At 41.1% G+C, this 127,196-nt stretch overlaps 1 protein-coding gene across 7 annotated transcripts; it reads right to left on the minus strand.

The window, feature by feature from the left end:
• Window positions 1-13,725: 13,725 nt before the first annotated feature.
• Window positions 13,726-118,894, minus strand: ABCC12 (ATP binding cassette subfamily C member 12). Of its 7 annotated transcripts, none has more exons than XM_034788555.1 (31): window positions 118,831-118,894; window positions 110,631-110,755; window positions 102,904-103,070; window positions 102,053-102,208; window positions 100,686-100,833; window positions 97,157-97,390; window positions 96,721-96,894; window positions 93,587-93,734; window positions 90,443-90,591; window positions 87,177-87,284; window positions 83,859-84,134; window positions 83,014-83,085; window positions 80,095-80,219; window positions 69,535-69,607; window positions 62,693-62,896; window positions 47,719-47,853; window positions 47,513-47,615; window positions 47,361-47,432; window positions 45,110-45,199; window positions 37,413-37,516; window positions 33,945-34,151; window positions 31,878-32,104; window positions 30,340-30,477; window positions 28,188-28,374; window positions 26,097-26,186; window positions 25,790-25,979; window positions 22,185-22,344; window positions 20,530-20,608; window positions 20,081-20,194; window positions 15,965-16,129; window positions 13,726-14,437 (listed from the first exon to the last, which is right to left on the minus strand). In XM_034788555.1, exons 2-31 carry the CDS (start codon window positions 110,724-110,726, stop codon window positions 14,345-14,347), a joined length of 4,284 nt encoding a protein of 1,427 aa, XP_034644446.1. In that variant the 5' UTR covers window positions 110,727-110,755; window positions 118,831-118,894; the 3' UTR covers window positions 13,726-14,344. The 7 variants fall into 7 exon arrangements, 5 of the variants coding, with proteins under 5 accessions (XP_034644446.1, XP_034644447.1, XP_034644445.1 ...); XM_034788556.1 differs by having other exon boundaries at window positions 28,278-28,374; window positions 118,826-118,889; XM_034788554.1 differs by having other exon boundaries at window positions 118,826-118,889.
• Between the last annotated feature and the right edge of the window lie 8,302 nt (window positions 118,895-127,196).

Consider the following 127,196-nt stretch of genomic DNA (forward strand, 5'->3'; position numbering starts at 1 on the left):
CAGTAGGGAATTGGCTAGTTATCTTTGGTCCTGCTTTGAGCAGGGGGTTGGACTAGATGACCTCCTGAGGTCCCTTCCAACCCTGATATTCTATGATTCTATGATTCTATGATTCTTGGCTCTTCACAGCTGAGTCCCCATGCTAAACTCTCCTTGCATAGGTTTATTTATAAAAAGTATTTATACTAATAGAGATTTATCTTCATTTGCAATTGGGTTGATAGAAATAGTAGGTGCTTTTGCTCACAAGTGCCAACTTCTAGGGCTAGATTTTCAAACTTACATGCACAAGTGAAAAAATGTGTGTCTAATTGTCTGACTTGTGGTTTGGCTATACAGGTTTGCGTGAGGGGTAAGCATGTAAGATTCCACTTCAAGTGAGAGAGTTTCTTCTGACTTGTCAATACTGTATATGGAAAACACAGAGGAATTTGCTCTGGCTCCTTAGAATTGTACATTAATATTTCCCATTTGTTTTAACCTTTGAGAGCAACATATGGGTAACCTATTCTCTTTGTCAGGGTTCTCCTATGTTTAGATTTTTGTCCCTTTTTTAGTTAGATGCCATTCCCCCTTTGTTTAAGCAAGAGCATGTATCCACAGATATGCACCAGATTCTCAGATCGGGGATTCAGAATTCCATGACTGCATAAAGAAAGGGCTGGAGCCATATTACAGAACTTTCATTTAATGTATGTGAAAATTGGAACTAGCAGGAGATGAGCAATAACAATAGGTCACTTACTTTAATTCTCTGTCCCACTAAGAAAACAGTGTCTTTGAAAATGCTGTTTGTTTTTTAGTCTCAATTAACTTCAATTGCATGCTAATTTCTATTATCTTGTAAACTGAAAATAAGTTTAAAGATGAGGATACTCAACATATTTTATAGTGTGATGGAAGTTGAATAAACAAGCAAGTATTAGGGTTTAAGAACCAAATCAGCTTCAATGACATCAGCCTGAGCCTGTCAAACAACATCTGTTACATTGCACACTAAGCAGAGCCTGATGGAAACCACCTGCCATTCCAGAGCTGGATAAATTGTAAAGAGAGAGACTGTATAGTTAAAAGGGGGTGGGGGAGGAGTAGGGAAAAAACACTGAACTACACAATTATTCATGTCATAAAATAATCACTGATTTTATTTATTTACTTATTTATTAATAGCTCTGAATTTTCAGTTTTCCTCTAACCACAGCAGCACCCAGTGGCTGAAAAATTAAAAACTCCCTGAAAGCAGAGCCCCTGATCTTTGGTGTGGTATGTTAGTTTCTGATCATGCATGTAATAATTCAGTAGGATTACTGTGGATGAGTGAAGTGTCAAGGTCATTTACATACTTTAAGAGACAATAAAGTATCTTAAATGTGTTTGATTGCAAACACTAGAGCAGTCATTTAGAACTCTCAACTCAAAGCCTGTATTGGGACAAATCCAGAGAGATGCTAAGCACCCGCTGAGTACTTTCAATAGAAGTTGCAGATGTTCAGTATCCCTCAGCACTTAGTCCATTCAGTGTAAAAGTGTAAGCCTGAAAGAGCTGAAGAGTGATTCAGTACAGTACTAAGTATTATTTAAAGGCCACCCGCTGCCCAGGACCATTGAAGAAGGCAGCTGTGTGCACATTTTGTCATAGCAGCATTCGGTTCTAATTGTAGAATTCATTCCTTTCCAGTCAAAATTTATTGGTGAGAGAGTCACATTGATATTTAATTCCTTTCCTGTTTAAAATGGGGATTTTGTTTCTTTGCAATAAGAGGAAATCTTTTGCAAATGCTTTGGGAGTAGTTCTGCACTCAGGTACAAGTTTGCACCTAGTACCAACTCCAGTAGGGTTTGGGGCTCTTGAATCTGAGTGCAGAATAGGAACCAGAGTGTCATCCTTACCCACTTCTTGTATTCACTGGGCCTGATCCTTCATTCCCTTGAGTTGCCTCTACCTGGAGATAGCCACCCTGATTCAGTGAGGTTACTCACACAAGTCTGCAGGATCAGGATTGCTGTAGGTAACATTTTCCATTTGTGTTTACCTTTTGAAAATTCAAGCATTTCATCAGGGTGGAGATGTAGGGCCAGATTTTCAAAAGAGCTCAGTGCATCATATCGCATCTTTTGAAACCTGGCTGTGTCACAATAGGAGCTGCTGAGTACTTTGAAAATCTGACTTTATTTAGGTACCTAAATGGAAGCTGAGCTCTTTTGAAAACCTGGCTCCAATTTTGGGTGCTAAAGCACTTGAAAATCTGGGCCTGAGTTTGTTTGTTTGTTTTGAGTGAATGATTAGAATCAGATCTTCTCTTTTGTAGCTCTCGTACAATGCTCTTGGTTCCTATTAGAAAAGAATTTGCTAATCAGACATAGTCTAACAAACTGACTATTAATGAGGGAAGACTGAGTGTGCCCATGTGAATTTCTTTCTTCAGCTTAATTTTGATTTGTTAAGGACACTGGCCTTTTGATTCCAAAGGTTTACCAAATTATCTTTCTGCACAGTGTGAAGTGGTAACCTGTTATTTAGAATTCCTTTTGAGGGAAATTTACATTTTGTGTAATGGAACTGTAACTCCCGATGCACACTTAATTGACACTGAAAATGTTCAAGTTTATTCAAATAGAGCTAAACACTGAGATGTATAATTTTAATGCCAATTAGTCTGCTCAAGTGAGGTTACTTAATGAAAGTCTGTATTTAAGCGATGAAAGAATTTGCTGTGGAAAAAACAAGCCCCATATCTTGCAGTCCATTAAATCATTGTAGAACATACAGTGTATTTCCCCAGATATTTATTACAAAAATGAGAAGATGCTAAACAGCAGTAAAGTGCTACAACTATAAAAGCTTGGGGGAAAACATGAGTAAGATAATAAGCAAATGTTCTAAACCCTTTGAATGAATGGAGGTAAGAGAGTAATTCTTCATTTTCTCTTTTAGGGACGTTAGGGTTAAGGAGTGGTCTTCTGAGATACACTCCATTCTTGTTCTTTTATCATCCTTCAAAAGCCAGGGTCCAGTTTGCTCTCTCCCTCCAGCTGAGGAAAGCTGTCAGACTGAACTGCCTTCAGGTTATTTTTGTGCCTCTTCCAGGTCAAGCTGGAAGGAACTGTGTCAGAGCAAAACAAGACGCTCCCTTCCTCAAAGTTCAGCTTACTCCTTCACAATCCTTGCAGACACTGGGAATCAGGAGACTAAGAGACCAAATACACATCTGAAGTCCAGTCTGCTGCATTGCTTGTCTTTCACTGCATTTTAGGGATGAATAGTATAATTGATCAGAACTGTACTGCTGGTCAGATTGTAGATGCCTGGTGCAGAGCATTAGCAAGTATAATTACCAGTTGTCCAGTGCAGAGTAATCAGTTTAATAATCACCATTTTACAAGTCAGTAAATAGATCTATGTGTATGTACATCCCCAGAGCCATAAATGGCAAATATTCTCTCTCTCTCTCTCTCTCTCTCTCTCTCACACACACACACACACACACACACACACACACACACACACACTTTGTTTTCAACAGGCTTAATCTGCGCAAAGGAGTGGGATATGTGTGGGCCAGCCATATTATGTGCATGCAGTAACACATTTGCATAATTTGTGTGCACCCTTTATTGGACTACCTGGTGTAATGACACAATTTGGCCCTAAAATGTGTAGAACTTTTTTTTGCATGGAGTTGGAATTTTCCAGCCCAGAACCCATTGATGTTAATGGGTCAGCAAAGTGAATTATTTCTGGCTCCAAAGAAATAATTTATTAATTACAACAAGTGGGTAATGGATTTTATTAAAATGATTTACAGTCAAAGAAATGGAATGCAACATTGCCAAAGTAAAGAGATTATAAAAGGTGACCCTTGGGATTTTCCAGACCTTTAGATGTGTTTATCTGCATCGCCCACATCCTCAGAGCATTCCCAATAGTGGACCTGGAAAGGATGTAATTTATCCAAAAAGGGATGCTTTGCAAAACATTCCCAGCATTCATCTTCTAACATCTGAGAATTGCTTCAGTGAAGTCTGTTTCACACACCCAAATTATTTCAAATCTTAGATGGAGTAGCGTAAAAGAATGTACAGGTCACTTGCTGCTATATGGAGTAGCATCCTACCTTCCCCCGCCCCAGTTGTACCCATAAGAGGAAACCATGCCAAGTCAGGCAGCACAGGGGCAGTGGTAGCAGAACTGCAATATTAAATGCTGCAGGGGCTTTTAAATTCTCTGAGCTGAACTAAGCAGCTGCAGGTGCCCTACTGCTTAGTGGAATTCACAACCCAAGACAATGCATTGTTGTTAGGTGCCTAAGGGTGGGTTTCACAAAAGCCAGCAAGCTGAGTGGGCAGGTGCCTAAGCTACCCAATGGCAGGAGCCAATGAAAGGAGTATCCCATATCTTGGGTGAGTACTCCAACAACTGGGCTAAAAGTTATAAGGGAGGGGCCAGTGCCACCTCCTCTGGCATCTGTGGTGTAGATTTAGATGTGCTCTGAACATGCCCCGAAGACAAGATAGTTGGGGGAATGCCTATTTTGAGAATCTCGCCAAGATTTGGGGGTGAGTTTGTTGCTGAGCTGCTGAGTGTCAAGAAAGAGGTGGCTATATGCATGCCCAGCCACCAAAATGTAGACTCCTCAGGGGCTTTAACAGTGGAAATTTAGGCAGTAGTTGAACAGGGGTTTTGTGGATGCCATTGGTAGCCACATATTTGACTTAGGCACCTACTGCCTCTTTGAGTACCTAAGTCCCGTTGTGAATCTGGGCCAGAACCTTAAAATGGGTCTGGGCTAGTGCTGTGGGAGGATGAAATAAGGGTGAGAAGAAGTCAGAACAAGAGTCCTAATAATTGCTCTGTTTATGTGGAGATTACAGACTATTAAACTTCATCCAGGCTTTGCTGGTTTGGATGAACAAAATCATGGTAAATAAGTCAGAAAGTCCAGAGACAATTTTAGTTAAATCTGGCTCTCCTGTGATCTTTCTTGCTATCTACTCTGACCCTGATTATTACTGTCTGATGTGGAGCTGATAGGGAACTGGCTGGCAGTGTATGTTTCTGTATGTATCTGTTGCTATAAAGAAACGATGCAAATATTACCATTAAGAAGTGTTAAGTGGATTTGAAACAATCTATGTGAAATATGGTTTAATGAAACAGTTGTTGTATTTAGACAGCTTCTGACCTATAATTCTGATCCTCCATGATTCATGCTGCGGAGAGGGAAACACTATGCGTATGTTTAAGATTAGCACTGTGAAAATTCAAAAGTTCAATAGTAGATAGCAGTGTGAATGAACTGTGAAATATATTATATATAAACATTAATTTGGCATCTGTGATGAAGCTTCAGACATTTGGGATGACCAAATGGAAATAACGAGGAGTCATTGCAAAATTCATTTGCAAATTTAACACCATTAATTTGGGCTTGAATAGGGACTGGGAGTGGCTGCCTCACTACAAAAGCAACTTTCCCTCTCCTGGCATTGACACCTCCTCATCAATTATTGGGAGTGGACAACATCCACCCTGATTGAATTGGCCCTATCAACACTGGAAAGGTAACTCCCTTCTCTTCATGTGTCAGTATAATAATGCCTGCATCTGTAATTTTCACTCCATGCATCTGAAGAAGTGGTTTTTTTTACCCATGAAAGCTTATGCCCAAATAAATCTGTTAGTCTTTAAGGTGCCACCGGACCCCTCGTTGTTTTGTGGATACAGACTAACACAGCTAACCCCTGATACTTGACACCAAGTGGAAATAGTTTTTTAAACTTTTAGGACACAATGGATAATGAGTTACAAGACGATCAGAGTATGCATGGTATTGGCAGATTTTTGTGGCAGGTGGCGTGCATGTCACTCTTTGGGGCAGTTGCTGTCATTTATTTTTTTTACTGTGTGTGTCCAGTATCAGTCCCAACTTGGTAAAGGCAGGTAGGCACTACATATGCAAACTCTAGATGTAAGTGCTGTAGCCTGAAGTCCTTAGGGAAGTCCTTCATCTGTTGGTGAACAAGTGGAAATATGGCTACAGAGAGAGTATCTGCATAAGCTTTCTACCTAGTACTCTTCCAGTAAGACTTTGTGTGTCTTCATAACTGTACACAAGCTCGGAATTGGTTGGATAGTGGAACTGAATTGAGATGAGAATAGGGCTCTGATCTCCCAGCAAGCAGTGCATCCTCTGTGGTAAGAACTCTCCTCAAGGGTCCTGTATGCTACTGGTTTCATTCCACTGAAGATTCTGTAGTGCAATCTCTTTATTGTGAAAGTACAATTTACAAATGTAGGATTTTTTTTTTACATAACTGCACTCAAAAACAAAACAATGTAAAACTTTAGAGCCTATAAGTTGAAGGATGAAGGGGCATATGAATGTGTAGAATATCTAGCACATAAATATCTCGCAATGCTGGCTACAACAGTGCCACGCGAATGCCTGTTCTCACTTTCAGCTGACATTGTAAATAAGAAGCAAGCGGCATTATCTCCCATAAGTATAAATAAACTTGTTCGTCTTAGCAATTGGCTGAACAAGAAATAGGAGTGAGTGGACTTGTATGATGTGAATTGAAAAATACTATTTCTTTTATCTTTTTTACAGTGCAAACGTAATCAATAATAATATAAAGTGAGCACTGTAAATTTTGTATTTTGGGTTGTAATTGAAATCAATATTTGAAAATGTAGAAAAACATCCAAAAATATTTATAATGCATTTAAATTGATATTCTATTATTGTTTAACAGTACATTTAAAACTGCAATTAATCATGACTATTTTTTTAATCTAGTCAATTTGTTTTGCATTTATCTCTTGCATTAACTGTGATTAATTGACAGCCCTACTTTCATTGTTTCATACATAGCCTCTGTGCTGGTGAGTGTAGAAGTATTACCTACTAAGGGCGCCCAGCCTGAAATGGGTGCAGAAGAGCCTAGGTAGAGTGGAACAGAGAGATCTGACATTGCTGTGATATTACTTTTTGGGGAAATATTTTCCTTGATGTAACCTGTTGTGGAATACTCTCTTGTATTTCTGTATCCGTATGGACAATAACCTTCTATCACGGATAAATACAAGAGGGCTTCAGATATTTTAAGACTAGTGAAAGTTTCATTTCAGGAAAAAATCCCTTGATCATGATTCCTAGCTCTCTCTGCCCATGAAATCCAATACTATGCTCTCTCCTCTATTCAGTCAACCCCCAACATGCTGCTGCCTTCCCTACCTTTTAAAATCTTTTGCAGGAATCAAGTGTTTCTCTTTTGGACTGAGCACAATTAATTAAAACCTCTTTAGCTCTGACTGAAACATTGGAGTCTGGGGAGGATTTAGCTCTTATGAGAGCTACAAATTACATATATTTAGATAATATATATGTATTATGTGTGATTGCTATTTAAATAGGTTACTACCCTGAACTGATGACTGTTTAAAATGGAGAAGCCACTTCCTACTTTGATTATATTAAAATAATGGGAACAATATAATTTCTACTTTAAACATACCTGAGTGAAGAACAAGTGTCTTGCCACAGATCACAAACTGAATCACGAGCAGAGCCAAGAACAGAGCCCAGAAGTTCTTGCACTTTAACTGTCAGACTATGCTTCCTATTCCCTTGTTTCTAGTACTGCTTGACTTAGCATTAGAAAAACTGCTGAATCACATTTAATGTGGGTCTTGCCAATTTTCTTAGATAAAATGCTCATCTACTATGGTGAAGGGCAGCTTCAAAACTCCTAGATAGAATAGAATAAATCCAGGATAACCATTTAGCTTTGTGGGAGATTTTATAAACTACTTCTGTTAATCAGCTGATTGACAGTAAAAAGGACTTCTTTTCATGAACACTGCAAATTTTTAAAAATGTCCCTCTGATTTTCATTTAAAGCTTGCCATTTTATTTAGGCTATTTCTTATATTTTTTTCTAGAATCGGAGGCAAAAAGTCATTTTAAAATGTGATATTTTAGAGAAGACAACAGATAAGATAAAGCTGTGTAGAAGTGTGTTGAAGGCTGGTTTGACAAGATTTAGTGAATTTAAAGTACAGAACAAACAGACTGAGAACTTTGTCAGTGACTTAGATTCTCTTAAAATTTTAACTGACAAGTTTCCTTGATTTATCTTTTTTTCATGCCTTCTTCCTTTTAATATCCCCATTATACTCTTGTAAGATTAATATGGGCTAAGTCTATAGGTTCCGGAACAGCAAATCCATTTTTCTTCTTTTCATACAAAAGGCAAACACTGTTTCCAGTCACTGAGAGGTATTGTTTTCTTTTTTGCTCAGAGTAATTAAGATGTGAAAATATACTGCCTTTAGGTGATATTCAAACTAAGATTATGGTGCAGAATGTCAGTATAGTCTTTGGTGCTTCCAGGGCCAACGAGAGGGGGGGGGAAGCCGATACAAATTACCGGGGTCCGGCTTCCACCCTCTTGTCGGCCCTGTTTAGCTGGACCGCCCTTCCTTGGGGGGCCCGAAAAAATTCTGGGTCCAGCTTCCCCCACCTCTCGTCGGCCCTGTTTAGCTGGTCTGCCCTTGCTGGGGGGCCCGAAAATTTTTTTCACCGGGGCCTGAACCCGCTCTCGGCGGCCCTGGGTGCTTCTGTATCATTACAACTGCGTGAGTAGCTTTTGTATAAGAGCATGCCCATTATATGATCAACATGAAGATCTTATAAAATTGTTTAAGAATTTTATTTAATATAGTTTATTTTCCTTTAGGGTGAGCATTTGTGCATTAAACCCCTTCTCTTTCAGAAAATATCTCTGATATTTGGTGTAGACTTTTATAGCAGTACATAATTGGAGGCAGTTTTGAAGACTAAAGTAATTGTGGGCTTATTTTATAGCATAGTGATGTCTATCTACCTGACAGCATTTGCAACTCAGGTGGTTGGACAACTGAGTGCTGTGAAGTACAGCTGCAATTATTTGCAAGCAGAAAAATGCAGGTGCAAAGTTGAGGCCAACTTTGAGGTCTTTTTGAAATTCAGAGACAAAATCTAAAATATTGCCATCAAATTTGTATGTGCATTGGTGAAAAATGCCTAAAACAGAATCTCTGGAATCCCTGTAGCATGTGGAAACATTTTGCTTTACTCTAAGTCAAAAAATACAATAAAGCCAGATATCCATTGGTTAGGGCTCTAGATTAGGGCAACAGATTAATTCACTGTTTCATTTCTGAAGGTTTGGATTCAATTGGAACAAAGTAACCATCACACCAGATCAGAGATCAGTGGTCCATCTAGTCTAGTATACTGCCTTTGACAGTGGCCAATAGCAGATGCTCCAGAAAAAAGTACAAGAAACCTTGTAATGGATAGTTATTGAATCATTTACCATAGTCTTACTTCCTAACCCTGTCAAACAAAGTGAAGGTTACTTAACAATTTGTAGGATCAAGCCCTTTTAAGCCATAGCACAGATTTTTCCCATGCTGCAGTACGCAATTACTTCCAATAAAGTCACAAGCAAGTCACCACATTTCTTGTATATTTTGTACTATACCATGTCTGATGAGTCATAAATTTTAATAATGAATGTGCTAGAACAGGCCCTTCCAGAGAATCCCCTAATTCACTGTGTTGCAAAGATGTTATTGACAAGATTGTGTGTCTCCCTGAGTATGGACACTAAATTAATTATTCCTGAAAATGGTAATCTCTTGCTAGAACTTGCTGTGAATTTGCTCTCCTTCTATACTGCAATTATTGTTTCTATCACATAGCAGGGAAGGGGGAAAATAGAGCTAAATGTTTAGCATGTGCTTGTGTATAAACTGCCCTATAATTTATTCTGATCAAGGACTTGGAGATTTGGACCATTGGACTTGGACCATTAGGTATCTGCTTCAGGACCATCACTGCCAAGTGCCCACACAGTTTAAAAAGCAATTTACACATCGTGCTTATACTCAGTTCTTTCATTTTAATATTTTTCTTCTGTTGTCCTCATTGTCGCTTGTCTCCACAGAACTTTGAAATCATTGCCATATTCCTGTATTTCAGTGCTAGCCAACAGTGCAGCTTCCCTCCCATCAGAGTCTCAGAAGTATTTTTCATATTATCTACCTGCCATTACCCTAGGTACCAGTCCATGCTTTTCTGTTTCCATTACTAGGCTGAAATTGTAAGGTTGTTTTAATTTTTTGCTTTCTTTGGGCTGCCTTATCCTGTTGTGGGATCTGGGGGGACAGAGGACCCTGGAAACTCTACATGGTTCACTTCACAGAGCTTCAGATTAACCTTCTGCTAGGTGGTAAAGATGTTGTAGGCTCCTGACTCATAGGACCTGGGATCCATGGAGACCAGGCCCAGAGATCCAGAGACATTTGTATACGGACATATGTTCCATGCTGCTTACTTTAATAAAATATTTCCTTCTGCTGTTTACCCTACTGCTCCCACGTTTTCTTAGTGCTCTTATTTATGTAGAAAACATGCACTGACCCGAGTAGAAAGGCCTTACAGCTAATTTTGATGACAGCCACAGAGGAACTCTGAAAAGGAAGTGTCATAGACAAGATCCCTAAACCTACAAGACCCTCCCTTGGCCTGATTGATCTCCATCTGAGGCTCCTTTCCAAAGACAAAGCCATCCAAACTCATTTGAATTACAGGTTCTTTAGGTAATGTCCCTCCCCTTATTTTCCTTCAAGACAAACGAGATAAGGGACAAGTATTAAAATACCGTAGGCCTAGATAATTAAGGGCTATATGTACCATAACCAAAATTTTATACCAAGAACACTGGTTAGTTACAACCAATGCAGATCACAAAGAGAAGGCATTAACCATACACATGCTTCTATAACAACAAATAAAAAGGTAGCTGTGTGTGCTGTATGGCTCTTAGATTCTGGATTAATTTTAAGGGAAGGACTTGTAGGAACAATTTAGGATGATTTAAGATGGAGTTGAAGAATTATTAAGGGCTGAACTGTGACATCTTTTGGAGGGTCTGAAACACAGTGGAATCCATCAGCTTCCTAGGGTAGAAAAGTAAGACCCCAATTCAGTGAGGCATGTAAGCATATTGTTGTTTGTATTGTGGTAGCACCTACCACCCCTAGTCATGGACCAGGGTCCCATTGTGCTAGTCCCATTAAACACAGAACAAAAAATACAGGCCATGCCCCAAAGACTTTATGCCTAATTTTAAACATTCATGTAGTCCCATTGAAGTTGATGAAACTATTGACATACTTAAAGTTAGGCATGATCTTAAGTGACTTGCTGAGTTAGGGCGTATATTGTGTTCCCCACCTTGATAGGACCAAGGATTGGCTTGGACCTTATCATCTGGATTCTAATCTGAGTGATATTCTTATTTTTTAGAATTATCAACGTTTCAGGAAATGAAGGATAAAAACATTAGATTATCCCAATATTTTCATTTTATTGTGGACTATTATTTCATTATTTCAATTTTCATTATTTCAATATTTCATCTTATTGTGGATTATAATGCCCTTACTCAGACTGAATGGTTCCTCACTGCACAAATATCCACGTTTACTTCAGTGGGACCACTTGTGGTATAAGGTACATAAGGTAAGTTACAGCATCACAATCTGACCCCATATTTCTCCATATTATTTTGTGGTGTATCGTAGGCGCCGACTCGTGGGTGCTCCGGGGCTGGAGCGCCCCTGGAGGAAAAATGGTGGATGCTGAGCAGCCACTGGCAGCCCCCCATCATGAGCTCCCCCTCCACTTCCCCAGCACCTCCTGCCTGCTGGTGAGCCCCGTGGATCAGTGCCTCCCCCGCCCTTCCCGCGCCGCCCACCCCGCCCGCCGCAAACAGCTGTGTCATAGCAGGAGGCTGGGGGGAGGGGGGAGGAGGGAGGACGTGGCGCACTAGGGGGAGAGGGTGGGACAGGGTGGGAAGAGGTGGAGCGGGGTGGGGGCGGGGCCTGGGTCAGAGCCGAGGGTCGAGCACCCTCTGGCACTTTGGAAAGTCGGCACATGTGTGATGTATGTTATTCATAAGTCCCTTAGGTAACATCTCCATGAGGATAAAAGCCCCGCAGCACAACTGCGGCTGGCCCAGGTCAGCTGATTCTGGCTCACAGAGCTAAAAATTGCTGTGTAGATGCTTGGGCTGGAGCCTGAGCTCTGGGACCCTTCACCCTCGTGGGGTCCCAGCGCTTGGGCTCCAGCCCAAGCCCGAACATCTGCACATCAATTTTTGAGTCTGCAATCCTGAAACGGCTGACCTGAGCCACGCACAGGTTTGTATCCCTTGTAGACATACCTTTAGAATGGAAGTGGCTTCATGGCCTGGGATTCTGTTTTGTTTGGTGCATACTGCATATTGTGAAATATCAGTCACTTTAGGCATTGCTTAAGTAGCAAGAAGAAGAAAAGTCGCTCCCAGATGACACACAGCAGATCTACACAACACTAGCAGGGAGCTATATGCAATCTGATATCAACAATACCTTTCTTTACAACTTTCTTAAAAAGCATAGACACTGATTTTTAACCATACCAATGAAACATACTTTGTAACATTTTGCATCAGCAATTAATATAAACATTTAGTTCTCATTGTAAAAGCTAACCAAAGGCCAATGTTTCAACAGAACCATTTAAGAACATTAAGAACCATTGAGAACATTTTCAAAAGTCACAGCTTATTATCACTGGCCATTCTCTAGGCCCTTTAGAAAATGTTCATGACAACAGTAGAAAGAAAACACTGAACTACTGTGGTTCAGTTCTCATACTGTACTATATGAGAAAGCTCTAATTAAATTACCGAACAAAAAATGTATATGGAAGGAGAAGATCTGCAAGAAATTTTTACTTTTTTACAGAAGAGATCAGACACAAACATACAAGTCTACATACCAGTGCATCTGCATGCACAATTATCTATTGCACACAGGAAAATCCTGATTTTCCATTTAAAAAAGGAAGTGTCTTCACATAGGGAGGTCTCCTGAAAATTTGGGCCATAAAAGGAAATATTAAAGAAACACATAACATTGCAGAAAGACAAATTTTGTGACGCTGCATTGGCAGATGTTTTGAGTAACATATTTGAATGACAAACAGCAAGATTAGTGGCAGAGCTAATAGGTCAAGAGGGGCAACTGCAGCCTTTAGGTGTATGTCTGGTGCCTTTTCACGCATTTTATGCATTGACAAAAGGAGGTGTACAACACAAATTTTCACATGGCACTGGAGACCGACCCCACCCTGCACTGACCTGATGGTTGCTCCTGTCCTGGAGGGCTGGGCATTATGACATGGCACTGTGACCCTATGTAACATGTCACAAGCCACTCACTCCAATTTCACCCAGCAGCTCCTTCATCATGAGGAGGGACAGCTGGGCCAAACCTGAATGGTGCTGCGACCCCGTGCACTAGGTCACAACACCTGGACCAGGGAACTGGGCCCTGCCCTGCAGGACAGGAGCCATTGCTGCTGGGTGAGTGCAGAGTGGGCTCACTCTCCAACACCCCTGTTCCCAGGGGCCTTCCTTCTGCACCAGATCAGAATTAAGGCTGTGATGCTAAGGTGGAGGATGCAGAAGGCATGATAATATATGAAATACACAGGCATGATAACGTGTGAAATTAGCAAACCAGCAGGTATAATTGAAGGTGGCACCACTAATTATCCATTGCCACTTCTGGTTCCAAACTTGACTTCGCCACTGAGCAAGAGATAAAAGTATTGAAACATAAGCTTCAATGGATAAAATTTTATTTTTTTCCAGTCTGTAATGATTAATAGATCACATGGAGTATACAAGTTAATCATCTTTACACCAAACTTGCCAACAAACTGTATTTCATGCCTTGGATCAATACACCTGTTGCATATTAAAGTGAAAGATATTAATTAGCACTTACCCATAAACTTCCAGGCTTTTCACTTCTAATTTTATAATAAAGCTTTAAAAATATTATTGTCTTGCATTTTCCAGTATTTCATCATTTAGCTATATTTTTATAGGAGGGTACAATATTGGACTGGTTTTAAATGATAGAATGTGGTAAAAATAGTACATTTCTGTAGTTTCCACTGGCTGGGTGCACTATGACACACATGCTTCATTTCCAGACTTCAAACCAGATGTGAAGTAAGCAACTAATTCATCTGACATTTATTCTAGCTTAATCCTTAGTCTTTTTAGGTGATGTTACGTGACTGGTAGTGATATGACTTTCAGCTAAAGGTCACAATTTTAATTTCTAACCAGATCTTGTTGCTGGAAGTTAACATGGCAATCTAGTAATGTCTTTATTTCTATCTATATCACACATCCATCTTCAGTGATCACATGACAAAACAAAACATGTCTTCTAAAATGCCACTTTGTTTGCTGCAGCCAAGAGTGATCCAAATGCAGAATCTGTTTTTTGTACAAGATCTTCGGGCTTGCCAAACTCGATTACCTGAAAGTCAGCAGGAAATAGATTGAACAAATGTCAAATAGGAAGCAAAACCACAAATGTTTTTGAGTTTCACACTATATAAAACTTCTTTGGGTGAGGATACCACTATACGTTATGGCCCTATTAAAAGAGTGGCTGGGGAAGGGTCTGTGGGTTATCTGCAGGAAGTCAAACTAGATTATCATGATGATCCCTTCTGGCTTAAAGTATATTACATATAAAGTAATAATGGCAGTATGAATTTGCTATAGACCACCAGCACTAGAGAAAAGTGAGCGGAAAACATTTGTGAACCAACTTATGATTCTCTGAACCTGAGTGCTTTATACTCATGGTAAATTATGATTACCCAGAATTCTATAAGATAATAAATGGAGCCACAAATGCATCAGCAGAGACATTTCTATATTACTTAAAAGATAACTTATTAGCTGGTGAGGGATGGGGGCATGGTCAGAGAGCTGCTAAGCTCCAGTTGATTGCTGGCTGATGCAATGGTCTTGTAAAGACCATTACCAGCTGGCATAACCCTGAGACTCTTCTAAGTGGCACTGGTTCCCTGATCAAGGGGTGCAAAGGTCACAAATTCCATCTTTCCTTCCCCATCAATTTTTACTTGCCAACAAGGATCAGAGCCAAAGGCATAACTTTACGGAACAGTTAGATAAAAGTCTATGTAACTCTGCTGTGACTATACCCAGAATATTGCATTCAGTTCTAGGCACCTAATTGCCAAAATGCTATCAACAAATAGGGAATTCAGAGAAGAGAAACAAAAATGTTTAGGAGGCTGGAGGGGACTGAGGACTTGTCGACACAGGAAAGTTTTTCCAGTTCTACCAATATAGTTAAGCTGATATAACTTTCCACGTGGACACACTCATTCTAGAATAAGAATGGTGTTTTTTCAGTTTAGTTTAAACCCCTTCATAAGCAATATAAGCTAAAGCAAAAAAAAGCCCCCTTATACCAGAATAAAAATACCAGTTTAAATTCATGTCAGTTTATAACAATGTAACTTTCCTGAGTAGAAGAGCCCTGATTTATAAAAAAATGATCAAAGGCTCACACTTGTTCTTAAAGTTAAACTTAATTTATTTACTGGATTGGGGCCAGAATGTTCAGCACATTACAGAACTGAGCCCCGAAAAAGTTAAATAAATATAGCATGGCTGAGCAATAGTGAAAGGAAATAGGGGAGGGTCATGGCAAAAGTCTAAATATTTGAAGGGTGCAAGCACCAATGATGAAGAGAATATTTTGGATGGTTTGGAGTCTGAAATGGAACAATGGGAAGAAATTAAGAAGAAACTTAAGGAAAAGCTTCCGTGAAAAGAGATCTATTAGGCAGTAGAAACCTTTTTCCCAAAGGAAGTAGTAGTGAAAGCCCCGTTGTTTCAGACATTTTAAAGTAGACCAGACATAGCACTAGTAAATGTACAATAGGGAATTAATGGTACAGTGGCAGAGTGATGGATTAGATGATCTAACAGGTCTTTTCCCTTTCTAACTTCTTTGATTCTGTACCTTTCCATTATCCATAACCAGAATATGGTCACACTCCAGAACAGTGTTTATGCGATGCGCAATAGTTAAGACTGTGCAGTCCTTGAATGCTTCTCTGATTGTGCACTGAATTAGTGCATCAGTTTCAGAATCAATTGAGGCCGTGGCTTCATCAAGAAGTATGATCTATTGAGGGGAAAAAAACTTTTAAACGTACAATATGTATTTTTTAAAAAAAATCTTTACGCCTTACAATGCTTTTATACATGAATAAACAGGAACATATATTAAAAATGGCGTTTATCAAGTTAGATATTTATTTTATAATGCTTATTTTTAACAATCAGATTAGACCAAAAAATGAAAATCTGATTATTAAATTCTCATCATTGGGATTTGTCTGAGAATTTGCAAGGTGGGGAGATTTTGATTTGATCCCTAATCCTGTAAATACTTATATGCATGCTTAACATGTGAGACTACTCATGTTACAACTACTTACATGAGGAAAGTTAAGCATGTTTGTGTATAGGATTGGGGTGCAAATCAAATACTCACTACACTTCAGATTCTCAAAAGAAACCTCAGTGATGTGAATTTGATTTTCATTTTTTCCTGTTCTATTTGTATTGTTAAAATAAGCATTTTAAAGATTTCTTCCATACTGACTTCAATGGGATACTCATATGCATAAAATTAAGCATGTGGTGTTTGTAGGATTAGGGCCTTGATTTGTAATATATTTCTGCTACTTGCTGGTGGTATGTGCAGCAAGGTGCAGGGGGAATGTGCTGATGTTCTAGATTTTGTAATGATTTGGGTATTATTTTTAACTAATGGCAAAGCCAATTACAGCTTGGACTAGGCATTCTTTTATGTCTTTTTAAATCTAAATGAATAAATATTCATTTTAAGCATTGGATACTACAGTTACAAACTGAAATTTCCACAAGGTGGGGAAATTTTAAGCATATTGGTCATCTAAGCAATAGCACCATCTTCCTCTTCAGTTGCGAATAACAAAAACAAAAGTAAGTATGGGGCTGTGACAGAATATACCTTGTTCATACCATACACACTATTGTAATAATCTTTGTACAAAGTATGCCCTGTAAGGTATCTTTTGAAAACTCATAATTTGCTGTTCAGTATTGTCCTGATAAAATGTGTGGCAAAATTGTATATAAAATTGTAAAATTTTCCTTTATGGTGTTATTAACACAGGTTCCAAACTCCACAGCCCTGCCCAAACAGAAGGCGGCAAACAAGTCTGCCCTAAACAAAGGAATGTGTGCTTGCCGTAATTTGCATTTAAGTAGTAAACAGTCATCAAGCAAGAAGGGAAACAAAGAAAGCTCAAACAGGTGAGGGGGGAAAACAGCAGGGAACATCCTCTAACATAGACTCTTTGTCTTCTAGTGCCCAGCTAGAAATATTTTTCAAGAGGGGGACTGAAACCATAAAAGGAGGGACAAAAACCCCCAGGCACCCCTCTCTCTCTCTCTGCCCATCACATTCATTGCACCTGAAGTGACAAAGGAAGCGTTTGCTGGACTCTGGGGAAAGGGTCCTGACATACAGTTTCGCCAGTAAGACTTCTGAAAGCATGTGGTGAGAAACTTTGCTTGAATCTGATATAGTTTGTTAAATTAGGTATTTGTAAATGTCTTATCTTTATTCTTCTTGTAACCATTTCTGACTTTTATGCCTCATTTTTTGGACTCACTTAAAATCTCTCTCATTGTAGTTAATAAACTTGGTTTATCTGATCTAATGTATTAAAGTTGAAGTGTCTGGATAACTCCATTTGGGGTGACAAGTTGTGTGCATATTATTCTCTTAAAGGAATAATGGACTTAAAATATTTTGTACTGTCTAGGAGAGGTCTGGGCAGTACAGGACATACATTTCTGGGGAAAATCTGGGACTAGGGGAGTGTTGGGGGTCACCCTGAAGTACAGCCAAGGCTGGTAAGAGTTGGAGTGTAATCCAAGTGTGGCTGTCAGGCTGCAGTTACATACAGATAAACAGGAGGTGGTTTGCATGCTGGAAGGCTGTTTGTGAGTGACCCAGGTGTGAGCTACTTCAGCAAGGCATTGTAACCCCCCTCCTCCCAGGTGGCAGGACAGAGGTGACAAAGCCCCTCATTGGTCTGGATTTACCCTGGTATGTCACAGGGGCCAGTTGTGTTTGTTTTTCAGGAAAGATTTAGGTCCTAAATCCTTCTCTCATTGAAGCCATTGGCAAAACTCTCTGGGTGACTCCAAATGGAGGAAGATTGAGTCCTAGAAGAGCAAATTATGGCCCCTATTGTATGAAGTGTTGAGGAAAAATTAAACTTGAATTACAGGAGAGAAAAGATAGGACACTTGCAAAGAGGACTCTAGGAGGCAGAAAAGAGGCAGTCTTGTAAGTGGAACACAACAGCAGTTTTATATGTATCATCTAGTACGTACCTATCTTTTGAGGGGGAGGTTCTGACTTAACTTTAAGAGATAATGTATATGGATGTAATTTCTTAAATGGCTATGTATGCAAACAACATGATCCTGGTGTGGTGGGTCCTGTGATCCTTACTTACATTGAATAGTACTTTACTCCATGAATAGTCTCATTTTATTTCAGTGAGGCTAGATTAAGATAGAATCTTGCTCCTATCTAGTTGCTTGAATTGCACAGTTTGCGCCTTCAGAATTGCAAATGTGGGTTTAAAAAGGAGGTTGAAGCCCTTTGGAAATGGGGCCCACTACATTAAAACACAGAATCCATGTTTGAGACCATCCTGATACAGTTGCAGGCTTGAAAGGGTTTGCCAGAGCTGGAAATTCATAATTTTAAAAATATTTTGAAACTTTTATTGGGGGAGGTGGGGAGAGAAACAGTGGATCCTTGGAACTTTTGTTCTGATGGTTTTGGCGATTGTGGAGGAATGAGAAACCTATTATAAACTAACACCACATATCTTATAATATTAAAAATGGGTCCAGATATTTGTATAGATCAGTGCCAAGTGACAATATGTGCATGGCTTTATTAAAATGAAAGGTACTCAAGATCTTGAGGCTTATACATTAATAAGGATTTACTGATCCAACCCTCATTGATATTCATTGTCTTTCCACAGAGTAGAAACTGGATTGGGCCCTTGCTGAAAATTGGCAGTAAGTCCCCATTGTCATGTTTATGCTCAAATATGCAAGTTAAAGCCAAACAGAAGCTTTTATGCTTTTACAGACAGATGTAGGAACTTGTTTGTTACTGCTCTATTGCCTTATAGATTATACCGTGTCAACACTTGAAGAGTAGCCTGATGGACCAGTTCTACAAGGTTATTTAGTTTCCTGAGAACGCTGGGAAATCCCATTATGGATTAGTTCCTCTCAGGAACCAGTTCTCATGGTCTCTCTTACAGGTTTTAAACCTTCATTCCGAATAAGTTTGGATATGTATATTTGAGCATAAAAATTATTTGTAGGGATGTACTCCTCCGGGGAGAGAGAATCCCTGCAGACAGAGCCCTCTTTTTAAGTTTAAATTTCATTTTTACTTGAAAAAGCATAGCTGAGCAATAGGCAAATCTCAAACATGCTTTGCCAAGCAAAAGACAAAAGGTTAGAGCCTCAGCTGGTGTAAATCAGCATAGCTTCACTGAGGTCAGTGGATTTATACCAGCTGATGATCAGGCTCCATGATTTTATAGATTCAAAAATGACCACAGGCTTCCTGTCCTCATAGTGCTATTAACTAGTAGGACAACAGAACTTTGTGACTTCAAATTGCCAAAAGCAGCAATTAAAGTGAGCAGGAGACATTGTTAGTGTGAGATGTATATATTGTTGGAAAATAAAGAATATGGGTGTTCAATCATTAACTGCAGTAGATGTTTAGTGTTTAATATGACAAGATATAGGTTGATTTATGAGGAAGCTAAAAAGTGGAAGAGATTTGGATCAAATATAGCAGATAAGAAATGCTGAAAAATATATTTCAATTAAGTTGACTTTACTCATAAGCTAGTCATAAAACTGAGAACAAACATGTTGGTTTCTTTCCTCTGTTAGATGGGAAAAAAAATATTGCAACTCTCATGCATTCGGGACCACTGCTAGAAGTATCAGACTCTCCCCCATTACTTACTTTTGAATTTCGAAGGAGTGCTCTTGCCATACAAAGCAGCTGTCTTTCCCCTACTGAGAAGTTTTCTCCATTTTCAACAACTTCTGCCTGTAATTTTCCTGGGAGTTTCAAAATCTAGAATACAAAGAAAAAGACACGACTATACATACTATGCAATAATATATATTGATTGTGCATGATCATACATTTATCAGGATGTTATATTTTCATGATCATTAAAAAGAGTGTTGTACATTTCAAATAAACATTCTGCCATTATAACATCAAAAAGGAAAGCAATGTGGTAAGTAGACATTATTCACAACTAATGAGATTATATATTAATGCCTCACTATTATTATCACCAATCTATCATGATAAATTATATGCCATAACAAACAGTAAATAATGACTTTCCATTTATTATCTTTAACAGAAAATGAATTATGACCAAACCCCAAAAAATGTACCGTCTCTTTCATAAATGTTCTTTCCAGAGCTTTCCAGATCTGCTCATCTGTATAGTTATCAAAAGGATCTAGGTTGTACCTGACAGGCAAAAATTAAAATGATTTTTTTTTAAATAAAACACAATATAGTACAACAATACTTTGTAAATTACTATCACAAGTCACTTTGAACATGAAATATTTTGGCTGAATGGCCAAAGAACTTATATCTGTACTTTAATTTTTATAATGCATGTTTTCAATTATTTTTCATACATTGTTTTCCTGTATTCTGAGCTCTTAGCTGGTTTGAGGGAAAAATCAGTTTGTCCTGTTGATATTGATACTTCTGGATTCATGATTATTCCGTAGAATATGTTGATATTATTATAAAAATATAATAGCTATCTTCAGGATTTCAGTGTTACTGCTAATATGATCTAATGTCTTCTCTTCTCACCGAAGTGAGGTTTTTATTAAGGAATTTAAGGAATGTTGGTGAACAAGTTTGGGCAGCATATTCCAACACTAAAGTGAAGCATGAAAGATTGCATGGAGGGCATTGTAAAAAAAGATGAAGGTGTTATGAAGACCGAATGGAGACGAGGGTGCAAGGGTAGTGTAGGCCTGGTTGAAGATGTAGGCAAGCACTGTCTGACATGGGGCTATGAAGGCAAATACAAGAAGGTGGGCATGAAGAACAGCACAATGGGAAGCCAGGAAAGTAATGCAAATAAGAGGATGGTGTGGTTGAAGTGACAGCCAGAGAGGTAACATTTTGGATAAATTGGATAGGGACAAAGGAGAGTGGTGGCATCAAGTTTAATGAGGAATGGAGGTAGTGGAGAGGGTCTAGAATGAAGGATAATGAGCTCAGCTTTGCCCACATTAAGTTTGAGATCATGGTGAGCCATTCAAGCTGATATATCTGAGACATAATGAATTCTGCTCCAATGAAGATGAGTGATTTTTAGAGGTTAGTTTCCTGCCATTCACAAACCATTTTCAATATTGGTAAACTGGGAATTTCAGATGTTCTGTGTATATTTTATGAAATTCTGTTTTCAAAAATTTGATTCTGAGAGAATTACTGGACTTGGACACAAGTGGTCTGGGTTCAATTCCCAGGACTGTCACAGACTTCCTGTGTAACCTTGGCCAGTCACTTAAGATATGTCTACACAGCAGCTGAGAGGTGCAGTTCCCTCCATGGATAGACATACATACACTAGTTCTGCTTTAGATGGCACCTAAGAATACCAGTGTGGCCCCAGCAGCTTGGGCTAGCTACCAGAGTACAGTCTCCTCCAACCTCCTGGGTAAGGACGTGGGTCACCATCCATGCTGCTGTAGCTATACTGCTGTTTTTAGATGCTAGCTAAAGCAGAACTACTGCCTCTATATCTACTTGTGGTGGGAATCGCACTCTCAACTGCTGTGTAGACATACCCTTAGCCTCCCTGCGTCCCAGTTCCTCATCTGTAAAAGGGGATGATAATACTTAATTTATCCCACCTTTGTCTGTTTATATTGTATGCTTTTCTTACTATGTGCATGTATAGCATAAGGGGGTTTGGATCTCAAGGCTTCAATCTCAAACCAAAATGCCTCAATTTATGATTTAATGAGATTTCACTTTGCAACAAATGTTAATTTACAGTTGTAAGAACAACTACCTTACTGTACCTACAAACAGAACAGGATCTTGAGGAATAATAGAAAGCTTTGTTCTTAGATCTTCCAAACTAATAGTACAGATATCAACATCGTCAATTAGGATAGTACCAGCAGTTGGTTCTACTAGTCGAAAGAGTGCAACTCCTAATGATGATTTTCCTGTAGGGGATAAAAAAAAATATTATTCAGATAAACTTTGACTTTTATAAACAATGATGTAAAGTGCATTTTAGTCTACCTGGAAAGTTCCAGGTTTGATATATGTGTGATCCGAACTCTGTTTTACTCACAGATGAGTTATAGCACAGTTAGCACCAGTGCATGTTGCTAAAATGTAGTTGTCTGTACCGCTTCAATGTGTCGCAACACTTATACAAATTGATCACTTTGAAGGTGAGAGGTAAGTTCATTCTCCATGCTTATTCATTCTTGGGCTCTCTGCTGAATATGTTAACAAGTTTGCCAATAATGTTAATTATAAATGAAGGATACTTACTTGTAACCAGAGTTCTTCCAGAAGACTCTGGAAATATCCATTTACGGGTAATGTGCCACCTGGTGGTGCCTAATGATAGAACCTTCTCCAAGTAGTGCCCATAGAGTACACATGTGCCACCATCTCAGCATCCTCAAATGTTCTAAGGGTAATCTATATGAGGTGATGGTGTGCCCCCTTCCACCTTGTTCTTTCCACCACTAACCCAGAGAACCAAGGTAAGACTCTGAGAAAGAGGGGAAGGTTATTTACTTGTACCCGAATTGTGGTGTGAATATGCAGAGTTGTCTTGAAGAACTCCAGTTACAAGTAGCCAACCTTCACTTCTTCTTTGAGTGACTCTGCATATTCATAATTCTGAGTAGTTTGGTACACAGTGCTGAAATTTCAGGAAGAGGGAACAGAGTCCTAATCAAATAATGATCGAAGCATGTCTCTTACTAACTCTGGCATCTGCTCTTGAAGCAAAATCCAAAGCATATTTTTTGGTAAAAGTACAATAGACTCACCTCGAAGTAGCAGCTTAGTAGATTTCTCCAATAGGAACATGTTTAAGGCATGCAAGAGATGTTACCATTGCTCTAGTAAAATGGCACTTCACAATAGCAGACACAGGAACTGCCACTAATTTATAACATTCAGTTATACATTGTTTAACTGATCTAGAAATAGTCTGAATAGATACACTATTACCCATATGATTCTTAGCTTAAGAGATAAATAACCTAGATGACGTTCTAAAACTCTTTGTTCTATTTAAATAATATGCCAGAATCCTTCTAGCGTCTAAAGTATGTAACTCCAATTCCCCTTCATTAGCATGTGGCTTAAGGGGGAAAAATTAGGGAAAACAAATTAATAGTTTGATGGGTAATTCAGACGCTATTTTTGTAGAAACTTGGAGTCAGTTCTAAGAACCATCTTGTCTGTATGAAAAATAATAAATAATGGAACTGCCATCAGAGCATACTTTTTGATGCCCTAGATCCATGAGTAAGCAGATTGTGGAGTTGATATGAAGTAGAAGACTTCAGCAGCCAGTTGTCCAAATATAGGTAAACAAACACACCCTGCTTTCTTAAATACACTGCTACTACAGAGAGCCACTTTGTAAAGACTCGTAGTGCTGTAGAAAGGCCAAACAGCAGGACCTTGTACTGGAAATGTTGCTGGGCCATAACAAAACAAAGGCTCAGCTGGATTGAAACATTAAAGACCAGAACTTCCAAATGTACTTGTTCAGTTTTCTGAGATCTAAAATTGAAGAGAATCCCTCATCTTTTCCTATACCAGGAACTATCTTGAATAAAACCCGGACACCAAAGATGTTTGGGTATCTCTTTGACAACACCTAGCAGAAGCAGTTTTTGAACTCGTGATAGAAGAATAGCCTCATGAGACAGTTCTCTGTAAAGGGAAGATTAGGGAGATTTGAAAGAGGGTAGTTTTTTTATTTATATGGCATACCCCTCCTCGGTGATTTCTAGAACCCGCGTGTCTGATGTAATAAGCCTTCAATTGTTTATGAAAATGATTAGCCTGTCTCCAAATAAAGGAAGGGAGGAATTGTCACTTATTGGTTCCTGACTCTCAATCCTCACATCAAATCTCAGGCCTGGTGTTCAAGGAAGGTAAAGAGGAGGGAGCAGGTTGTTTAGTCTTAGGTGTGTATCTAAAAGCCTTCTTCTTGCACTCGCTCTGAGATGAAAACAAAGCTTATTGATACTGACATCTGTGATTTGAGAAAAATAAGCAAATGACTGAGGTAAAATTGTCTCTGATAATGGAAACAAGGAGTGTGGTCTCTTTCTGAACCAGGGATAGATACCCAGTGAACAAGCAGTGGATTTGCTATCTGTTAATTTTTCCAAAAATTCATCAGTCTTATTGCATCCCTCTCAAAAAGAAGATCTTCCATTTTAATTTGGTATCCACAGCCAGTGAAGAGGAACAAAGCTAAAAAGGTCTCCTTAAGGTAACTACAGATGCCAGTGCTCTAGTGGAAGAGTGAGAAGCATCAGTTGAAGCCCTGAGAGCATGCTTCACATTTTGTCCCTTCATCAAAATAATATTTGCCAGCCTTCTCTTATTGTCTGGCAAAGCCTGAACAAACACAGATGCCATGACCACCTGGTAATTAGTCATTCTAATACCAAGAGACGAGGAAGAAAAAAAACTTTCTCCCCCTCTCTGTCAAGAGTCTAATGGGCTAACTGGACCTAAACTTATTACTGGCAGCAGCCACCACCGTGAATTAGGCAGAGGGTGAGTGTGACAGTAAGAAAACCCCAAGTCCTGAGGTATCTCATACAATTATCTACTTTTTCAGAAATACACTGACTGGAAGCAGGGGTTGCCCAAACAGTCCTAGTAGCAAGGGCCCAATCCAGTTTCTACTCTGTGGAAAGACAATGAATATCAATGAGGGTTGGATCAGTAAATCCTTATTAATGTATAAGCCTCAAGATCTTGAGTACCTTTCATTTTAATAAAGCCATGCACATATTGTCACTTGGTTTCCTCCACAGCCACAGAAGGTAAGTTCAACGTGGATGCCATGTGGTCCACCAGGTCATGAAACTGCAAAGCATCCTCAGAAGGAGACAAAGCAGAAGCAACACCTACCTGCTCATCAGGTGACAAGTCACATCAAAGTCTGTATCTATCTGCTCTTGTTCAAAAAGAGGAGCTATCTCTATCTTCCTCTTTAGAAAACGTGTCAGGCACTGGACTCCAGGCAGGAACTTTCTGCTGGAGGTGAGAAGCCCCGGCGGGCAGCTGGGCTCCCAGGGAGGAGCGGTGGGGAACTGAGCACCCTGGCCCCTACAGTGCCCCCCCTTTAGTCAGTGGAAGTGCTCCTGGCAAGGATGTGCACCACCGACAAAAGGAGGGTAGTGTGGACATCAGCCACCATGACTTAACATAGGTCGACTTAAGATTGCGATGTAGACATTCCCTTAATGGCAGAACTGAGTCCTTTTAATGTAATGTCACAATTTACAGATAAACTGACTATAGAAAACACTGAACTATCAAAAATATGTAATTAATTAGTATGAGGGGCCAGAGAGAAATCAGGGGGCAAAAAGACAAAATGGTATATCGCACCAGAGCCTGTTCTTCCAACAATACCAATTGTTTCTCCACCATGAATGCTCATATTTAAGCCATTGAGAACCACAGGACTGTTGTTTCTATATTTCATCTGGTAATCTTTAAATGTGATGTCCCCTCGATCCGGCCAGCCTTTGGGAGAGTTCACTATATCTGCACACTGGGAGGCCTCAGGAACACACGTCTACAAGAAAGGGAAAAAAAGGAAAACATTTAATTGAGCCACCAAGTCAACAGTTAAAGATTTCAGCAATATTTATACACATGGGGTCTTAGTGGCCCATTTAGATGTATTTCTTACCGAGATATATTCTTGTATCTGTTCAACAGAAGTGAATTTAGCTTCTGTCTCAGTCCCTGTTCTTACACATACTTGGAGAAGTCCACTCAACTATTAAAAAAATAAATAAAAACTTTAATGGAACTATTCATATGCATAAACTTGAGCATGTGTCCTAAATCTTTGCAAGAAAAGGGCCTAAAACAATAACAAACTCATTAATATTTATATCAGCTTGCTGAACTCTTCTGACCATTGTCCAGAGCTTCACAGGAAATCTCTTTCTGTCTAATAAGTGAGGCATATGATAGTGATCATTTAGGGTGTGACTTTCAAAAGCACAAAGGAAAGTTAGCCACCCAACTCCCATTGATTTTCAGTTTGATTTGAGTGCCTAACTGCCCTTCGTGTCTTTGAAAATCAATCCCTTACAGTCTGACCTTCAAAAGATAGGTGCGCAAACGTGTATCTAATATGTTTGTTTATTCAGCCAATACTCCATGCGGGGGTCTTGCTGTGGTATAGTCCTTCCATGCCCACGCCAATGCAAGGCTATTAGGTATAATCTAGCCCACAGCTGTGCCAATTCTCCATTCCTTTTGTGAAGTGTAAAATCTTCACACACACAACTGTATGCCAGGAGTTTCTCCCTCTCTAATTAGCCGTGTATGTAACAGGCATTTGAAAAAGTGTATATGAATCACGTAACAACATACAGCCTTTGGAATTTAGCCCAGTGCATTGTGGGAAGTCACCTTCTATTCACTTCTGTCTACAGTAGCTCTAGTGATGAATGAAGAGTGCATAATTAATGTAAAAAAGTGTTTTGGAGAATGAAACTGCACACAAGCTAATCACCAGCACAGCTCAGTAATAGATCCCGAGGTGATTTCAAAGCTATTACAACTGCCTATGGAGCTTGCCAAGCTGAAGCAACTGGAAAAATATCTTTCACAGTTTGACATGAGGGTCCTGCATTCTTCTGGCCTTTCTGCTTATTGTTAGGAGATATTCGGTAGTCAATTAAATGTGTTATAAATATATTTGTATTTTCCATGACATCTTAACTACCTCACATTTAGGAATAAATAATATATATATTTTTTAAATCTACATTTTTTCATATTTATTTTTAACATTTAAAATATATTTTGGCAACACATCATTAATCCAGCAGTAAAAGCAATTGGGCATATGTATTCAATCTTTGCACACTAACTTTTAATAGATGTATGAGCTTTAAATGTTACGAACAAAAGTAGTGGGCTAAGGTGACAACAGTTAAGGTAAAAATGCAGAAACTACTTGTTGCTTCTGAGAGGTTCATTATGACTGGAAATATTTCTATTACTTTATTGAAAGTAGAAAGGTTATGAAAGTAAAAACAACACTACCCTAAGTGTGTAAGACTGGGGATGGTTTATTGTAATTTTTAAAGAAAAAAATAAAATTTATTTTCATTTGCCATTTAAAAAAATAAACAACTCCCATTCCTTTTTGTGCTTTGCAATAAGTTAGGAATCATTTTCTATGGTAAATTCTATATAAAATGAAGGGATATTTAACATTCATATACTAAACACAAATGGTTTGGAATTATTTACTTATATATTGTGCAGTAGTACATGAAGGCCCTGGTCAGGATCAGATACACACTCTGGTAGGTGCTGTACTGACACATAGAAAGACACAGTCCCTACCTTGAAATGTTCGCAATCTAACTTAAAACAAGATATTACAAATGAGTTATTAAATAATAGAAGGTAAGATACAGTGAAATGAGGATGAGATAATGTATTTACATAAATTAGCTATGTGTACAACTTCAATCTCAGCTCTTTCTAAAATGTGAACTATTTTTTGTCTTCCTGTGTTCTCGATTCTGCCATTCTTTTTCATGCTGGGTAATATCTTGAGCCATTGATTTCAGTATCCAATGCGCTATTTGCAGAGTAAAGTATTGCCCAGCCTGAGTAAGGGTGGTAGAATCTGGCTTCAAGTGAATATAATACTTTCATGTATTTTAGGATAAAGAGAGGGTAGAATAGGAAATGTATATGCACTAACATAATTAACAGAGGTTAACCCAAGACACCAAACATTTATTTTTACCTGAATAATATAGGACAAAGCCAAGCCTTTTGCTGCAGTACTAATAAAAGAAGGGCTCAAAGCAACAAATAATGCCACAATGAAGGTTACCAAGGTCATGAGGATATCCGTTCTAATCGCAAACCAGCGTAGTGCATAATTAAACAGCAGAAAATGGCTGCAGTTTTCATCATTTAGCATTTTAAACCTGAAATGAAAATAGATGAACATTTCTGATAATCTAAAAGAGGTTTTAACACGTAAACACAAGTTCCATTCCACCTAGTGAGTTGGTGACGTAGATATTTTTATGACAGCCTTCATGCATGTTTTATTCTACTTACTTAAAATATTATGCAAACACAGTTGAGTAAAACAGGAGATACCACAGCTTAGTATGAATTTTTCAGGAATTGATTTATATTGCAACATTTTTCTAAAGGGAGACTTCCATAAGTCCCAACCTCAGGAACAGAAATGATCCACTGTATCTGGACAAGACCCACAAATACTGATAGGGCAAGACTATGTACAGATTTAGGAGCTCTGGGAGTCTAAAGGGGCCTTAAAGTGTGTGTAAGTGTAATTTATGCAGTGTAAAGAGCCATCAGTATAGATGAGAATCAGACCTTTAATACAGACGAGAAGTGTCATGGTTAACCTCAAAGTCCACATGACATGAGGTAAAACACAACAGTCCTTGTCTATGATCAGTGCTACATTGTGTTAAACATTGCATTAGTTAACCTGTGTTCTAACAACCTGTGCATTTAGACACATAGGGAAAGTGGGAGCTTCCCTTTGGAATTTCAGGGGCTATGGATAGGGGCCTACTAAATTCACGGCCATGAAAAACGCATCACGGACCGGGAAATCTGGTCTTTTGTGTGTTTTTACCCTATACTATACAGATTTCAGGGGGGAGACTAGCGTTTCTCAAATTGGGAGTCCTGACCCAAAGGAGAGTTTCAGGGGGGTCACAGGGTTATTTTAGGGGGGTTGTAATATTGCCACCCTTACTTCAGCACTGCCTTCAGAGCTGGGCAGCCAAGGAGTGACAGGTGTTGGCTGGGCGCCCAGCTCTGAAGGCAGTGCCCCGCCAGCAGCAGTGCAGACGTAAGAATGGCAATATCATACCATGCCACCCTTACTTCTGCACTGCTGCCTTCAGAGCTCGGAGAGCGGCAGCTGCTGACTAAGGGCCCAGCTCTGCAGGATACCATGCCATCCTTACTTCTGCGCTGCGGCTGGCAGCCTTCAGAGCTGGGCTCCCGGCCAGCAGCTGCCATTCTCCAGCTGCCCAGCTCTGAAGGCAGCGCCACTGCCAGCAACAGCACAGAAGTAAGCATGGCAGTACTGCAACCCTCCCTACAATAACCTTGCGACCTCCCCACAACTCCTTTTTGGGTCAGGGCCCCTACAATTACAACACTGTGAAATTTCAAATATAAATAGCTGAAATCATGAAATTCACGATTTTAAAAATCCTTTGACCGTGAAATTGACCAAAATGGACCGTGAATTTGGTAGGGACCTAGCTATGGAATCTGAACCTTTAAGCAAACTAAGCAGGGTTCATAGTCAGTTCTGGAGAATAGATCTGACATGGTACAATTCATGAGACATCACAAATCAAACCCTAAAGGTCTGTATGTGTGGGTCTAGATAATTTTGAGAACCCACCAGTGAGAACTCATTGCCCCATGGCTTTTAATTCAGATCCTAGAAATTGCTTAAAACTCAGAAAGTAAAAATATTGCACAATGCTCAAAAGTGGACACAGAGAGATGGGACATATAGTGCTGTTTGTGAGACTTCTAAGAGTCCATGGTACAAACTAGGAGCATCATTTTACAAAAATGAAAAGCTGCAGGATCATTGCTGTTCTGCATTATAATAACGGAATGGTTTCATCAGTGTCACTTAGAGTGACCAGACAGGAAGTGTGAAAAATCGGGACAGGAGGTCAGGGGTAATAGATGCATATATAAGAAAAAGCCCCAAATATAGGGACTGTCCCTATAAAATTGGGACATGTGGTCCTCCTAGTGTCACTGCATGTACAAAGACACAGTATCCACAAGCAAGTAAAGAATAACAATGCAGTGCTCTCTGTCCATATCAAAATGACAAACAAAACGAACAGGATATAATCGTAATGTATGCAGCTTACTGGTTGATATAGTCTTCTTTTTTATTATAAGCATGAATTACACTGAGGCCTTGCACAGAAGAAGTAATGTGTGAAAACCATGGAGATCTGCTAATGTTTTCCATTCTTTTTAGTTCTCTGATGGCTCTCTGAAAAATTCTGCAACAAAATGAAAGCAAAATGATATTGTAGGTGTTTATATGTCAGTAAGCCAATGGTATACATCACTGTCTCATGGCTAAAGCCAGTAGTCTGAACTGGAATCTCAAATGGCCTGCACTGGGGGAAAAGAGAGAGGAATTGCATTTCACATTCTTACCTGGAGCGCCTAAGTATGCAGAAGGAGTGCACATACCATACTATGCTCCACTCTGTGCCCAGTCAGCTTATCTTAGCTGGTCAGTGCCATGGCTTTGCCGTCTTCCTCTCACCCCCCTGGAGTACCTTGTGTCCCCTGAAGGCTAAGAGGGAGCAGTTCCTAAGCCCAGGGACAGCTGCTGGGTCTGGCCCTAGCACTGAAGTACAAATGGAGGAAAGCTCCTTGTCTAAACTTAAAGTGAGTAGAAATTGTGAGTGCCTCCTGCCTCCATTTTTAAGGGCCCAGTTTAAAATACTTTAAAAGGACTGGATAATCAGAAGGGACTGGGTGCCCAATTTGAGATACCTTAAAGGGACTGGATGCTTAGTACTTTATGAAAATCAGGTCATTTCTATGTGTCTCAAATTGGGCACTCAAAGTCACTAATCACTTTTTAAAATCTTGGCTACGTGGATCCTCTCTGCCCCCAGTGAGAGACCAGGCATAATCTAGGCCTTCATGTATATCATAATGTATTATGAGTACTGAAGTATGACAGTAGATTTTGAAAACTGCAAGAGTAATATCATCCCCTCTACTTCCAGGTACATAAGGGACGAGAGGCACGTGAGAAAAATACACGCAACATGTGGCCAGAAAACACGTATGGGGAGAGGAGCCTAAGCAGCAGCATCCCACTGAACATCCATCCTCCATATCAACAACAGAACTGTGGCTTGGTGCTTCCACTGTGAGGCTGTGGCTTTAAGCTGCAGTCTCCATAGTGTCTCCACTGCTGGAGATTATATAGCATGGGCTAAATCAACACATTCCAGGTTACCTTGGCTATGCCTTCCCCTGCCAGCCTGGCTTATTTCTGTGGCTTTGGTCCTGATTGTAGACCTATAGGTTGAGGGAAGGTTATGGATTACTTCTGTCTCTGTAACATCATTTTGGGCAGACTAAGGGCTCTGGACTATATTGGCAGAAAACAGTGCAAGCAAAAGACTGAATTTAGCCCTTAGTATAGAAGGCAGTAAATATTTGATAGCTTCCCAGTTTCCACTGGCTGTGCCAGCTCTATGAGATACTGGTTCCTGTAGTTCTCACCCTCCAGTAAACCTTTACAAAAGAATTTATAGTATTTCGCAACTGGAGTTCAACAACAGATGTACATAAGAACTACAATTGCTATTGACTAGACCGCAAAGGTAATAAAAATTCTTAAAATAGTTCTTAAAGAACTAGCACATCAACTTACTGAAAGAGAATAACAAAAATAGTAGCTAGGACAACAACTGCAATTAGGAGGAACGGAAACACAATGGCTATTATGATTAGAATAGAGATCACCATAAAAAACTGCTGCAAAAAATTCTCTGCATGAAATGGAAGTCTCACATCCAATTCATCCATATCCTTAGAAAAACGGTTCATTAGCCTACCAGTGGGAGTTGTATCAAAGAAACTCATTGGACTCAGTAAGATCTGTGGATAAAGGGAAACAGCAGAATCAAATGACAGTCTTTGTCTTTTACAGTATTCAGAGTTTGTGTGATAAAATAGACACTAGTATAATCTTGACTAAAATGTAAATAAGAGAAACAGCAAACAAATGTATTATAGCTTTCACAACATCACATAATATTTGTGAAGCAGCCTTTGAAAATAGAGTAAGGGCTTATTTCCTGTTGTCATGATCATAACAGAATAAATGTACATGAGAATCTGAATGGTGAGGATCTACAGTTCACTTAAAAAGGAATCATTACAATAAGATATACTGTATAGGCCCTGATTCATCAAGGTGCTTAAACAGGTGTCTGACTCAAAGCAGGTGTTTGCAATGTTGTGGTAGCCATGTTGGTCCCAGTATATTAGATAGAGAAGGTGGGTGAGGTAATATTTTTTATTGGACTAACTTCTGTCGGTGAGAGAGACAAGCTTTCAAGCCACACAGAGCTCTTTTTCAGGTCAGAAGTGCTCTGTGTAAGCTCGAAAGCTTGTCTCTTTCACCAACAGAAGATGGTCCCATAAAAATATTACATCACTCACCTTGCCTCTCATAGCAGGTGAGTAGTTCCATTGAATTTGATAGAACTATTCGTATGCTTAGAGTTGGGCACTTACTTAAGTACTTTGCTGAATCAAGGCCTCACAAAATATAGGAACAAAGGACAGGTCACACCAGATTAGATGAATGAGGTAAAATTTTCAAAAGCACCTAGGTGATTTAGGAGTCAATAAGCTTTACAAAAGCACCAAAGCAGGTTAGGTGCCTAGATCGCAGGCCCTGACTTTCTGATTTCTCCGGGAGTGCCAGACCCCCGCTCTGCCCCAGGCCCCGCCCCCACTCCACCCCTTCTGCCAAGTGCCCATCCCCGCACTTCCTCTTCCTGCCACTGCTCCTCTCCCAGCTCTTCCCACCCCGTTCCTCCCCTGATCATGCCCTGCCCTCACTCTGCTTCTTCCTGCCTCCGCTCCTCCCCCCAGCGCCTCCTGCCCACTGCTGAACAGTTGATCAGCAGCAGGCAGGAGGCACTGGAGGGGAGGGAAAGGAGCTGATTGACAGGGCCTGCCGGTGGGTACTGAGCCCCACTATTTTTTTTTCCATGTGTGCTCCAGCCCTGACGCAACCACGGAGTCGGCGCCTATGGCCTAGATGCTTAGGCACTTTTGTAAAGCCCACTAGGCAACTATCTGCATCTTTAGACACCTAAATAGCTTTGTAAAGCTGGCGTCACTTCTGAAAATTGGATTTAGGTGCTTTTGAAAATGTTACCCTTTGGCCCTTAGTCTCCAGTGCTGGGAGTGATTTTCAGTTGGATTTGAATTCCTGTCTTTTAGGCACTTTTGAACATTTTACCCATTGCCTTTTTTGTCTAGTAAAATGCCTTCAGCAGAGACCAATATCTGATGCTTCAGAGGAAGGTGAAAATCTGTATGGTGTTTCTATCCAATTGCACAGTGCTGTCACATGGTAATGTTGCAGTTTCCCTCAATAGCAATCATTTTAGGTCCAAGTTGCAAGAAGTAATAGTTTGCATTTACATAGAGTCTTTCATCTGAGAAGCTCTAAGCACTTTGTGAACATTAATTTAAAGTTTACAGCAACTGTGTTCAGAAGGCAGACATTATAATTTAATAGAGAAACAGGCACAAAATGTTCATATGTTCAAAAGGTCACACAATGAGACAGCAGCTGAACTGGCAATAGAACCAATGACCCCAGGCATCAATAGTAACTACTAAACCATACTCCATCCTTTTATAAGCTTATTATGGTAAATATCCCATAATAATGGTTAAAGCCATGTATTTTCCATACCTTATAAAATACATCATCATGTAACATTGAAGAAGCCTTTAACGTTGTCTTTGTGAAAACAAACCCTTTGATGATACTTAGGACAATCATGGTCACCATGCTTATTCCATAGACTAACTGGTAAAAGTGCAGTCTGGGGTTATCCGAGATGCTTCCCATGTCACAAATGGGATATTCTGTTTCATTACTCAGGAGGCTGCAGTTTGTCTTTAAAGCAAATGTGTAAAATACAGTGATTTAAATTTGAAAGCTTTTACTGATAAAATGATAAATGGATAGGGATAAAGGAAGATCGGATAGTTAAAGTGTAAGGATACCCTCATCTACACCACTTTCCCTATGCCTGAGTCAGAGCTGGGGTGGCATAGTGCTATTATGTCACCTTCAGACCACACTTGAATCTCTCCCCCCCCCTTACACAGTGAAATCCTCACAATGCTGCATATCCACTGATGTCATGCAGCCATAATGACTCAATCTCACCCAACATTATTACTTTTTGCAAAGAAAAAGATTTTCCAGTTTGAAATCCTACAGATTTTTGTAACAACAGTTCTCTGGCTATGTTACACATACCCCTTCACTAGCTTTCTCTTTTTTATTGTATTTTTTTAAGTTTTATAAAATTCATTTTCATTAGACAGTTCCACTTTTGCCTACATCTCATCTCTCATTTTTTTAACAACTTATCCTCCCATTCTAATTTGAATAGAAATTTATTTTTATCCCTATTAAATTATTTTGGACTTTTCTAGTTATCATGTATGTGTGTGTCACTTACCTCCACTAAATGGAATCAGAACTGCTCAACTGTATTTCATAGGACCCTATAGCTAACTGTTAAAGGAGAGTCTCCTCTGTGCAAGTGGTAGGGTCTTGTGCTTTTGGAGAAGTATCTGCATTCTATGTTGTTATCATTAAATTTTAAATTACTATTGTGTGGAGCTTAGTGACACCTGTGATGTTTCTAGGTCCCACAGCCTTGTTACTCTAGTAATATGATTTGTTAAGTACCATGTGTATTTATGGTGCTATATAAAATGTAATAATTTTGCCTCCTGAAAGCTGTAGTTGGGTTTTAAAATGTATACTTGTATATTTCAGCAGGCAGACAGCCACTGAAATCTAGAAGTCAGAGTTCTTTCTTAAACTCTTTAAAATAAGGTAATGGCATGTTGTTAAGAGCCAATAGTTTATAACCCTGACTTTATTTTTTCCAGTCCAGTATGTACATCTGTGGAAATAGAAGTAGTATTGACAAAGCTGTTACCAGAAAGACAATGATTCTTATTTTTCCGTGGAAATGTATATCAGATAAGGAAAAGTAAAGTCAAGAGTTTAAAACACCACTGTACCTTTAAAAAATTACCTTTACCTTATTTTGTCAGCCTAACCCTTGTTTATGAAAAACAACTGCGGATATCAGGAGTCTTTTATCTCCTTGCCTTTGAAGTATCTTAAATATTGTAAATTTAAGAGGGGAAAAATTAATATCTATTTATATTTTCAGGGACACTGTCAGAGATATCCCTATTTAAAAAAAGCAAAATTTTAACCTGTTAATGATAACACCTTAAATTATTAAGAACGAATTTTACTTTTCTCCATTAATTATATTCATATTTTGCATTTCCTTTAGCTTGAAGAATGAAAATAAATGGATCCTTTTTACTGGAAATTATGCTTCATGGTTCTGATGCATGAATACAAAGTTAATGATGCTTACTTCCTTTGTAGAGCATTTTGAGATCTACTGAAGAAACATGCTCTATAAAAGCTAGGTATTGTTATTATTATTATTATTATTTATTATTGTATTATAGTTTTGGGGTTATAAACACAGCATACTGGAACCTTATACAAAAGCTGTTTTCATTTACATTATTGTTAGGTTTTTCTGTCATTAAAAAACCCAAACACTTAAAGTTGAGTCACTGTCAGCTAGTTAATCCCCTTTTATGCTACATAGGGGCAAGTTTTTATACTTGCCTAAGCCTTACGTAGCTGCAAAGACAAGTAGAAAGAAGAAATTTCTCCCCAACAGTCTTTTGAAACTGGGATGATGCACTGGCCAGCTCTGGTAGTCAGCTGCCTGGCAAAGGGGGCAAGATGCTGGACCCCAGAAAGGGATGTTGCAAATTACTTCTCCCCAATCCTATGCAACTGGATTGCCAGGGAGGCATTGTACCTCTATGATCCAGGGCCTCTGGTGCCCTTCAGCTGGCGAGAAGGCACAATTTAGCTCTAAATTATTTTTATCTAATGATAATGGGAAATTTAGGTCTGATTTTGTTCCAGTAAAACATGTACAACAATAGAGCACTCAAACTAATACAAATCAGTACATGATTCATGTCCATTTATTTATATTCATTGTGAAAAAATGTGAAGCAATAAATCAGTCATATACACAGCTTTGAATTCCCAGCTAGTATGTCTTCAATTAGTATATAATTCAATACAATCAATTTGATTTTTATATGGCATACTTAATATGCATTATCTCAGAGTTCTTTACAGAGAGTTCATTCTATGCCAAAAAGGAAGGAAAAGTTTTTTAAGTGAAATTTAGGGTGAGTATGTGAGTCAGTGGGTTGGAGAGAGATGTCAGAGAATCCTAGATACAGGACATACAACAGCATCAGAGAAAGATTAACTTCTGGAGGAGCCCAAAATTGTAGAGGTGGAATGAGTAGGATAGGAGGGGATTAGATAAATGTGAGGCTAAAGGGACAGTGTGGATTGAGTACAGGGAAAGTGTTGCAAACCAGGAGGGCAATGTTGCATTGGAATGTGCAGGAGGCTGCTGAAAGTGGCAGGGGTGATATGGTCCATTTACTTAGAGAGCGTGCACACAGCAAATGAAGGGGTGATTGTAGTGCCAATAGGCATACTGGTACTAGCTCTAATCGAACTAGCCTGGGTAACAATAGCGAAGATGTGGTGGCACAGGGTTCAGTGCAGGCTAGCCATCCCAGTTGAAGCCCACCAGGAACCCTGGGTGCACACTTGGGTTGCTAGCCCATGTTGAAGCTTGTGCTGCCCCATCTTCACTACTGTTGTTACCCATGCTAGCTAAAGCAGCAATCACACCATTATTTGCTCAGAGAGAGAGAAAGAGAAATAGTTTCAGCAATATGAATCTGAACGAGCATTGTGTAAATGATGACACACTGGACACTTTCAAGAGCAAGTTCAACAAAGTTCAGAGGAAGAGAGAGTGGCCCTCTGAAGTTTAGAGAGAAAGGATTTATGAAAACCATTTTAAAAGGAACTGCAATTGAGATGGGAAGAAATTAAGACAAATAAGAATTTCATCTGAAGCAGGGTTTGAAGGAAGCCGTCGAGCAACTGTCTTAATGCTACAGATGCTGGAGTTGAGCTTTATTATTCATATTAAATACTTCAAATATATGTGCAACTCTGTTTTTAAGGAGCAGAAATTTACAATTAAATTGTTACACTTACCCCTGAGCCCTGTTCTAGCCAGAAACTTAACCACCAATTGCTGAAGGTTGAGCAGCCAATCATCAAAATAAAGAGAAGTACAACAAAGGAAGATAGTATGAAACCTGCAAATGGAACAAAAGACTAGACTAATAACTGATGGTGTAAGAATGGTTAAACATACTATACTCATGTACCCTGTTCTCAGCAAAGACTTTATTGTTTAATCTGTATTTATTCTTCTCTTCCTATAGGTGCAGAACTGCCATTTACAAGAACGTGGGGACAAGGAGTTAAATCCTGAAGTAAAGATCAAGGTAAAAACTGAATAGGGGCTTCTGAATTTAACCCATTAGCCCTAAGAAGGGGAACTGATATTAATTGTTTTTGGTATTTTCCAGAATGGTGGCTAAGGGCCAGATTCTGCAATCCTTGATCATATTAAGTAGCTCTTATTCAAGTGAGCAGTCTGACTGTACAAAATGTTAATGATTGTGAGTGTGGGTTTCAGAATCTGTTAGTAAATTAATGCTTGGGAAAACACTTGATGTACATATTAAAATCTATGCGTACTCACTGCGCACACACACCACATGATTCTTACTAAATGAACTAGCATTGAAATAGTGGGCAATGCTCCCTGGCTATAAACCCAAAAGGGGTTATAAGGATTAATAATTCATATTTAAAATCTGGTAAGTGGGTCTCACTCTCATTTATGTATGTTACTATGTGATCTGTGAACATAAATGCTTGTTTGCATATGCATATATGGGATTTGTGGTCAAATAGTTGTGTGTGCACTTTTACAGGCACAGTAATTGTGCCCCTGGCTAACCATAGGCCCAGACAGTATGTTTTATGTCTGCGAGGTAAAATCTTAAGGGTAAAAATATGCATACATATTTACATAAACACAATTTTCCTATATAATTGTAGGATTAGAAGTTGTCTTAAAGCAAAATCTCACAAACACCCTGGAAATCTGTGGGGTGTGTAAATCTGAACCCGATCCAGACCTGAATTTCACTGCTGACTTCTCTATCTAATGAGCTGGAACAAAACCCAGATGTGAACTATTCCAAACTTCAATCTTGAAATCCCAATCTAGATCCAAATTTTGCTTTTCAGGCTCCGCTCTGACTAGAACATTTCACATTTTCTCTCTAATAAATGTCAGAATATCTTAAATTATTACTCAATTACTCAATTTCTGTATAAAACCCAGTGATCTGTAATTCTAGGTTCTTCTTCGAGTGCTTGCTCATATCCATTCCATTAGGTGTGCGCGCGCCGCGTGCATGATCGTCGGAGAATTTTCTACCCTAGCAACACCGGCGGGTCGGCTGTGGAGCCCCCTAGAGTGGCGCCTTCATGGCGCTGAATATATACCCCAGCCGACCCGGCGCCCCCTCAGTTCCTTCTTACCGCCCCTGACGGTCGTTGGAACTGTGGAGCGCGGCGTAGCTGTTCTCCACTCTCCCTAGCTTATCCAGTTATTCACAGTTATAGTTATAGTTATAGTTGTTTATAGTTAAATAGTTGGTTATTCACTTTGTTTATAGTTGTTATATAGTTGAAGGGGATTAAGGGGGTATCTCCCCCCTTTTTCCCCCAGCCGCGTGGCCGGGCTCATGCCCAAGGCTCCCGGCTTCAAACAGTGCGCCTCCTGCGCTAAGCCTATGCCAACGAGCGACCCGCACGACTCGTGTCTGAAGTGCCTGGGAGAGTCCCACCAAACAGATAAGTGCAAGATCTGTAAGGCCTTCAAACCGAGGACCAAGAAGGAGCGAGACTTTCGACTCCGGCAACTCCTTATGGAGGCGGCACTTAGCCCGGACGCTCCATCGGCGCGTCAGGCCCCGGCACCTAGCACCTCGGTGCGCAGTGCCCCGGCGGCACCGACCATGCCGACCACGTCGGACAAGCCTCCACGGCACCGAACCTCATCGACACCGCACTCACAGCAAGTGCCTCGGCGCCGTTCATTATCCCCGGGACATAAAAAATCCCATAAGACGGGGACCTCAGTGCCGAAGACGCCGGCTCCCCCGGTGCCGGGGGTAGAGCCGCGTCCACCTGTGGAGCACCGAAAACAGGTGCCTCCAGCACCGTCGACTCCGGCTCCGAGACCGTTGAGTCCGGTGCAGACAGAGTCACCACCGCGACCGGCGGTGATACAGTGCCTCCCGTCAACACCAGAGACCTTCGCGACGGCGAGAGACTCGATCGCCCTCACGGAGCCGGCACCGCCCCAACCACCGGCACCGTCGGCACCGTTGACTCGCCCGGTCCAATCTAGGGGGAAACCTGCCTTGATGCGCCCTCCATCGCAGGGGCTGGAACCACGGCACCGGTCCAGGTCCCGAAGCAGGTCCCCACGCTGCTCGCAGTCCCGGCGCCGGATATCACCTCGGCACCGGTCGTACTCGCGGCCAAGATCCTCGCGGCACCGCTCTACGTCTCGGCACCGCTATGATCGTTGGCACCGATCAACGTCGAGACGTAGTTCTCGGCACCGGTACGATCGACGCTCGACGTCGAGAGGCCGCTCCCGGCACCGGGCCTACTCCAGGTCATCGTCTCGATCCAGGTCCGACTCCCGGCACCGGCGAGGTCATCGGCACCGATCGCGATCTCGGCACCGATCGCTGGCACCGCGTAGAGATAGAACATCTCCAGACCGGCACCGTACGGCACCGTATCCCACGGGATTCGTCTCGGCGCAGTCGGCACCACCATGGCCATCGAGATCGGTGTCTCGCTCCTCTGAGGACTTGTCAAGATCGGCATACCCCCCTCAGGGGCAAGCCGGGGAGCAAGATTTAGGCCATTGGCAAGAGGTAGCAGAGGACCCTGCCCATGGCCCATCTCACTGGTCGTTCTGGACCCCGTGGGCGTACCATCAGGCGCAAGGGGCTCCAATAACTTCAACCTCTCGCTCGGGTCACTCTGATACAAGGGCCCCAGAGTCCACCATCTCTCGCCCTCCTCCAGGGGGCATGGAGGCCTCTGTGTCTGCACCACCTGACGTCCCGGACCCAAGGGCAGGTGATGCTCCGACCCAGGAACAGGGAGACCAGGATCCTCCCTTGGACCCCTTACCACCAGAGGCATCTTCCTCTTCCTCTCCGGATGAGGCAGTGGTGGGCACGTCGTGCACAGGTCCACCCCCAATAGATCTTCGGGCTCATCAGGACCTGTTACGTAGGATGGCCCGTAACATGGACCTACAGACAGAGGAGATAGTGGAGGTGCAGGACCCCATTGTAAATATCCTCGCGGCGGATGTCCCATCAAGAGTGGCGTTGCCCCTGATCCGCACGATCCAGGCGAACGCAACTACGATATGGCAAACCCCTGCCTCTATCCCACCTACAGCGAGAGGGGTGGAAAGAAAGTACTTTGTCCCTTCCAAAGACTACGAGTACTTGTATACCCATCCCCAGCCGTGTTCACTGGTGGTGTCATCAGTGAATGCAAGGGAGCGCCACGGTCAACAAGCCGCAGCGCCCAAATCGAAGGAGGCTAAGCGCCTCGATTTGTTTGCCCGTAAAGTTTATTCAGCTGGAGGGCTGCAACTTAGAGCGGCTAACCAGCAGGCGCTCCTGAGCCGCTACAACTTTAATTCCTGGAACTCTATGGGGAAGTTCAAGGAATTGGTTCCCCAAGAGTCCAGGGAAGAGTTTGGGGCCTTGGTTGAGGAGGGTAAGAAGGTGGCTCGGACCTCCTTACAGGCCTCCCTGGACATAGCAGACTCGGCCGCGAGAACCCTGGCCGCAGGTATCGCTATGCGAAGGACCTCCTGGCTCCAAGTTTCGGGTTTGCCCCCTGAGTTACAGCAAACCCTACAGGATTTGCCCTTTGAAGGACGGGGTTGTTCTCGGAGAAGACGGACTCTTGATTGCAGAGCCTCAAGGACTCCAGGACAATCATGCGCTCCCTGGGGATGCATGTTGCGGGTCCCCAGCGCAGACCATTTAGGCCCCAGCCTCAACGTTTCTACCCCCCTCCACCTTGTCAGAGACAGGACTCTGCCAGAAGGCGAGGGCGAGGTGGTAGGAGAAGGTGGACTGGCCCTCAACCCGGTCAGAACCAAGGGCCACCAAGGCCACCTTCAGGCCCTAGGCAGAACTTTTGAAGGTGCGGTCGAGGACGGCGCCCCAGTCATCCCCCAGGATCCAGCCCCCTCCTTTCGGGATCGCCTCTCCCACTTCCACCGTGCTTGGTCCCTTATAACTTCGGACCGTTGGGTCCTCCGCACGGTGGAGAGGGGATACGCTATCCAGTTTTCTTCTATCCCCGCCTCCCACCCCCCTTCCCCGTCCCTCTTCAGGGACCCTTCTCACGAGCAACTTCTTATACAGGAGGTTTCTACGCTCCTTGCCATGGGGGCCATAGAGGAGGTTCCGATAGAGTTAAGGGGCAGGGGATTTTATTCCCGTTACTTCCTGATCCCCAAGTCCAAAGGAGGTCTGCGGCCCATCTTGGACTTGCGCGGACTCAACAAATTCGTAGTAAAGTTGAAGTTCCGCATGGTCTCTTTGGGGGCCATTATCCCTTCCCTCGATCCTGGAGACTGGTTCGCCGCCCTCGACATGAAAGACGCTTACTTTCATATCGCAATTTACCCGCCTCACAGACGCTTCCTGCGATTCGTGGTAAGCAGAGTGCACTATCAATTTGCAGTCCTTCCCTTCGGCCTATCCTCGGCCCCAAGAGTGTTCACGAAATGTATGGCTGTCGTGGCAGCGTACCTTTGTCGACACGGGATACAGGTGTTCCCGTACCTAGACGACTGGCTGGTACGCGGTCGCACCAAAGAGCAAGTTCGAGATCATGTCCACATAATAGTGCACACATTCAACAAGTTGGGCATCCTTCTCAACAAGGACAAATCCACTCTAGAACCTACCCAGAGAATAGAATTCATCGGCGCAGTCCTAGACTCCAGACATGCACAAGCCATCCTGCCAGACAACCGCTTTTGTACCATCACGAGCCTCATTCAAGGGCTCAGGGCCTTCCCAACTACCACGGTGAGGTCGTGCCTCACCCTACTGGGTCACATGGCTTCCTGCACGTACGTAACCAGGCATGCCAGACTTCGGCTTCGCCCACTCCAGACCTGGGTGTCATCGATATACCGCCCACATCGGGACAGCCTGAACATGGTGGTCACGATCCCGAACTCGATCCTGACCTCCCTCACCTGGTGGCTAGATCGCAATGTGGTTTGCGAGGGGATGCCATTTCACGCACCACAACCCTCTCTGCAACTGGTTACAGACGCTTCATCTCTGGGTTGGGGCGCCCACCTCAACGAACACCATACTCAGGGCCTGTGGACTGCATCCCAGTTAGCCCTGCACATCAATGTTCGGGAACTGATGGTGGTGCGCCTGGCGTGCCAGGCATTTCTCAATCTCCTACGTGGCCGTTGTGTGCTAGTTCTCATCGACAACACCACGGCCATGTTTTACATCAACAAGCAAGGAGGAGCACGTTCGTCAATTCTATGCCAAGAGGCCATTCGCCTGTGGGACTTCTGCATCGCCCACTCAATCCATCTTACGGCATCGTTCCTCCCTGGAGTCCAGAATACTTTAGCGGACCGACTCAGCAGGTCTTTTCAGACGCACGAGTGGTCCATCCGTCCGGACATCATACATTCCATCTTCCAGAAGTGGGGGTTTCCCCAGATAGACCTGTTTGCATCTCGAGACAACAGGAAGTGCCACGTGTTCTGCTCCCTACAAGGTCGAGCTCCGGGCTCCCTCTCGGATGCGTTTCTCCTTCCCTGGAAAGACCACCTGTTTTATGCCTTCCCTCCGTTTCCTCTGGTCCACAAGGTACTGCTCAAATTGCGCAGAGACCAGGCACAGGTAATTCTGATCGCTCCAGCGTGGCCGAGACAACATTGGTACACCACACTGTTGGAACTCTCGATTCGGACACCGATCCCGCTTCCATTATGTCCGGATCTCATCTCTCAGGACCACGGCCGACTGCGTCACCCCGACCTGCATTCTCTTCACCTCACGGCGTGGCTGCTCCATGGTTCTCCCAGACAGAACAACAATGCTCACTATCGGTCCAACAGATTCTGTTGAGCAGTAGGAAGCCCTCAACACGAGCCACGTATTTGGCCAAGTGGAAGCGATTCTCCTGTTGGTGCGAACAACGAGCCACGTCCCCGTTACAGGCACCTATTCCTCTCATATTGGAATATCTCCTCTCCCTAAAACAGCAGGGATTGGCGATATCTTCAATTAGAGTTCACCTGGCCGCTATATCAGCCTTTCACCCAGGGGAACTCGCGTCCTCGGTATTCTCTAACCCGATGGTCGTTAGATTCCTCAAGGGCTTAGACTGGATGTACCCACAACAACGTCAGCCCGTCCCGACGTGGGACCTCAACCTGGTTCTCTCCAAGCTCACAGGTCCTCCATTTGAGCCACTGGCCACCTGTTCACTTTTGTACCTATCCTGGAAGACAGCCTTCCTCGTAGCCATCACCTCAGCAAGGCGCGTTTCTGAACTCAGGGCGCTTACATCCGAGCCCCCTTATACAGTTTTCCATAAGGATAAAGTGCAGCTTCGTCCACATCCTGCCTTTCTCCCTAAGGTGGTTTCTCCATTTCATATCAACCAGGACATATTTCTCCCGGTCTTTCATCCTAAACCACATGCTACTCGCCAGGATCAACGTTTGCATTCTCTGGACGTACGCAGGGCCCTGGCTTTCTATATTGACCGCACGAGGCACTTTAGAAAGACGACGCAACTCTTCGTTGCAGTGGCCGACCGAATGAAAGGCTCACCGGTCTCCTCGCAACGCCTATCCTCCTGGATTACGTCTTGCATCCGGACTTGCTATGACCTGGCAGGTGTCTCAGCACCACACCTCACCGCTCACTCCATGAGGGCCCAAGCTTCCTCGACGGCTTTCCTGGCGCAAGTTCCGATACAGGACATTTGTAGAGCTGCGGTTTGGTCATCAGTCCACACGTTTACAGCTCACTATGCACTAGTGCAGCAGTCCAGGGACGATGCTGCATTCGGATCAGCGGTTTTGCACACAGCAATGTCTCACTCCGACCCCGCCACCTAAGTTGGGCTTTGGAGTCACCTAATGGAATGGATATGAGCAAGCACTCGAAGAAGAAAAGACGGTTACTCACCGTTGTAACTGTTGTTCTTCGAGATGTGTTGCTCATATCCATTCCAAACCCGCCCTCCTTTCCCACTGTCGGAGTAGCCGGCAAGAAGGAACTGAGGGGGCGCCGGGTCGGCTGGGGTATATATTCAGCGCCATGAAGGCGCCACTCTAGGGGGCTCCACAGCCGACCCGCCGGTGTTGCTAGGGTAGAAAATTCTCCGACGATCGTGCACGCGGCGCGCGCACACCTAATGGAATGGATATGAGCAACACATCTCGAAGAACAACAGTTACAACGGTGAGTAACCGTCTTTTATAAATATATCAGGAGATTACAATGCTTTGTTTCTTGAGAAATACAACCATTGTTTTGTGTGTTTGTCTAATTTCAATAAGATTAAAGCAGGAAACTTTAACAGAGATCAAGAATGAGGCAATCTGAAACTGGAATGTTAGAGTTTAGATTTAGGGAAAAACATTGGAAAGGAATCCTAGCTTTAAAAATGGAAATATCAAAGGAAAAAATTCAGTATAAAGACATTTTTGCAGAATGTACCTCCAGATGCCTTAATATACGCGTGATAGGTTTTCCATGTCACTGAGCCTTCTCGTTTTTCCTCTTTTCTAACAAGTTGGTTTACAGGAGCTACCACACAAACAAAAAGCATACATATGTGTAACAAAATTTTGACCCAATATCAAGGAATCCTGGGCATGTTAAACCAAAATAAAAGACTCTGTATGCTAAAATACATATTTGTAACTTCATAAGAAACTCAGTGAAATGTATTCCTTCTTTTAAAGAATCCCCACTGCCTCTGGATGCTGCCATATGGTAAATGCTCCCTCCAGTTTTATAATGGTTTTTGAATGACTAGAAAATCATGATGAGAATTAAAATGTAAATGATATGGATTTGCTAAAAATGATCGATAGCACATAGGTTTGAATGCAAAACTCTATTGACATTCCTGTTCTTCTTCCTCATCCTTGACAGAGCAATATGCATGCTAAAGCAGAATAAGAAACCAAATTTTTCTGCTCCATCTAAGACAGTTATAAAACTGTGTATATCACTACACTGCTAATGTATAGAATTTGATGTGAAGGGAGAGGTTTTTTAGCTAAAATGTAATTTGCTGTCTAGATTAGTCCTTTACAACAGTGCTTCTCAAAGCTGGTCCGCCGCTTGTGGAGGGAAAGCCCCTGGCGGTCTGGGCCGGTTTGTTTACCTGCCGCGTCCGCAGGTTCGGCCGATCGCGGCTCCCACTGGATGCGATTTGCCGCTCCAGGCCAATGGGGGCTGCGGGAAGGGCGGCCAGCACATCCCTCGACCCACGCCACTTCCCGCAGCCCCCATTGGCCTAGAGCAGCGAACCACGGCCAGTGGGAGCCGCGATTGGCCGAACCTGCGGACGCGGCAGATAAACAAACCGGCCCCGACCACCAGGGGCTTTCCCTGAACAAGCAGAGGCCTGACTTTGAGAAGCACTCCTTTATAACATCCCTGTAACTTTGATTTAGCTTGAAAGTGTCTTTTGTTTGTCCTAACCCCATTATGTTTCCTTGAAAGGATTTTAAGAGCAGTTGAAATAACAGTTCCAGCCACTTTGGGCGATACAAATGAGAAACTTCTGTTCAGCATTAATACTGTGACCTTTGGTTCTACTGAAGGCTCTGGCTGGCAATTTAGCCAAGGTAATTTTAACTTCTTCATATTTGTGAGAGATGTTCTTATAAGTGACAGTGTCAGCTATGCAAATGAAGGAACAGTGTCAGTGCTTAAAAGTTTTCATCTTTCAGGACAGATAACAAAATGGGCTGTGTCTTATCTTCTCTCTCTCCTCCCTGCACTTTTTTAGCTACAACCCCACTCTTCCACAAGTTACATTTAATAAATTTCAAAGTTGCTCCTATTCCTCCAACCAAGTTGAAAAACGTCTCTCAGGTTGCTTCACCCCACCAACATGGAAGGTGGAGGTAGGACTCTCTTACTGGGAGTCTCATTAGAAAACCCCCCACTCAGACTTACTACCTCTCCAGCAATGCCTCAGTTGGTCTACAATAGAGTGGAGGCACAGTGGCAGAGCAAATGTGGGGATGCTTGCACTGCAAGTGTCTGTGTTATGCTTGTTCCCAGGGCCGGCTCCAGCGTTTTTGCCGCCCCAAGTGGCGGAAAAAAAAAAGCCGCAATTGGTAGCACTTCGGCGGGAGCTCTACCGCCGCCGCTTCATCCTTTGGCGGCAATTCGGCAGGAGTTCCTTCCCTCCGAGAGGGACAGAGGGACCCGCCGCCGAATTGCCGCCGAGAAGCCGGACGTGCCACCCTGTTCCATTGGCCGCCCCAAGCACCTGCTTGCTGCGCTGGTGTCTGGAGCCGGCCCTGGTTGTTCTAAAGGGAAGACATCAGCTTACAGTATTCTCAGTGTGGCATTTTTCAAAATATTAAATTAATCTAAAACTGTTCCAAGAAGTGTGGCGGCAATGATGATTGATCTGCCTCTCTGCCCATCAGGTCAGGAAAGGCAATTTTATTATTATTATTTTAGAATAATTATTTGTTTTGCAGTAATGCACCAACATCCCATTGTGCTGTACAAACAGAGCAAAAAGACAATGTCATCCCTAAAAGATCACCTAATCAGCGCAGGCAAGAGGATCTGAGGAACAGAAACTAGTTGATGCACACAGCACATTTTGAATGCAGCAATCTCTTTCAAATCAGAAATCTATATTAATATACAATTAAATTTATTTTTTTAAAAGCAACAATTTGGAAAGATGCACAAGTGAATCTTTGTATCATACCTGTGTTATTTCCCCTTTGTGGGTCTCTTTCAGGTTCCTTTATGATGATTTCTTCATCAGACATAACAAAAGCTATGTGTATGAAAGAACAGTTAGTTTTTTTTAAACAACAGAGTATAGACAATTCTGATTATTGTCCTAAAATACATTACCAGGATTTTCAACTCCTCCATAAGAACTTCCTGAGGAATCACTCTTATCCTGAGTTTTGCTCGTTGGTTCTTTCATTGATCCAGTCAAAATAATTTCTGGGTCCTGTAAAATAAGAAAAATTTACTTGTGAGATCTGAAACCCTATTTTCAATATTCTAAGGCATGTAAAAGCAGAATATGTTTAAGAGTAAGGGCTAACTGTTACCTTTGCTTGCTCCATATAGAGGTTTTGAATTAGCTGAGCATAGCGTCCTTTTTCTTTCATTAAATCTTTGTGAGTTCCCCTTTCATATATTTCTCCATCTTCTAATAAAATGACTTCATCACAGAATTCTAAATACTACAGATTTTTAAGAATGGACCATTAATTCCATAAATATTGTAACTGCATTGGAAATAAATGCATGCGCGTAGTGTCTTCAAAGTGAATGATGGTAATTAATAGGTTTCATTTCACAGTTGGGAAAACATCAGCAATTCTATGTTCATTTACTACATTCATGCAGGTGTCTATGCCTCTGTCTGTACTCCACAATTAATTGTGTAAAGGAATTATTTTAAAATTGCTTTCCAATACGATCAATTTTGTTTCAAAAATTCAGCCTAAATTACAAAAATAGCTTGTTTGGGCTCCACTGAAATTGATGCTCTTCCCTTTAATTTAGCCAACATAATGGATTCATTCCTTAGCTGTGTTTATAAATGGTGAGGGCCACTGAGAGGAAGAACTGTGAAAAGGGCACTTTCTATAACCCTGGGGCTGATTCTGTGCTGGACCCTGTGTAGTTAGCCCTGGAGCCTAAGGGCTGGCTATGATTCCAAGGATCTGATATATCAATTGGAGATTGTCAGAGCACAGTGGCACTCTGGTCACACACCCTTCTTGGCATGACCTCAACATGTCCCCTCTGTAAGTTCCTGAAGAGAGATAGCATAACAACTGGCTATGGTGGCTGTACTCCACCCAAGAATTTCTCCTTGGCAGAGGGTTTCCAAGCTGACTGCTTATGTTTTCTTTCCAACCTCTTTAGGCCAACTGAATGGCAGTGCAGAGCAGGGGCCAGGGCAGGTCTGATGCACTTAATTTACTAATTGGATTTCTATTTATTCTGTCTCTGACAAATCTGAACCAAATCTCCCCAAGTTATTAGTATCACAGTTCTGCACATAAAGGGCAAATCCTGCCTTCACTGGTACAGGTACAGCAGCAAAACTGGTGTGGCTGCTGCACTAGAGGCATGGGGGATGTTCAAACTGCAGAGGGATGCACCATGCCTCTGCAAGTTCTCTTCACCCTACTGGCTTCATGGAGTGGCGCTGGCTCCACTGTAATTTCATTGCCTTGATGAGAGTATTCTTCTTCCCTTCCTTGGGTGCTGAGGATTAGTTTTGCCCCATGAGTCTCTTAGAAAATTAACTTCAACAATCACCTTTCCTCAGCCTTTTCTGTCAAACTGTACTTCTTGCCAAGTTGGCAGGCCCCTTACTCTCTCCCCAAAAGACATGTCAATATGTGATCATTACATTATACATTCAGTTCAGATCTGGGCTCTGGAGTTTTGTGCCCCAGAATGTACTGGGACCTAAAGAACCTGAGAAATTTGAAGTAGATGACTATTACTCCTGGGAGAATTCTGCACCACTATGTATGTGCAGAATTGATGTTCAGCGCAGAATTTCTTTTCCTGCAGAAAATACATTCTGCCTAAGAAGTGCTGCAGTTCTGCCTTTCACCCAACAGAGGCCACTGTGGCACCAGAACAGCCATGTAGAATTTTTTGGCGCACAATCTCCCCCCACTTCCCTCTTTGAGAGCATTCTAGATTGTATAAGCAAGTCCTTGCCCCAGCCAGCCCCAGTTGATTTCAAGGAGGCAGTAGTGCAGTTTTTCTCAGCTCCAAATAAGTGCAACGTATGAGTTCAGTTCTTGAAGCGCACTCATATCACTGTCTCCTGGAAGTATGCACTGGTGCATTTGCACCATCACCACAGAGTTTTTTTCTTTAGGAAATAATTTAGGAAGATAAGAACACAGGCTCTGGTTCTAATGGGGACTTCAATCACCCTGACATCTGCTGGGAGAGCAATACAGCAGTGCACAGACAATCCAGGAAGTTTTTGGAGCATGTTGGGGACAACTTCCTGGTGCAACTACTGGAGAAACCAACCAGGGGCCGTTCTCCTCTTGACCTGCTGCTTACAAACAGGGAAGAATTGGTAGGGGAAGTAGAAGTGGGTGGCAACCTGGGCAGCAATGACCATGAGAGGTTGAGTTCAGGATCCTCACAAAAGGAAGAAAGGAGAGTAGCAAAATACAGACCCTGGACTTCAGAAAAGTAGACTTTGACTCTCTTAGGGAACTGATGGACAGGATCCCCTGGGAGGCTAATATGAGGGGGAAAGAAGTCCAGGAAAGCTGACTGTATTTTAAAGAAGCTTTATTGAGGACGTAGGAACAAACCATCCCAATGTCCAGAAAGAATAGCAAATATGGCAGGTGACCAGCTTGGCTTAACAGTGAAATCTTTGTTGAGTTTAAAAACAAAAAGGAAGCTTACAAGAAGTGGAAACTTGGACAGATGACTAGGAAGGAGTATACAAATATTGCACGAGAATGCAGGGGTGTAATCAGGAAGGCCAAAACACAACTGGAGTTGCAGCTAGCAAGGGATTTGAAGGGTAACAAGAAGGGTTTCTACAGGTATGTTAGCAACAAGAAAAAGGTCAGGGAAAGTGTGGGACCCTTAATGAATGGGGGAGGCAATCTAGTTACAGATGATGTGGAAAAAGCTGAAGCACTCAATGCTTTTTTTGCCTCGGTCTTCACAGACAAGGTCAGCTCCCACACTGTTGTCCTGGGCAACACGGTATGGGGAGGAGGTGAGCAGCCCTCAGTGGTGAAAGAACAGGTTAAGGACTATTTAAAAAAGCTGGACAGGCACAAGTCCATGTGTCCAGATCTAATGCATCCAAGGGTGCTGAGGGAATTGGCTGATGTGATTGCAGAGCCATTGGCCATTATCTTTGAAAACTTGTGGCAAGCGGGGGAGGTCACGGACGATTGGAAAAAGGCAAAGTATGAATTGGATGAATGGAGTGTAAGGTGGATAGAAAGATGGCTGGATTGTCGGGCTCAACGGGTGGTGATCAATGGCTCGATGTCTAGTTGGCAGCCGGTATCATGCGGAGTGCCCTAGGGGTCGGTCCTGGGGCCGGTTTTGTTCAACATCTTTATTAATTATCTGGATGATGGGATGGACTGCACCCTCAGCAAGTTTGCAGATGACACTAAGCTGGGGGGAGAGGTAGATACGCTGGAGGGTAGAGATAGGGTCCAGTGTGACTGAGACAAATTGGAAAATTGGGCCAAAAGAAATCAGATGAGGTTCAACAAGGACAAGTGCAGAGTCCTGCACTTAGGATGGAAGAATCTTATGCACCGCTACAGGCTGGGGACCGACTGGTTAAGCAGCAGTTCTGCAGAAAAGGACCTGAGGATTACAGTGGATGAGAAGCTGGATGTGAGTCAGCAGTGTGCCCTTGTTGCCAAGAAGGCTAACGACATATTGGGCTGCATTAGTAGGAGCATTGCCAGAAGATCGAGGGAAGTGATTATTCCCCTCTATTTGGCACTGGTGAGGCCACATCTGGAGTATTGCATCCAGTTTTGGGGCCCCCACTACAGAAAAGATGTGGACAAATTGGAGAGAGTCCAGCGGAGGGCAACGAAAATGATCTGGGGGTTGGGGCACATAACTTACGAGGAGAGGCTGAGGGAACTGGGCTTGTTTAGTCTGCAGAAGAGAAGAGTGAGGGGTGGGGGGGGGTTGATAGCAGCCTTCAGCTACCTGAAGGAGGGTTCTAAAGAGGATGGAGCTCGACTGTTCTCAGTGGTAGCAGATGACAGACAAAGGAGCAATGGTCTCAAGTTGCGGTGGGGGAAATCTAGGTTGGATATTAGGAAAAACTATTTCAGTAGGAGGGTGGTGAAGCACTGGAATGGGTTACCTAGGGAGATGGTAGAATCTCCATCCTTAGAGGTTTTTAAGGCCCGGCTGGACAAAGCCCTGGCTGGGATGATTTAGTTGGTGTTGGTCCTGCTTTGAGCAGGGGGTTGGACTGGATGACCTCCTGAGGTCTCTTCTAACCCTAATCTTCTATGATTCTATAAATGAGGCCAGCTATATTAATGTATTATGAAGGATGCCTGCTAAAATAGAAAGTTTTTAAAAAATCAAGCAAAGCAAAGGCTTCTACAGCAATGTCAAATCAGCTAAGGTATACATATGTAGGTTTTTCTCTTCTTGTTTTTCTACATTTCTATTTATGTTGTTAAATGTTAAACACAAATATACAGATTGGGCAGAGTGGCCAAGTTAACATTGCTGTAGGAACCTCACATTTTGCATTTCCTGACTTTTTCTTTTCTTTTATCAGACCAACCTTAATGTTGCATTAATTTAGATTTTGGCATTTACTACATGCAATGCTAATGTCTTCCATTAGTGTAGGACATTCTCCTCCAGCTTTTGCTTCAAGGCAGTGTAAAATGTTGCTTCTGTGCCACCTGCTGGTACATTGCTTTTATATTACTAGCAACAACAACAACAAAAAAAGTGAAAAATGAAATGGGTGTATTAGATCAAACAAAAAAGCAACTCCTGAGACATATTTGCCATTAGGAAGCTATGAGAAATGCATTCCAGTATAAAGGCTCTAATGCTGAACAAAGACATCTGTGCTTTAATTAAGATTTATTGAAAATTATGACTTTCAAAAGGGAGACATTTCCCTACTTCGTTAATGGAAGGAGGAGGGGCTTGAAGCACAGTACTTTAGACTGCAGAGAGATGTCTGCTCAAACACAAGGCTTTGTACTGTATGTCTGGTAAGCCTGGAGGTAGAGTTGGGAGGGGAAAGTTTTTCCTGCCCTGCAAAAAACAATTTAAGATTTCAAATGCTTATTCTTTTCTGCGTTGGGACAAACCCAAGAGCTTTTGAAGTTTTGTGCCTGTTCCCAGAACACCCACTAGCAAGGGCTCTCAGTGGGGACATGGGAGATCCAGGTTCAAGTCTCTGGCCTGAATCAGACAGAGCAGGGACTTGCACCTGTGTTGCCCACATCCTAGGAGGATGCCCTAACCACCAGGTTATTGGGTATGCTTGGGTGCCTGGCTCTAGCAGGGTCGCCTGCCCCTTAAGGGCCAAAAGGCCTGCGGGTAGTCAGCCCTGTTTAGGATGAACATATTTTCCCAAAGGGAAAACAGGACACTCGGCCAACCTGAGACCCACCCCCCGCCCCACCCCTACCTGCCTGCTGCTGATGGGGCCGGCCTGAGGCCTCCCTTTCTCTCCCATGTGTGGGGCTGGCCCGAGCCCCACTGCCGTCTGCCTACACGCAGAGCTGGCTTGAACTCCCGTGCCCTCTGCCCAAGCCCCCCTGCTGCCAGTGCTCCCCTCTACCCCACTTGGCCTGAGGCCTCCCTCTACCCACTGCATGCGGGGCTAGCCCAAGGCCCCCTGACGCCTGCCCACGCAGAGCCTCTCTCCCAAGCCCTCCCTCTCGTGCAGGGCTGGCATTGCCACTCACCCCCCCCCACACGCATTCCTCAGTTGTCAAGAGCAAATGCAATAAATGTACAGTTTTTCCAAAAAAAGTTGGAACAGCCAGGACAGGGCTTAAAAAAGGGACTGCCCCGGCCAAAATGGGATGTATGGTCACCTTAGCCCTGTTCAGTCAGCTCATCTGCGGTGTAATTAATTAGCTGCTTCCCAGCCTGAGGGAGCTAGATTAATTGGGGTCAAGTGGTAGCATGAAACAGCTGGGCCTCTTAAAAGGACTAAGAAAGCTCAGTTGGGGGGGTAATCACAGGGAGCAAGTTGGGTTCCTGTGGAAGGCTTTGAAGCAGGGTCTGAAAGGACTCCAGGGAAGCAGCCTGGGTCGTAGAGCCAGAGTGACTGAAGCTGTGAAAGGAATTAGCTTTGCAGTCAGCACTCTCCTCCCGGGAGAAGAGACTTTGGCCTGGACTACACTACAAACTTAAGTCAACATAAGCCTCCTTATGTCGATCTAATAATGTGTGTGTCTATGCTACTGAGTCCCTTCCACTGATCTAAGTGGTCTGTAAAGTCAACTTCTGTACTCCACCTCCACGAGAGGCATAGCACTTGATTCGAGACCCATGTGTTGACATAGGGATAGTGTAGACACTACATTGTGTAATTCAAATGAATTGGCCCCCAGGAGCAGGGTGGATAAAAATCAATGATATTTTCAAAAAAATAAAAAAATAGGATTTTTTTAATTTAAATCGGATTTTTTGGATAAAATGCTTTTTGAGGAAGAAACCTATCTAAAGACAGATACATTATAGCTCAATGGTATCTCATCATGAAATAGGAATGATAAATTCTAATTTTATAGAATGATACAATATATTCATGTAGTGTTTAAGAAAAGTTTTGTAAATGAATTCCAATGGTTCATGGATTAGAGACCCAATCTTATGGGGTTCCAGGGGCTTCTGTATAGATTATTTATGTTAATCTTTCTATCTACCCAATGGGACTCGGTGCTCAGCTAGAAGATACCATCAGAGATGCTTAGTTTTGCAGTTCTCAAACTGTGGATTTGTGTCTCCAGAGATAACACACTTGTTAACAGCAAAAATGTTTTTAAATAAATAAATGAATAAGTAGAGGTGAGAAATAACAGACCTCAACCCTATTGTCTCTCTGCAAATTTGTGTACACAGAGTCAATCCCTTACCTCTCTCTAAAAGTGCTAAGTTTCAAAAAGTTCAATGAATAGAAGATTGTTGGGGGCAGAATAGATCTGGACAAGGAGAAGAAATCTGGAGATGTGAGAAGGGAGGGACGGGCAGTAGAAACAAAAGTGAAACTGTTTGAGCAGCATATTCCAGAAGTCTTGAGGTCTTTCTGAGGGTAGCCTTCATTGATTTGATCTCTACCATACCATTCTCTCACTAGAAGGGAAAACCTACAATGGCATCAGGCCGCAAAAGAGTCCCAGTTTGGGAATATTTTAATGAAGTTCCTCTAGCTCTGGGTAAGACAGGCATGCATGCAAAATGCAAACAGTACAACAAAGAAATGCAAGGCCTGATAGCCCGAATGAAACAACATCATGAGAAGTGTTCCTTCTCAGGAGTAAGCTGCGTTGAAGATGATGAAAGGAACATGTCTGAACATGCAGGATCTTCAGATTGGTAAACTTTTTTTATTTCATACTTCTTTCTTAACACTGAGCAAAAAATATAGTTGTTACTCTATGGTACTATAATTTTAGATGCAGTTGTGATAAAAAATAAATAGCTGAAATAGGCAGATCTTCCTTTTACAATTTAACCTTTAAAGTAGTACTGAGTGTCAGTGAATGCAATGAGTAAAACTAAATGAGCAGTATGATAATCATAATTAAATAACTGCATTGACTTATTTTGTTTAGGAGAATCCATCCTCAACATACAGGATTCTGAAAACTATCCACCTTCAAGATCACCATCATTTTCTATAGTTTCAGAGTTATCTGCCAGTGTTAGTGTTTCAGTCACATCATGTATGTCACATAGCCACAGTATATCACCTGTAGCAAAAAGAACGCACATCTCCATCATCCAGAAACAACCATAGATTAATTTGTGATAAGAACCAGCAGATTACAAAAAGAGGTAATTGATGAAAAAATTGCCCAGTTTGTTTATGCAACAAACTCGCTTTTCTGTATGATTGAGAACCCACACTTCATTAACATGGTTCAGTCATTAAGACCAGGATACAGTCCACCAACAGAGTAGATGTCGCAGGCAAATTGCTGAATAAAGTGTATGAAAGAGAAATTGAGCAGTGTGCAAAAGGTCTAGAGGGTGAAATTGTCAAACTGAGTCTTGATGGGTGGAGCAAGGTCCACAATGATCCTGTTGTATGTGCTTGTCTGACAACAGAAGAAGGGAATGTCTTCCTTACAGAAACAATTGATACATCAGAAAATGCACACACAGCAGAATACTTACAAGAAGTAGCAGTAAAAGCTTTAACAAACTGTGAAAAAAAATTAAAGTGTCTAGTACGCAGCTTGGTCACAGACAATGCTGCAAATGTATCCAAGATGAGAAGAAATTTAGAAGATTGTGAAGAGAGTCCAAAGCTAATAACATAAGGTTGCAATGCTCATTTGATGCACCTCCAAAGACTTTAGTGTTCCAGGAATAAAGGCTAATGTTGTTGAAATTGCAAAATACTTCCATAACAACCACTTTGCAGCAGCTGCTCTGAAAAAAGTGGGAGGAACCAAGCTAACTCTCCCACAAGATGTGCGATGGAACTCAGTAGTGGACTATTTTGAGCACTATATCAAGAACTGACCTAATCTGATGACAGTTTGTGAACAAAATCATGAAAAAATAGATGGCACTGTCTTAGCCAACATTCTCAACATTGGGCTTAAGAGAAATGTTGAACATATGCTGAGTATCCTGAAGTCTATTTCTGTAATCTTGAACAAAATGCAGGGAAATAGCTGTTTTATTGCTGACGCTGTTGAAATTTGGAAGAAAGTGAGTGAGATCTTAAAAAGAGAAATATGCAAAGACAGAGTTAAATTACAAGCATTAAAAAAACTAATGGGACAAGCACTATCTCGAGCTCAGCTTCTTGCAGATATTTTCAATATTTGGTACCAGGGTCAAACCTTAGCTGCTGAAGAAGAGGAGTTGGCTATGACAAGGACATCCAGGAATAGTCCCTCCATAATGCCAACTATAATAAACTTCAGAGCTAAGGGTGAACCATTCAAGAAATATATGTTTGCTGATGATGTTTTAAAGAAAGTCACACCAGTGAACTGATGGAAGTCACTTAATCACTTGGATTCAGAGACTGTTGAAGTGATAATCTAACTTTTAACAGCAGTAGCTTCTTCTGCCGGTGTAGAAAGAATATTTTCTTCCTTTGGACTAATTCATTCCAAATTGAGAAATTGTTTGGGACCTGAAAAAGCAGGAAAGCTTGTTTTTCTTTTCCAGATTATGAACGAACAGGAAAATGAAGGTGAAGACGACTGAATTAACTGCAGAAACCAATATTTTAAGTTTCTCATGTTGACCTGGCTGACATAGTTAATTTTTGTTTTTGTTTTTTAAATATTTCATTTAATTATTTTCATTAAAAACAATTTTAACAAAAACAAACCTGATTTTAAAAAATGTGAATGTTTAACTAAATTCAAAAATTAATATGCTTGTTTTGTTAAAATATTATATGTTTGCTGTTGAAGAAAAAAATCCAGAATACATAACATTGCTGTTTTAGTTAAATAAAACAATTTAAATGTCTGTCTGGTGATATTCTCCTCCTAATACAGCATGGCAAGAAAATCCTCCAAATATTAATCATTAATCTGTTGAATTGGAGATAGTTCACCTCCCAATGACTTCATAAATATCTGCTTCAATTACCTTTGGTAAATTAAAATTTTCTGATATAGCTGTAAAACTAATCTGAAAAGTTTTCAAAATAAATCACTTTAAAAATGTATAGTGCGTACCTTCTAAAAATGAAACCTACATCTATCTCTGAGTTGTGAAGAATATGTATTAAGGTTATAAGAACCAACAAAAATGCACTTTTATGTAGAAATCCATGATTAAATCGAGTCTTCCTGACTAGTGATTTAAATCAATCTGATTTAAATCAAATCCACCCTGTCCAGGAGGTATCCCACAGTGCTCCGCTGTGACCACTCTGGAGAGCACTTTCAACTGCACGTCAACCAGATACATGGGAAACGGCTACTCCCCTGTTAAAGGCCCGGGAACTTTTGAATTTTCATTTTCTGTTTGATCAGCGTGGCGAGCTCGCCAGCACAGCTGATCTTGGAGACTCACAGCTGCAAACATGCTCCAGCATGGAGTACACAGGAGGTGATGGAGGTTATTGTTGTGTGGGGAGAAGAGTCTGTGCAGGCAGAGCTCCGATTCAGCAGAAGAAATGCTGACATCTGTGCCAACATTGCACAGGGCATGGGGGAAAAGGGCTACACCAGGGACATGCAGCAGTGCGGTATGAAAATAAAAGAGCTTCGGCAAGTGTACCAGAAGACAAGGGAGGCGAACAGTCATTCTGGTTCTGCCCCACAGACATGCTGCTTTTATGAGGAGCTGCATGTGATTCTCAGCGGCAACCCCACCACTACCCCAAAACGCTCCATGAATACCTCCCAGAAGCACTGGATGACGTCGAGCAACAATGAGGAGGACATTGTTACAAGGAAGAGGAGGAGGAGGAGAATGTGAGGCAGGCAGGCAGAGTATCCATTCTCCCCAATAGCCAAGAACTGTTTTTAACCCTGGAGCCCATCCCTTCAAAGGGCCAGTTGCCAGCAGAACATGATGCCAGGGAAGGCACCTCTGTTGAATACACATTTCCAATCAAACTGTAGGGGTTTACATGCTATTATTTTTTATGTTTAATCTGGACAAAAAATTAGGGGTAGTGGGTATCGGAGGCATCTGGTTGCAGTTCAGGAAAGGCAGCTGGATGCTAGAGTCCCTCTGCAGCCTATCCTGAACCTGTTGCCATCATCGCCTAGTTCTACATCCTCCTCCCCCAAAATGTCCTATGGGGAGGGGGCGAAGTTCAGTATTGCTTACACTCAACACCAGGGCAGGGTACAAGGACCAGAAGGTGCACATTCTCACACCTTTGATTGTTATTGCAGTGCATCGGTAAGCAAGCTTTTCTTGTTTCTCCCCCCACTGTTTTATCAGCACTTTTGCCCCAGGTTATCTTACTTTTCTTTGCTGTCCCTGTGTGTTTGTGTGCATAATAAAACTTAACGGATTGAGGAGAAAAGGCTCTTTATTCATTCAAAACACCATGGTTGGTGGGGGTTGAGTTTACAGGGAAGAAAATGTGATGGAGGAAACAGTTTGGTAAGAAACAACACAGATAAGTGTCACATTGCTCTGGCTCATTGCTGGCTTTCAAAGGCTCATGGAGACACAGAGCCCCTCAATGTTCTCTCTTCTTACTGGCCTGGTGTCTGGCTGCTCAAAATTGGCTGCCAAGCGATCTGCCTCAAGCCTTCTTCCCAGCAGAAACTTTTCTCCTTTTGTTTCACAGATATTATGGCTCACACAGCAGGCAGCAATAACAATGGGGATATTGCTTTCACCGAAATCTAATCTAGTCAGCAAACAGTGCCAGTGACCTTTTAAACATCCAAAGGCACATTCTACCACCATTCTGCACTTGCTCAGCCTATGGTTGAACCAGTCCTTACTGCTGTCCAGGCTGCTTATGTACGGCTTCATGAGCCATGGGAGCAAGAGGTAGGCAGGGTCTCCCAAGATCACGATTGGCATTTCAACATCACCAATGGTTATTTTGCAGTCTGGAAAGAAAGTCCCTGCTTACAGCTTTCTGAACAGACCGGAGTTCCTAAAGATGCGCACATCATGCACCTTTCCCAACCATCCCATATTGATGTCGGTGAAATGGCCCCATGATCCACCAACGCTTGCAACACCATTGAGAAGTACCCCTTTTGGTTTATTTACTCTTTGGCAAGGTGGTCTGTTGCCAAGATAGGGATATGCGTTCCATCTATCACCCCACTGCAGTTAGGGAACCCCATCATGGCAAAACCATCCACTATGTCCTGGATGTTTCCCAGAGTCACTACTCTTCTTAGCAGAAGTCTGTTGATGGCCTTGCAAACTTGGATCACAACGGATCCCCCGGTAGATTTACCCACTCCAGATTGAGGCCCCACTGCCCGGTAGCAGTCTGGCGTTGCAAGCTTCCATAGAGCTATTGCCACTCACTTCTCCACTGTCAGAGCAGCTCTCATTTTAGTACTGCTGCGCTTCAGGGCTGGGGAAAGCTCCAGTTCCTGGAAAGTGGCCTTACGCCTTTGAAAGTTCTGCAGCCACTTCTTGTTATCCCATAGCTGCACAACAATGCAGTCTCACCAGTCAGTGCTTGTTTCCTGGGCCCAGAAACGGCGCTCAACCATGTCAAGGTGATGCGTGACTGTCGCCAGCAACTGCAAATTGCTCCACTCTGTTTCTTCCAACAGGGCTGCTTGTTTGGCATCACATTGTTCTGTAAGGCAGCTCCTGTATTGGCTGTGTAAATACTGCAGGATAAGGCACGAGGTGCTTGTAATGCTCACAACAATAGTGTACAGCTGAGCAGGGTCCATGCTTATCGTGCTATGGCGTCCGCGTGGGTAACCCAGACTTATAGAAAAAGGCGTGAAAAAGGCTGATTGTTTGCTACTGATTTCAGAGAGGGAGGGAGGTAAGTGCATCATGAGAAGCTAACGCCATGTTCCTATAACCACCCACGCCAATGTTCTGGTCCCATAAGGCATTGCAAGCCCAACCCAAAATTCCACTCAGCTAGGTGCACTGTGGGATAGCTACCCACAGTGCAGTGCTCCGTGTGTCGATACAAGCCCTGCTAGTGAGGATGCACTCCGCTGACACAATGAGCGTAGTGTGAAGATGCAAGATTGACTTGCTTAAATTGGAGGGTCAATGTCGACTTACATGAAGTCAAATTAACTTTGTAGTGTAGACATGGCCTTTGGCTATGTCTGTGCAGCCTGCAGAAGCTAGCCTCCCAGAGCTGAGCAGACTTGGGCTCATGTTACTGTGCTAAAAATAATTGTTTAGATTATTGCAGTTTGGGCCCTGAAGACTCCAGCGTGGGGACTAAGTAGGCTTCAGAGCCTGAGCTCCAGCCCAAGCTGCAATTTTAAAGTGCTGTCTACATAACTAGTTATAGAGTGTTAGCATAAGCCCCACAATGCTAAGTCTGTCAATTTGCAATGGGAAGCATGCTGCCATATGCTGTATAGACAAACCCTTAAAGGGAGCCTAGAAAACAAGTGGAGGAGGAGCCCGTGTGGAAGGGAAAGAACATTTTGTTTGTTTGGGACTTTTAGAAGTTTGGAATTTTGTAAGCTGGTTTGTGACTTGTCTGTAGGCCTAAACCACATCTCCAGCACTGACCTGTGTGTGGAGAGCTGAGGAGCCCTACCTTGGGGAAGGAGAGAAAGTCTGCAGCAGCACCATACGTGGCCCACAATGGCTGCTCTGAGTTGACCACACCCTATTACAGTGTGTGTCTATTGTGACCAGAAATTCAATCCTGGACCTGAGAAACTTTCTCACTGAAAGGATTGGTTTTGATAACTCAGCATGTTGTGTCAAAAAAAATCAGTCAAATTCCTGAACAACTGTAGACGTTGAGATTAAGTTTAGAGAACAAAGGAAATAGCTAGCTAGCCTGGTTGAGGGAGCACAGGGGCTCAAAGGAAGAGAATATCAGCAAAGGAAACTATTTTAGCAAAGGAAGAGACCCACCCAGAGAAGGGGACTGATGAGCATTCTCTTTGCTTTTAAGACGTGTTTTTTTCTGAGCACCCAGTGCTCCATTTGAAATCAGTGAGATCTATACATACACTGCATCAGAAAATCAAGATGTAAGTGTCTGGGACCCTATTGCTATATGCAATGGGACTGGTATTCTGACACTTGGGAAAAATCAAGGTCACAGACATGGGCCTGATCTGAGATCAATGGAAAGACTCCCGGTGGCTTCCATGCACTTTGGATCAAGTCCATGGAGACTGCTGCTCAGTTATGTTTCAACTTTAAGTTTTGTAGCTTCTGGCTCATTCATGCTGATTTACAGCTTAACTTTCCCCTGCAGTTCTTGTACATGGGCATTATGTATACCACGAAAGTGTAAGTTCCAAATATAGGATATTGGGGTTAGTTTTCAATGGCTATTAACTTAATGCAACAAACAGTCAAATGAAAGGCAGAGGCTATTTAATGCTTTTTCCATTATTATAAGTTACTCATGCTAATCTCCAGTGGGAAACTAGAGCTCCTAGTAAACGAACTACCAATATCCTATATTTTATTATTATGATTTTTCCCATAAGGTGGCTCAAACTAGGTGGGAGGCATAGCTCAGTGATTTGAGCATTGGCCTGCTAAACCCAGCGTTGTGAGTTTAATCCTTGAGGGGGCCACTTAGAGATCTGGGGCAAAATCAGTACTTGGTCCTGCTAGTGAAGACTGGGGCCTGGACTTGATGACCTTTTGGGGTCCCTTCCAGTTCTATGAGATAGGTATATCTCTGTATAAAGTGATTAAAGAGGGCTCCCTATCTCCAGTGCTAACAAGTGTGAAATGAAGAACTGGAGGCAGTTGATTAAATTGTCCTCGCTCCTAGAATGTTCTCCAGAAATGGAAACTGAGGTGGAGTCTAAAAAAGAAACATCTATCTATATATCTACTCCCATCATCATAGTACTTGAGTGCCTTGCACGTATTTAAAAATTATAATAATAATTTTAACCTGAAGAGAGAAGGCCAAAACTATAAACAAACAGCAATTTTGTCTTATTGATAGCAATAGTTGAATTATTTAACCCTCAAAAAAAGAAACTAACTGTGAGAGACTACTTAATGACCTATGAAAGCATCTGTATCCCCAGATTTTAGAGACATTTAAACACCAGTTAATTGGTTCCTACAATCAGTGTCCTGTGTATTCCGCCATTCCACGGCTGCAGAATTTGCCATGGAATGCACTCCCTTCTTCAGAATCTAAGCTTTAATTTTAAAAAAAGATATTTCCAATCCTTTTGATTGCAAAGAAAACCTTGAAATTATGTAATGAATGTAAACCCATGCAGAGTTGTCTGCATGAGTCCAGACAACCTAAAATAATAACTCTAAGCCGTATTCATCTCAGTAAGATATTAACCACTCAACCTAAGGATCACATTTAAAATGACTTAACTATTTCACTGATGACCTTTATAGTAGACCTGCCTAATGTCATTCAAGAAGTCTGTGTTAGAGCCTGAACTTAGCACCCGGACCTAAACAGTAATTATCAGGCTGTACCACATTCTCCTTTTATGTTCTATTTCCCCAACAGAACACTTACCATACAATCTCCAACATACTAAAAATAGAAAGAAATTGTCTCCTCTATTAGGTACGGTTTCGCTTACATTGTTTTGTTTGTGATATTAATATTATTTTACATGTATACTTATACATATATATGCTTCAAATATACTTCACATTTATAATTATTGCATTAATAATATTAATTGTTTTAATTACCTGTAGTTGATGAGTTACAAGAACTACTGTTTTTCCTTTAAGGGCCTCTTTTATGCATTTCTCAAAAATGTATTTTCCAACATGTGCATCAACTGCTGATAGGGGGTCGTCCAACAAGTAAATGTCTCTATTGGCATAAACAGCACGAGCTAAGCTGATTCTTTGCTTCTGGCCTCCAGAGAGGTTGAGACCTCTTTCACCTATCTTTAAATGGGAAAAGATGACTGCATGAGTTTATTGGTAATAATTGTTTGATTTTTTATATATATACATATAATAATAGGTCCTCTCCCTATAGTAAAGGTTGCACAAAACTTTGCATTATAAGACCCTGTTTTCAGTTGCTTATAACTTTGCCAAGTCAGGCAAGCTAAGAGCAGGAATGAAGGCAGGATCTGGGGAGGAGGGGCTATAGAACCAGAAGGGAACAGGGAGAGGCTGGCAGAGACAACTCAGAAGGATCTGTAACCATTAGAGATCACTCTCCTACAGAAACTGGAATTGAACCCATTATTCTTGAGTCTCTAAATTCCCTTACTGTCTAGTAAATAGCTGTAAAATCTACTGGCAAAGTGTGTCTATCTCTTCGAGTGGCAGGTCCACATAGAAGATAACCGCTTTCTGCTGCTATCAATTACAGTAACTCCTCACTTAACGTTGTAGTTATGTTCCTGAAAAATGAGACTTTAAGCTAAACGATGTTAAGCGAATCCAATTTCCTCATAAGAATTAATGTAAATGGTGGGGTTAGGTTCCAGGGAATTTTTTTGTACCAGACAAAAGACTATATATATATACACACAGTATAAGTTTTAAACAATTTAATACTGTACACAGCAATGATGATTGTGAAGCTTGGTTAAACAAGACCCCACTCTAAGGGTACGTCTATACTTACCTCCGGGTCTGGCGGTAAGCAATCGATCTTCTGGGATCGATCCTAGAAGTACTCGCCATCGACACCGGTACTCCTGCTCCGCAAGAGGAGTACGCGGAGTCGACGGGGGAGCCTGCCTGCCGCGTGTGGACCCGCAGTAAGTTCGAACTAAGATAGTTCGACTTCAGCTACGTGAATAACGTAGCTGAAGTTGCGTATCTTAGTTCGAAGTGGGGGGTTAGTGTGGACCAGCCCTAAGTACATTGCCTTTAAAAAGATCAGGAAGTTGAGACAGCAGCTGCGGCCAGCAAGCTCTTTCCCCCTGAGCCCTGTCATGTCCCCACTCTGCCCTATATGGAGAAGGGGTAAGCGGGGGGCAGGAGTATGGGGGAGGGGGACACCCTGACATTAGCCCCCCTCTTCCCTCCCTCCGCACTGCAAGCAGGAGGCTCCCTGGAGCAGCTCCAAGGCAGAGGGCAGGAGCAGCACAGGGCAGTGGGTGGAGGGACAACTGAACTGCCTGCAATTGATAGCCTGCTGGGCGGCTGCCGCACAGGGAACTTAGGGGAGTGGGGAGCTGATAGGGGGGCTGCCAGTCCACCCTGGTTCCAAGCCCCCACCAGCTAGTCCAGTGGACTGCTCTTTCTGTAAGCAGTGGACAAAGCAGGCGGCTGCCAAGCAATGTTATAAGGGAGCATTGCGCAACTTTAAATGAGCACGTTCTCTAATTGATCAACAATGTAACAACAAAACAACGTTAACTGGGATGACTTTAAGTGAGGAGTTACTGTACTCTATTAACCCATTCATAGAGGACTGTGCTGTAGATCTAAAGATCCCAACAATACTGAACCACAGGGATGGGCACAGGCTCAATATGGTTCCATATGAATAAATATTTACTGTTTCAGTTTTTTAAAAAACTTAGGAAACTACATCTAAAAACATAATTAAAAGAATGTGAAGGTTGCAAAGTCATCCCCTCAAATGGTAGGGAATGCCAGAATTCAAGTTGCCTGTGCAACCTTCGTTCATCCTCCTTGTGCATGTGCTTCATGATCATCTTTAACTACATGATCACATCCTATTTCTTCCACAGGACCTCTGCCTAACTTATTGATTTCCCCTGCCACTGCTGTCTGTAGGATTCCTGCTTCATTTGTTGCAATTCTTGGAAGGTGTGTAATTAATGAGAAAGGATTGTCTTGTGGTTAAAGCAGCTAAATACCATCCTGGAAAATTTTATTCTATCCCTGCCTCTGCCACAGATTTCCTATGTGATGAAAGGCAGGTCATGTAAACGAAAATTTTAACAGGTGACACTGTGTTCTACATATTCTCAGTACCCAATGTGAGACTTCTGTGATCTGATTTGCAGAAATGCTCAATGCTCACCACTACAACTAACGTGAATGGGAGCTCTGCTTTAAAGTACCATATAACATATAAAGTACCATAAAATGCTAAGCATTCTAAAAAATCAGACCCTACATTTTTCAAGTTGAGGACCCCGAATCAGTTGACACCTGCTCTTCTAAAATCTTTGCATGCAGAAATTCTACAGACCTCAAAATTAGTTCTGTACACAGATGGCATGTAAGATCAGGTCCATAAATAGAAGCTGACTTGTTCTTTAGTTCTGAATAAAGGATCAGACTCTTCCAACAAGTTTTTGGTTAAAATTATTAAAATTACTGTGATAGTTATTATTACAGAAGAGCTAATTAAAAATCTAACCTCACTGCAACAAAATATTAATATGCTATAAAAAGAACAAATAGGCTTTAAAGGGTTGTAATTGTAGGTGCATTCCCCCTAAAGCCCAGTGCCTCTGGAACTTCCTGCTGTGCCAAACAGCTTTAAGCCAACCAGAAAGTGGGTCATTGATTTAAAAACACAACTGAGCCTTAAATTGGAATATGCTTTATGTTCCTAGGTAAGTTTTTAATAAAAAAAATTAAAAAGCTGGCCAGACCATGAGGAAAGCATTGTTGAATCAAATGATTGCAGCACCCTTAAAATTAGGTTGAAATATTTAATGACAACTCAGAGAGGCATGTAGTATGATAGAATGCAAAACAGATAATAAAAAGGGCAGCTTTAAATGAGTTTAGCATTGCATCCACTTCATTCTCGCCAGCTTGTTCAGATAAAAGGGTTGAATGAAAGATGAGAGACATAGAAAGGGGAAGAAGAGGACTAGTAGCCCTAAAAAGGGAAGACCACACAGTGTCAGTAAAATTATGATTACAGTAAAGATAATTCTCTAGTAGAGATGGGCGTTACCTGGACTCAAGTGACCCTGAATCTTGTGAATTTCCCCATCGAAGCCAGATCTAAACTTCGTGGAGTGTACCCATTTCTACTTTCTAATAACTTTAGTTCTCTGATCCTTCACCCTGTTAGGTCCAGGAATCAATTAAATGAAAATTCCTAGAAGGGTCGGGCATTCCTCTAGTGGAATGAATTCTGACAGGAAGGAGCATTAAACTGATGAACCTCTCTGTGTAGTAGTCCAAAGATACCACAAGACCACTTTATATGGAAAAGAATAACAGGAGGTTCTGATAAGAAATTGCAACATAGTATCTTAATTTTAAATAGTACCTTTCAAATACAAGGTATATCAAAGCACTTTACAGTAATGGATCAGATACTGATCGCGCAGTGGTTAGGCAAATATGACAACCATTGTACACTTAATAATACCTCATGCACAGTTTGAATCTGTTTCACTGACAGTTAGCTGGATCAGTAGAGTTACCTTTTACTTTTTAAAAGGTGCCATGGATTCTATAATTTCCACAGGAACAGCCACCAGATATGGAAAAAGGAATATGATTTAACACAATCTCAAGGTCCCCACCTTTAACAATACTCTAGCCTCAACACTGCATAAGAGCATTAATGTTAGCGTGAACCCAAATCTTGATGTGGAACTTTAACCTATGCCTTTCTTAACCCTGAAATACAAGTGCAAGGTGCAATCATGTGAGTCCCACTAAGACATACATATAAGACATACGTATAAAGAAATTTTCTACAGCAGCTTATAAAAGAAATTTTTAAGGTGTCAAGCAGTTCAGAGCCAAAGAAGGAGGAGAAGGTGAATGAGGTCAGGTTGTACTGTTTCTGTTCCCTGATTGGATCACGTCAGTGACTAATCAGAACAGTGTAAACTGTGAATATTAATTAGTTGAAATCCATGCTGTTTGGCTAATTGGTAAGTTGAGTTAGCTATATCTGTTGAACATATAATTCACAATTTGTGCAGTTTTTGTAATATTTGCTGTTTGTATTTTGAATCTGCAGATAAGACTGCAAACTGAAATTTGCAGACCAAGACAATTGTGACTAATTTCAAATAATGAATACATTTGAAAATTTCATGATCTGTTCCCAGATAGCAAGCAAACAGAAGAAAATGCAAAATCCATCAGTTAAACTATTACAATTTTTTGATCATCAGTACTATCAGTATTAGTTTTATGGACCAAAACATTTTAGAAAAGTGACTGACGAAAGAGAGATAAGGAGGGAAGCTTTCATTGCAGAAAGGAAATCTGTGTTATCTAAACCTTATTTCTTAACTTTTTCAGGTTGGCAACCCCTAATTTGAAGTCAAGATTTTCACGAGCCCCTTACATTTTTGATAAAAGTAAGTTTTATTTTTAAATATCAACTATAAGCTTATGTAATTTATTTGTGTGTGTATTTCAGGAGGTTGACAGCGAATACTTGACTTTGAAGTGTAAAGGTGTATAGCGAATAGGGATAAGAGATTTTCTTTGTTTTAGATTGTAATAAAAATTTCAATGCCTTGTGACCCTCCTAATTGCTTTCTATGACCCTCACCAGTTGAGAAATATTGATCTAAACATTCAGGGTCAGAGTCTCAGTTGCTGTAACTTGATATAGCTCCATTGACTTCAGTTTACACAGTTGAGTTGGGAATCAGAGATGCACAGGAACATTGTCTCTGCAGTGAAACAGCTCAGGGAATACTACCATTCTCCCAAATCTGTTTCCAGAAGATAATGGCTTCTTTGTATATTTAAAGACCTGGAGTGAACCCTTTTATGTTCATTCAGCTAGTATGTCTTTGTTTCCTTGTCTGTGAGGACATGAACCCATTTTCCTTACAGGACTTGAGAGCTAGGTGCACAGATATTTATATACAACTTCATCTCCAGAGGATAGTGTACAAGAGATATGTTACGAAAGGCTCTGAGTAGTAAATTCTCACCCATTTTGGGAATAATCTGTCACAAATGTGACTTGCAATTGATGAAGACAACATAAAAAGAAAGTCAAATTGGACTCTAACGCCCACTAACAAATAATGCTTGACAGGATAGTTGACAAACAGTAATAGGTGAATTGTAATATTTTTGGGGCCATTGTGCTCTGAGAATGTTCTACAAAGAAGATATCTTTTAGCCTTGGTAACAGATCCAGTACAGGAAGTCTAGAAACCACACAGACAAACTATTGAAAGTATTTGAAGAGGTGGGTGTTATTGCATTGAATTATAGAACTACCACAGTAGAAATCTGTAAAATAAATACATACAATGAATTATCAGTCATCCTTTTTTCTGCTGGAGGATGCTTTTCAGGGTTATGTCAGCTGTTAAGAATGTTTACATAAAACAGATATTTCTCCTATAACACAACTTTGATTTTTTTCATTTAATAAAAAATAGATGTCACTTGGGTTTTTATTTCTTTTCTTTTCTTTAAGCAGAAGCATAACATTATTTTATGTCCATTAAGGCTTTCTTGAAGATTAGTGCCAGATTCAAATCCTGATGAGGTCAAGGTAAGTTTTTCAATTGACTTCAGCAGGCTTTAGTTTAGGCCACAAAAGCAACACCTAGATAGCATGGTTGATAGTTGAGAGTGCTCCTCACCCAGGTAGTAGGAATATGTATGCATATAATGGTAGCAGATAAATAGGCTATTACTGCTGCCCATCACCCTGTATACTCTGTGGCAAACTGGATCTCTGGATTATGCAGAAGCACTCTGGTGTCACAGACTGGAACTTCTATGGCAGCTTCATTTAAACATTAAAAATACAGGGTTTTAGTTAAGCAAATATGAATAATACAAAGAATACAGTGGCCCCTGTATTTATTTTTATATTAAATTCATTTATTTTATGCTGGTCTGGATGAAAAGAGGCGGGAGATAAATCCATAATCCTTCCCTATCCCCTTTGCTCTTTGTCTCTTTTCTGCTTTCATATGGGCCATAAAATTTGTGTGCTAGGAATAGTGCAGTTAATATGTTGGAATATGAGTACTGTGGGGTATTTTCTCTTTTGTGGTGTATAATACTTTTGTACGTGTTTTATATGTTGGCACCTAGAACTTGTTTGGTTTGTTATAAAAAAAATGAAAAAGTTTAATAAATAAATACTTTATGCAGCCCCCACATTTTCAGTTTTCAGTATGTTGCAGATTTTTGAATTGACAACACAGAACTACTTTGTAGAAGCTGTTGGAGGAAGCTGGATAGGAGCTTGGCAGTTTGATGGGGCTCAATTAGAATATTTTTTTACTCCTAGGAGAGTGGGGCTGTAAGCTTTGGGTTGTGGGATAATCACACTACCAAGATGTATTCAGCTTGTCTGCAATCTTAGAAAGACCGTGCTGCATGATTTACATTCAGTTCATATTTGTAAAATTTCTTTTGTGCAACCATAGAACTAGAAATAAGTTTTTTAAAAATATTTTGAAATCCCCTTTCTCTAAAACTTTAAAACAAATGTCCAGGAAAAAAAATCTAGCCTGGGATTTGGTGTGGAATGTGAAATTTTTTGGGTGTGTGTGTAAATCAGAGTGAAAGTGGGTTGAAAATTGGACATAATGGGACTCTATTGTCAACTTTTTTCTATGGAGAGTTTAACAGCTCTCCATAATATGTGCCAATATTTTACTAGATTGCATAATGAGACTTACTTCAGTCAAATCTCCATAAGGAAGAGTTTCCATATCTGACTTCAGACTGCACACATGGATTGCATAATTGTACCTAAAGAATGAATGTTCAGAATTGTTTAATTTCTAAAAATCTATTATTTTCTTCAGCACAAAATCTCATGCATTTTGAATTACCCTAGCATCTTTGTTGCAAATACATTGATTTGAACCATAATTCAGTGACCATGGCTATTATTCATTCATTCAGATCCAGCCCTTTCCCCCCTATTTTCTGTGTGTACAAGTTACTGTTATATCATACTGTGACACAGTTGCCTTTGAAATTCTTATACAATATCATCAAATGAGCAGATTTATAGTGTTGTACTCTACAACCTCCAATTGAGACCAAGAGCATCAACTCTGCAATTCCAGCCTCACATACAAATCCAAAAATGTAGGAATTTGAGATTAGATTTGAGATTATTTTGGATTTCTCAACCCTGAATCACAGTTGCTTGCTATAGGTTGAGCCTTTTGACCAACCAAATACTGAACCTGATTCTCATTTACATTAAAGAGTTTTTACACCACTTTGTCAGTGTAAAAAGGCCTTACTTTATTAGTAGTATTATAATGTATTTGAATTGTGTGGCACCCAGAGGCTCTACCCCATTGTGCTCAGCTGTGTACAAACATAATAAGGACATGGTCCCTGCCCTGAAAGTTTAAAATCTAAAAGGGCATAAATTTGCATTGATGGCCACTTTGGGGCACCTTTACACTGCAGTGTAAAGGGGCCTTAGTGTAAATGAAAGACAGGTTCTGAATGTTTAAAACTTTGTACTGTAAAACAAGAAGGATAAAGTGCAATCTTATATACAATCTACACAGGCAAAATTTCTTCTTCTTTCTGGAGAGGATGGGCTAGGTGTCTACCTACCAGAACTGGTCTCAGATATTAAAAGGAATTGTTCTTTTACTACTGTAAGATTATATTGTAAATATTAATCTTATGCTCTTCTTTCATTTCATATTTTGCAAAGAACAACTAACATTTCATTTATCAGCACTATTTCTATGAGCAGTAGTCCATATCAGTTGCACCAAATGCCTTATAAAACATTGTTTAGTTCCTACCAAATTTATGTAGTGGCTATATGTTCAGAATCTTCTGGTTCTCCTGGAAGAAAATACCTACTGTATTAAGGTCTTGCAGTTGTTGCATCCCAATGTTGTTTTACAGGGCCTATACCCCACTGTCTCTCCTTTTTTCAGAACCCTTTATTGTAAACATGCCATGGGAAATTTGAACCAAATTTCAGCTACTAATTCATATGTTTGTGAGACGATCTCCAATTTGTATTTTGTGTTTGTATGCTGGTTTCTTAGGAAATTTGGGGAAACAAACACCAGAAACCCTGTTTTTCTTCCCTATGTAGCGCACATTTGCTGCACCCTGATGGTGCCTGAGCAGTAACATTGTGACATCAGCGCTAATCAGACATTCATCACTCACTCCCTCCAGTTCAATTGCATAGTTGAGGAGAGTCACTAGTGCCTTGGTTGTCATGGCAACTGCTGCCTGTGATAATTGATTTACCTCAGACAACCATGACATTATTACAGTGAAGGAGCCCAGGAGGAACTGGAATGAAAGCTGACTGTGCTCTTTTGGACTTGTCCTGTGGCAAGTTACACTGTTTATTTTCAAAGGGTAATTGTTACTTTTCTCAGATACAAAATTACTTTTCATGCATATTGTTTACATGCTTCTTTCAAATTGGAGGTTGAGACTTTATGAATACCTCCAGCTTTTTTAAAAACATGGGAAATTATAGGTCTGAATCCCTACTCAGTTTTCACTGTCAGACAATTTAAAAAGTCATTTAGAAGTTGTAGTAAAACTGAAGTTTAATTACCAAAAAACATGTTCTGACTACAGTTTAATTTAATTCCTTTCAATATATTGGTCAACATGTATTGAGTGTTGAAATATGGAACTTCACAAAGATAAGAATGGCAACCAGATATATATTGAAGAAAGCTAATATGCAAGTGCTTTACTTAAATAGTACAAGGGGCCGAATTAAAGGTTGCATGGGCAACAATCAATCTGGCATTTCCAAACTTTCATAATCTTTTAATCCTATTTAGTCTTTAACCCTGTACTTGTTAATGATTTTATGGTTTAGTTTATTGATGACTGACCTAAACTAATGGTAAAAGAAGGTTTTTTTGTTTAATTTGTGTATATTCTTAGAATACTTATTGCCTTTTAACTACATGTAACTCTTCATAATCTAAACCCAGTATTCTTTGGAGCCATTTTCAGGAACTGGTAAATGGAGTTTAAGAAGAACCATAGAATTTGATATGCTGCTTCAAAAATTGCTGTAATATATGAATACCATAAGAAATGGATATTAAATGTCTTTTTCTGATATTTCTATGTCTATATGTTTTGATAAAATAGCTACTAAACTATTTAAGAAAATTAACTTCTTGAATTTTTAAATACAAACCATATGTCTGGGATGTCTAACGGAAACATTTATCTGAAATTTATAGACAGGCAAATTCATTCCATTTCCCACATGGCTCAACTTCACGAATTGGCAGGTTGAAGACAATAGCAGGTATTGTGCAAAATGAACATCTGACAAGCATGGCTGCTCACCAGCATCTAGCCAGATTTGGCAGGTTAGACACTGGAACAAGTCCTTTTTTAAAAAAAAAAAATAAGCACAGGGATTCTCTATCTGTTGTCCATAAAAGTATGGCTGAACAAGGTTGGAACTAGAGTATTATCAATACAAAGGTAGCTTTTGTTAGTACTTAGGGACGGGAACTTGCTGGTTTTATGCAATGCTGCATTGTTAAGTAGCAGTAATGCAGAGGAAAGTTTATGGATATTTACAAGGGCTCTTTATTTTCTACATTTTCTACATTTTTCCATATTTCTTTGGTTTGAAGTCTCCTAATTTAGTTAATTTGTTCCCATTTTGGATTTAAAAAGCCTCCTCTCACATATTAAAGTGACCTGTTGTGTGATATGTGTGGCCCATGTGAATATAAAGGAGAGAGGCATGTGCATCAGGTGTGTAACAGGTTGTCCTGCCCCTTTAAGGGCCAGAGGGCTGGGGCAGCCAGCCATATTCACTATTCAAATGCAGCTGTGAAGGAAATAGGTGTTCCCTATTAAAGAGCTGCAAAACAGTGGGACAGCTGAGAGAATCTGCAGGAAGGGACAGTCTACTACAGTAGTCCCAGAAGAAGGGATATTCCTGGGGGGAAGCCCTGCTAATTGTGGTTGGGTAGAAAGCCCCAGCTGGAAGTTTTGTTTTCCTTTTGTGACTTGTTTGGACAAAAAAATGGAACCAGGAAGGAAGGGCTAAAAGCTGATTTGGCTGTAAAAAGAGAGGGGTGTGTGCACCTTGGTAGGCATATTCAATGTGTTCTAAGTCTATGTACAAAGCACAACATATACATGGCACACTACATGAACTAAAATAAAACCCATTTCCCTGCAGTCTCAGTCCAAAGCCAGAAGAACATAGGGACTGCTTCCTCCCTAGGGAGTAGAAAAAGACAGGGCTGGCCTTACCATGAGGCGAACTGAGGCAGCCGCCTCAGGTGCCAGACTGTGGAGTGGTGCCACTAGGACCCAGAGGGTAGAAAATTGTGTCTGCTGCTGGTGCATATGTATTCTCTCAGCTCTAGATGCACAGAGATGGTGGAGTGCTGTGCTAGAAGAAGGAGGGCACAAGAGACATAACAGGTAGGCAGGAGAAAAGGTGAGAGGGAATAACAGAAAGCAGCAGGAGCTGCAGGGAGAGAGAGGGGAGAAGCCTCTTATGTACCTCTCTAGCACCCCCAGGAGCCTGGACTGAATAACACCAGCTTCTCAGGGAGCTTCCTGTTTCCCGCTGCTTCCCTGAACCCATTTGAGGAGAACAGACAGTCAACTGAAGTAATAGGAGCCAGTTAGGCCCTTAAGACACTGATATCTTCCCTCACTCAGGCCCTGCTACCAGCCTGCTTATTTGTCCCCTTCAATTCAGTGTTGAGAGCCACGATAGCTGGCACAGAACAGCAGTCATGAGTGAAAGAAAAAAATGGCCCTCTGGGGCAGCATTCAGAAAAAGAAAGAAAGCAAAGGAAGCTTTTCTATCTAAGCAGGAAGGAGCTCTCCTGCGATACATAGGGTAGGTCTATACTTACCTCTGGGTCCAGCGGTAAGCAATCGATCTGGGATCGATCCCGGAAGTGCTCGCCGTCGACACCGGTACTCCTGCTCCGCGAGAGGAGTACGCGGAGTCGAAGGGGGAGCCTGCCTGCCATGTCTGGACCCGCGGTAAGTTCGAACTAAGATAGTTCGACTTCAGCTACGTTATTCATGTAGCTGAAGTTGCGTATCTTAGTTCGAAGTGGGGGGTTAGTGTGGACCAGGCCATAGACACAAATGTTCACGGTGAGCCTTCCAGCCCCAGTGAGGATGTGAGTGGTGAGGAGATGCCTGATCTTCCAGTTAGACAGAGTGCAGGTGACTTGGCAGCTACTGCACCATCCATATCTCCATCTCAAATGTATGTAACCATGCACATTCCTGAAGAAAAGTGTAGATCAAAGAAGAGTGTGGTGGAGGCGCAAGAAACAGCTGCTGCTGAGTTTAGTTCCTTAAGTCTAGATGATCCAGGACTGTGGACCCACTTGAGCAGTAGCCTGAGGGACTTCCTTCTACTGCATGGGCCACAACAAGTGAAAAACTTCATGTTCCCCAAGGACAATGAAAATAGAAGTTTCCATCCAACACATTACTGGTGTAAAATCCCCAATGGTGACAAAGTGGAGAGGCCATGGCTTATGTACTCAAAAACCCAGAATGCTGCATACTGTTTTTGTTGCAAACTCTTCCAGCCACATTGGGTTCTACAGGAACAAAGGACTGTAAAATCTGGCTAGAAATCTGGCATGCCATGAGAAGGCAGCAAATCACCAGAGAGTATTCCATAGGTGGAAAAAGCTTGAGATGAGACTAAAGTTCAAGGCCACCATAGATGATCAGCATCAAGAGAAGATTGCATCGTCTCTCTTTACTGGCAAAATGTTCTGAAAAGGCTCATTGCTTGCTACCCAAAACCCTAGCGCTGCATGGCACTTCACATCAGCTGTATGTGCCAAACAACGGAAACCTCCTTAAAAGTTCCACTTCCTAGACCCCACAGTACAAATAAGCGATGGTCACATTAACACCACCATATACCAAAAACCCACCGACCGCTATGCCTACCTTTATGCCTCCAGCTTCCACCCCGGATGTGGAGGCTCTCTACACAAACATCCCACACACAGATGGCATACAAGCTATCAGGAGCAGTATCCCTGATGATGACACAGCACAACTTGTTGCTGAGCTCTGTGACTTTATCCTCACACACAATTATTTCAAATTTGGTGATAATATATACCTCCAGACCAGTGGCACCGCCATGGGCACCCGCATGGCCCCACAATATGCCAACATTTTTTTGGCTGACTTGGAACAACGCTTCCTCAGCTCTCATCCACTCACGCCCCTCCTCTACCTATGCTACATTGACGACATCTTCATCATTTGGACCCATGGGAAGGAGACTCTGGAAGAATTCCACAACGATTTCAACAGCTTCCACCCCACCATCAACCTCAGCCTGGACCAATCTACACGGGAGGTCCACTTTCTAGACCCCACAGTACAAATAAGTGATGGTCACGTTAACAGCACGCTATACCGAAAACCCACCGACCGCTACGCCTACCTTCATGCCTCCAGCTTCCATCCCGGACACACCACACGATCCATCGTCTACAGCTGAGCACTGAGGTACAACCGTATCTGCTCCAACCCCTCAGACAGAGACCAACACCTACAAGTCTTCACCAAGCATTCTCAAAACTACGATACCCAGACAAGGAAATAAGGAAACAAATCAACAGAGCCAGACGTGTACCCAGAAGCCTCCTGCTACAAGACAAGCCCAAGAAAGAAACCAGTAGAACTCCACTGGCCATCACCTACAGTCCTCAGCTTAAACCTCTCCAATGCATCATCAGTGATCTACAACCCATCCTGGACAATGATCCCTCGCTTTCACAGACCTTGGGAAGCAGGCCAGTCCTCGCCCACAGACAACCTGCCAACCTTAAGCATATTCTCACCAGCAACCACACACCGCACCATAACAACTCTAACTCAGGAACCAATCCATGCAACAAACCTCGATGCCAACTCTGCCCACATATCTACACCAGCAACACCATCACAGGACCTAACCAGATCAGCTACAACATCACCGGTTCATTCACCTGCACGTCCACCAATGTTATATATGCCATCATGTGCCAGCAATGCCCCTCTGCTATGTACATTGGCCAAACTTTTCCTTAAAATTGTGGAGCTGATGGCCAAGTTTGATGCTGTACTCCAGGAGCATCTAAGGGTAGGTCTACACTTACCTCTGGGTCCGGCGGTAAGCAATCGATCTTCTGGGATTGATCCCGGAAGTGCTCGCTGTCGACGCCGGTACTCCAGCTCGGCGAGAGGAGTATGCGGCATCAACGGGGGAGCCTGCCTGCCGCATCTGGACCCGCGGTAAGTTCGAACTAAGGTATTTCGAATTCAGCTATGTTAATAACGTAGCTGAATTTGCGTACCTTAGTTCAAAGTGGGAGGTTAGTGTGGACCAGGCCTCAGAAGAGTCACCACGCAAGAAATGTACACATGCCACTACCTTGGAAAAACAATTCAAAATGAGATCATACAGTTACTGGCAACAAAAGTCAAACAGAAGATTGTGGCAGATCTGAAGTCAGCAAGATATTACTCTGTTATTCTGGATTGCAACCCTGACATCAGCCATATGGAACAAATGACTTTAATGGTGCGTTTTGTAACAACAACAGAACCTAGTGAAAATGTCCCTGCAATGGTGACTGTCAGAGAGCATTTTCTAGAATTTATTGACATTGATGATACTACAAGGCTTCTTAAAAAGCTGGAAGATATGGGAATTGCGATAGCTGACATGAGAGGTCAGGGCTACGATAATGGTGCCAACATGAGAGGAAAAAAAAAGAGGAGTGGAGACATGGAGCCGAGAGTTAAACCCTTGAACTTTTTTTGTCCCATGCAGTTCTCATTCATTGAACTTGGTGGTGAGTGATGCAGTGTCAGCTTCTAGTGAGGCTGCTGAATTTTTTAATGTAATTCAATGCATTTATGTATTTTTCTCTGCATCAACTCATCGATGGCAAATTTTGAAGCAACATCTGGGAACATCCTCTCTGACACTGAAACCACTGAGTGCCACAGGATGGGAAAGTTGAGTGGAGGCAATAAAGCCTATCAAACACCAAATTGGGAAGATAGCATTATCCTCCAGAATGGCAACTATGGCAACATCTATGACAGGAACTGTTCATGGAAGAACAGTGGCAGAGGGAAATGGAATCACCAGAAACATACATAACTTCAAATTTCTTTGTGGCTTAGTGTTGTGGCATGACATACTGTTTGAAATAAATGTTGTAAGCAAGAGAGTCCAAGGTGTTGACCTTGATATATCTGGAGCAATGGAACAACTGGACAAAGCAAAGTCATACCTACAGTCTTACCGGTCAGATGAGGGATTCAAAACATTCTGAAGAGTGCACAGAAGTTGGCAGAGGAACTTCACACTGAAGCCTTTTTCCCACCCATTCAAGAATACAAGAGTCACCGAAGAAGAAGACATTTTGATTACGAGGCACAGGATAATCCCATAAAAGACCCCAAACAACAATTCAAAGTTGAATTCTTTAACCAGGTGCTAGATTGTGCAATACAGTCAGTTGAAGAATGTTTCATGCAGCTCAAGGAACACAGAAGTTTATTTGGGATGTTCTATGATATTCCAAAACTCCTCACTATACCTGAAGAAGACCTACACCAGCAATGCAGGGCACTAGAGGCAGTGTTGACACATGATGACATGCGCGATATTGATGCGAGTGATTTAGGTGATGAACTAAAAGGCCTTTCAAGATACATTTCAGCAGGATTGACTCCAAAGGCTGTTCTGGAATGTATGTGCACAAATAAGATGACCACCCTCTTTCCAAATGCTTTTGTTGCTCTGCGCATACTTCTAACACTTCCTGTAACAGTTGCCAGTGGAGAACACAGCTTCTCCAAGCTGAAGTTAATAAAAACACATCTACGCGCCACAAAATGACACAGGAGAGGCTGGTCGGCCTTGCAACCATCTCAGTAGAGCATGAGCTGGCCCAGACTGTGGACCTTCAGAAGCAGTTCAAATCTTTGCAACCAAGAAGGCATGGAAAGCACCACTTCAATTATTCAAACAGATAAAAATGCCAGTGTTTACTATGCAGACAAGAAAAGTTCCATTTGTTGTTCAGGCATTTGAAAGTTGTGTTACTTAAAATTTTTGAACAAGGCATTTTAAGTTGTTAGTTCTCCTCTGTTGGGGTAGGTAGCAGAGCAGTACCATGAGAGGAGTAGAACAGGAAGAAGGCAGAATTGAGACTTTTCAAAGTTTTGGCCCAAGCGAGGGGGCATGGGGGCGTCATTTGAGCTCCCCTCCTCAGGTGCCAAAATGTTGTCGGTCGGCCCTGAAAAAAGAGGTGAAAGCTTGGCCTTGCCCATATCACGAGCTCATAGTGTAGGACCCAGTGGGTACTGGGGAATATGCTGCACTCACAGAAGGGTGTATTCCCCTTGCACATCAGAAGTGCTAGAAGGCATTTTACTTCACTAAGGCAGAATGTTTCCTAGTGCTTCCCCTGGAATGGTGCACCTCCCACTCATGCCGGGAAGAGCTGTGCCTTTAAGACACAAATGAGTCCTGAGGCCCAGATTTTTAAAGGTATTTAGGTATTGCTCTGCTCACCATTATGGGGTCTAAGTTCCATTTTCAAAAGTGTCTAGGCCAGGCATGATTTCAATGGAAGTTAGGCAGTTAGGTGCTTTTGAAAATCCTACTTGGCATCTATCTGCATCTTTAGGCACCTAAATACCATTAGGCACTTAGGAGCCTAAGTCCAATTGACTCTGTGAATAGAACTTAGTCATCTAAATCATTTAGGGCCTTGCAAGGTAGAGTGCAGCAGTGCCAAAATATCTTTTAAAATCTGGGCCTAAGTAACTAGATGAGCTTTACACCATGTCCTGAAGATAAACAGAATAATACTGACAGACCAATTGGTTGGTATCCCCTTACATAGTTTGGGGGGGGCCTAGTGGACCTGCCTGTCTTCTACTGCAGGAGACACCTAACACATCAGCAGCATATATATGTACTAGGCCTTGCATGTTTGATTATAGGTAGTAAATATGGTTATATGGACCCCCCAGTCTGCCCTTGTGGTTTCCTCTTAGTCTTAATGTTGCGTAGAGAGCAGAGACTCAACACCAATAGAGAAAGTGAATTCCATACATTTCCTAGTTGTTTATAACTAATTAAAAAAAACCCCTTTTAAATAGTCTCACAAAACTAAATGCAATATACACTGACTGCACTGCATCAGTTAATAATATGAGAACTTATGAACTGCTGCTTTTGATTTCTGGGGATATTTCTGTTATTTAGCTTATGGCAAATTTAACACACGTATTTTCTTCTGAGTTTTAGTCACAAGCTATTGAAGCTGAAATTTGAACACATGGTACATGACAACAGGAGTAAAGTGATGATTTAATCATCATTATAATGTGTGAATACCAGTCCTGAAAAATTAAAATATCCAGCAGTCTAGGTCAGCACAAAGAAAGTAATGGCCATTTATAGCCTAACATTAATTTAACGTAACTTTTTAAATAGTCCATTTGCCTTTTGAGATATACAAATTAATTAAAATAACTGATTAGCCTGATCCTTCAATTGGCAATATCTGAAGTCCATATATGAGAGAGACCTGGAAGTTTTAGTTCTAAAGCTAACTGAGGCTGGGAGCATCAAAGAGGTGATACTATATATCTTCAAAAAGAACAGGAGTACTTGTGGCACCTTAGAGACTAACAAATTTATTAGAGCATAAGCTTTCGTGGACTACGGCTGCTACTCTGAAAACTATATATCTTGTGACTGAGAATGTTGAATATATCTCGTCTCAGCAGTCACTGATGACTGGTTGTGGAGTTAATGTCTTGGAAGATAATATTTGGCATTGATGGTTGCAGCAGAGTACAAAGTTTCATTGGGTGTGGATAGGAGCATTGGAACTCAGAAGTGTGATACCCTGTGGTGTACTTATGCATGGGGCCATGATTAATTATAGGTGTTCTAGCGGAAATGAACCAGAATAAAGGCAATGGTGAAAGTCAAATAATACCCTCTCCTCCCCGTTAGTCATGGGATCAAATAGAGTGAGGGAAACCACATGTTCAGAGTCTTTGGGCCCTAGTCACAAAAGGGAACATACAATAGAAGACGTGTGTGTGTGTGTGTGTGTGTGTGTGTGTGTGTGTGTACATGTATGTAAGCTCATCTGTCAAATATGGAAGCTTATACTTAGAGTAAATAAGTATTGGTAAGGTTTCAATATTTCAATAATTACCTTTCTTCATTGTATTCTTCTCCAAATAATATATTCTGCCTAACATTTCCATGAAATATCCATGCTTGTTGTGACACATAAGCTAATGTTCCATCAATACCTACTGTCCCATCATACAAGTACATCTGAAACAAATAGATTGTACAATTAAAAAAAAATGTATAGAGGTCTTCTAATCATCATTATAACCTGACTCAAAATACTGGACAATCAGCAAGGATGGTCATTTTGCTAATGTGTTATGAGTGTAATTCTTCACTGTATAAATAACAGGTATCCAGAACATGACTTAAGAAGGACCCGCAGTTCTTTTGGCCATTCACCCAAAAGCTCTTGTAACCACTCCTCTATGGTGCCCTTTTTACCTCCCTGGTCCTTTTCAGGAATAGCTGAGAAGTGGAGGGCTAAGTGAGTGATAAAATAACTGCGAGTGGCCATAGTTACCATTGTGTGAATTGTTCTTGAACTTTGAGGAGTTTCTCTCCTGTGTAGGGCAGGGTTAGAATAAATGAGTAGATCTGGTCAGAAATTTTCCAACAGAACCCTTTTCCTGTGGAAAATGCTAATTTGTCAAAACCAGAATATTCCACAGTAACATGATTCCAACGAAATTTTGATGGAAACCAGGCAGATTTCCAATGGAAACTTACCTGATTTCCTATCTCCCTGCCCAATTCCCAGGGTCCTCAGGATCCCAACTGGTGGGCTGCTGGGGAATCTAGGCTCCTCAGTTAACCCTGATTCCTCAGCATCCTGCCAGGGCTTCCTTGGCCAACTGCCAAGTGAGCAACTGTGGAGCCTGGGAGCCCAGGGAACTTATTTTGTTTCAGGCATGTTTTGGGGCATCTGAAACTAAATATTGCAGATTTCCAGATCTGTGAAAAATTTGAAGTTTTTGGATTTTCATCCCAATCTGGGATGAAAATTTTTCCAAAACCTTGTAATTCTGTATGGAATTGAAAATCCATTCTGGCCAGCTGTATTGGTGAGAGTTAGTGAGTGCTTGTCACTTTTAAAAATCAGCCCATTTATTTGGGTGCCTAACTTTAGGTTCCTATATTTGCAAATCTTAGCCATAACATGAATTTCTTAATTTCATGTTGAGACCCCCACATCAGTCTTTCATCTTTTGAGGGTGGTTATTAATTTGCTCAGTTTCTCTTTTTTGGCCCTAAAGATCAAAAGAAAACTCTGATCCCAACACACATTTCTTAATGTCACATACCTAAAGGACAGGCAGTAGTTACGTTCAAATACATAACTGAATACTTCATCCAAAAGCAGCTTAAGAGAAACTCAGCCAACATAGTTTCAGAACCTAAGAGTCAGCGCCAGCCTTTTTCAAAATAGCTAACAAAACCAATGTACTAGATAGGGCTGTCAAGCAATTTAAAAAATCAATCGCAATCAATCAGATGATCAAAAAAATCAATTGCGCGATTAATCGCACAGTTAAACAATAATAGAATACCATTTATTTAAATATTTTTGGATGTATTAGTAAAATAGTATTTTTCAATTCACCTAATACAAGTACTGTAGTGCAATCTCTTTATCATTAAAGTTGAACTTACAAATGTAGAATTTTTATGTAAAAAAACCTGCATTCAAAAATAAAACAATGTAATATTTTAGAGCCTGCAAGTCCACTCAGTCCTACTTCTTGTTCAGCCAATCACTCAGACAAACAAGTTTGTTTACATTTGCAGGAGATAATGCTTCCTGTTTCTTGTTTACAATGTCACCTGAAAGTGAGAACAGGAGTTCGCATGGCACTGTTGTAGCCAGTTTCGCAAGATATTTACGTGCCAGATACACTAAAGATTCATATGTCCCTTCATGCTTCAACCAGCATTCCATGGGACATGGATGGTGGGTCGGATTCTGTAGTTTCTGCATTGGAGTGTTGCTCTTTTAAGACTTCTGAGAACATGCTCCACACCTCGTCCCTCTCAGATTTTGGAAGGCACTTTAGATTCTTAAACCTTGGATCAAGTGCTGTAATTATCTTTAGAAATCTCACATTGGTACCTCCTTTGTGTTTTGTCAAATCTGCAGTGCAAGTGTTCTTCATGTGCTGGGTCATCATTTGAGACTGCTATAACATGAAATCTATGGCAGAATGCAGGTAAAACAGAGCAGGGGACATACAATTCTCCCCAAGGAGTTCAGTCACAAATTTAATTAACACATTATTTTTTTAACGCGTGTCATCAGCATGGGTGCATGTCCTCTGGAATGGTGGCAAAAGTATGAAGGGGTATATGAATGTTTAACATATCTGGCATGTAAATACCTTGCAATGCCAGCTACAAAAGTGCCATGAAAATGTTCTGACTTTCGGGTGGCATTGTAAATAAGAAGAGGGCAGCATTATCTCCTGTAAATGTAAACTAACTTGTTTTTCTTAGCGATTGGCTGAACAAGACGTAGGACTGAGTGGATTTGTAAGCTCCAAAATTTTACATTGTTTTGTTTTTGAGTGCAGTTATGTAACAAAAAAATCTACATTTGTAAATTGTACTTTCATGACAGAGATTGCACTATAGTACTTGTATGAGGTGAATTACAAAATACTATTTCTTTCGTTTATCATTTTTACAGTGGAAATATTTGTAATAAAAAATAATATACACTTTGATTTCAGTTACAACACAGAAAACAATATATATGAAAATGTAAAAAAACATCCAAAATATTATATACATTTCAATTGGTATTCTATTGTTTAACAGTGCAATTAAAACTGCGATTAATCGTGAATAATTTTTTTGAGTTAATCACATGAGCTAACTGTGAGTAATTGACAGCCCCAGTACTAGAACAAACAGTACCAAAACATTCAATTAAATATGTATTTCTCATGCAAAAGGAAAATAAAAAATAATTATGGAAGTTATTCTACAGTGATTAGCGTACCTGTCCTAGAATAGCTGATATGACTGAGCTCTTTCCGCTTCCAACATTTCCACAAATTCCCAAGATCTTTCCCTACAAAGAGACATATTTTGCAGATAGTTGATCTATATTTGTAAAGTAAGAAATTTCTCATGTCACGTTGCCTACTGTTCTGCGATCATGCCACAGATATTTCATGTCCTGTCACACCTGCCAATTCAGGAAAGCATCCTTATTCAGGAAGACCTCCTAAGCATTTAATTTTAAGCATGTAGATAAAGTGCTTTCCTGTATCAGTGCCATAATGCATATTTTACCCCCAAGAAGACAAAGTTAAAGGTGTTGTATTTGGATTGATAGGAGCCTATATAAGTGGTATTTTAAATAATGCAGTGATGTAAATTTTTTTTAAAATTTGTTTTTACTGTGTACAGTGCTGTAGCCTTTTCATTAATGTAAGGAATTTACAAAAAATTTCTCTATTCTGGTGACTGGTGGATAAATGAAGGCTTGAATATGCAATTTATTTATAAAAATCAGTAATTGTTTGGTATTGAGATATGCACTTTATAGACCATATTCTGTGTTTATATCTAGAACAATAGAATACTGATCCATGACTGTGACTCCTAGGCACTACTGCAGTACAAATAATAATTTATTCGTGGGCTAATGGGTGCTTTAGAAAGCCTGTGCTGGGCAAGGAAAGGTATGTGTCTGGGGAAAGAAGGAGAATTGAAATCTTTGTTCCTTAGCTCAGTAGGGCAGTGCAAGGCAGAGATAGCAAGGGAACCAGGGCACCCAAATCCTTGCAGGCAGATTGTAAAAAATATTCTTTTTAGAAAGAATATTTAAGACAAACTTACCTTCTTCACAGTAAAGCTTAAGTTGTATAAAGCAATTGCTGCACTACCCTCTTTTCCTGTTTCTCTGATTGATGTCTCAGAGTGAGGAAGGACAGGCTCTGGTTTTGGTTGGTATTTATAAGCACTCTTCCCATTCATACTGTTTTCATTATTGTTCTTTCTGCTGTGTTCATTCAGACGTTCCCAAGACAGTGTAGCATTTTCCATTACCACGGCATTTTCTGAATTTTTCAGTTGCTTTACATAATCAGGAGGAATTTCAGTTAGGAGAATTTTCTAAAATAAGAGAGATAAAATTAAGAATGCCATTTATTTATCAAAGTATGAAAAGTGAAAAAATATTATTATTTTTTTATTAATCCAACATAGAGCTGACTGCTAATAACATGTTGATGAAATGTGGTGAAATTTGGGCAAACTATTTAGTATAGAAGCAGAATCAGTGCAAAAAAGCAGTGGGAAGCAGATTCAGTGCAAATATTGCTTTAGAAATACTGCAAAAAATATTCTTAAGAGATTTTCAGTCTTAGGGATTCAAGAATTTGGATAAACATTTGAGCTTTTGTGCGCTGATCCTCTGAACCATTTGCGGTTCACCATGAACAAATAATTTGTTTAGTTACAGTAAAAGTCCACTGACTAGTTCTAATACAAAGAGAAGCATCATGTAAATCCTTTGGCATGTGGGAGGCCCAATTGTTTTCAGAATCAGGACCTTAGAGACCTATTTGCTACATAACATTTCTTGAGATTTGTTTTATATATATATATATATACATACAATATTTTTTTAGAAATATCTGCTGCTGTTTCGGTATCTCCATTCAGTGAATGGAGTTAATTTCTCTTTCACTGAGGGCAGGCATTTCTATGATAGCCACATTACGTGAAACAAAGTAGAACTAATCCAATCAGTTGTCCCATAAGAAGGCACTGGAAATCAGAAAATTTCAGAGCTTGTATAAGGTAATATTTTTTAAATATATATATTATATGTAAAAAATAAGGGCTAGTTTAAATCACACTGTTGAACAATAGAATACCAATTGAAATTTGTTAAATATTTTGGATGTTTTTCTACATTTTCATATATATTGTATTCTGTGGTGTCACTGAAATCAAAGTGTATATTTTTATTACAAATATTTCCACTGTAAAAATGATAAACAAAATAAATAGTATTTTGCAATTCACCTCATACAAGTACTGTAGTGCAATCTCTTTGTCATGAAAGTGAAACTTAGAAATGTAGATTTTTTTCATAACTGCACTCAAAAACAAAACAATGTAAAACTTCAGAGCCAATAAGTCCACTCAGTCCTATTACTTGTTCAGCCAATTGCTAAGACAAACAAGTTAATTTACATTTACAGGCGATAATGCTGCTCTCTTCTTATTTACAATGTCACAGAAAGTCAGAACAGGCATTTTCATGGCACTTTTACAGCTGGCATTGCAAGGTATTTACATGCCAGATATGCTAAACATTCGTATGCCCTTTCATGCTTTGGCCACCATCCCAGAAGACATGCACCCACGCTGATGACGCTCGTTAGAAAAATAATGCATTAATTAAATTTGTGACTGAACTCCTTGGGGGAGAATTATATGTCCCCTGCTGTTTTACCCGCATTCTGCCATAGATTTCATGTTATAGCAGTCTCAAATGATGACCCAGCACATGTTGTTCATTTTAAGAACACTTGCACTGCAGATTTGACAAAATGCAAGGGAGGTACCAATGTGAGATTTCTAAAGATAGCTATAGCACTTGACCCAAGGTTTAAGAATCTAAAGTGCCTTCCAAAATCTGAGAGGGACGAGGTGTGAAGCATGCTTTCAGAAGTCTTAAAAGAGCCACACTCCAATGTAGAAACTACAGAACCCGACCCACCAAAAAAGAAAATCAACCTTCTGCTGGAGGCATTTGTCTCATACAATGAAAATGAACGTGCATCTGTCCAAACTCTTTTTGATCGTTATTAAGCAGAACCCGTCATCAGCATGGACACATGTCCCATGGAATGCTGTTTGAAGCATGACGGGACATATGAATCTTTAGTGCATCTGGCACTTAAATATCTTGTGACGCCGGCTACAACAGTGCCATAAGAATGCCTATTCTCACTTTCAGGTGACGTAAACAAAAAGCGGGCAGCATTATCTCCTGCAAATGTAAACACACGTGTTTGTCTGAGTGATTAGCTGAACAAAAAGTAGGACTGAGTAGACTTGCAGATCTAAAATTTTGTTGTTTTATTTTTGAATGCAGTTTTTTTCCCCATAATTCTATATTTTTAAGTTCAACTTTCATGATAAAGAGATTGCACTACTGTACTTGTATTACGTGAATTGAAAAATACTATTTCTTTTGTTTTTTTACATTGCAAATACTTGTAATCAAAAATAAACAATCTGAGCACTGTACACTTTGTATTCTGTGTTGTAATTGAAATCAATATATTTGAAAATGTAGAAAACATCCAAAATATTTAAATAAATGATATTCCATTCTTGTTTAACAGTGCGATTAATTGCGATTAAATTTTTAATCGCTCGACAGCCCATTCTTTATATATATATAAACATATTGGTTCACTTAACAGTTGGTTCAACAATAACTTTTAGGTTAGCTCCCATTTTTTTAAAATAATTTAAGAACTCACTATTTCCAGTGCACTCTAACAGGAAACAGATTCTTTTAATCTTTCTTCTTTTCTCTTGCTTCATTATATTTTTGTTTGTACAGCACCTAGCAAAATAGTGCCCTGGTCCTGGTTGAGGTCTCTTAGGTGCAGCCGCAATACTAATAATAATAACAGAGGAAGAAGGCAGTGGTGGCTTATTTGATGGATAATTATTCTGTTTTTAATTCTACTTTTGAGATACACATTTTTAGTTTTCTCTTTAGAATTAGGTATGTAGCTTAGTATAGTTTTCTTTTATTTACTAAATAAAGCCTGTTATAATGCCTGAAATCATTGAAGTCAATGGGAGTCTTTCCATTGCTCTGAACAAGAAGTAAAACTATAATCTACATTAAGGGATTGTCTGCACTGAGAAATTCATTCCGTTAATGTGAATTAAAACAGAAAAGCTATTTCTGATTAACTTCTTGTGTGGATGCTCTGATTTAAGAAGATTCTTATTCTGGCCAACTTTAACCACTTTGGAAGTGGATTAAGCTAATTTAGAATAAGGTATGTACATATAGGGAGTTAATCAGGAATAATTATTCCAGAATAACTCCCTATATAGGTAAGCTCTTGTTTGCACTTATCTAGAAAATTCCCCAAATATTTTAAAACTCTGCTTTACCTTCAATCTTGTTAGGGAAACTTTAGCTTCTGCTGCTGCTTTCACTGAGAAAGGTAAGATAGCAATTGAAAACTTCATTACATTAAACATGGCAATCACACTAAATGCCTGCAAAAGAAAAAGGAAAAGGGCTTTTACTATTTTAGTGCTGACCATTATTTTGCATTAAAATTCTAAATATATTATTTTTGTATTATATTTTAAAGAGTAGGAAAAAATATATCTATATGCTTTTAATTTGTGTGGTTTTCATTTTCATAATTGCACTGTGAGTGGCTAAAACACAATGCAACTCCTTCCATTTTTCAAGTCATTATGAATATGCAAAATGTCATTGCTCCCAATTTATAGCTTTCTAGAACATCACTTCGAGAATTCTTCCTTGGTCTTCTACCACTGATTTCAGTGAAATTAGGTGAGGGAGGAATTTGGCCTTTTAACAATAAATCTCTGAACCCTTCCTGCAAACCAACTTTCAATCCATCTTGCTATGTTAGCAATGAAGCTTACATTTTTGTATCTTGTCTAGAAGCTTCCTGTGTGATACCTTATCAAAGACTTCACTGAAATCCAAGTAACTCACATACACTGCCCTGCCTTCCTACATATGCTTTGTCACTTCTTTAAAGAAATCAGTCAGGCTTATTCTTAGTGAACACATGTTGGCAAGTGCCTAACTCCTGTTATATACTTATAAGTGAAACATTTCATTTCATCCCTAATACATGAACCCAGTATTTTCATAAGACATAAATAAGATTACTGATTTGTAATTAAGGGGCCTCTAGCTTACTATGCATTTTAAAAATTGGTATTACGTCCACTGTCTTTGTGCATTTTCTGTTTATGCAGTTACGTGCAAAATAAAAAGATGCTAATGTTTTTGCTTGTTCCTTGCTTAATTCCAAGAGTTGCCTAGGGAGCTGGGCAAGCCCAGAAAGCAACTGCCTGGGGAGTCAGAGAACTGGGAGAGTCTGTACTGGCAGGAAACTAGGCAGGCAGACTTTGACAGAATCAACATGTTCCTACATAATGTTTCAGTTCTCTTGAATCAGCATTTTCTAATAGAATATTGTTCTGTTGGAAAATTTTCAACCAATTCTAGTGGGCAGTGCAAGAAACTAGTCACAGTTGCAACCCCTGCACAAGCTTTACAGGCACCCCCAGGCTTCCCAGAGAAGCTGATACAGATGCTCTCTCACATGGTGACATGGTTCACAAGACTCATCTCAGGAGATTTTCAACATCCACAAGGGCAAGGACTCTGATATAATAGCTCACAACCTTCATCATTGTTTTCTCATAGGGAATCTTTGGACTCCCACACATAAAGCATAAAATATGAAAGTACTATACACAAATATACAAGAAACATAACTGGAATAAACAACTGTTACAAAATGCATCAGCAGATCTGTTTAGCAAAATGGGTTGCTGTGAAATACATCCCCTTTGTGCAATACTCTGCACCAGCTCCACAGTTCAAGGTTTCTAACCTGAAATTCAAAGCTTTCCATGGAACTGGCCCTGTCTACTTGAGAGATCACTTCCATGGCCATGACTTCCCATGACAACTGGAGCAATGAAATGATCAAACAACATGGGAGGCCAAACTTTACAGGAGCTAGACCAAGACAATGGAACTGGCTACCAGAAGTCAGAATGACAACTAATCTCACCATGTTTACAATGAAATCCAATGTTCATCCCTTCTGCTTAGCTTTACCCCCGTTTGCTCAGTAAACACATAAACCCTATCAACTATTCAAGTTATATTTCCTACGGGCTGGGGAGAAAGAGAGAGACCACACTATTATTTCTATTTTCCAATAGAGGAGGTGTTCGGATACTGGTATGCTGGGGGACATATAAGCATATAGATTCATTAGATGAAATCCTGGCTCCATTGAAGTGAATGGCAAAACTGTGATAGTATATCAGAAGCTATATTCTCTTTTATCAGCATTACATGGAATCTTTCCCCCTGCTTTTTGCTGTTTCTTTGACTTTCCTTTTGTACATCCTCACTCATTTTGTAGTCAAGTGTTTTTGCCAATAAACCCCCTACATGTCAGGCTGTTTATTTTTTTAAACAAAATTTCCTCCTTTGCTTGTATGTTTCCTCTTCCTGCCCTCCGTCTTTTCCCTGGCTACTGCTTTCTAAAGGGGAATGCATCTTGCTGTTCACCAGACTGAATTTTGCATTAATCTGCATTGAGTTCTGTGTGGAAGGAGTGGGTAGTAAATGATCCCAAATGTCTAGTTAGTTTCTTACTATTTAAGAAAATACTTTAAAGCATTTAAAAGACCATATATCTTCTTTTAGAAGCTTCCCTAATTAATAACCAATTTAATTTATTAACTTTATCTTTACCATGCAGTGTTTAATAGAAGCTACCCTTGTTTACTAGCCAAATACAGGGGCAGCGAGTTGTATTGGCCCATGGTGCCCATGCTCCAGGAATATTCAGGGCCTGGGGGCCCAGCTCCACCAATGTTTGGGGCCAGGTCTCTCCTCGGCCCTGCTTGCCGTCCCCACGCACCTGCCCTGGAGCATCTCCTGGCCCCGCCTGCTATGCCCAGGCGATTTAAAAGGGCCTGCAGGCTCCCAGCTGCTGCCACCACCACCAGCAGCGCAGTGGGACTAAGGCAGCTTCCTGCCTGGCCTCACTCCGTGCCACTCCCAGAAGCGGCCAGCACGTTCCTGCAGCCCCACACTGCCCCCGCCCCAAGCGCGGACTCCGCAGCTCCCATTGGCCAGCAACTGCGGCCAACAGGAGCTGCAAGGGTGGTGCTTGCGGGCAGCGGTGTGTGGAGACCCCCTGGCTCCCCAGCCTAGGAGCTGCTGCCAAAGGGGTGTGCAGGTCGCTTTCAGGAGCCACCCAAGGTAAACGCCAACTCCTCACCCTCTCCCGCACCCCAACCCCCCCTGCCCCAGCCCAGAGCCTGCACCCCTCCCACCCCCAAACTTCCTCCCTGAGCCTGCACCCCTCCCACACCCAAACTCCCTCCCAGAGCCTTAGGCAGGTGCGTGTGCGGGGAGGGGAGGCAGAATTTGGACCCATTCTGAGTACCACCAAAAATTACACAAACCTGGCCATATATATCTGTACAGGAAAGCTATGTTAATTTTGGAGCTGCCATTCATTAAAAATCCTAGGGGAAAGTAAGTAAATTTAAGAGGATCCAGATCTACTCTACAAAGATATACAGTACTATAAGGGAACAAGGACTTTGGGGGAAAAATATATAAAAAAAAGTCATACAACTGATGCAGTTAGTTCTTGCTTTAAAAGGGTGTGTAAAACAAATGTCATGACAGTAGCCAGTGTTGATACAATAGGTGTCAGAGCAGAGTTTACACTTTGTACATATCCAGCTTTTTCCAGTATTTTCCTTTCCACATTTCTTATACCTGTGAAATATAAGAAATGTAAAATATTGTAATGTAAAAAAAAAATGTAAAGTAAAGCTAACATTTTCAAGAGAAGACTATTCTAAACAGCAAAGGCCTTCCTTATACTAAGCCTGGATTTGGGAGACATTGATATCAATTGAATTGCATGCACCAAAGGTAAATTTATGGCCCTACATTTGATAGCATTAAGGTGGTAACACAAAAGCTATTTAAACATTGTTCCCTTTAAACAAACAAACAAAAATCTTATGATTAAGCAAAAGCCTAAATGACTACCTTACATATATACTTTTAGATTTGGAAGAAATTGATTTTGATTTTTTTTTAAATAACTTCAATAGATAATACCAGTTTTTTTTTTTTAATTCTATTGGTTTAAATTTTCACAGTTGTGTAAAATTATGTGTTTAAGCATTCTTTTATTTGTAATCAAGTTTAAATTTTCACTGGTGCAGAAAACTGGGAGGGATGTCAAACAATAATTAATGACAGATGTTGAGCTTCAAAAAGTTAAAGCTTTAAATTTAAATTAAATTAAATTAAATTTCAGTTACTGTTGATGGAAATATTTTTTGTTGGTTTGTGGGTATATAGTAAAATTAACATTTCCCCGATAAAAGACTATATATTTTTGCCCTTTAAAAGCATTAAATGATGGATAATCAGTAAACAGACTCAAATGTTTGCACTTAGGTTCAGTTAAACATTGATTTTAGAGCGCTCTCTTTTCATTACCATGTTTACCTTCTTAAATCTGTATTTTTGTATAAATATTTTATTTCCATATTTACTCCAGAATCTGGAGGAAGTCTTTACAAGGGCTACATTTAAGATAGCATGGGTTGTGATGAACAAGACGATGGGCTTGCTTTGTACAGGTTCTGAACCCCAGTTTTGCTTTGAGTTTTGGGTTTGTGTGAAAATGCAAACTCAAAGTGGAAAAGGGAAGGGAAAACACAAAAAATGTCTCTTGGTGAGTTGCACTAAAATTGATCAAAGCACCTCCACTTCAGTAACCCTTTCACCCCAGTAAGCCTGGCCCTCTCTTCAGTGGCCTGGAATCCATCCACTCCCTTCCAAAGTTATCCCGTCACTTACCTTTTGCAGCCTTGAGGGAGAGCCACCTCACTTACTCCCTCTTATGTGAAGCCTTTAGGGGGCTGCTTTTCTTCCCACCAGAGTAAGGATCTTCATGGACAGTGGGAAGACTGTTTCCTTTGTCCCCTTCTCCATATCTCACTTGGTCCCAAAGTTCTATTTTTGTGTCCCATTTAATCTCTATGTACCACCCGTTCAAAGGTTAGGAGCCCTCTTATAAGAGCAGCATCTCAGTTTACTGCTGCCCTTCTAAGATTATTTCTGGAGGACTGACTCACTTAATGTTCCTCTCTTGACCACCCATAGGAGTGTAACTCCTTGGTGGCATACCCTGCAGCTGTCCCATCTGGTCTAGGATTTCCCCCTGTTCAGTCTATCCTGGCTGCTTCTGACCATTTCCCCCCACAGGCTTCCATTTGGTCTCACCCATATGCAGAGACTCATCACATATCTTTCCCTCATCCTCCTTTGACCATATGCACAGCTCTTCTGGCCTCCAGTGCTCTGATTTCCCTATCTGATTCCCTGGCCAGGATCATGGAAATTCAGGCTTTAGGCTCTAAGATAAGGGATTTGTGAGGTGGGGCTGCCTGGAGAAAGGGAAATATTGTAATACAGGATGCAACATTCCAGGGGCATTGCCACCATAGCAGGCAAAGACGAACTATCTCCTGTCGAGAGATGCCACCCCATATGCACTCTTTAATTGTTACCCTTTCTATTGCCAAATCACAATGTTTCTTATTTGCTGCCCTTTATCCCTATAGCTCTCCCGACATTCCTGCTTTCCAGCTTTTGGTCTCCCATTGAATAGTTTTGGGTCATTTTTACCTAAATATATTAGCTGAATTTCTTCTTATTATTTTCTGCCATATTGCTACCTCTGTATTATTACTGTGTTCTGACCACCTCCTGATTTAGTGTCAGCCAGTTTGATCAATGTGTTATTTACTTCCACTTCCACATCATGAATGAAGAGATTAAATAGGACAAATCTTAAAATCTCCCCCCCGCCCAATTTAATGCTGTTTTACCATTCCACTTTGTTTATGGCACTTCAGTTTCCAATCTAGGTAAGTGTTCGCATCCAGGCCAATACAAATTAATTTCATGATCAACATTTCATGAGTCATCCTATTAAATCCTATATTGCATTTGCTACCTTCCTTTATTAGGGGCCCAATCCTGAGTGGTACTAACTGCTCTTCAACTCCCACTTATGATGGGAGTTGAGGGCATACAGCAACCTTTTGGGATTGAGCCCTTACTTTGTAACAGCCAAAAGTAGTAATCAGATTTGTTTGGCAAGATTTGCTGCTTGTTGTAGACAAATTGGAGTGAGTTCAGAGAAGAGCAAAAATTTTATTAGGAAGCTAGAGGGAATAATTTATGAGAAAAGAGAGCCAAATATGCATGGCGTGACTAAGCAATAAAGGTGATATCAGATTTTACAAGTATTTGAAGAGTATAAACACCAAGGAGAGAATGAGTGGAATTATTGAGGGTGCTTCAGCAGGTATAAGTAGGAGTAATGGGATGAAATTAAAAGAAAAATGTAGGCTCAAAATCAGGGTTGGGAATCTTGTTAACCCCATTGCTTGGAATTGCTGAAATTAGACTGGATCAGGAAGCAGACTAGGTAACCTACTGTAGGGAGCTGCATTGGCAGGGTCATGGAGTAAATGGCATGATACTTCAGGGGTAACATTTTCAAAAGTTCCTCACTGACTTAGGAGCCTATGTTCTGCTGATTTTCAGTGGAGAAAACAGAACAGGGATTCATGAACATCCTTCTTAGAGACAATAAATGGTTTTAAAAACACAGTCACTGATATTGGACAGAAAGGCACAGTTACCATTTTATATACTACTTTAAAATAGCCGCTTTCTATACCTTTGATTGCCTTTGCAAAAGATTTTTCCCAAGCATACATTTTAATCAATTTAATGCATGTTAAAATCTCATTCATTGTTTGCACACGCGTATCAGTCACTGAAATAGCAGCTCGTCGGAATACGGATGTGAGCTTAGCCATGAGCATCTGCAATCAAGATGTAAAAATGCCATTAAAACATATCCTTAAAATGGAGACATCTAACAAAAAATGTGAATTTAAGCAAACATGTTTGAGTGTGTGTTTGTGTGGATGGTAAATGCCTACAACTGGCAATATTGCAGGAGCCAATTGCCACATCCTTTTAAAGTGACAGCATTATATTGCTACCTCACTAGCTAGTCTTTATACATTTGAATGTTTTTCCTCCATATGCTTCCAAACTCTTTTTTGAATATTCATGTTTCCAGTTTCTGTTGATACTCATTGTAGTATTTCAATGAACACATTAAAGGCCTCATTCAGGACTCCATTTTTGCATCCAATATCATATAATGTATAGATTTCTTGTTCCTTTTCTAATTTGACTCTTCTTCTAAGATGTGTGTCACCTAGACTAGAGCTTGCTTCCATGTTCCATGTCAGAGGCTATTAACATATCATGTAAAAAACAGGAACAGATCTGTATGTTCCTGTACACCTTACTATTTAGACATGACGAGGAAACAACAGGAAACAGCTGTGATTTCCTATTCACCTTAATATGTAGATTTGACAATCTTTGTATATATTTTTACCCTTACAGATGCTAATATCAAGTTAGAAAAAGAACAAGAAAGCTATATAATATATATTACTGGATGCAAAAAGGGAGGCCTGAATGAGTCCTTTATTGTGTTCAGTGGAATACTGTAATGAACAGCAATAGATGCTGGAAACATGAATATTCCAAAAAGTTTGGAAGTATATGGTGGAAAAACATTCTAACGTATAAAGACTAGCTTGTGAGGTAGAAGTATAATGCTGTACTTTAAAGGATTTGGCAACTGGCTCCTGCAGTATTGCCAGTTGTAGCCATTGACCATCCACACAACCACACACTCAAAAAAAAAAAAAAAAAACCTGCTGCCACCGTATTGAAAACACTTTGAGGCAATGGTTTGTGGTTCTGTGTGTTTAGCTCCTGTAGGTGCGACAGCATTGTACAGTAGGAGATTATCAAATGTACTTTAGAAACTGTTAAGATGTGCCTGAAAAAGTTTAATCAATTGAAAACACATTTCCGTAACTAAACAGCTCTATGCATTCCTTTTAAATAGAAATAAAAGACATATAGCTTAATTTAAAAGTAACAACGGATTATTCCACTGTTACTGCTTGAAAGGAAAGCTCCTTTAACTATTCTGAATGTAGTTTATTCTTTATATGAAAAATTTAAGCACCAGTGAATACTCAATCAATACATTAATTAACACACTCGAACTATCTTAAGGCCATATTTTCATAATAGTCTCTACGCTTGCACGAGTTATTGATTGTACAACAAGTACAAAATTGCAGTTACATATGTTAGAATTATCATCTGTAACTATCGTACCTGATTGTTTTTGAAAATTTGGCCCTTGTTTTGTCTTTAAATCACATTCATTTTAGTTTTTCTAAAACAGCTTAAATGGCAACACCAAAGTGAAAAGATACTTGCAAGTAGGTATTGCAGTGCTGTGTATCAGAATGAGATCAGAGGCCTAGGTAATAGAAATTCAGATATTGGGACAAATTCTCCTTTTAGTTATTCCAGAGCAACTGTGAGAATAGAGTTACTTTGCATTTACTGAGAGAAGAACATGGTCCTTTATTGAGTTCTTTAATAAAATATGATTTAAGGACTTTAGCAAAGCTTTTGATATGGTCTCCCACAGTATTCTTGCCACCAAGTTAAAGAAATATGGGCTGGATGAATGGACTGTAAGGTGGATAGAAAGCTGGCTAGATCGTCGGGCTCAACGGGTAGTGATCAATGGCTCCATGTCCAGTTGGCAGCCGGTTTCAAGCGGAGTGCCCCAAGGGTCGGTCCTTGGGCAGGTTTTGTTTAATATCTTTATTAATGATCTGGAGGATGGTGTGGACTGCACTCTCACCAAGTTTGCAGATGACATTAGACTGGGAGGCATGGAAGATACACTAGAGGGTAGGGATCAGATACAGAGGGACCTAGACAAATTAGAGGATTGGGCCAAAAAAAAACTGATGAGGTTCAACAAGGACAAGTGCAGAGTCCTGCATTTAGGACGGAAGAATCCCATGCACTGCTACAGACTAGGGACCGAATGGCTAGGTAGCAGTTCTGCAGAAAAGGACCTAGTGGTCACCGTGGACGAGAAGCTGGATATGAGTCAACAGTGTGCTCTTGTTGCCAAGAAGGCTAACGGCATTTTGGGCTGTATACGTAGGGGCATTGCCAGCAGATCGAGGAACGTGATCGTTCCCCTTTATTCGACATTGGTGAGGCCTCATCTGGAGTACTGTGTCCAGTTTTGGGCCCCACACTACAAGAAGGATGTGGAAAAATTGGGAAGAGTCCAGCGGAGGGCAACAAAAATGATTAGGGGTCTGGAGCACATGACTTATGAGGAGAGGCTGAGGGAACTGGGATTGTTTAGTCTCCAGAAGAGAAGAATGAGGGGGGATTTGATAGCTGCTTTCAACTACCTGAAGGGGGGTTCCAAAGAGGATGGAGCTCAGCTGTTCTCAGTGATGGCAGATGACAGAACAAGGAGCAATGGTCTCAAGTTGCAGTGGGGGTGGTCTAGGTTGGATATTAGTAAACACTATTTCACTAGGAGGGTGGTGACGCACTGGAATGCGTTACCTAGGGAGGTGGTGGAATCTCCTTCCTTGGAGGTTTTTAAGGCCCGGCTTGACAAAGCCCTGGCTGGGATGATTTAGTTGGGAATTGGTCCTGCTTTGAGCAGGGGGTTGGACTAGATGACCTCCTGAGGTCCCTTCCAACCCTGATATTCTATGATTCTATGATTCTAAGGTAAGGATTTTCAAAGGAGCCTAAGGAGTTAAGTACCCAATTCCACATTAAATTTTAGTGCCTTATACCCTTAGGGTCCATTGAAAATCTCAGCTTTACATTTAATATTGATCAATGTACATATAAAATGATTAGGAAAATTAGTCACTTTACCTGTAGAGGTATAAATATAATATAAACAAATGTTCCTGTGAGTGCAGTGGGACCAAGAATAAGACAAGAATATATGGTACAAATGATCATTAGTGCAGGCACAGTAATTGGCAGAGGACAAAATAAGGCAGCTTCAAACATTCGATAGCCGTCATTAGATAATACATTAATGACCTGCAAACACATAAAAAGAGAGAGATGAATAGTTCTCCCTTTTATCAATATTTTTGTGACCAAGAGTTTTTAAACCAATCATGTTTTTATAATCCCAGGAGTAAGCCTTTCAGGATCCATTATCCATATACTGTTTATTAGTGCATCAAGACTTAAGTGACTATACCATTTAAATTGACTTATTTTAGTATTTCACAAAAACAGCTCAGACATTAAAGGCCACCTAGAGGTTAAGAAGTAGAATATGATTATGAAAACTTACCTCACCAACAGAGATGTGTGTCAAAGACTTAAATGCTAATAGATATTCAAAAGCTACTGTAGATACAGCAACTTTTAATCGTATAGCTGTACGGTAGTTGATGGCCCACGCCAATGCCCAAAATATTACTTTGGAAAGTTCAGCAAGAAAAAGTGCTATGCAGAGTCCAATTCCCTGAATGCTGTCTTTGGAGACGCTTTCACTGTGCTGTAGAATTTTATGAATGATCACAGTCTGCAAAGAAATTTCAGAATTATTTTTTAAAATTGCATCATGAAAATTTTCACATCTGTTAACCTTTGGGAAGTTCAACACAGCAAAGTCAGGAACTGTGCTGCTTCCACAGATGCCTCTACAATGCACACTCCTTTCAGTGGCATGTAGAGTTCATAACCTACATGCCCCCTAGCAGTGGTATACATAGCAGTGTAGATGGTGAGGCACTGCTTAGGTGAGTAGAGTGACAAAACGGCTGAACCATGTGGGTATGTGCCCTACATTACTCTGCAATACCTCTCCATCTATGCAGCTATTTTAGTAGTGTAATGTTATGCTAACTCCTCATTGCTGGAGTCTTTCACCACTGCAGAGAAAGGCTCCAGGAGCAGGGAGCCTGACGGGAAAGGCTCTGGCAGGTCTCCCACCCTCAAGAGCCTTTCCCCACTGACTACCCTCCCTCCCCTCAGAGCCTTTCACTGACATGTGTACACATTGCAGTGTGGACTCAGACGGTTTTTCACTGCAGGGTGTAGCTACATGTACCCTACACACCTCTGCAAGTGCTGCGCAGTGTAGGCATACCCAGCATGGTACCATATGGGATTTATACATATAAATAATAGAGGTTTTGGAAAGGAAAGTACATTTTATATTCATGAGGTACTAAAGGATAGGCACTCAGATACTATGGTGATGAGTGCAGGATGATGCCTGGCTAGATTTTAATAGATGGTTACCAGTTACCTATCTGTCTGTCACATTTGAGAACCACGTGGTTTCACTCCGGGAAGATTCTGAAATTAGTTACTTGTATTATTGGCCCAATGAAAATACTTATCCACTCTTGATATCCTGATATAAACCACTGGAATCAGCTCAGGAAGCTAGTTACCAAAAGTTGCTGCTACTCTGTGAGGGAGGTATGAACAAATACATTAATTGATAAAACTGCAATAATGGGGATTTCAACTAAGCGTGCTTAAACTGGTCAATTGTCACATCAGAACAAGGTTTAACAATTGCTTTTTGCAACAAATAGTTCCAAAGGGAGAGATTATTCTGGACTTGTTTCTTATTACCACACAGAATAGGTTGGTTCAAGGACAATAATAGAGCCATAAAGTAATATTGACTGCAATATAATTAAGTTCAACATCCTTGGAGGAGGAATCACACCAAAAGCTAGTATGCTGAGACTAAAATTTAGAAAGTGGGATTTTTTAAATATAAGAGGATGATTGACAGAACTGAAGGGCAACAAATTTAAAAGACAAATTGCTAAAAGAAAAGACTAACACAAAATTTTATGAACCATTGGAACTCATTCCCATGAGATATCATTGAGATCAGGATCTTATTAGGATTCAATAAAAGGATTAGAAATTTCTATGGCTAATTAGAATATCCACAGTTACATGGGACAGGAATAAAAAATGAACGCTACAGTAGGACATGTAATAAAAAGAAACCTCTGACAAGAATCAGGGCCTTTAGTAGAGCCAGTCTAGTAGCAGGACCTGCAGCAGACACTCTCCGGACAACCTAATGAGCACAGCTGGCCTGTGGCTGCTTGATTGGTTACACAGCCTATTTGACTGGAAGAGCCATCAGACTGGCTCTTAAGCCCAGCCGCAACAGCAGTTCAGGGGCTGCTCAAAGCATTTGCCCATAGAAGCAATAGCTCCTGAGTTTCTTGTGAGCTTGTTTCTAGGCCTGCTTCTGCCTTGGACCCAGCTTCTGCCTTGCCTCACTCCAGGTAACCTAGTTCTTACAGGGAGGGTCCCCAGAGCCCAGGCTCCAGCCCGAACCCGAATGTCAACACTGCAATCTTATAGCACCACAGCCTGAGCGCAATGGGCCAGCCACAGATGTTTGATTGCAGTGCAGACATACCCTAAGGCTCTCAGTTCCTCTCTTCCCACAAACAGTTTAAAAAAACTCACTGGAAATCACTAATGAGGTAGAATAATCTTATTTGTCAACTTGTTTCTGAAATCCTTCTGACTTACCTGGGTTTCCTCCTTACCTTCTTCTCAAGTTCTTCTCAAACAGATACTATCTCTCTCAAGCCCACAGAAATATCTTTGAAAATCATCAAAGAATGGTGAAGCAAAGTTTCCCCCCCCCCCAAATCTGCCATTTCTACTTTAAGAAGCTGTAAAATGTAAGCAATAAATAGGAATAGGTGAATGACAAGCATTGTGGATCTATTAAAGTTTGAAGATGGCCCTGTTGCTTACCCCTTTCTTGTATGGACTTTGCCCCATCCCTGCAGCAAGGTATGGCTCCTCTACTTGATGCCATTGTCTTTAGAGGCATTTGCTGCCTTGATTTTCAGTAGCAGGAACCATTTTGCATGTCTCTTCCTTTTTAACAGTTATTAAAACCCCCATTCCTTTGTATCCCCTTATTATGGAGATTCTTAACAAACAATCTTTTGCTTTGTGATTGTTAGGTAGATGATACAACTAAGATTTTTGAGATGGTCACAAGTTAATGTGATATTATTATGGGGCATTTTTACAGTGCAAGTTTTTGTTGTTGTTTTTTTTTTAGTACTCATGTACATCTTTTAGATAAAGCATATTTGCCAAGCAAGCTCGTGGGCTTGCCTACTTATAGAGGCAAGTACTTTAAATGTAATTGGTACTGTACAAATGTTTAACTTCTGACTTCACAACAGAAATGGCACTAGTAAACAGAATAATAATGCAGGATACTCTTAAAATGTGCAAATGTAATAACATACTGCATGTAGTAAACATACGGTGATACCATGACTAGGTACTTAGACTACAGTGATGGGTAGAAGGACTCAGAACATGTTTCTGACTAATGGAACATTGCTGTTAGGGTCTCTGTGAAGAATTCAATACTTTACTAATAAAAATTACTTTCGATTTCTATTGATTTGTCATATATAGAATATGGGGATTCTACATGTATGAACAGCTAGCAGGCCTTGAACTCTTCGTGGACTCTTATAAGTTGAAGCTTATGTTATATGTCACCAGAAATCTTTTTGAAATTTGCAATAAAATATCTGATTTGACCCAGACCTTCCATGACACCATACTTTAGATGAAACATAGCTTTATAAAAAACAAAGATTAAAGTAGACTCATTTGGCCTTGAGATATCCATGGAATCCTCTCATTACAGGTGATTGGTGAGATTAATGTCTTTTAATGCCTGTTAGTTCTTTAAAATTCTATCAATAACTGAGCAACAAAAAATGGTCTCCATTTCTTATACTTAGAGAGATTAATTGCAGTACACTAAAATTGTTCATCAGTATGGAACTACTTACTGGTCCTAAAGCAGCCAAGATAATACAAATGAAGTTTGCTATCACATCCACCAAAATTCTTGTTCTCTGAAACTTAAGAACTACTCTGACCAACGAAGCTTTTTCAGGCCCAACTCTTGCAAGCTCTGCTTCCCAAAGGAGTCGAAATCTGGAGAAAAAAATATCCCCACATATTAAAGAATAGAAGGTTAAATAGAATAGATAAATAAATAGAATGGTAAAGCATTTTTTCTAATCACAACAGTTAATAAGAAACATATATGAAACTGCTACGATGATAAAATTAAAATTCAGTTCCTCATCCTGTCAATCAATAGTTATAGAAATCTAAAAATTATACAAAGAACATTCTTATAGATCAACAATTCATGAAGGGAGTTCATTATTCAATGTGATTCCTCTAAGGAAATTATCACATTGAAAACATTAAAATTTGCAATCTGAGGACAGATATTCTTAACTGTTCAGCTAAGTGTATGTATTCCAAAATGGACTGGGTTGAAATAGTTTTCAAAATCTCAGGAATTAATTGGTTGCTGATGGTACCTGGGGCTGAACTAATGAATACTACAACCACTAAATCAAAGTTACATAGGGTCCTTAATATTCTTTTCCCAATCCATTATGTGCAAAATGTACTAGTCCTTTCAAAGAGCTTTGCAATACATTTAGGCTCAATACTGTATGATGCTGACATTCTGGTCTTGATCCAGCAACACACTTAAACATGTGTTTGAAGATAATGTACTTATGTGCATTGCTAGATTTGGGCCAGAATGTTCAGTACCTGTCAGGATTGAGCCCTTCAGGTCTGTTTCAAATCCCGTTAATGGAAAGACTCCCATGGACTTCAGTGGGCTTTGGACAAGGACCTGTAGTGCCATAGCTGAAGAAGCCTTGTCTGCCATACAGAAGGCTAAAATTTTGGAGGGAGTTCTTGATTTCAACACAACTGGGTCTTCCTTGTGAGGAGTTGCCCCCTACCTCAGCTTCTTGCAATGTGGAATCCTTGTATAAGATATGGGAAGAAAGAATAAATGGAAAAGCAATAAAGGAAAGAGAAGACTCAAGAAGTTTTGTTTCTTTCTTCCTTCTTTTGTATCTTTTTTCAAAAAACAATCCCAACAACTTGTTTTCTTCTTTTCCTTTCTCTTCCTCCTCTTTTTTATTGTTTTATTGTTTTTTTTCTTAAGGGTCCTGTACTGAGTCAAACAGTAGGAAACATGCAAAACATTTTGCAGCTAAAAACTGCTATTATATGTTATATCTAGTGCCCCCCAGAAGTCTCAAATCATGGCTCTCAATAAAGAAAAACACATAAGGAGGAATCTTACAATAATTATATTGAAAAATTGAAATAGTTCTACCTTTTTGCATTTGGCTCTGAACTATCATGATATGATAATGGAGGTAAGGTATCCGCGTTAATATTGTGTCTGTATCCTTTGATCATTAAAGATGAAAGCCAAGAATATGTAGCAAATGAGAACAGTCCTGCATTATCCATTGGGTTAACAGCAGATCTAGGGGGAAAATAGAAGCTACTAATACAGTATTCAAGTTAATTTTACGGTTGTCTCACTGACCTTACAAATGTTAACTGTAGAAAATTGTGTTTTCTGAGCCATATAAAGACCTTTCGATACTGTTAGGCAGAGACCATCATGCATCCCTTAGTGGAGTGATAGATAATATGAATACACCACTTATTAATTAATGATAAGGTAAGGTCACACTGATGGGGTGAGAATCTAGTCTGTAGCTTCCAAAGCATGCTGTGTGCTCAGCTTCTGAGCTAAAAACCAGCTTCATTACTTGAAATCAACTGGCATTTGCTGCATTTAATCAGTATCCTCCTCAGATAATGCTACAGGACATACACAGAGCATCATACTAGTCACTCATGCTAGCTTTCAACAATGCTGAAATGTCAGATTCTGTCAGTTTAGCTCAGCTCAGATTATGCCTAAAAATTTTCTTGTCATTGTATTAACTCAATTAACCAATTAATTATAAGTGAGACACCGTTAGTAGGTTCATTAAAACAGATAATGCAATTTTAGCCACTAAAATACATTTGAAGTAAATGCTAATTTAATAGTTGGCGAGGTGGGGGTAAACAAGACTTCCTGAAAAATAAATTTTAATCTTCATTAGCCATCAAAAAATGATTTTCTTTCTATATATTATATTTCAATTATAAATAAATGTGACTTGCTTTGCTTTGAGGCGGACAGGAATCATTGTTTTTAAACTAGGTTCATATTTGTGGTGAAAGGTCATTTCATCATCTCGTAAATCTAGATGAGGTAGCAGATACGGTGCTGAAGTAACCATTGCGCTGGTTTGCAGGTACCAAGGTTCCTTGTGCTCAGTCAGATTTCTCTTCGAAGTAAAATTTAAAAAATAGAGAATATTAACATTAATTACTTTTATTTAAGTAACATTTTAAAATATGTGGTAAAGCCCATAACCATTTTCAAACCACAACAATATCTTATCATTGGCGAAAGGCTGGAAAGGATCTCCATAGTTATCTATTTCATTCCCCTGCACAATGTAGAAATACAGTACACATAAACTTTCTCCCCATTTATAATGCTCCCATCACCACAGTAACTCAGTAACCAAAACTATAAAAACCTACAAGCTGTCCAAAGCCTTTTGCCTTTGCCTTCTGACGTACAGAGAACCCCCATTAAATCACAATACACTGAACACATGCAACTCAGCATCTCTCAAAATCAGGTCATTTATTTTTCGTACCTAATATGGATATACCAGTAAGTCCTCAATTGTAGGTACCTATACTTGAAAATGTCGGCGTACAAGTTTAATCAAGTTTATGGTTAACATCTCTAACACTGTTCCCTCAGTGACCTCCCTTGGCAATTTAGGGTCTTATCCAAACCCCACTGAAGTCAAAAGGAGTTTTTTTTCTACATTGAGGATGCTAGGATTGAGCCCTTAGTCTGTCTTTGTATGTTATAATGCCTAATCCTTTTATCATATTTGTAGCCTTTCTATGGAGTTTCTCTTCAGTCTTTTTCTAGTGAAGAGTTTCAAACTGTAAACAGTCTGAGTCTGAATGTACTAAAGCTATATTAAGAGATGAAGTGTGTATATACTCCAGAATAGCTTTGCTTTTTTCTCCTCAATGTAAATTCATGTTGGATTTTTGTGCCTATACCCGTCTCTGTATTTAAGATGTCTTAACCATCAATCTCCATTTTGTACTTCTGAATGCCATTATTTTCTTTCCTCCACCGCATGCTCACATAATGCATTTTTCAAAGTAAACTCATTCCCACTTACTTCTGTCCAGTTCTCTAGTTCTCTCTGGATCATTCTGTAATTCTTTTTAAGGGCATGTTTGCAGATCCTCCTCCAGAAATTTTGTGATATCTGCATATTTGATCCATTTACAATTCATTTATTCCAAATTGTTTATAAAATATTAGACAAACATAGACCCAATATTGATGCTATTGGGACCATACACCCATTTGATATCTTGCCTCCATGTAATGAAAATAAACCATTTGATAGTACATTGATAGAGACTATAAATACCCTGAGCAGAGAGATTTATCCTAACAGGAGCCAGATTCTGATTTCCTTCACTCCATTTTTACCCCAGTCTTACTGCTTTGTCTTCACTGGAGTTGGTCTTGATTTATATCTGTGACACTGAAATCAGCCATCTCTCATGTATAAATGCTGGGAGATGGAAACAGGCATCTTGCTCGTTTCCATTGTTTCTTCCATTATTTTTTTTAATCTGTTTGTGCCATTTAATTTGTTTGTATGGTCCCTATGGTCCTGCATACAACGGGCACGGACACTTTGATTAGAGTATTTCCACGCAAAAAAAAATGTTTAAGCACAGTTCACTAGAAAGATGGTAAGTGCTAGCACAGTTTTTCTGGCCATTATAGACAGAATCTCTTTTGTAAACGCTTCCTGTCTCCCTTTTCTTTCTAGTTTATGGCAATAAAGTGCATCTGAAACCCCATAACCATTATATTTCCCAGAAAGCAGATTAGACCTTGTAGGAATATATGAACAAAGTGTTTGACACAATATGCTGAGCACTGAACACACAACCAAGAAAAATGAACTCTTTGCTGAATGAGGACTGAGATTTGCAAATAGGACATTTTCTAGCAACCTTCTTCTAAAATGCTGAAAAAGGCATATCTTTGTGAAAAAATGAAAAAGACTGATTACCGTCTGTATCACTGTTCAGAGATTCAAGTCCCATATAACCTTTCATTTCTTGTTACATTTTTGCTCCCGTAAATGCTCAGAGGGATACTGGGCAAAATAATTCCCATTATTTGCAATTTTTAAAATAAACTTACTGCAATCATGTCAACTGAAGATAATCTGCCCAATACACTATGCTGATTTAAAATACTCAACTGATTTAACAATAAAATTGAGTCTGCTGAGAAATCAAGTTGCCATACTTTGCATGAATTTTTAAAATGGTGCTCTTTACAATTCAACTGCAAAAATCATGTCTCATGTCAATTTCCTTTGGTCAAATCTCTAAAGGTTTCATTTTACAAGTTCTTTCCCTATTTTTTCTTTTATGTAGATATAAAAAGTACAATATATAGTGAGTCTTCTAAAAAGATGTAAAGATATATTTTTGAAGAACAGTTGTAATATAAACTGCTAATGGACAACTACAGGACTCTATCAGCAATACAGATCATAATATAGTCATGTGATAAACAAATATTTGCTCATAATGATGTTGGAGAGTTTAGTCCGACAGTGAAATTGTATTATACTTGATTATGTAAAATATGAGTTTTCACTAATATAGTGCACATGTTGCCATTAAAATAGGAAATGTTAATTTTATAACATTATATTTGTGATAAATTGGGGGGGGGAGGGGAAGCTATCCTTTTGCAGCAGCAGAAAAACTAATCTCTACTCAAATACATGTGAAGTAAATGCTAGATTATTATTTGGGAAGGTGGAGGTAGCCAAGGCCTACTGAAAAATAAATTTTAATCTTCATTAGCCATCAGAAAATGATTCAGGGAAAAGTTATTTTGTGTGTGTTTATATAAATACATATACAATGAATATTTGTATAAGTCACACATATATGCATAGTGTAAATATTCATCCCAGGACTGATGATATGGGGACAGGGAATTCTTGTTTTTAATGTTAGAAGTAGCAGGCACAGCCTCCTCTCTCTTTGCTGGAGGATCTTGCCATTTTTGGAAGACCTTAATATTGATTTCAGAGTGGTAGCCATGTTAGTCTGTATCAGCAAAAACAACGAGGAGACTAACAAATTTATTTGGGCATCACATAAGGTTGTAAGGTAAACGGCACCTCTCCCTTCTGTCAATTTTAGGAACAGAGGTACTGCTTCTTAGAGTCTATGATATTCCTGACATTTCTTTTGTTATCACTGAAATTTCTCACATATAACCAAAGCAAAACTTTTGAAAGTTTGAAAGGCCATCTGTGTATATAAACTTCAATTCTGGAAGCTATCCTTATTCAGGACAACCCTTAATACATGCTTAACTTTGACTTCAGTGAGATTTAAGCACAAGCTTAAGTGCTGTCGAGAACAGGGATAGAGTGAGTGAATGTTAAGCGCTTTACTAAATCAGAGCTTAATAAAAAGGTGTATATGGTAAAACCAAATTTTATTTTGTTTTTAAGATCACCTTTAATTAATAGTGATGAATGAAACATAGACTGTCCCAAAAGATGTGCCATAACAATTTAATACATCCTGGATTTAATTAAATGGAATAAGGGTCAAATTCTGCTCTGTTACATTAGTGCAACCCCACTGAAATTTATGGGCATGCACCAGTGTAATTGAAAGCATAGTTGGCCCTACATTTCTAATTATAGGGCAAATAAACAGTCTTCAATCTCTGGCAGCTGTGGGGCTGGGATTAAAAGGTTGTTTGAATAGGGCAGGGGGTGGGCTAAAACTTCTAGTTCTGGGCTAAACCATATAGCAAGTTAAATCTGCCTTTCCTGTCATTATTTTATAGTTCACTTCAGTACTGCTTGCACATGATATTCTCCATTTGTCTTCCTGCACGAGGCCTGAAATATGTGGTTACCCTGTATATATTAATGAAATAACTTGCCGTATTGGATGTCATTTGAGGAGAAACTAGTTTAACACAAGTTATTTCACTCAGATCTCCAATTTTGGTGCCCCTTCCCTTCTCTGTGATATATAGGAGGTCATCCTCAATTATCTGGTGGTCCCTTCTGGCCTTAAACTATGACATCACAACCATGAATTTCAACCTGTACAGCACATTCTGAGTTGAGAATTCATGCATTGTAATGTACATAATTGGGTCAGTTATATGTAAATTACAACAAATTTCCCAGGTATGTACTGCACATTTAATAATATCTGATATACCAGGTGGTCTTTGGGGCTTTTTGTTTTTGTTAAGTCTGATTAATTGCAATTTTTAAATAACGCTCCTAGGAACTTTTCTAAACAGCCATAAGAAACTTTTGCATAAGATATTGAAGAACTATGTCTGCATTCAGAAGTACACAGCCCATCACAAGGCAATTTGACCTGTTAATAAAAAGACAGCAGCTGCAGAGTTTTTTTAACAGAGATGCAATGTGCAAAAATAAGTGTCTATATCTGCCATTGTTTTTTTATGTACAATACTTCAATATTCTAACAGAATTCCTATGAACATAAGAATGGCCATACTGGGTCAGACAAAAGGTCCATCCAGCCCAGTATACTGTCTACCGACAGTGGCCAATGCCAGGTGCCCCAGAGGGAATGAACCCAACAGGTAATGATCAAGTGATCTCTCTCCCGCCATCCATCTCCACCCTCTGACAAACAGAGACTAGGGACACCATTCCTTACTCTTCTTGGCTAATAGCCGTTACTGGACTTAACCTCCATGAATTTATCTAGTTCTCTTTTAAACCCTGTTATAGTCCTAGCCTTCACAACCTCCTCAGGCAAGCAGTTCCACAGGTTGACTGTGTGCTGTGTGAAGAACTTCCTTTTATTTGTTTTAAACCTGCTGCCCATTAATTTCATTTGGTGGCCCCTAGTTCTTATATTATGGGAACAAATTAATAACTTTTCCTTATTATTTTCTCCACACCACTCATGATTTTATATACCTCTATCATATCCCCCCTTAGTCTCCTCTTTTCCAAGCTGAAAAGTCCTAGCCTCTTTAATCTCTCCTCATATGGGACTCATTCCAAACCCCTAATCATAGGATGCTACAACATGGCGGGGAGGGATAGCTCAGTGGTTTGAGCATTGGCCTGCTAAACCCAGGGTTATGAGTTCAGTCCTTGAGGGGGCCACTTAGGGATCTGGGGCAAAATCAGTACTTGGTCCTGCTAGTGAAGGCAGGGGGCTGGACTTGATGACTTTTCAAGGTCCCTTCCAGTTCTAGGAGATGAGATATCTCCATTTAAAAAAAACCACATGAGGAGGAGAGGCAAACAATGTAAGGCAAAGCAAATATATAACTTGAGCTAAAACTTTGTCTACTTCAGTAACTTTAATAGATTTGGTTCAGTAAAGACAAATGCTAAGGTGAAAATCCTGATAAGTGCTGAGCACATGCTAATTATCTGCAAGTACTGTGGATCACAGTGGGAATTGCAGGTGTTTAGCAAGGGAGCAAAACCTCTTGGGATTTGGCCACTTTTTTTTTATACCTAAGAATAAAATGCCTGTGCATTAATATGGAAGAATGTTAGACAGCAATACTTCAGACACAGATTTGGGCAAAATAATAGCCAGTAAATTGAATGTTACTCTACAATGAAATACAGTTGCAGAGAAAGCACAGGCTGTATCAGAGGAGGTATTTCATATGAGACAAGGCAGATACAACACTAACGAAGCTGCCTCTGAATTACCACAAGGATATTAATAAAATGGAGAGTATCCAAAGAAAAGCAACAACTATACTGAAGGATTTTGAAAACATGGTTAGGTATGGGTTAAAAAGCATTAGTTAAATGAGGATTCACTAAGGGAATATATAAAGCCAGATCCAACCCTACACTGACGTTACTGTATGCTGTGCCACTGATGTGACACTGCCCTGAGCCAACTACTGGAGGACTCCTCCTGCATAGGGGGTATCCTAGGGTGTCACTTAGTCTTTGTAGTAGCTCCCACCTCCCTGTGGCCAGAGGAGAGGTGTAACCAGGAGAAAAGGTGCATGACCACAGCAATTCCTGGCTGTTGGAATAGTTCCTTGGGGTCATAAGCAATCATGATAATTTAATGGAGTATAATAAAATTATGATGATGATTATTACTGTTACACAGGTTGTCTCCTCTTTGCTCTACCTCCTATTTCATAATATCTTTTACAGGGAGCCTGATACTAGGGGCACAAAGGATGTCCTTTGGGAACCTGGTGTCAAGACTACTCATCCCTAGCCAGGCTCCGCTTCCTGCCTTGACTTTAGGCTCTTTACTGTTGGAATCTATGAATCAGAGTAGGTGAAACACTAGTGGCTTCTTTTTATTACCTCTTTATTCTGTAGCCCCAGTCTTTTTCCTAGCCTGCTCTCAGGTGACATGTAAACTAGCAAGAGCAGAAGCCTCCTCTGTAAGGGAAAACATTTTTTTAAATGGGAGTTGTTAAATGAGAATATTTTAAAGTAAAACTAACAAAAGATGCGTAGGTCCTATGTGACAAGCTCCCCATTCCCTCCAGCTAGCTACCCCCTAGCCTTGCAACACTTTCCTTTACAGGCTAACACTACAGTTATTGATGAATTCTTGTTCCCTTTAGTCACCAGAGTCCTCAAGCGCTGAGCACCCACAACTCCAGCTGATGTCAGTGTGAAATGTAAGTGCTCAGAAAATTAGGGCCAAGTTAGACATCTCTAGCAGGTGCAACACAAGGCACTTATCTGTTTCCTTGGCCTTTTTCTTGTTCCTTCCCTTCTAATTTTGTGTCTTGAATCTCTTCTTTATATTTTCTCTGGTACTCTATTTCTTCTTCAACTCATTTTCATCATCATCTGTTTCTCTCCACATTGAGGGAAGTCCTGCCTATCATTACTAATTACACAGACCTCTCGCTCTCCAACTGCTCAGTCCAACTGCCGCTTGCAACCTGCAGGGAACCTTCTGGCACCAACATTCCTTCCCCCATTCTGTTAAGGAAACATCACCCCAAACATTCTGCCTGAAGCAAAAGCTAGAAGGCGTCCATCGAGAATGCTTAACCTTTTTATGCATAAAGAGCAAATTAACTCCACTACAGACCCTCTTTGTAGCTCAGCAACAAGGCTCCCCTTCCGTGCAGGATCCTCTTGGGGAACGTAGTGCTGGAGCTAGCCACACCTATATTGAATCCTCTTTCAGAGCCGACACACAGAAAAAGCAGAAAGATATTTATTTTTTAGCCCCTGTGAGTTTTGACAACATGGGGATTCAGTCCTTGTCTGGGTGGGGGCAAGGAACACATCCTGCCCCTTTGGTATCTTTTAGTAGCCAGTCATAAAGAAAAGAAGCAGTCTTTAGTTGTAAACTGTAGGATCAGCTGTGCAAATGCTGTTTCATGGTACAATATTAAGCACTTTTTAAATGGGCCCATCCTGTATTCCTTATCAAGACAATAGGAGCTTTGCCTGAGTGTGGGATGCAAGATTAGGCCCTAAGATTGTCTTCCTCCCCCAACTGTGACCTTTCTTAAAAATCATAAACTGGAAGTATTTTAGACCATTAATATACCATTTTTACTTTGCAGATAAGAAAATCTTCATATGATCTATGTAAAAGAGAAATGCTCCTGCCAGTGTAAAGTGGCACTTAAAGTTCCTTTTGTAGTGCCTTCAGACTGGGTGAGTGAATAGAATTTGGGCCACTATACATGGCTGTAATGTAGTTTAATACAGTAAATTGTTACTTACATAAGTGAGGCCAGTAACTCCATTACTTTCTACATTCTTCTCTTTGGTTGAATTATTTTTGGGGCCAGAAAAACATTTACTCTTCTTACTTGGCATTTTCTGTTAATACCACAACTCTTTCTTTTCTAAAATGGAGAAGAAAAGAAAACAAACATTACAAAAACACAGCAAAGGTAAGTGAGCCTGAAGCCTTTTCCTTTACCACAACTTTTTCATTCAGGCAAACTATGTTTAAGAAACACTTATCTCCCATTAGCAGTTCCCTAAACAAAAGCTGATCTGGTAGGATGCAGAACAGCAACTTTTAGGGCCAGGTCCTCAGTTGGGTATTAAAGAATGGAGCTATGCTGATTTTTCCATGGGAATTACCTGTGTCCTCCAAAGAAGTTAGTTTGCATCAGATTTTTGTGATGTATTTCTAGCGTTAAAATTTTCACATAAAAATCAAATTCAAGATTGGGTGGGCAATGCACCCTTGATGTTCCTCCTCTTGGGCTGCTAGTTCTGAACTTCTTCCTCCATCCACTTCCAGGGCTCAGATGGGGCGTGCGCAGGAATAAAAATGTGATGGCTTTTGGAGGGGCATGTTCTATGCATGCCCCAGGGCCGGAGGAGCTCTGTCCCCCCTCCAATTATTGGAAGTGTCTGTGCCCCTGCTTGTGCCCCTGCTTGTCCCCCCGCCCCTTGTGCATTCCCATGGGCCCTAGTTTTATGTCTGGTCAGACTGAACTTTCTCTTGGGCTGCCAATTCTTACTCTCCCCTTTTCAACATGGCCCCTCTTTCATATTTGAATGGAGAGATTGAAATCTGAGATTCACTAGCAAATATTCCTAGAATATTGCACAATGCAATTACTGTGAAAGAATCCCACACGCACAACTGAAAATCTCTGTAAGGTCTTAAACTCATTCTTTTTGTCAGGAATGGACTGCCAGCAATTCTTGGCATGTGTTCCACGTACTGAGCTTACACAACCAACTGGCAGTATTTCAGTCAAACTGGATATAGAAAGAAACCCAGAGATCCTTTGAGGACAGAGGAATGATTGCGGGTATTTAATACAGAGACTACATGTGAAAAATAGCTTTTTACATTTCCAGTGCAACCGTCTAGTGTGAGAGACATACAGACAGATAAAATAACTGCACTGAATTATAAAATTTATGATGGATGCATTGAATAACTTGACATTCAAATCTCCTGTTTGATGATATTCTTTTGATTTGTGGGGCCTTGATGATATATGTCATGATGCTGAGAAATATGTGAAACTTTTGCCACATTTGGAAAAGGTGAAGTCTCTCTATATTGAGACAAATAATCTGATGATCAGACTATTCAGTTTTGTTCCTTTACATAGAGAGTAGACAGTACATCCCATGTGATCAATCATCTAGCATAACTTTACATGGCTTCATCACTTATGCATAATGAGGTTGTTCCAAATTCATGACAATAAATGCTTTCTACCACATCCTACCTCACCTTCCTTTAGGCATTCTCTGTGGGCCAGATCATCAGCTGATTAAAGCGGTGATTAAAGCTCACATCCGTATGGTTGAGTATATGTTTAAGGGCCTAGGTATCAGTACTCAGCCTGAACTTAGGAAGGAGGCCTCTTAGCTGATATCCTGGATAAGCAGAGAACATAAGAACGGCTACATTGGGTCAGACCAATGGTCTACTTAGCCCAGTATCCTGTCTTCCAAACAGTGGCCAATGCCAGGTGCTTCAGAGGGAATTAACAGAACAGATAATCATCAAGTGATCCATCCCCTATTGCCCATTCCCAGCTTCTGGCAAACAGAGGCTAGGGACGCTTCAGAGCATGGTTTTGCATCCCTTCCCTTCCTGGCTAACAGCCATTGATGGACCTATCCTCCATTAACTTACCTAGTTCTTTTTTTAACCCTGTTATAGTCTTGGCCTTCACAACATCCTCTGGCAAAGAGTTCCACAGGTTGACTGTGCATTGTGTGAAGAAATATTTCCTTTTGTTTGTTTTAAATCTGCTGCCTATTAATTTCATTTGGTGACCCCTCAGTCTTGTGTTCTAAGAAGGAATAAATAACACTTCCTTATTTACTTTCTCCACATCAGTCATGATTTTATAGACCTCTATCATATCCCCCCTTTCTTGTCTTTTTTCAAGCTGAAAAGTCCCAGTCTTATTAATCTCTTCTCATATGAAAGCTAATAATTTGTATGCCCTTTCTGTACCTTTTCCAATTCCAATTATCTTTTTTGAAATGGGGGCAACCAGATCTGCACACAGTATTCAAGATGTGGGCATACCATGGATTTATATAAAGGCAATATGATATTTTCTGTCTTATTATCTATCCCTTTCCTAATAATTCCCAACATTCTGTTACCCTTTTTGACTGCTGCTGCACATTGAGTGGATGTTTTCAGAGAACTATCCACAATGATGCCAAAATCACTTTCTTGAGTGGTAACAGCTAATTTAGACCTCATCATTTTATATGTATTGTTGGGGTTATGTTTTCCAATGTGCATTACTTTTGCATTTATCAACATTGAATTTCATCTGCCATTTTGTTGCCCAGTCACCCAGTTTTATGAGTTCCCTTTGTAATGCTTCACAGTCTGCCTGGGACTTAACTATATTGAGTAGTTTTGTATCATCTGCAAATTTTGCCATCTCACTATTTATCCCTTTTTGCAGATGATTTATGAATATGTGGAACAGTACTGGTCCCAGTACAGACTCCTGAGGGACACCACTATTTACCTGTCTTAATTTCTGAAAACTGACCATTTATTCCTACCCTTTATTTCCTGTCTTTTAACCAGTTACTGGTCCATGAAAGGATCTTCCCTCTTAGTTTGCTTAAGAGCCTTTGGTGAGGGACCTTGTCAAAGGCTTTCTGAAAATCTAAGTACACTATATCCACTGGATCACCCTTGTTCACATGCTTGTTGACCCCCACAAAGAATTCTACTAGATTGATGATGCATGATTTCCCTTTACAAAAGCCATGAAGATTGATGCAGAATATTTATTTAGTTTCTCTGCTGAGACCTTATCTTCCTTGAGTGTTTCTTTAGCATCTCAATCATCCAGTGGTCACATTGGTTGTTTAGCAGGCTTCCTGCTTCTGATGTACTTAAATTTTTTTGCTGTTACTTTTTGAGTCTTTGCCTAACTGTTCTTCAAATTCTTTTTTGGCCTTCCTAATTATATTTTTACACTTTACTTGCCAGAGTTTATGCTCCTTTCTACTTTCCTCAATAGGATTTAACTGTCACTTTTTAAGGATGGCTTTTTGCCTCTAACTGCTTCTTTTACTAGAGATGCTGGAAAGTTAAGACAAATTAACTAAAGGTATGAAATTAAAGTGCATTACATCCCTGTGTGGTTGCTCTCATCCAGAAATCAAGTGGCCTTAGCTCACTTTATCTTAATTCCACAGGATTAATCCAGCAGTTTAGAGAGGGGAGAGGAATGTAATTCCCAAAGGAGACCTTCAGAGTCAGGCCATGTCTACACTACAAATATATGTTAACTCAAGTTACGTTGGCATACAGCTGCCGCAGTTAGTATATTGCTTGTGTGCATGCATACTTTGCTCCTTGTGTTGGCAATGTGCGTACTCACCAGGGGCACTTGTATTGATGCAGAGTGCGGTGTAACATGGGTAGGTATCCCACTGTGCAACTAACCACCATCCAGCACACTGTCTTTTGAGAAATTTGGCCATGCATGACATGACTGAAACGAGTCGTGCAGGAGTGACTGGGAGTATGGGGTCAACTTCCTAGTTTGCAACTGTTTCCATCCCATAACGTCATCTGTATTTCACAAACTCATGTGGTCCTTCTCGCTGTCCACCATCTCTGACAGAAGCATGGAGCCTGCAATGCTCTGCGCTCTTGTCATGAGCATTGCAAGCACAGGGCACACAATCCTGCAGTATTTAAAGAGCCACAAGTAAAGACACGGGAACATGATGATTCCTTGGAGAACAGATTGCTATGGGTCATAGCAAGAAACAATTCCAAGTTGTTGGTGGCGTTCATGGAGCAGCTGCAGATGATGGAACTCTGGTTCTGGGTCTGAGAAACCAATACTGACTGGGGGCATCGCATCATAATGCAAGTTTGGGATAATGAGCAATGGCTGCAGAACTTTCAGATATACAAGGTCATATTCCTGAATCTGTGTGCCAAGCTCACCTAAGCCTTCCAGTGCAGAGACACCAAAATGAAAGCCATACCGACAGCGGAGAAGCGAGTGGCTATTGCACTATGAAAAATTGCAACACCAGATTGCTACCGATCAGTCAGGAATCATTTTGGAGTCAGGAAATCCACCATTGGGGCCACTGTCATGCAAGCGTGCAGGACTATTAATCGCTTCCTGCTACGTCGGACTGTGACCTCTCAGCAATGTGCAGAACATAGTGGATGAATTTGCAGCAATGGGGTTCCCAAACTGTGGTGGAGAGATAGATGGCACGCATATTCCTATTTTGGCAGCAGACCACTTAGCCACAGAGTAAATCAACAGAAAGCGCTACATTTCTATGGTTATGCGAGTGTTGGTGGATCTCCAGGGATGCTTCACTCACCTCAGTGTGGGTGCTCAGGAAAGGTGCACGATGCATGCACTTTTAGAATACAGTAACTCCTCGTTTAACATTGTAGTTATGTTCCTGAAAAATGCTACTTTAAGCGAAATGATGTTAAGCGAATCCAATTTCCCCATAAGAATTAATGTAAATAGTGGGGGTTAGGTTCCAGGGAATTTTTTTCGCCAGACAAAAGACATTATATACATATACAGTATAAGTTTTAAATCATTTTAAACAAACAACTTAATACTATACTCCCCCAATGACGATTGTGAAGCTTGGTTGATGCAAGGGCGTAGCGGGGTCAGGGCGTGGGACTTGCCCTGCTCCACCCAGTGTTCCAGCTGGGGCGCAGGGTTGGGGGCTTGCCCGCTCGCTGCGTGGAAAGCTGGGTGGGCGGAGCAGGTCAAGCCCCTCCGTGCCCTGACCCTGCTCCCCGGCAGGAGCACTGAACGGGTGGGCAGAGCGGAACATTGCACGACTTTAAATGAGTATGTTCTCTAATAGATCAGTGACCTAATAATGAAACAATGTTAACAGGGACAACTTTAAGTGAGGAGTTACTGTTCAGAAAGCTGCAAGCAGGGACTTTCTTTCCCAATCAGCAGATTACAATTGGCAAAGTTGAAATGCCAATAGTGATCCTGGGCGATCCAGCCTACCCCTTGCTCGTGAAGCTGTACACTGGCTACTTCGACAGCACTAAGAAAAGATTCATCTACAGGCTCAGCAGGTGCAGAATGACAGTTGAATGTGTCTTTGGTTGTTTGAAGGGTCACTGGCATTGGATCTCAGTGAGAAAAATATCCAAATAGTTATAGCTGCCTGTTGTGTCCTGCATAATATCTGTGCAACAAAACAGGGAAAGCTTCTGCTGAGGTGGAGCAGCTCTCTGCTGAATTTGAACCGCCAGATATAAGGGCTATTAGAAGAGCTCAACACAGAGCTATGCAGCTCAGGAAAGCTTTGAAAGACCATTTTCATAGTGAGCCAGAGTAGCATGTGTTGTTGTAGTGTACTCTGTCTGGCCATGGTATGTGAAGCCTAAGGGTACGTCTTCACTTACCGGAGGGTCCGGCGGCAGGCAATCGATGTTCTGGGATCGATCCCGGAAGTGCTCGCCATCGACGCCGGTACTCCAGCTCAGCGAGAGGAGTACGCGGCATCGACAGGGGAGCCTCCCTGCCGCGTCTGGACCCGCGGTAAGTTCGGACTAAGGTACTTCAAATTCAGCTACGTTATTAACGTAGCTGAATTTGCGTACCTTAGTCCGAAGTGGGGGCTTAGTGAAGACCAGGCCTAACTCTGGAGGGGAATGAAAAGGAAAGAACTCTACCTCTCTTGGTTGTACCACTACCTTTTGTAGCATGAGTAAATCAATACATCAAAAAACGTGCTACTTTGAGGAGGGGGCCATCCTTGTTATTTAAAATTAAACTACAAACTTATCCGAGGTTCTTTCCCTTGGATTGTGCTTGCCCGTGCTCAACTGGTGGGACTGGCTGGACTGCGGTGGAGTCAAAAACAGATCCTAGCTTGCTGTGCACCTGGATCCCCTGATCGCCTGTCCCTCATACTCCTCCTCACTGTTGACGGCAGGGGCCTGTGACTTATGCTCCTCGGAGGTATCCACTGGTGCTGCTGGTGGTGGTGATGGGATCTCCACCGAGTATGGCATGCAGCTCATCACCAGATTGATTGTTAGCCTCCCTGGCCTTCTGATATACCTGCCACAGCTCCTTGGCTTTGACACAGCATTACTGGCGGTTTCTGTCATACCACTTCTCTTGTATCTTCTGGGCAATCTTCTTGTAGAGGTCCATGTTTCTGAAGCTGGTTTGGTGCTGTGCTTGCACAGCCTGTTCTCCCCACAGGCCCTAGAGATCCAATATCTCCTGTCTACTCCAAAGCGAAGAACGTCTGGAGCAGGTAGCTGGCATGGTCAGTTGGGCAGTTGCATTGAAAATGGAGAGTTGCTAGGTGTGCTTGCCAAGCCAGGCAATTGGGGAAAAGGAATTTCAAAAATTCACAGGGTTTAAAGTGGGGAGGGTGGCTTCTGCTCTCCGTGACCCCTGGGCAGTAGAGTTCACAATGGTAACCAGAGCAGTCAGTGTGGGGTATTGTGGGACAGGTGCTGGAGGACAGCAATGATCGACATAAGTAATGCAGCATCTACACTCACACTGCATCGACATAGGTACATCAACCTTGGCTCTGTGCTGTTTAGAGAGGTGGTGTTACTAAAATTGGCATAATGGGACACTTATGTTGGCAGGAGCTAAATTTAAGTGAAGACGCATGCACAACTAGGCTGACATAAGCTGCCTTGCATCGGCCTAACTTCATAGTGTAGTCCAGGCTTCAGAAATGTATGCAAAGGTCAGTAGGATTCAGAGTAGTAACACAGTTTAAAAAAAAAAAAGTTCAGTGACATATTGGGGAAAATGGCTACACAGGGTATAGCAAAGAACTGGGAGTTTGTGGGTGTGTTAGTAAGGGGACACCTAATGAAAGCAAGATGAGGATCACGTCCATCAAGAGGAGCCTGATTGTGGTAAATGGAAGAGGGGGAAAGCACCTTAGCATCTACTGCAGGAGAGGGGAATTGAGAGTTACATGAGATAGGTATTAAGAAGATCAGGATGTATAATTGTGTAGGGTGGGGGCTGGGAAATCTCGTTCGTAGGGGAAGGGAGACAGTTTTGCTTTGGAATAAAGTGTCTTTATATGCATATTATAATACGGTGGAGTTTATAAAGCTGTGATATAATAGGTTGCTGAGACTACCCTGTACCGGCTGGAGCTTTGGTGGCTGTTGTGGAATGGCTCTGCACCCACTAAAGAAGAAATGCACCTGTAGAATAAAGACAGCAGCTGCAGAAAGGTTCTGGGGCTGGATAGGGAGCTTATATTGCAGGAACTTTAATAAAAAACAGTATCATGACTGTCTACAGTGAGCCCCAGGGAACAGCTAACTTCATCCAGCATGAAACTGTTTCATTGTGTGTACTTTTCTCAAAAGATAGTTCAATAATATAAAGTCTTGCATCCTAAAGTAAAATGTTCCCCTATTTAAAAAAAAAGGAAAATAAACCTATCAGCTGTAATTATCATTTCAAAAGACATGCTCAGTTAAATCTACCACAGTCCAGTAATAAAGTGTCATTATCTGATAGTATACATTACTGCATATAAAAAATTTGTCTTGTCATCCTCCCTATTAGTGAGAGGAATTAATTACTCAGAGTAGTAATGGATATAGAACAGTTAGAGGTTGCACTTCAAAAGAAATAAAGTGGAAGCATTGCACAGTGTAGGATCTGTTTTCATTGACATTGTTACTTATAATATAGATTTTTCATGAAACAGAGTATTTTCATAACTAACAAAGTTAACAGTCATACAGTCAATATAAAAGGTAAGTCATTTTTCTTTTAGATCTATGTCTGCATATTAAAACTCAATGGAACATGAATCTGGAAAAATAGTTTGATACCATTATATTATCATATATAATATGCAGTTTATTGCAGAATAATCTCACTTTCATTCAAAGTTTATATTTATCCTGCACACATAAAAAAAGTGAAACTTACTCTACCATGTGAGTTAGAAGTGTTTGGCTTGTCCTGTTGAAGGAGCTTCTGTGCAAAGGACAAAGTTCTTGTGGCAAATGTTTTTATGCATGGTAGTATTGCAGCAGTTTCTCAGTGTAATTAGTCTAAAGGTTAGATTAGAGAGTCCTGTGCAATTCTAGATAAAGCACTTATATAATTAAATGTATCTCTTATAAAAGTCAATTTAAAGCTTGTGAAGATTTCTACAGAGCCACAGAAAATGTACGTCCTATTCACCTTACCCATGCAAGTATTTACATTCAAGTCTAGGCTGATTTATGAATCTGGTATGATCAAGAATGCTATATGTAGTATTAGGGGTACTATGTAAGGAAAATAGTTGGAGGTAGGAATCAGAGCAGAGAACTAAGAATTAAGATTTCTGGGTTCGCTTCATGGCTCTGACCCTCTGTGTGACTTGAGCAAGTCTTAGGTCCAAATTTTCAGAAGTATTTATTATATCTTAATTTTGAGTGGCCAACATGAGACACTCAAGCCTTGGTTTTCAGAGGTGCTGAGCATGCACTTTGAAGTAAAGTGGACAGTGTAGTGGAGTAAATAAGTTAATTTTTAAAAGGAATAAAATAAATAGATCTCTAAGCTGGCTAGTTTCTTGTAGGCTTCACAGTGGAAGTGGGTGTCAAGGGGAGGGGGAACTTGACTGAGAAAAGGTATGGCCTTGCTAACCAGCTCAACAGCATTTTGTGCCTTATCCAGCAGTGCACTTAAGCACATGAAGTATGACTACTCACATGCTTAAGATTAAGTATGTGGTTTTAGTACCTTGCTGAACTGGTTCCTAAATCAGGCCAGAGCAATTTTAGTTTACATGGGGCCAGCCAGTGCAAGCTTCTTCCGGGAGCCACTGCACTGGTAGAGTTGCCAGCTCCTCCAGAGGTTTAAGTGACATGGGGGCAAATTGGAGGGGAAAGGTGGTGATATTCTTCCAAGCTCTGCCCACAGAATAAGCCTCACCCATTTGAGTCAACCAAAATGAGGTACTACTCATGGTAGATTGTGCAGAGATTCAAAATATGGATTGTTCTATTCTCTGGGCTCCTCAAACTTGGTCCCCTTCAGCATGCTTTGAATGTGTCAATAGACTGTGCTGGGCTCCTCAAGCATGGCTTCACCTTTGTGGTACTTAGATCCCCAGATATGCTCCTTGGGCTTGGCTCTTCCTTGGTGGGACTCAGGTCTCTGCTTGGCTCCTTTAACTTGGGTGAAAAGTATCTCCCAGACACCACCCACACATATTTAATTTTTGCACTATCACTTTCAGGCTATTGTAAGGATGTGAACTTTCCTCTCCTTGCTTACATGAGCAAGTAGCTAACAGTGTTGACAATATCATCACTGGGCATTTGAGTTAATACCTCACTGAGATAAAGGGGCAGTTCACACCTCTCAGAGCTATTATTTCAGACCCATTGCATCAGTTAACCTAAAAAATGTGATCTCAATGTTTCTTAGCTACTGTAACACTTAGAGACTTTTTAAGAAAAATTAGGAGCTGAATTTTTGGAGCATATCATGGCAGTGTGAGAGGGGTACCAATACACTGTACCATGACATATTGGCTCAGCCTTAGTCCTGCTTGATAGTAACAACATCAGAAGGTGTCATAACATTGTCAACATTAGAACTCCCACTGGTGGAGATGTATATTTTGCTAAGTTTCCCTAGAGTGCATGTTACCTGAAAAGCAAAGGCTCTGATTGCCAGACCTAATTGTCCTGGCAATCCAGCTTTAGGGAATAGAGTCAGATGACTCCATGGAGCCTATGATAACGGTAGATAACCAGCTGAACATGGGCTGCCTGTGCAATGCTGTAACTATGAGTGAACACAGTCCCTGGAGATACAAGGGAATATCAAGTAAGAGTAAGGAGGTGGTATTACCTCTGTATATGACATAATTGAGAATATTACTGGAGTACTAGGTCCAGATCTGATGTCTATATTTCAAAGAAGATGTCAAACAGTTGGAAGGGATTCAGCAAAGGGGTATAAGAATGTAAGGTCTATTTTCCAGACCCCAAATCAACGAGAGACTTAAAAAGCTCAAGCTATTTCGTTTATCCAAGAGAGAGTTAAGTGGTGACTTGGTCACACTCCACTAGTACTTCCATGGGGAAGAGATTTCAGATAGTAGATAGTTCTTTAATCTACTAGAAAGAGCTAATGAGATCTAATTGCTGCAAGCTCAAGCTAGTCAAATTCAGACTAGAAATAACATGCACATTTTAACAGATATCCTTATCTAGGGATATGGTAGCATCTCCATCACTTGGAGTCTTTAAATCAAGACTGGATATCTTTAAAATATATGCTGTAGCTCAAACAGAAGTTACAGGCTTGATGCAGATATTGCTGTTATAGCCTGTGTTATACCAGCAGTCAGATCATTATAATGGTTCCTTTGGGCCCTAAGTTCTATGGAGCTAATTGAGAAATCCCTTTGACATCTTATTGTGAGGGGCTGGTTCTTCAGTTACTGAGTGATGTACTGCCAGCCACTAAAGAACTTTAGGGAGGCAGAAACTCAAAGATTATTTGAGTGCCCTTAAGCAGACATCTCTTATTATTTATTGTTTGTATTAGGGTCCTGCATGTGGTTCCACACACTGCTACAGCATGACATTGCAAGGGGGTTTATTGCTACCAACCCCTATTGACATCTTCTTTAGCCCTTCATGGTATATCTATACCTTCAGTGGCCTAGCCTTCTGGTCATGTTGCCTTCTAGTTCAGCCCCTCTACCAGGTAACAAAAGCCTAGCAAATTACATATAAACATCCAAACAAATGGGTCTTCTGCCCCTCTTGGGCTACATTAAAGTTGCCTACTCTTAACCCCTAGTTCCAGGCCTGGCAGAGTTCTATTTTCCTTAAGCCAAGGACTGCATTTCAGGGCTTTCCTTGGAGGCCCTCTTTTCCAGCAGGTTTCCTCTATCTTCCCTCTCCAGGACCTCCAGCAGCTTCTTGTAGGGATGTCTCCACTGCTTATAGGTCCTCCTTCAGAACTTCTCACAGAAGCTCAACATGCTCCTCATGGATGGTGGGTATCGTAAGCAGGGGTAGGCTGAGCCTTCCTAAACAGCCCAGCGTGGCCCCACCCACGCTCTGCCCTCAGGCCAGGCCCCCTCTTGCAGTTCCCAGCGCTCTGCCTTGGGCAGGGCGGTTGGTGCTGGGGCCACACTGCCCGGAGCACCGGGGCTTGCCGGGCTGCCCGGCATGCCGGGAGCCCTGCCGCCCAGCGCGCCGGGGCTGGCAGCACCACCCTGTCATCTGGAGCACCGGGCTGGCTGCGCCGCCCAGAGCACTGGGGCTGGGGCTTCACCTCTTGGCCACCTGTTGCTGGGGGCTGTGGTGGGGGTTCTCTGGGGTCCTGCAGTGGAGGGAGGGGGCAGATGGAGAGCGGCAGGGCCTTGGGCACAAGGTGAGGGGCCGGGGGCTAGCTACCCCCAACAGCCAGGTCACCGGCCACCCATGATGCTCCTTGTAGTCCCTTTTCAGGCTACTTTCTCCTCTTTTCCCTATGTAGTTCTCTTTGACCCTTTCACAGCTAAGAGCTAGTTATAATTAAGTTACCAGATCAAGATCAGCTGGAGGATAACTGCTACATCACAGGCAAGGCTGAGTTGAACTCCCTGGTAAAGGGACAGCCACCCTATGACAGATCCCAATCATGACTCAGGCCCCATTGTGCTTGTGACATACTATACCTTGGGTGAGGGTCTTATAACCCCCATATTCCTCATCTGTATATAATTGTGATATTACATATAAAGCATGCCTTATAAGGTATCAGGGGAAAAGTTATGATCTGCCGAAAGTCATTTCTCTATCCATATATGTATATCATTAATGCATATGAAGTTATGAGAATTGTGTTGTATGGTTGTCACATGCTGTAAATTGGGGAATCAGCCAGATAATAGCTCCCCAAAGGCAACAGCAAGGAAAGTAACCAACCCCCGCGAGGAGTGTCAAACAACCCATCAACAGCTATTGTCCAGTAAGGGAGCTACAATTCAATGACTCGCCTGCATGAGGCCACACCAAGGGAATTTGCTCAACCTTGCCTGGAGACTCAACAATGCCCCCCCCCCCCAGACATGCCTGGAGTTGTGTTCTCCAAGCACATGGGACTGGGGGTATAAAACAGAACACTGGGGCCTTACGATTGTCCTTTCTCCTGCCCTCACCTATGCTGCAAGCAACCAAGACACTCAGAAGAAAATTAAAGACTCCAACAGAGGAGGCTGGCCCAGGTTTAAGGGACAAACCTGTATATTAAGGACTCATCCAGTTAGGTGAGAAAAACTGCTTAATCTAGATGTTGCCCAGTCTAATAGGGTTGAGAGTTTAGACTGCGTGGTTATATTTTCTTTTCTTTTGGTAACTAACTCTGACTTTTTGCCTATCACTTAAAATCTATCTTTTGTAGTCAATAAATTTGTTTAACTGTTTATCTTTACCAGTGAGTTTGCCTGAAGTGTTTGGTAATCTGCTCAGGTTACAAAGGCTGGTGTATATCCACTTTCCATTGATGAAGTGGTGAACCAATTAATAAATTTGCACTGCTTGTCTTGAGCAGGGCAAGGTGGTATATTCCAGAGGTACAGTGCTGGGAGCTGGGGGGGGATTTGGATCTGGTGCCTTTCCCTGTGTGATTCATTAGTGGCTCTGGGAGCATTCATGCAATCTGGCTGGGTGTGGGGTTTCCCCATGCAGTTGTGTTGAGTGATAACAGTACCTGGAGGGGTTTGCTGTTGGTCACTAGCAAGGCATTGTGAGAGACAGCCCAGGCTGGAGAGAGTTCAGGGGGCACAATGGTCCCAACAGTCCCAAGCTGCACCCCAGGGATCCCCATCACAGTGCTAACCCCTGTACAAACATGTAGTAAGAGACAGCCCCAGCCCTGAAGAGCTGTTCAAGACAGATCAGCAAAGCAGAGTCTTTTATATCAATATTTGGAATTTATTTCTCCTTGAAAGAATTGATAGAGCCCAAAAATTGAGTGAGGAGCTCTGCCTAGCTGATCTTAGGAACTAACCATCTGTCAGGAAGAGAAAAAAATGGATGGAGGGGAGGGATAGGCATAACTATAGATAGATGTATTTCCTTTAATGCAGTAATGGTGCAAATTTTTTATCTGATGGCTCAGAAACCCTTTAAATGAATATGCACTAGCAAATGTTTAACCGTTAGGTTTAGTTTGTGTTCATGTTTCAAACAAACATAATTAGGGAAGCTTAAACATTTATATGAACCCAATCCTTCCCCTCTAAATGTTAAGCATATGTTTACATGCTTATTTTGTCTAATACCAGAAAGTTCAACGTTTCTCATGTTTATGTGTATTTTGCACTTTGGCATTCATGTTTTTTGAATACCACATTGAACAGTACATTTAAATAGGCAAACAGCATCTACCAGTGCTTCTTTCCTGAAGAAGATGCTTAGTGGGCTAACTAGCAGATTTGAAAACCTTCCCTCCTTGTCCCAGACAAAACCCCACAGCCAGGGCCAGCCCTAGACCAAATGGTGCCCCAGGCAAGGAGCGTCTTTTGTGGAACACCCCTTCCATTTATTAAACTTTTGAATACCTTCTTTTTTCTACAGCACCCCGAGCCCAGCGTCCCCATAAGCCCAGTACCCCAGGTGGTCACCTGGGTCACCTGCCCCTAAATCCAGCCCTGCCCACAGCCCAGCTGAAGTGTTTGAGGTGGGGGCTGGAGAAGAGATGTATCCTTGTGAGCAAGAACATCTTACTCGGCCATAGGAATCTCTTGTACGTATTTAAATATATCCTATTAGTTTGTCATTTTCAAGTTGAATGCAAGATAGTTTATTAACATCTTCTTAGCAATGTGGCTAAACAAGTTAGTTTGCACTGTGGTTATTGCAGCAAATTTGTAAAACAGTTAGTATAAACATTTCTGTTACCACTGAGATTTTACCTCTGTACAGAAAAGCAGTAGTTCAAAGTACACCATCAGAGTCAGTAATTAACAAGAGGCCAGGTCACAGGCATTATGACATTGCATATTTTTACATCAGCAAAGAACATGCTGAACGAGGTGTTTCAAGGGCCCAATCCAACAATCTGATCTGGGAGCTTGGACCCCTTACTTTAATGGAACTTTGCGGGATTGGGGCCAAAGCTTGTCGAATACCAACATTCCATCAGTAGGCCTTGAGAGGCCAATCCAATGCTGATGAAAAACAAGCAGCATGGGCCTTATTCCACTTTCTCTTTTCTTCACGTTTGTTTTTAGGGATTTGTTTCTAGTGAAAGAAAATAGTAACTGGAAACGTGGAACAAGAGTGGTGATGATTGAGGGAGGAGAGTGAGTGCAGTTATTTCCTGAAAGATCTGGAGTTCCTTAAATCAAAATGTTGTACAATGGGGCCCTGATCCTAGCACTTGCTAAGACCCAGAGTCCAGTCTCAGCATGTAGTGGGCTCTGTGAAAAACCTGAAAGGATTTTTTTTATTGTGTATAGCTAAATCATGACCTAGTTGGCACAAGAAAGGGGAACACAGATTCATTTATCCTCTGGAAAAGACCTCCTATTGGCCAGCTCAGGATTCCATGGGGATGGCTGAAGGGACATACTTGTGTAGTACTTCACTTTTCTGGGTTCTTTTAGCAGTTGCAGTGTTCCTCCAACTAGTGCTGTCTAGACTCGCCTGCTGGGAAGCTGGATAATTTGATTAACCCATGGGCCCTCACTTTGCACAAGAGGTGGTGCATGGGTCATCAGTACATTCCAGGCTTGTCTCAAGCACTTCAGAGAATTCCTGCCCTGATACTTGCATAAGAAAAGAGGCTCCTTGTGCCCTTTGCACACTTGAACAGCATAGGGGAGGATTTAGTCCATAATAAGAGTGAGCAAGTGACCATGAAACAGAGAAGAGCCAGGTGTCACTTATGAACCATCACACTTAACAGAAGACAATATCTTGTTTGTATAAACTTCCATCCCCATGTTAGACCGTATATTTGTAGTACATTTTGTCTCCCTTTAACAAAAACAATATAAATTAATTGTAGGTGCTGGCCTGACATCTGGTGGCCGAGACAGCCGTAGCAACACTCAGAAAGCTTCAAGAGTAGAAACTACTTGGAAGTTTGACAGATGTGAGGTATGGTATTAATATATGGAGATATACCTATCTCATAGAACTGGAAGGGCCCCCGAAAGGTAATCGAGTCCAGCCCCTGCCTTCACTAGCAGGACCAAGTACTGATTTTGCCCCAGATCCCTAAGTGGCTCACTCAAGGATTGAACTCACAACCGTGGGTTTAGCGGGCCAATGCTCAAACCACTGAGTGATGTGACTTAACAATTAACAAATAGAAAAAGCAGCACTTTACTGGGTCTCTCCACATGTCTGCTGCACCATTTAAATACCTACCCATAATTTCCTTTTGTTAACCATGGTGCATTTTTTTTATTCTGCTTTTACTACTAGCGCAATGTGAGCAGGGCCGGCTCTAACTTTTTTGCCGCCCCAAGCAGCAAAAAAAAGCGCCGCCTCGCCGTAACACCCCCCCCCCCGCAGCGCCGCCCTGCCGAAACACCCACACACACAGAGTGCCGCGCTGCCGAACACCCCCCGCCCCCTGCGGAGCGCTGCGCTGCCAAAACCGCCACCCAGGCGGAGCGCCACCGAACACCCCCCGCGGAGTGATGCGCTGCCGAACCCCTCCCCGTGGAGCGCCACCGAACACCCGAGGCCAAGCGCCGCGCCACCGGAACACCCTCCCCCCCGCCGAGCGCCGCACCGCGCTGCCCCCCGCCACCCGAAGATTGGCCGCCCCTTACAAGGTGCCACCCCAAGCACGTGCTTGGTTGGCTGGTGCCTGGAGCCGGCCCTGAATGTGAGTACTAAAAGGGTAGGCAACCCTCTCTAAAGCCCGTCCAGAGAGAGAATGACTTCAGTGTGTTAGTGGGCACAGAGTCCGTCCACGCAGAGAGCAGCTTGCAGGGTCAGGGCCTAAAACAGAGCACCTGCAACCCTCTGTATCTAAGGGACAGCCAAAGTGTGAGAAGGGAAACAGACAGAGAGAAGTTTCAGAGTAGTAGCCGTATTAGTCTATATCCGCAAAAAGAACAGGAGTACTTGTGGCACCTTAGAGACTAACAAATTTATTAGAGCATAAGCTTTCGTGGACTACAGCCCACTTCTTCGGATGCATATAGAGTGAAACATATATTGAGGAGATATATATACACACCTACAGAGAGCATGCACTGAATATATGTTTCACTCTATATGCATCCGAAGAAGTGGGCTGTAGTCCACGAAAGCTTATGCTCTAATAAATTTGTTAG

Source organism: Trachemys scripta, chromosome 13, assembly GCF_013100865.1.
Source record: "Trachemys scripta elegans isolate TJP31775 chromosome 13, CAS_Tse_1.0, whole genome shotgun sequence".
NCBI classification, from domain to species: domain Eukaryota; kingdom Metazoa; phylum Chordata; order Testudines; family Emydidae; genus Trachemys; species Trachemys scripta.

Bases quoted from the DNA above. Each gene is read 5' to 3' on its own strand.
- ABCC12 (XM_034788555.1), bottom strand. From the start codon at position 110,726: ATGCCAAGTAAGAAGAGTAAATGTTTTTCTGGCCCCAAAAATAATTCA. The intron at 96,895-97,156 runs GTAAGTTTTCAT...ATGTGTTTGCAG, and splicing joins CACACATCTCTGTTGGTGAG to GTCATTAATGTATTATCTAA. The intron at 16,130-20,080 runs GTAAGTAATGGG...TCCCCTCAATAG, and splicing joins CACTCCTTCGAAATTCAAAA to ATCATACTTCTTGATGAAGC.